Raw genomic sequence first — 128,625 nt, 5'->3', positions numbered from 1 at the left:
TTCATGCCAAGGCGCTCAACCATGGAGGCAATCTATCTCTTACGAAGATTGATGGAAAGATATAGAGATGGGAAAAAGGATTTACACATGGTCTTTATAGATTTGGAAAAAACGTATGATAGGGTCCCAAGAGACATTCTTTGGAGGATTTTAGAGAAGAAAGGAGTACGAGTAACATATATCCAAGCTATAAAGAATATGTATAAAGGAGCAAAGACTGTCGTAAGAACTCATGAAGGACAAACCGAAAGCTTTCCCATAACTGTAGGATTACATCAAGGCTCATCCTTAAGTCCTTACCTTTTTGCGTTGGTAATGGATGAGTTAACATGACATATTCAAGATGATATTCCTTGGTGTATGCTTTTCGCAGACGATATAGTGTTGATAGATGAAACTCAGGAAAGGGTAAATGCAAAGCTTAACCTTTGGAGAGAAGTGTTGGAATCTAAAGGTCTTCACCTAAGCCGATCAAAGACAGAATATATGAAGTGCAAGTTCAGTGCAAATAGAGGCCAAAACGAGTTAGGGGTGAGGATCAGAGATCAAGAAATACCAAAGAGCGACCGTTTTTGTCACCTAGGATCTATCTTGCAAAAGAACGGAGAATTAGATGAAGATCTCAACCATAGAATACAAGCTGGATGGATGAAGTGGAAGAGTGCATCCGGCGTGTTGTGTGACCGCCGTATGCCACTGAAGCTCAAGGGAAAATTTTATAGGACGACAATAAGGTCGGCGATGCTGTATGGCACAGAATGTTGGGCGGTGAAGCATCAACATGTACACAAAATGGGTGTAGCGGAGATGAGGATGCTTCGTTGGATGTGTGGGCACACGAGAAAGGACAAGATTAGGAATGAGGATATCCGGAGTAAAGTAGGAGTAGCCGAAATTGAAGGAAAGATGAGAGAAAATCGGTTACGGTGGTTTGGACATGTGCAAAGAAGGCCTACTGACGCTCCGATTAGAAGATGCGACTATGGGACAGAGGTTCAGGGCCAAAGGGGTAGAGGAAGACCTAGGAAACTTTGGAAGAGACTCTAAGAAAAGACTTAGAGTACTTGGATCTAACGGAGGACATAACACATGACCGAGCACAATGGCGTTCTAAGATTCATATAGCCGACCCCACTCAGTGACTTGGATTTTCCAAGTCTCCAACCGAGAAGTTTTCCTCACTTGGGAAATTAAGGGAACACTACCTCAACTTACATGCTCCACTCACAAAGCTTCAACATACAAGCTTCAACAAAAGAAAAATTCAAAGAACTTAGCGAAGAAGGCTTTGGTGTATTTAACACATTACGTTGAAATGAAGCAAAACTTATTTATTGATATCCCCGATAAGTTACAAATATGTACATATACATGAGTCAAAATAAACAAACAAGAGGGAACCTTCACGAAGGTTGCTTAGGAGAAGTCTCAGCTGTCGGTAGAGCCCCAGAAAGAGAAGGCACCAGAGAGGGATCATTTGGAGCCTCAGTACTGGACAGAACCCTAGAAGGATGAGGCATCAGAGGTTGATCATTTGGAGCTTCATTACGCGGTACAGCCCCAGAAGACGAAGACAATAAATGCCTTTGGAACAAACCCACAAACCTCTGATGATCAAGTAAAACCTGACCATCAGATTCCTTCATCTGGTCAAGCTTCCTCTTCATGTTTGTAGCATAGTCATGTGCGAGTCGGTGCAACTGTTTATTCTCATGCTTGAGCCCTCTAATCTTCTGTTTGAGACTCATCACTTCAGCCGCCAATGATTCAACTTGACGGGTTCGAGGAAATAGGCGTTGGGCCATATTAGACACAGAACCTGCACACTGAACACTGAGAGCCAGAGAATCCTTAACAGCCAACTCATCAGACCGTTTGGAAAGTAGTCTGTTATCTTTGGGAGTGAGAAGGTTCCTGGCCACCACCGTAGCGGTCATATCATTCTTCATCACGGAATCCCCAACGGTAAGAGGACCAGTAGGGGAGACGAAGGATGGGCGCCATATGTTGTCTGGAGAAGGCGTGGTTGCCTCTTCAACAAGGTTCAAGTCAAAACAACGGTCGGAGGGGCCAGACATTTTCAAAGGTGTTGAAGAGAGAATAGGTCGGACAAATCAAGATCTTAGAAGTGCAAGAATGAAGCTTCTACTGGTGGAGATTCAAGTGTGCTTTGGAACTTAATGCTAGCCTCTATAAAAATCTGCACTCGACGGAGCTTCAGAAATCGAAGAGGCGCCTGCTCAGAAATCGAAGAGGCGTTTGCTTTCTCAAAAGCTGGGCTGCTCAAAGACAACAAAGGCCGATCTCAGAAATCGAAGAGGCGCTTGCTTTCTCAAAAGCTGGGCTGCTCAGAGACCACGAGGGCCGATCTCAGAAATCGAAGAGGCACCTACTTGTTCAGCCTTGTCAGCACCTGTCACACGCACACTCAGCTTTGCGAAAATTACGGGCATTCTGTTGAAGATTTCTGGTGAAGTAGAAAGCACATGAATCTTACTGTTCAATCACCCACTTTCCACACTCAACATTAGCTCATGGGTACCACAGATAACTTTGCCAAAGTTCTCTGACAAAGTTGAGACACGTGAAGCTTGCAGCTCCCACTACATCGCTCTGACCAAGAAGGGTAAAAGAATAGCAAAGAAACAGCACTAACAAAGTTTAGACACATAAATTTTGAAGGTCTAGCTACCATATTATTACCCACAAGGGTAAAGGAACAGTACCACTGCTGGATAATTGGAAAGTCCCTGTGTGTCAACCTCTATGCTCCGTGGCAAGGTAGACTAGCAAACATGCCCAACCTTTACTCACATTCGAGAAAACACTCCCAACAAGATTACTTGCTCCAAAATCGAAGAGGCACCGCCCTCCGAATCTCGAGAGCCAGACTCCCAACATGATTACTTTCTCAAAAATCGAAAAGACACCGCTCTCCGAATCTCGAGAGCCAGACCTCCAGCATGATTGCTTTCTCAAAAATCGAAGAGGCATCGTTCTCCGAATCTCGAGAGCCAGATCCCCGACAGGATTGCTTGTTCGAAAACCGAAGAGGCACCACTTTCTCAACTTCGAGAGCCAGATCTCCTTGGATAAAGCTTGTCTGTAATCTTCACACGCAACATCAGATTTCCAGATACCACAGACCACTTTTTCAAAGTGCTCTGACAGAGTTAAAACATGTGAAGCTGGCAGCTCCCACTACAGTGTTATGACCAAGCAGGGTAAAGGAATATCATTACTACTTGTTAGGGAGACTCCTATATATGTCGACCTCCATCCCCAACGGACAGGCAGACCTGCAAAAATGCTCAACCCTTTCTCATATCTGAGAGGGCACTCCCAACGAAGCCTTTCGAAATATTCAGCTTTCTTTCCCCCCGATAATACCTCTGCAAACAAGCTATACCAGAGCAAGAATATCTCATATCATCAGGGTTAAAAGCAAGAGTATCCCATATCATGCTTTTTCCCTGTCTTTTCCTTTAGCCTTGTTCTTACCTGCAAGACAAGGAGAAAGAGAGCAATCAGTCAGCACTTGGAATCAAGCTTCCAGTCAGGAACTGACTGCCTGGAACCCCTTACCTGATTACTTACCTGGCATTGCTCTCGAGTACTCATCTGCAACATCTTATGCTTCCAGGGAAGATACCGCATCTGCCTGAGGAATAGATAGGGCAAGTGAGAAGGATACAAGGAAGCATATGGAGACAAGCGTAACAGCACACGTGCCGATATATCCATTACTTTGTCAAAAGCAAAAGTATCTCATATCAGCAGGGTCAAACGTACTCTAGATTTGATGGACTTGTTTTGACCCTCAAATTCTTCAGTCGGCCTTATACTCTGGAGGAAACCAGAAAACCCTCCAGCCCAGTTCAAGAATAAGCCTATGGAAATTTACTTCTTCAAAAGCAAAAGTATCTCATATCATCTCTTCTCATTTTTCTTCTCTTTATCCTTTATGCTGCCTGCAAGATAGGCATAATGAGAACAATCAGCCGGAACTCGAAATCAAACTTCTGATCTGGGACTAATTGCTTGGAACTCTGATTGCTTACCTTGTCTGTCACCTCTTTCAGCAGATCCCCTAGCTCGGCGACTTGGGGGACTCCTACTACATGGTTTGTATCGCACTTGACCAAGCTTGAAACTACAAGTAAGCTTCAAGTGAAATTGATACATTACCTTGTGCATCTCCACCAGTTAAAGATACCACCCCTGGATGGAGGAAGAGTACTTCCAGAAAAGATGTCACATCTACCTATGAGACGGATAAGGCAAGTGAAGACGATACCACACTTCGGTACTTAGAAGTTTCGTGATTACGAGATCATTCTCCCACAATATTTCCTAATGTCATTTGTACTAAATCATTCACTTGTACTCACTAAAGGAGAGCTTGAACCTATGTACTTGTGTAAACCCTTCACAATTAATGAGAACTCCTATATTCCGTGGACGTAGCTAATCTGGGTGAACCACGTACATCTTGTGTTTGCTTTCCTGTCTCTATCCATTTATATACTTATCCACACTAATGACCGGAGCAATCTAGCGAAGATCACAAAAAGCGACCGTTTTCGCTACCTAGGATCTATCTTGCCAAAGAACGGAGAATTAGATGAAGATCTTAACCATAGAATACAAGCTGGATGGATGAAGTGGAAGAGTGCATCCGGCGTGTTGTGTGACCGTCGTAGGCCACTAAAGCTCAAGGGAAAATTTTATAGGACGACAATAAGGCCAGCGATGCTGTATGGCACAGAATGTTGGGCGGTGAAGCATCAACACGTACACAAAATGGGTGTAGCGGAGATGAGGATGCTTCGTGGGATGTGTGGGCACATGAGAAAGGATTAGATTGGGAATGAGGATATCTGAGGTAAAGTTGGAGTAGCCGAAATTGAAGGAAAGATGAGAGAAAATCGGTTATGGTGGTTTGGACATGTGCAAAGAAGGCTTACTGACGTTTCGGTTCGAAGATGTGACTACGAGACAGAGGTTCATGGCCGAAGGGGTAAAGGAAGACCTAGGAAAACTTTGGAAGAGACCTTAAGAAAAGACTTAGAGTACTTGGATCTAACGGAGGACATGACACAAAACCGAGCGCAATGGCGTTCTAGGATTCATATAGCCGACCCCACTTAGTGGGAAAAGGCTTTGTTGTTGTTGTATATTGTTTGGGTTTTCTTATAAGTTTAGTTTGGGCCTAGCCTGTTAGCATTAGGGTTAGGGTTAGTTTATTATAAATAGAGTGCTTTGTTATTCATTAGAAATCAAGCTAGTCACAATGTAACCTCTTAGGGTTTTGTAACCGTTCCGGCATTCTCGTTCGTTTAATAATATTCCTATTATTTTGTTAATCTCTTTCGTTGCGCACTGTGATATTCAACTTGGTATCAGAGCAGATTTGATCTTTTGGGATTTAATATGTTCTTGATAGGTATCCATGTTGTTTGTTTGATAATAGTTTTCAGTGTTAGTTTTGAAAAGAAAAAAAATTGATTATGTTTGCTCGGACGACCCACCAGAATCTGCCCCACTTCCGCTGCATCGTCACCCAGCCATCAGCCTTCGTACCAGGTCTGCAACTAGAAACCCAGCACATCTGCTGTTCGTATCCAACACCAGCTGCATCACCACACCGTTTCCTGCACTGCATCCGCACCCTCTGCACGCCTGCACATACCCGATCACTCGATGCTGCACCACTTCCGCAAGCCCAGACGACATGACCTGCTTCCTGTTGCCAGAATCACCGAAGCCGCACCTTCGTCGAACCAGCCTACACTTGTGTGCCCAGATTCGATTGCAGACCGTATCTGCTTGAAATCCCACTGGTGCCCATTCTTGCTCGTCGCTGTTGCACCACCAGTTTGACCCGATTGCTGCTTGTTTTATTGGTATTATTGTTTATGAAGAAGAAAAAAAAAAGGAACGTACAGACAGAAGAAAGAAAGGAAGAAGGAGAGAAGAAAAAAAAAATGAAATAAAAAGGAGAAGAAATGGCAAAAAGCGAAAGGAAAGAAAAAAATTGTTTGCTGTTGCTTTAGGCCCACACGGGCAAAAGAAAAAAATGTTTAAGTTTGTTTTTAGGTCGACACGAGTTGTTGGCCTATTTGGAATTGTTTTGTGACCGTTATTCGAGTGCTTGAATTGTAACCACTTGAGTGATAGTATTTGTATTTGTTTGTTCGTTGCTACAATTGAGATATGAAAATCTCGTCCGTTTAGTGACGGGTTCTTTCCATACTCTCAACTCTAGTCAGTCGGAACCAGAATCAGTTTGCCAGCAAGAATCAAGAATCAAGTCAAGTTTGCCAGTTTGCCAATCAAGTCAAGTTTGCCAGTCAAGTCAAGTTCGCAAGTTCGCCCGTTTGCAAGTTCGCCAAGTCAAGTCAAGTCAAGTCAAGTCCAATTCAGTCAAGTTAAGTCAAGTTTGCATGCCTACCAGTCCACCTAACGGAGCCAGTCCGCATCTGCATGTTTGCAAACCCATGTCGTAAACCGCCATGAGTTTGATGGGGGGTGTTGGAATATATTAGTATTTTAGGTATTATATTGTTTGGGTTTTCTTATAAATTTAGTTTGGGCCTAGCCTGTTAGCATTAGGGTTAGAGTTAGTTTATTATAAATAGAGTGCTTTGTTATTCATTAGAAATCAAACTAGTCACAATGTAACCTCTTAGGGTTTTGTAGCCGTTCCGGCATTCTCGTTTGTTTAATAATATTCCTATTATTTTGTTAATCTCGTTCGTTGCGCACTCATATTCAACTTGTTTGACCCCCAATGGTGTGGGAGTTGGTTCCGGGATGGGCTCTGGATGTTTGACGCCTGATGGTATGGGGCCAGCATCGAGAGACGGTTTCCATATGGAGAACCAGATTTCTGAGGTGGCATCCCTGGCCAACACAGAGAGTGGATGTCACAGTGGTGGAACTATAATATTTGATCACAGGGTGTCATTTGAATTGACTGGTGAAGATGTTGGATGCTGTCTTGCGAATAAAGCATTAAGAACTGCAACGGAATCTTCAAATGATATAGCAGCAGAAAACTCAATTGAAACAGATGCGTTATTAACAGACTCCAACAATCACCGAGTGTTTAATGTTGAAGAAAGTTTGAGTAGAATTCCTGCAAATGCTTCAGGAGAAGGGGAGGATCAAGGATACCGGAAGCAAAGATCCATCACACTTGGGTCGACAAAGGAGTTTAATTTTGATTACACAAAAGCTGAAGTTCCGAGTAAGTCCAACATCGGCTCAGAATGGTGGACTAACAAAAATGTTGCTGCTAAGGAATCTAAGCCTTGCAATGACTGGACTTTCTTTCCGATTCTACAACCCGGAGTTAGATGACATAGCAATGGTTCAACATGGCTTTTCTGATGTGTATAGGTAGGGGATCACGTTGTTGACGGACGAATGGATGCAGAGGTGAGAGTTTCTTACGAACGAAAAACATAATTCAGAGAGAATAGATTGTAGAATTGTTAGTGTTAGTACTCAAAGAGCATTCTTTAGAACATTTTTTTACTTTGATGTTATACAGAGGATAGAATTCACTTACAAAGATGATGTGCTGTGAATTATTTTTTGTTGAACGTGTAATATAAAGGTCTAATTACGTCATTTGTGTAATGCATTTTATCTTGGTAGGATTTGTACTCGAAAATGCATATCACATTCTACCAGGAAAGGCCTAGAAAGCTCATACTTTCTGGGCCTTATTAGAAGTATAATGCATTATATCTTCGAAAGTCGATTTCTTTGCCCTAAACCAGTTGTGAATTCGAAAACCAAAATCGGGTTCATGCCTGAAACCAGGTTCAAACATGGAATGAATGGTGACGGAATGGAGAGCATGAAGTGCCTTAAATATGTAGGGCAAGAGCTTCACTGGTCTAACATTGTAGGGTAATGGATGTGCAACCAATCAAGACGGCGCCAATAATTGTTATGAAGGATTAAAAGGATAAGCATAGAATTAAAAATGTCAGGTAATGGCCAAAGCTCAAGTCTCTGTCAACCACCAAGGGATGGTCTAGTGGTTGAGACAAATTCTTGACCTGTATTCTACACGGCACATTCTAGGTTCAATTCTTGATTCTGGTGAATCACACGATGATGGCTACGAGAGGTTGAAATGTCTATGTGAGTTTTCCGGCTCCTGAAAAAAATAGACAGCCGTGAAGAAGCCACCGTCTGGTCCTTTTTTTTTTTGTTGTTAAAAAAGCTCAAAGTCTCTGTCCTACCCACTGCCCAAAACAGGGCAGAAATGCAAACTGGGAACAGGCTGTGACCAATAAACCAGGAGACATGATAAAACAAGAAGGAAAGCGTTAGGGCAGCATGTCATGTGGAAAAAAAGTTCATGGCTCAACTCCAAACCTCATCACCATCAGCTGGATCGAGATGCATACTGCAGTGTGGCTAATTGCACACCAATAGGTTTTTGTAGTGCTTAGAAATAATTGAGGGAATTGAGGGTTTGTTTGGAACTGCTTCAGTTGGAAACACATTTTTGTTGATTTTTTAAAACGTGTTTTTTCAACATAAACATGCTTTTAAGTTTATTTGTTAAACGTGGTAAAAAAAAACATTTTGATTATTAGATAGCATTTTTAGCTGTTATAGAAGAAATACTAGACACGCATTAAAACTAATTATGGATTATAAAAACACTTTTTGGAGCTTAGAGTTCATTACCAACTAGTGCCTCATTTTAATTAAAGTTTTTGACATGCTTCTCATAAAAGTACTTTCAAATAATGTAAGTGCTTATAAGCAGAAGCATTTAGTACAAACACAAATTTCAACAGACCATCCTTGACAATTTTTTAAGGGAAATTTTATTTGAACCCATATTTTGTATCTCAACACCCAGCTTACTTTTTATATCCACATTGTATTTGATTTATCTATCATTATCTCTTTACACCCAACGTTATTTCCAAAACCGCCCTCACTTATCAAAACTCAACTTAATCAAACTTCTTTTTACACCCAACTCAATCTACTTAAAAATAAAAAATAAAACCCTAACTAGTCCATCATCTTCATGGAGCAAAGCCCCTTCTCTCTCTCTTTAAAAAATCCTTCAATCTCCCATGGTTGTCATTCTGCACCCCCATCTACTCCTCCGTAGTCATCCAAACCTTTTTCTCTTCCTTTTCTTCATCATTTGACATCTCTAAATTTCTAGAGCACTAATTAGCTTAATAATTGGTATGTGTTCAATCGATTGGTTCAATTTTTACGTATTGATTCCTTTTTCTTTTCAATTAAATGAGCTTCTGGTTAGAGTGTTTAATGAGTTTGGTATGTTTCAATTAAATGAGAATCTTCTAGACTCTATATTCCTATCTGTGGTAGAAAAATGGGTATGTCCATGATAATTTTTGGTAGATCAATGAATATTTTTAACTGTGGATTTTTTTTTTTTTGGTCAAAACCGTGGATATTTATTAGATACAAAAGTTGCAAACAGCAATTCACATTACATTGAACTGTGGCTAAAACGTATATCGCCTTTGCAAGTTTTAAAGGCAAACTCAAAGCTAAGCAATTTTTATTGTGGAGCAAAACTTCGGGAATTGATCTAACCTGGATGTGTAATTGAGTTTATGCATTTTAATAATTAAACTAATAAATATTTCAACTACATATGAATTTAATATCGTAGTATCTTTTAGCCTCTATATGCCACAAAAGTTGCGAACAAAAATTCACAATACATAGAATTGTGGTAAAAAAGTGTATCGCCTTTGCACGTTTTATAGGTGAACTCATAGGTAAGCAGTTTTTATTACACTACTACAAAAGGGCCTTATAGTGTCAGTAGGTTATGTCGGTTTAATATAATATAGTGGTGGACAAGACATTTGCGATACCTACTGAACATGACGTCAGATTTTCTGTCACTTGTAAGCGTTATACACTGTTTATGTCGCTTATAACCGACATACATTTTAATAATTTTTAAATAATGGTGTCGCTTAAAATAAAAACAGTGTCACTTTTAAGCGACATAAAGTATAGGTGTCGCTTCTAGCCGATACTAATTATTGTTTTTAAATATTTTAAAGCCTGTGTCGGTTCTGAGCGACATAGATTTTAGTTTTTTTGCACGTGCAAAGTTTTCTTATTTCGACGCCACATCCAATCACTGATTCACTGACATGTCTCTCAGACATACGTCGGTTTGAACCGACACAAAATTTCCCTATTTCGACGCCACTTGCAATGACTATAAAATTTGTCAGGCTCACGTCGGTTTGAACCGACGCAAACTTTTCCTATTTCGAGGCCACCTGCAATGTCTATCAGGCACACGTCGGTTTCAACTGACGCAAAAGTTTCTTATTTCTATGCCACTCAAATCTGTCTGGCTAACGTCGGTTTTATCCGACACAATTTTTTCCTATTTCGACGTCACTTGCAGCAACTGTCGGCCTTAACCGACGCTAACTTTTTATCCATATTTAAACACCCTTCTATTTTTTTAAATACTTATCTCGCATGAAAAAAATTTTGGCAGGATATTTCCCCCCGTATTTTTAAACGAAAAAGAGGATGTCAATCTCCCTCTTTCAAAAGGCTTCACCTCGAGCCTAAAGGTCATTTATCTTTCCCTTCTTCCAAGCACACCAAAAAACCGCAGCTCATCTCTCCACATTTTTTCAAACCCTAACCTCCGTTTCTGCAAACCAAACCTTAATCTTCCATCATCAACCCATAAGACCTCACAACCATGGATTTACTGCATCACCAGAAGGGTAGCAGCACTGATCTTGGTGCCAACGCACTCAGAGGTAAACTTCTCACCCTCCCTTGCCGATTCATGCACTCATGTTCACAAATTGAAATATACCATACAAGAAAAAAATCTTCAACTCCTCATGCTTGTGTTGTTTCTTTTGCAGGGACTTGAGATCTGTAAAAAAAAAAAAAAAAAAAAAAAAAAAACTATGCAACCACTGGTACAGCCCTAAATCGCATCTCAAGGAAAAACCACCACAGAGTTGTCTCCGTTCTAGATCCGTCATTTAAAGGTATAGCAACAAAATCTATTCTAATTGGATGATTTGGCGGTGAAAAGGTAGGAAGAATAAGTGGAACTCTTGATGTATTTACAACATTCCACGTAGCTATTAATATGTGAATGCTAAGCAGTCTAATGCATGACTCACTAAAGCTATAATCTCCATTGAGCTCATCTTTTATGTTCTTATTTAGTAAGATCAGCAGTGCGAAAATCCATATAAAAATTCATGCATGTTCATTTTGGATCTGAAGAGCAAGGACACTGGAAATCGCAAATCCATAATTTTTGAAAGGTATAAAACCTGAGTTTAATCTATAGAGATTAGAGCCCTAATGTTGAAGTAGTAAAGTAATGGAGCATTGATCTGATGGCAAGCATGGCAGCATGGAGCTACATAATTTGTGGTCTTCGACAAAGGCAAGCACGGGAAAGCATCATGGCAGCTGCTAGTATTATATGCAAGCATGGAGCTCTGATTAGTATTATATGTAATTGTTAGTTTTTTTATCTTCATCTTGTAACCGGTTCTCTAATGGCTCCTATATATGTGTTATTTGTACTTCCTTATTTATATGACATAGAATACATTTAACAAGAAATTCTACACCCAAAGACCCCAGTTGAATTCTTGAATAAATTGAATCTGTCAAGTTTGCATCTCATGTACCATCTGTGTAGGAATGCATGATAATTATTTTATTTATCGAGATGTTGGGTAATGTTGGTTAGGACAGACAATAGATTAAGTATTTTATTTGTTAGTTGCTAGTTGATGTCGGTTATGACCACCATCATATCAGAACATCATGTCGCTTTTAGCCGATGTCATAGTGGGTGTCGCTTTTAACCGACGCTAAGTTGTGGCGGATTAAGCGCACAAACGGACATCGAAGCCCTTTTGTGACGCTAGCAATGGTGTCGTTATTCCAATCCGACATTGCATAGTTTTATGTCGAATTTTTATCAAATTTTTGACAGAAATTGGAGTTCTTGTCAGTTTTTGGTTCGCCGATGATAGCCTCTTTTGTAGTAGTGTTGTTGACCAAAACTTCGGGAATTGGTCTAACTTGAATGTATAATTGAGCTTACGCATTTTAATGATTAAATTCATAAATATCTCGATCGCATATGAATTTAATATCGTAGTGTCTTTTAGCCTCTATATTGGTATATGTGGCAAAAAAATGGGTACCTCCATGAGAAAATTTTGTAGATCGATGAATATTTTCAATCTGAATATTTATTAGATACCAGAAATTATTAGTCTATTCGCAAAAGTCTAAGTCAATGCCACATACAATATTTGTTAAGATATATTTAGAGAACTGTTATTAGCACTCCAAAAATCTCATTCTACACTTTGCATAAGTGTATTTTTCTTTCTAATTATAGAAAGTTTGGAGTGCCAAATGAGATTTTTGGAGTGCTAATAACAATTTTCTATATTTATATACATTTTATTTTAGTTTGGAAGTCGACTTCCTTTTTTTTTTCTTTCTTTATCAAGTTAAGAGTTCACTGACTGTGACCCTATGCAACTAGTTGCTGATTCGTTTTGAATAATCAACATTATTTCTTACAATGTCTTGGGCGTATGAATAATAGAAAGAAAACGGTCATGATACAAGCTGAATAGTAGTAATACTAATTAGTAAACAACTTGTGCATGATGTTTGCTTATAACCAAGTGACATGAAGGGACAAATGTGTATGTTTCATGCATAACTTGGAATAGTATTAGTAAATGCATGATGTTTGCTTATAACCAAGTGGCATGAATGCTTATAACCAAGTGGCATCAAAGGACAAATGTGTATGTTTCATGCATGACTTGGAATAGTATTAGCAAATGCGTGATGTTTGCTTATAACCAAGTGGCATGAAGGGACAAATGTGTATGTTTCATGCATGACTTGGAATAGTATTAGTCGTTGAGAGATTTTGCATCAAGTTGTTTTTGTTTTTAATATGTATATATTAAGTTCTATTTTAATGGGATTGTTCACCACCCCTAAGTTGTGATAATGCCTTTATTTATCGTTGTTATGTGAGTTTAATTAAAATTTGAGATTGTGTTTATCCACTACATACATTTCAATTTTTTTCTTTTTTGAGTCGAGCGATAGCATTAATAAGTTAGATGTTAGATTAGTCACCAACAAAATTCGAACCAACGTCGTCATGCAAGAGCACAACACTTTTTCACCACTGTGGTAAATGGCCACTTACCAACAAGTTGATTGACATGTGTGACTTTACTAATACTATTCCAAGTCATGCATGAAACATACACATTTGTCCCTTCATGCCACTTGGTTATAAGCAAACATCATGCACAAGTTGTTTACTAATTAGTACTACTCTTATTTAGCTTGTATCATGACCATTCTTTCTGTTATTCATACACCCAAGAAATTGTAAAAAATAATGTTGATTATTCAAAACGAATCAACAACTAGTTGGACAGGGTCATAATCAAAACTAATGTTGTAAGAAATAATGTTGATTATTCAAAACTAATACTATTCCAAGTCATGCATGAAACATACACATTTGTCCCTTCATGCCACTTGGTTATAAGCAAACATCACGCATTTACTAATACTATTCCAAGTCATGCATGAAACATACACATCTGTCCCTTCATGCCACTTGGTTATAAGCATTCATGCCACTTGGTTATAAGCAAACATCATGCATTTACTAATACTATTCCAAGTTATGCATGAAACATACACATTTGTCCCTTCATGTCACTTGGTTATAAGCAAACATCATGCACAAGTTGTTTACTAATTAGTATTACTACTATTCAGCTTGTATCATGACCGTTTTCTTTCTATTATTCATACGCCCAAGACATTGTAAGAAATAATGATGATTATTCAAAACGAATCAACAACTAGTTGCACAGGGTCACAGTCAGTGAACTCTTAACTTGATAAAGAAAGAAAAAAAAAAGGAAGTCGACTTCCAAACTAAAATAAAATGTATATAAATATAGAAAATTGTTATTAGCTCTCCAAAAATCTCATTTGGCACTCCAAACTTTCTATAATCAGAAAGAAAAATACACTTGTGCAGAGTGTAAAATGAGATTTTTGGAGTGCTAATAACAGTTCCCTAAATATGTCTTAACAAATATTGTACGAGGCATTGACTTAGACTTTTGCGAATAGACTTAGAATTTCTGGTATCTAATAAATATCTAGATTGAAAATATTCATCGATCTACAAAATTTTCTCATGGAGGTACCCATTTTTTTTGCCACAAATACCAATATAGAGGCTAAAAGACAATATGATATTAAATTCATATGCGGTCGAGATATTTATGAATTTAATCATTAAAATGCATAAGCTCAATTATGCATTCAAGTTAGATCAATTCCCGAAGTTCTGGTCAACAATAAAACTGCTTACCTATGAGTTCAACTATAAAATGTGCAAAAGCGATATACTTTTTAACCACAGTTCTATGTATTGTGAATTTTTGTCCTCAACTTTTGTGGCATATAGAGGCTAAAAGATACTACGATATTAAATCCATATATGGTCGAAATATTTATCAGTTTAATCATTAAAATGCATAAACTCAATTACACATCCAGGTTAGATCAATTCCCGAAGTTTTGCTCCACAATAAAAACTGCTTAGCTATGAGTTCGCCTATAAAACGTGCAAAGACGATATACTTTTTAGCCACAGTTCAATGTAATGTGAATTGTTGTCCGCAACTTTTGTATCTAATAAATATCCACAGTTAAAAATATTCATTGATATACCAAAAGTTATCATGGACATACCCATTTTTCTACCACATATAGGAATATAGAGACTAGAAGATTCTCATTTAATTGAGACATACCAAACTCATTAAACACTATAACCAGAAGCTCATACCAATTATTAAGCTAATTAGTGCTCTAGAAATTTAGAGATGTCAAATGATGAAGAGAAGGAAGAGGAAGAGGTTTGGATGACTACGGAGGAGTAGATGAGGGTGCAGAATGACAACCATGGGAGATGGAAGGATTTTTTAAAGAGAGAGAGAAGGGGATTTGCTTCATGAAGATGATGGATTGGTTATGGTTTTATTTTTTATTTTTAAGTAGATTGAGTTGGGTGTAAAAAGAAGTTTGATTGAGTTGAGTTTTGATAAGTAATGGCGGTTTCGGAAATAATGTTGGGTGTAAATAGATAATAATAGATAAATCAAATACAATATAGATATAAAAAGTAAGCTAAATGTTGAGATACAAAATATGAATTCAAATAAAATTTCTCATTTTTTAATAATCAATATGGGCTATAAGTTGCGCAAAACCTACACATGAGGACTTAAAATAAAAAATAAAAAATAAAAATAAAAAAATAAAAAAATTACACATGAGGGTAACTCATTCGAGGAAGGTATTTTTGGTATTTTGACTCTTTCTGACACGTATTTAGCTCAAAATATTAGACTTCCAATTCTTTAATGCCTGTGAAATCGAAGTTAATGGTTTAATAAAATATGTCACATTATTTGGTTTATGATTATCACATAACTTTTTTTTCGATAAAAATAATAAGCTAACGGTTTCTTTGCGATAGTTTATATTTTTAGGGGTTGGGAACACTTACAAAGATAGTTCAGCCTTCTCTAACCATGATCGTGTAATTCACCGATACAAAAAATTAAACCAAAAACATGCCGTGTGAAAATCTTAAATGCTTTTATAATTATGAATCCGTATGATTCAATATTTTTTTAATGACATCTTTAATTAATCTATCATTCAATTTTATTTCTTTCTTGTTTGTTTTTCTCTCTTGGCAACATAGTAGACAAAATCAAAAACCAAAGCATGTTACATCTCGCATGCTAGTTTTGTCCCTGATCCATCTAAGCGTCGTACATGTTTAATATATCTATTGCAAACCTAATTTTATTGCTAATGCGTTAAAGAGTCTCATTCTACAATTTTATTGATCGGGCCTCACTTGGTTGGCGTCATCTACGAAAAAAAAGAATTATAGGTTACATAACTGACATTAAATAATTTCTTGCAAGCCTTGCTTCACTATCAAGTCTATCATCTTATGAGAAAATAATGATAGGATTAGGCGTTTGTCTTGGAACGCCATGTCACAATCTCTCTTTTACTTCTACTCCCTATCCGATCTAACACTTCCAATTTCTCATCAGATCAAAGTTCAAACCAGAGATCGGTTCATAGAGATTCAGTAAATATTAAATTCCGTAGGCAACAGATTAAAAAAGGTTGTAATATTGGGTGCCGATCGGTAACACTATTTTTTTTTACTCACGTTTTTAGAGCCTACTTCTTAGTGTATTTTAACGATCTGAATCGTCTATCTTTTTTATCTCCACTCAAAGATTATGTTCAACAAATCACTCAAATATGAAATTACTTCACCATCAGATTAAGGGTTTAGCACTCCAAAAATCTCATTCTACAATCATCACAAGTATATTTTTCTTTCTAATTATAAAACATTTAAAATACAAAATGAAAATTTTGAAGTACCATTAATAATTCCCATAAAAATTGTGTAAAAATGTTATCGCCGATCTGTCCCAATAAACAAAAGATACAGATCGACTAAACATTATAATTTTGTCGCTCTCACTAAAATAGAGTACAAATTTTTTTACCCATAATTTATAAATATAATAATAAAAATAAAACTCTGCAGAAAATTATAAGAATGAGAGTGAAGTCCCCATATTTGCATCATATAAAATAAGGCATTTTATTTAGACCGTGATTTTCATACCTTTTTTTTTGTTGATTTTTTTCTATTTTTATTTCTTTGTTTTTTGTTTTTTTTGTTTTGTAAAAGGAGAGACAATTGATGGCAAGCCACAATTATCTACCATTTTCGGGGGCAGGGAAGCCACGGTTATTTCTTTGTTTTTTTCCTTGTATTGTTTAATTTATGCAATATAAATGCCATGTTTTTTTCCTCCGCTTTTATTTCTTTGTTCTGGTATTTGATTATTTGATTTATGCAATCTAAATGCCAGAAGAATAGGTAGAAATTCTTTGTGCATGACCAATGACCAAATGTGTATAAATATTATTGAAATATATATTATTTCGTTACGTCTTGTTAGCGACAATAACATCGAAGCATTAATATTGAGATATAAACATTAGAAAAGTTCATCTAATCCTTGGCAAAGATGACTTTTATACTAAAACCATTAGTAAGATCAAAATATAATTTTAGTCCCTTGATACATTAATAACCTCATTTATTAATTACATTTTGATTTTTTAATTATTTCTCTTTTTCTTCCTAACTTTAATGTATTAATTTTATTTTTTTATAATTATAATTTTCATTTCATTTATTGTAACATCCCACATCGCCCAGGGGAGTGGATCCTCTATGCCTTATATGTATATTCTCATCTCTACCTAGCACGAGGCCTTTTGAGAGCTCATTGGTTTTGGGTTCCATCGGAACTCCGAAGTTAAACGAGTTTGCGCAAAAGCAATCTCAGGATAGGTGACCCACTGGGAAGTTCTCGTGTGAGTTCCTAGAAACAAAATCGTGAGGGTGTGGTCGGGCCCAAAGCGGACAATATCGTGCTACGGTGGTGGAGTGGGCCCGGGATGTGGTGGACCCCGAGCCGGGATGTGACAATTTGGTATCAGAGCCTACCCCTGGCCGCGTGTGTGCTGACGAGGACGTCGGGCCCCTAAGGGGGGTGGATTGTAACATCCCACATCGCCCAGGGGAGTGGATCCTCTATGCCTTATATGTATATTCCCAACTCTATCTAGCACGAGGCTTTTTGGGAGCTCACTGGTTTCGGGTTCAATCAGAACTCCGAAGTTAAGCGAGTAGCGCGCGAGAGCAATCCCATGATGGGTGACCCACTAGGAAGTTCTCGTGTGAGTTCCCATAAACAAAACCGTGAGGGCGTGGTCGGGGCCCAAAGCGGACAATATCATGTTATGGTGGAGTCGAGCCCGGGATGTGGTGGGGCCTGGGCGGGGATGTGACAATTATCATAATATATTTTGTTATAAACATTTAGATAAACTAATTTTTGTTATAAAATATACTTCGACGTACTTTGTCTTCTTCATTTAGGTATATTAAATTCATTATAATACAATTCGGTGCATACATTTAGGTACACACATTTCAATACAAACATTTAAGTACATTAATTCAATATAATACATTTAGGTACTAACATTTTGGTGCATACATTTCGGTACATTAATTTAATATAATACATTTCGGTGCATATATTTCAGTACATACATTTCGGTACTAACATTTAAATACATTAGTTCAATATAATACATTTCGGTACTAACATTTAGATACATTAATTGAGTCTTTCAAGTTTGAAGAGTGTTAAATAAATTTAAAATAAAATAAAAACTTTTTTTTTATTTTAAATTTATTTTAACACTCTTCAAACTTGATTTTTGGTAAAAAAAATTAAAATTTGTATATTAATAAATTTAAATATTTAATGGGAGACATTAAATAAAATGCATATTAATTATTTTGAATTGAAGACACATCAAGGGACTATAATCAATATGTAATCAAATTTATTTTAAATTTCAATCTTCTTGAATTATTAAAGTTAAAAAACCAACATTTAGTTCACTCTAGATGATGAATATAAACAATTTCTGTTCGTTTCAAGGCTAGACTGTTAATTCCGAACGAAAAAAAGAAAAAATATATTCAACTATTTGTATTAAGGTACTGTGTAACGGACAGAATTTTCGGCACACCGAAAAAATTCTCATTGGACCGAGATGGTTTCATTCATGTGGGATTGTGACTGGTATGACCTTAAAGAGCATCAACAACATATTAAAGACAAAGATTATGACAGTCAAAGTTTTTAGCTTTTCATTTTAAATTTCATTGTGTCGATTTGGGAACTGAGAAGAAGCTCCACTCACTGCAAATCGATCGATTCCCTTTTAACTTATTTATAAATTACCCGAAACAGAAAAGCGGTTCAATCCCCACTTCCTTGAACCTCTTTGGAGGTAAGATCTTTGTTTCTTCTGGCCCTGGTATTGCTAATTAGTTTAGATTTTGCTTAAAAGTTAAGCACTTTTTTCTGTCCAGCTTGAGCTACCTTTACGTTTCATTCTATTTATAGCAAATACAGTGGATTTTTGGATAAGGGTTTTGTTGAAATTAGCAAACAAATCGCCTTTAACTTTTTTTGTTCCTGATGAATTTTTGTAAATTTCTATTGAGTTGTTGCTATTAAACAGATTGAAAGATTCAATCTTGGCTTGGTTCTTCTTGTAAATTATTGAGATTTAGGATGCGATTGTTAAGAGGATTGACATTGGATCGGATAACTCGGAAAGAAATAGATAGCAACTTCGAAGATAAAAGATTAATTAATTACTAATGAAGGAATGTTTTCCCGTCTAATACCACAACAATAATAGGATTAGAAGGGCTAACTTCGTTCATGACTACCCAATCGTTTACCTTCAATTCGGACAAAATTTGGAAGTTGTCCTTATTTCTAACGAACGCAGCCTTACAGTTCACGTAAAGTTGCAATACTGCTGCACACTGATCCTTATATAGAACTTGTTGTTTGTTTTACTGTTTGCATTCAAGCTGTTTGGTCCTGGTCTAATTCGGTCTCTAAGTTGGAATCTTTATTAAATCTAATTGTGCAACCGGAATTGGTTTTCGTGTTCAGGTCTTTTCGTTTAGCTAAATGGAATTGGCCCGTATTGATGCTACGGTTAACTATCATGAGTAAGATCTTCAGCTTCTTATGATACAAGCGATATTCTACTTTAAACTAATATAGATTACGGGGTTCAAATCTGAGTGCACAGGAGGGAGCACATCCAGTCTTAAGTTGGAAAAATGGCAATGGCTTCTCCAGTCAAAGTGTTTCTTGGCTCGATTGCTTTTGCAGTCTTTTGGGTGTTGGCTGTGTTTCCGGCTGTCCCTTTCTTGCCAATCGGTAGGACTGCAGGGTCCCTCCTCGGGGCAATGCTTATGGTTGTTTTCCAAGTCTTAACTCCTGATCAAGCATACGCTGCTATTGATCTCCCAATCATCGGTCTTCTGTTCGGGACAATGGTTGTGAGTATGTATCTCGAAAGAGCAGATATGTTCAAGTATTTGGGCAAGTTGCTCATGTGGAAAACTCAAGGGGCAAAGGACTTGCTTTGTCGAATCTGTTTGATTTCGGCAGTTTCGAGCGCTCTCTTCACCAATGACACCGCTTGTGTGGTTTTGACCGAGTTTGTTTTGAAAGTTGCAAGACAACATAATCTCCCACCCCATCCTTTCCTACTGGCCCTTGCCTCGAGTGCAAACATTGGGTCTGCAGCAACCCCGATCGGCAATCCTCAAAACCTTGTTATAGCTGTTCAGAGTAAGATATCTTTCGGGACATTTGTGATTGTAATTCTCCCTGCAATGCTTGTGGGAGTCTGTGTGAATGCTTTGATTCTTCTATGTATGTTCTGGAGATTGTTGTCTGTCCAGAAGGATGAGGAAGATCCAGCTCTGGGACCTGTTCCAGAGGAGGATGTAAGTTATCATCTGTTTTCACCAGTTACATTGTCACGTAGTGCATCCTTAAACTCTCAACAACTGAACTCTAGATTGGAAATCCCGACTCTACAAAGTTCTCCGAATCTTAAAGTGAGCATAGGTAATGTCGAGACTCTTAGAAACCGCTTACCTTCTTGCAAGAATGAAGCGAACAAGGTACCTAGTGGTGTGATAGAGTCTGCAAGAATTTTAAGTGCATCAAAAGAGGAGACGAATGATTTGTCTTCTCATAAAAGGGACGAAACAATCCCATCAAAAAGGTCTCCATCGAATGATAGACAAACAGATGCATTTCCTAAGGAGTCGTTGGAAGGGAAGGAACATCTGACCAAAAGATGGAAAAGGATATTGTGGAAATCTGGTGTTTACCTTATTACCATAGGAATGCTGATTGCACTGCTTATGGGCTTCAATATGTCGTGGTGTGCGATTACTGCTGCACTTGCTCTGGTTGTTCTTGACTTCACGGATGCCAGTCCAAGCCTAGAAAAGGTAAGTTTCACAAGCACGAAGTACACTCCGGACGTTAGATTAGATTACAAATGTAACAAGTTTCTTTCTTTCTTTGACAGGTTTCCTATTCACTCTTGATTTTCTTCTGCGGAATGTTTATAACCGTCAGTGGATTCAACAAGACCGGCATTCCAAGCGATCTTTGGGACTTCATGGAGCCGCATGCGCAAATTGATCGTGCTAGCGGCATATATGTTCTTGCAGTCACCATACTTGTGCTGTCAAATTTGGCTTCAAATGTACCAACTGGCGCTGATATTATTTTCCGTTTGCACTCTATAAGAACCAGGTCGCACTGGGTGCGATGGCAAATGTCTTCGTCCGTGAGCGGTAGGTCTCGGGTTCGAGACTTGGGAGCAGCCTCTCCATAAATGGGGGTAAGGCTAGCCGACATTCACCTCTCCCAGACCCTGCGTAAAGCGGGAGCCTTGTGCACTGGGTACGACCGACCGACTCTATAAGAACCAAAATATTCTCAAACTTTCAGCAGCCACTTAACATGCACGTTTTTTTTTCTTTTGTGTTGGATAGTTTTGTTGCTTGGAGGGCGGGTGGCAGCGTCGGCGGCCCTAATCTCTGCCGCGGAGGAGAAGAAGGCGTGGCTCCTATTAGCTTGGGTGAGCACCGTGGCTGGAAACCTGTCGCTTATGGGATCAGCAGCCAACTTGATAGTGTGCGAGCAGGCTCGCCAATCTCCACAACTTGCCTACACATTGTCCTTCTGGAGCCATCTGAAATTTGGAGTCCCCTCCACTCTTATAGTCACTGCTATTGGTTTAACACTAATTTGTATAGTTTGATTTCTACCTTTGTATGGGCAAGCCTGAAAGATTGCGCCTTTATAACCAAAATGTCAAAGGTTTGAGTCGTGAAAATAACCTCTTTGCAAAGCAAAGACAAAGATGCTATAATATTTATATATATGTTAATACAATCATCATCCAACGGTTGATATAATTCGTATGAATATATGTATTCCTATTAAATACATGTAAGTATCAAACTTTTAATGAAACTTAAAACCAACAAACTTTGGTATGTATTTTATGGTTTATGTTGTAGGTAGAATTATAGCACACGTGTAATTGTGTAAATCTTAACTTATTGTATTAGGATTCCTTACATAATATGGAAGATCTTAGACTTTCTTAATTGTAGCTCAAGTAAGCCCATTATGTTTTTTTATTTTTTTAACAAATGATAATATCTACACTAAGAGAGGGAATGAGCTTGGTCTCACAATGTGCTAGGTGGTTCAAATTCGCCTTTGACGAGAATCGAACCTAAGACGTCTAACTTACACGTGAAGAGGAATACCATTAGACCATAGTGCTAAGTGGTAGTAAGCCTGTTATGTTACAATACATAAAGGCAAAAGATAGTGTGAAAAGACACAAAATTTTCCTACCCCTTTCTTTTCTCTCATTCTCCCTCTCTTTCTTGCACCCTCTTTTTATCTGTCCTTCAGTTAAATTTAGGCTGTTTTTTCATTAACGTCGCTTTGAGTTCTATTTTTAATTAAAAGTTTGTAACAGTTTTACATGTGGATATCCCCTAAAACATAATGATTTTCTAAGAAAAATGAGAAGACTATTTTGTCATGTCATGGCAGCTATCATAACTTGGAACTTAGAAGCCATTTCAAGTATGATTCAAGTAACATTGCATCAATGAGTTGTGAAATTTTTTAGACTATATTCATCTCCCTTGGAGTCAATTTTTTTTAGTGTGACTATTATTCTGTCACGTAATACTATTAATTTAATGATTTCATCTGCTTATTAATCCACTTCTACTAACAATTCTTACAAAATCATGTCAACAATCTATATGGTAACACATAAATTCATAACATTACGTGAAAACATGACCATTGTCGATCCCGACTTGGTCCCAACATAAAGCAAAGCCAAATCTCTACATAAGAAAAGGATTGTGGAAACATGACACCTACGATCCATGGCCCCACAAATTTTAGCTTGAATAAGCTTAGTAGGAATAGGATCCTCTCCGGATCCTCTTTGTGGGGATCCAGATGATCAATCAATTGTGTCCGTTCATCGTACATCGTACAGTTAAAAATCATTTTAAATTTTTTATATAAAATTGAAGATAAATAGTACCTAACGAAAACTGGCCGCACGATATACGATAAACGGACACGATTGATTAATTTCAAGATCCCTACAAATAGATCCGGAGAGGATCCTTGTCCAGTTTAGTACATCTCCCCTTGTGTGCAGGTTGGCCATCGTTCATCTCCCATCACCAAACTCTTGCCTTATGTTTGGCAAAATAATTGGTACAAAATACAAAACATCCAGAATTTTCTTTCAATTCTTTTTGTCAGACCAAGGCTTAGGTTCGAATTTCGCTACTAAAAATCTCTCTTGTGAGCTATCTGTAAAAATAAATACCAAGGACATTTATAGTAATGCCCTAGCCTTGAGATGGGTAGCGTTCCCTGCCCTTAAGCTTTTAAATACCAAAGAAAATCAATCCTACTTCCTAAGAAATTAATTTAGTATTATTTTCCATAATATATATATATATATATATATATATATATATATATATATATTATAACCTAAAAATATCTTGATTCCAATAAATATATAAAAATCACTAAACCGGCACCATAAAATTCGTGGAACACTACGAAAAAATATGAAACACATAAAATATATTTTTTTAATTACTTTAGCCGTTAGATTTAAATTTGGACCATTAGATTTTTTTTTTACTGTTGGATTTGATCAAATTAGATCTTAGTCGTTGAATTCGATAAATTTATAAATATAAAACAAAAAAAAAACAAATATATGGTGGGCCAACCCCACTAACTCAGAGGGGAATCCTGGGCTAAATTTGCCCTATAAATGAGTTTTGGGTTTTAACTCATATTTGCCCAAAGTGTTGGAGCAAGTTGGGATAAGTTTAGAATCTAAAATTTGAGTTTTACTCCAAGGGTCGGAGTATGTCTAATAAAAATAAAACTGTAGACATCGAAATTTCGGTAAATAAATGTTGACCGATAAATCAAAGTTTCAACGCTCATGTATTACATAAATTTTACACGTAGCGTGTGTCTAAACGAAAATTGAAATGAGTTGGAAAAGTCATCAAATAGGACACGTGTCAACACCTGGCAGAAACGACTTATTTCATCTGGGATATTATATTCAAAATTAGGCCTTGGAAAATTCTATAAATACAAGCCCATTTCATTCATTTGGGGGGGGGGGGGGAAGAACCAATTCATATTACACCTTGAAGCTCTGAAGCTCTAAAACTCCGAAGCTCTCAAGCATCCAGGTTCCCGAAGAATCAAGAAAGCTCTCTTCGTTCTTCGTTCTTCGTTCATCGTTCTTCCAAGATCAGGCCCCAACGGCCTTTTGGATTAACAATCATCCACTAATTCAAGATCAAGCCCCAACGGCCCTTGAAGAAAGCATCATCGTTCATCATCCGTTCATCTAAGATCAAGCCCCAACGGCCTTTTGGATCAACAAACATCAACAAATCCACACGTCCAACCGTTCTTCAAGATCAAGCCCAAAAGCCCTTGGAGATCCGTTCATCACTGTTCTTCAAAGATCAAGCCCAAAAGCCCCTTTGAAGATCCGCTCAAATCCACCTTCAAGATCAAGTCCACGGCCCTTGAAGAACGCTCATCCTTAGATCAAGCCCAGCGGCCCTTTGGATCAATCGCACATCCACAAATCAACACCTTACGGAGATTGAATCAGAGGATCAAATTTGAGAGAGATTGTAACCCAAAATCATCAAATACAAATATTTGTTTGTGCACGTTGTTCTTGTCTCTTTCGTTTCAGGAATTTTCCGTGTTCACAAATTGGCACGCCAAGTGGGACATCTCTACCTCTCATCTCTTTCTCCGTTCAAGGAATCCAAACACACCTCAAAGTCAATGGCATCAAGCAAGGGACAAGCCATTCTCGCAACCACTGAGGGAAGGATCCTAAGCACTTCTGCCGCAAACGGACAATCCATTGGCGCCACAACCGCTCCTCAACATGCCACTTCAAAGTTGGTGCCGCTAAAAGAGCAAGGGGAGCATCAAAGGTGTGAGTCTGTCATCAACCTGACCTCGCTGGGGGCACCGAAGCATGCTGCTGAGGCACACAAGATGACACCCCAAAACAGCCAACAACGTTCTTCGTCAGCATCCTGGATGTCTAAAGGAAAGTCACGTTTATTGGTTGCACAAGTCATAACCATCGGCGTTACCTCCATCGAAGAACAACTGGCTCAAATGAATGAAGCGATCGCAAGGCTAACATGGATTGTTGAAGAAAAAAACTTGCAAATCGCTGCACTCGTCAGCCGACTGGAGCCACAGGACGACGAGAACCCCGACCTAGAGAATGATCCACTAAAGAAAAGAGATGACGAAGAAGAGGAGCCTCAGGTGGAGAAAAACGATGTGAAGCCGGAGCCAAACCAAGCAGCGGCACTCATGGGATCTCTTTTTATCCAGCAGCTGCAGGAGATGATCACCAACACCATCAAGGCACAGTACGAAGGGAGCTCACATACCTCCTTGTTCTACTCGAAGCCCTATTCCAAGAAGATTGATGCCCTAAGGATGCCAAGGGGTTATCAACCACCGAAGTTCATGCAGTTTGATGGAAAATGAAACCCAAAGCAGCACGTTGCACATTTCGTCGAAACTTGCAACAACGCAGGGACGGAGGGAGACTACCTCGCCAAGCAGTTTGTGCGCTCGCTGAAAGGAAACGCATTTGAGTGGTACACAAACCTAGAGCCTGAGTCCATCAACAGCTGGGAGCAATTAGAGCGGGAATTCCTCAACCGCTTCTACAGCACCCGTCGCACTGTGAGCATGCTAGAGCTAACGAGCACAAAGCAGTGGAAGGACGAGCCAGTCATTGACTACATCAACAGATGGCGCACTCTAAGCCTCGACTGTAAAGACAGGCTCTCGGAAACCTCTTCAATCGAGATGTGCACCCAAGGCATGCAATGGGGTTTGCAATACATCCTTCAAGGCATTAAACCGCGGACTTTCGAGGAATTGGCCACTCGCGCCCATGACATGGAGTTGAGCATCGCCCATCATGGGAAGAAAGAACCGATCGCCGACTACAAGAACGACAAAGTTCTTGGGCCAAAGTTGGAGAAGACTACGTGGAAACCCACCAAGGAAGCAATGACGGTCAACACAACTCCCGTCAAAATCCCTACACGAGGCAAGGCGATTCAAACTGAAGCTTTTCGTGATCAAGAGATGCGTAGACGCACTTTGAAGGAGCTTGAGGAGAAGACTTATCCATTCCCCGACTCTGATGTGGTTGCCATGTTAGAAGACTTGCTGGAAAAGAAGGTGATCGGCTTGCCTGAGTGCAGACGGCCAGAAGAGATGAATCTCACCGACAGTCCAAGGTACTGTAAATTCCACCGCTTCATCAGTCATCCGACAGAAAAATGTTTCGTGCTGAAAGATCTCATCATAAAGCTGGCTCAGAAAGGAATCATCGAGCTAGATCTTGACGATGTGGTGAAGTCAAACTATACCACCTTCACTTCTGGCTCTTCCGACTCAAAGTTTTCACCTCAACCGCTGGGGGCATCCTCCAAGACAAGCAAAGTTGAAGGATGGACTCAAGTCACTCCTAAGAAATTGCACAAGAAGCATACGTCTCCTCCACAAGTCCGCCAATCGGAAAGGGGGCAAAGCAGCTCTTGTCAACCTTCAAAGCAACGTGAACGTGTTGAAGATGATGAAATTTCGACACATAGATCGTCCATCCCCATCACGATGCGTGATTTCTTTCCTGAAGACTTCTTCAACTACTCAGTCAAGGCTCCTTGCTATGAAGATTGCGAGGAACAACTCTCTCAGATCGCTTGACGAACCAAAGCTCCTTGTTTGCATGAGCCTAAACTGCACGAACCAAGGCTCTTCGCCTGCATGAGCCTAAACTGCATGGCACAATGCTCCTGGTCTGCATGAGCATAAAAGGCAACACCAACGCTCCTGGTCTGCACGAGCATAAAAGGCGACAACCCAACGCTCATTGCCTGCACGAGCTGAAACTGCAACACGGCACCAAATGCTCATTGTCTGCACGAGTTGAAACTGCAAACGACACCAACACTCCTTGCCTGCACGAGCTGAAACTGCAACACGGCACCAAATGCTCCTTGTCTGCACGAGTTGAAACTGCAAACGACACCAACACTCATTGCCTGCACGAGCTGAAACTGCAACACGGCACCAAATGCTCCTTGTCTGCACGAGTTGAAACTGCAAACGACACCAACACTTATTGTCTGCACGAGTTGAAACGGCAAACGGCACCAAAAGAAAATACCAAGAAAAAAAATGTATTTTAAACTACGTTTTGACTTGATCTCTTTCTTTGGAATGGTACGTAGGCAGCTTGAATATTCAATTTCAAGTTCAGTCACATCAAAATAAAATAAAAAATGTTTCACAAAAAAAAAAAAAATACATATGTGATTACTTTGTTTTTTTTTAAATAAATAAATAAGTGTTTCATTGATAAAGGTCAATTTTATTACAAATTTATTTTGTTAAAAAAAAATTGCAATTTTCTTTGTTCACAATTAAATTACAGTTTCTTAAAAAAAAAAAAAATCAGCAAGAAGGCACTTGATTGTGCCTGTGAAGCCCAAAGCCTGTGCAGCCCAGGCCCTTATCGAAGCCCAAAGGGATCATCACCTCCGGAGCCCAAATCCATGAAAATGAGCAGCCCAAAAGACCCTTCTTTCCCAAAGCTCTCCATCATAGCATTTTCCTCGGATTGCAAGCATTCCACCATCGTCCACCTCTCACTTCTCCTCACTGCCCTTTTCCTTGCCGCGTCATCACTCTTCTATGGTGCTGCTGCTCAGGAGGACCGACACCAGCACCGCCGCAGCAGCCACATTGTTAGCCATGGAGCCCTCTTCGACGAGGAAACCCTCTACATCAAGAACCGCCAGCTCCTTTACTACCGCGACGAGTTCGGCGACCGCGGCGAGCTCGTGACCGTCGACCCCTCGCTCGTCTTCAAGAATGACCAGCTCCGGAACGCTTACATAGCTCTGCAGGCGTTGAAGCAGGCCATTCTCTCCAACTCGCTCAATATCACGGGCAATTGGGTGGGATATAATGTCTGCAAGTACACCGCAGTTTTCTGCACCAAGGCGCTCGACAACAGCACGATCAGGACCGTGGCCGGGATCGACCTCAACCACGGCGACATTGCCGGGTACTTGCCGGAGGAGCTCGGGCTGCTCACGGATCTCGCATTGTTCCACATCAACTCCAACAGGTTCTGTGGAAACTGTTCCTCACATCACACCCGCCGCCGACAATTCCCATTGGTCCCCGTCCCTCTCATCCGACCTCTACCTAATCGACGCCTGGGGTGGGCCCTACTTCACCGCCAATTCCTCCGGCAACGTTGTCGTCCGTCCTCACGGGAGGGCGACTCTGCCGCACCAGGAGATCGATCTGCTGAAGATCGTGAAGAAGGTTTCGGATCCAAAACCGGACTGTGGGCTCGGGTTGCAGCTACCGCTCATTGATCACCTGCCCGATGTGCTCAAGAACATGCTCGATCGCTCCAGGACGCCTTCGATCTGGCGATCCGGTCCCACGACTACGGCTCCCACTACCAGGGCGTGTACCCGGTGAAATACAACCAGGATCGGTTCGTCGTGGAGAACATTGTCAAGTTTGGATCGCCGTTCCGGTTCAGACTGGAAGTCGGGTCGAAGCCGGAGCTCCTCTTGGCCATGAGCTGCTTATGCAAGGGTAACCCCGATGCCCTTCTCATCTGCAACGGATTCAAAGACTTGGAATACATTTCTCTGGCGTTGTACGCTCGCAAGCTCACCGTGATTGTTCTCGAGCAAGAGGAGGAGCTCGATTTGGTCGTTGATTTGAGCCGGAAGCTCGGCGTTCGACCTGTGATTGGCGTTCGCGCTAAGCTTAAGACCAAGCATTCGGGCCATTTTGGTTCGACGTCCGGCGAGAAAGGGACTTGGTCAGCAGCCTGCCATGGCGAATGGAATAAGAGCAACAATGGGAAATAATTCTGTTATGAATAGAAGGATCGGAATGGCATCGATGGCTCGAGAACAAAGTATGCGTCATCATCGGAGCGGTGTCGTCTTGCGATGGTCATCTTCGTCGTTGATGGGCCTGCAATTCCAATTGCAGATGAGTTGGCAGTCGAGTCTACTGAGTCAGAAGCACAAGAATGGCCTGCCGCCTCTACGGTTACGCAACCTCGGCAACTCTTGCTACCTCAAACAGCGTCCTCCGTGCTCCTTCTTCTTCCTCCTCCTCCGTCTCTTGCCTTGCAGCTGCCACCAACTTCAAAGAACGCTGTCAAACGACTAGCCGGCCGAGAAGCTCTTCCTTAAACTCTAGCTCTCCGTCCGTCTTCGTCCTTCCCTACAAAATCCCTCAGCCAAGCATATTAATTTATACAGAAAAAAAAAAAAAAAAAAAAAAAAAAAAAAAAAAAAAGTGGTTGAACAAAGCAAAGCACCACGTGAAAAAAGGGGAATGGTGGATCAAGCACCATGTGAAAGCAGACGAAAAAAAAAAAAGTGGATTCTTGGTGGCTAGCACCATGCAAAAAAAAAACAAAGGGAAAATGGGTTTTGGGATGGTGGATCACTCCACGTGAAAAAAAAATTAAAAAATTAAAAAAAAAAATATATATATATATATGTATGTATATATGTATGTATGTATATATATATATATATATATATATATATATATATATATATATGTGTGGGTATAATATATATATATATACAGCAAAAAAAAAAAAAGGCATTAAGAGAAATAAAAGTCCATTTTATTTTATTTTTTCTGGAAATTTTACATAAAATTGCATTCTACATACCCAAAAAAAAAAGAAAAAATAATAATAAAAAAAAATTTACAAATGTGCGAACAAACGGGAGGGAGTCTTTATTGCTCAGGTGGTGTCTCAGTACTCGGTGGAGCTCTAGGAAAAAGAGACGTCGGAGGTTGACTGTTTGAAGTCACACCACTCGGTGGAACTCCAGGAAGAAGAGGAGCCGGAGGTTGATCATGAGGAGCTTCATTACACGGTACAGCCCCAGAAGACGAAGGAAAATGTTGCTGGAACAAACCCACAAACCGCTGATAATCAAGTAAAATATGACCATCAGATTCCTACATCTGGTCAATCTTTCTCTTCATGTTTGTCGCATAGCTATGTGCGAGCTTATGCAACTGTTTATTCTCCTGGTTGAGCCCTCTAATCTCCTGTTTGAGACTCATCACTTCAGCCGCTAATGATTCAACTTGACGGGTTCGAGCAAATAGGCGTTGGGCCATATTAGACACAGAACCTGCACACTGCACACTGAGAGCCAGAGAATTCTTAACAGCCAACTCATCAGACCGTTTGGAAAGTAGTCTGTTATCTCTGGGAGTGACAAGGTTTCGGGCCACCACCGCAGCGGTCATATCATTCTTCACCACCGAATCCCCAATGGTAAGAGGACCAGTAGGGGATATGAAGGATGGGCGCCATATGTTGTCTGGAGAAGGCAGGACTGCCTCTTCACCAAGGTTCAAATCAAAACGACGGTTGGAGGGTCCAGACATTTTCAAAGGTGTTGAAGAAAGAAGAGGTCAGACAAATCAAGATCTTAGAAGTGCAAGAAGGGAGTTTCTACAAGCGAAAATTCAAGTGTGCTTTGAAACGAACTGCGTGCCTCTATAAAAATCAGCACTCAACAGGATTTCAGAGATCGAAGAGGCGAGCTCAGAATTCGAGGAGGCCATTCAAAAATCGAAGAGGCAAGCTCAGAAATCGGAGAAGCATCTTGCTTTTCCAGACGCGTCGGCACCCGTCACACGCAAACTCAGCTTTGCGGAAATCACGGGCAATTTGTCGAAGCGCCGATCCCAGATATCGAAGAGGCGCCAGTCTTTTTCAGCCTCGTCAACACCTGTCATATGCACACTCAACTTTACGCAAATCACGGGCAATTTGTCGAAGATTTTCGATGAAGGAGAAAGCACGTGAAGTTTACTGTTCAATCATCCAACGGTTGCCGACAAGAGTGAAAGAACAGTACCAGTTATTAATTCATATAAATGACCACATTCACCCTTCATAGCAAGGCAGACATACAGAACCTTTCTTCATCTCCAAAAATGCTTTCCCAACGAAGCCTCTCTAGTCATTCAGTGTTCCTTATTCCTTGGGGTACCTCTGCAAATAAATGACACCAAAGCAAAAGTATCTCATATCACCAGGGTAGAAAGCAAGAGTATCTCATATCATGCGTTCTCCCTATCCTTTCCTTTGTCCTTGTTCTTACCTGCAAAGACAAGGATAAAGAAAGCAATATGCCGGAACCTCCACTCAAACTCGGGTAAGGAACCGACTGCTTGGAACCCTTCCCTGATTGCCTACCTAGCACTGCTCTCGAGTACTCGTCTTCCACTGCTGCTGTACTTTCAAAGAAGCTGCCACATCTGCCTGGAGAATAGATAAGGCAAGTGAAAATGATACCTTGCAGCATGTGGAGACAACGTGCAGAAGAAACAAGCAGAGAAGAATGCGACCTGCACAGTCAACTCAGCAGAAGGAGTCTGAGATGAGGAACTCGAGAAGATGCCACATCTGTCTGAGGAACAGATAAAGGAAATGAAAATGATACCTTGAAGCATGTGGAGACAAGTGCAACAAAGCACGTGCTGATTCATCCGCTACTTCTTCAAAATCAAAAGTATCTCATATCATCTGGTTTGCAATCACTCTGGACGGTGAACTCGTTTTGACCCTCAAATTCTTGGGTCGACTTACTAGGCGTTGTGGGCTACACATGCCGATTCACCGCCCTGGAATCAAATCCTTAAAGATCAAGTCACCAACTGGAAGAAGAGCCCATCAATCTTGAAGATCATACCGTTGACCAAACTGCTCAAGTGTGAATTAGAAAGATTGAACAAAGCAACAAGTCGTCACCTCCACCTCGTGCTTGTTTGCCATGTGTTCGAGCCAACCTTCAAAAAATCAAGCCTTAACGGCCCTTGAAGAAGCTTCCAGCCGAATTCAAGATCAAGCCTCGACGGCCCTTGAGGAAATCACAAGTCCGATTCAAGATCAAGTGTCTACCACCCTTGAATCAAATCCAGTTCAAGAATAAGCTATGGAAAGTCAACAATCGGAGGAAACCAGAAAACCCTCCAACCCAGTTCAAGAATAAGCTGTGGAAAGTCAACAATTGGAGGAATCCGGAAAGTCTTCCAATCCAGTTCAAGATCAAAGCTGTGGAAAGTCAACAAGTGCAACAAAATACGTGCCGATTCATCCACTACCAAAGCCAAGGATCATCTACCACATGAAACTCCTTGTGGTCCAATTTCAACCTTCAAGATCAAGCCTCAACGGTCCTTGAAGAAATCTCAAGACCAATTCAAGATCAAGCCTCAACGGCCCTTGAAACAAACTCCAGCCCAATTCAAGATCAAGCCTCGATGGCCCTTGGATCGACATCTACAGTAAGGGACTTCAAAACGCATCTCCTATACGTGACAATCACATGTATACGACGCGCCTTGAAGTGGGGGCATTTGTAGACATCGAAATTTCGGTAAATAAATGTTGACCGATAAATCAAAGTTTCAACGCTCATGTATTACATAAATTTTACACGTAGAGTGTGTTTAAACGAAAATTGAAATGAGTTGGAAAAGTCATCAAATAGGACACGTGTCAACACCTGGCAGAAACGACTTATTTCATTTGGGATATTATATTCAAAATTAGGCCTTGGAAAATTCTATAAATACAAGCCCATTTCATTCATTTGGGGGGGGAAGAACCAATTCATATTACACCTTGAAGCTCTGAAGCTCTAAAACTCTGAAGCTCTAAAACTCTGAAGCTCTCAAGCATCCAGGTTCCCGAAGAATCAAGAAAGCTCTCTTCGTTCTTCGTTCTTCGTTCATCGTTCTTCCAAGATCAGGCCCCAACGGCCCTTTGGATTAACAATCATCCACTAATTCAAGATCAAGCCCCAACGGCCCTTGAAGAAAGCACCATCGTTCATCATCCGTTCATCTAAGATCAAGCCCCAACGGCCCTTTGGATCAACAAACATCAACAAATCCACACGTCCAACCGTTCTTCAAGATCAAGCCCAAAAGCCCTTGGAGATCCGTTCATCACTGTTCTTCAAAGATCAAGCCCAAAAGCCCCTTTGAAGATCCGCTCAAATCCACCTTCAAGATCAAGTCCACGGCCCTTGAAGAACGCTCATCCTTAGATCAAGCCCAGCGGCCCTTTGGATCAATCGCACATCCACAAATCAACCACCTTACGGAGATTGAATCAGATGATCAAATTTGAGAGAGATTGTAACCCAAAATCATCAAATACAAATATTTGTTTGTGCACGTTGTTCTTGTCTCTTTCGTTTCAGGAATTTTCCGTGTTCACAAAAACTCTGCATCGGAAGAATAGGTAAAAATTATTTGTGCATAACAAGGAACAAACTGGAAGAATATGTAAAAATTCTTTGTGCATGACCAAAGAACGAACTTGTATAAATATTATTGAAAACACATCGATAGTACTATATCGTTATATCTTGTTAACGACAATAACATCGACACATTAGTATTGAGATATGAACAGTTTGTTAACTATAGATGATGAATATAAACAATTTTCGTTCGTTTCATTCTCAACGGTTAATTTCAAACCAAAAAATAAAAAAATATATCTAAACACTTGTGTAACGGACAGTATTTTCGGCACAATGAAAAATTTCTCAATGGACTTAGATGGTTTCATTAACGTGGGATAGTGATTGGTGCGACCTTAAAGAGCATCAAACATATATTAAAGACAAAGATGATAACGGTCAAAGTTTCTTTTGGAAATTTTGAGTAGAATTTCATGGTCCCACATTGCTCACCACTATGGATGCAAATTTTCGCCTTCTTCTTCTTTGACAAAATTGCACCTACAAAACAATCAACACCTTTGGTCAAGGCCAAGAGCCTCACGCGCCTATGATGAATTGAGGGGGGGCTTTGGCCGAAGAACCTCCGATGCCAAAGTTAGAATTTAGAGAGAAAAGTGTTTGGAGAGTTTTTGGGAGTTTTGCAAGAGTGTGGAACTTAGCTTTTTAGAGAAAATGGGGTCCAATTTATAGAGCATGGCCGACCCTCTTTGGGAAAGGGAGTGGCTGGCCTTTGGGTGTTTTTTTGGGGTGTAATGGGTGAGTTATTTGGCAATTAATGGATTAATTAGGTAATAAATCCATTAATTGGCCAATTAACTCAATTTATATGGAATGTTTTGAGGGTTATGGAGTAAATACCTTGTAGGGAATATAAGATGAGGATGGATGAAATAATTTTGAATTTGTTACCTATTTTGGGCACTTTTGGCTTGGTTGAGGGATGTTTGCCTGCTGCTCACGCGTAGGAAAATTGGTGTGCCTCAAGGGTAATTTTGTCATTTTACCTAAAAATACACGTGTCGTCTCTTGATTATTTTTGGCTCCACAACCACCACAAGGTTTCCTCACTTTATAAGGCTTTGTCCCTTATAGAAAGTGATTGGAGTGATGGATCTTAGAGAATAAACTTGGGCTCACCTTTGGAGTTGGGCTTTGGGCTCGGGGTGTAATTAATTATTTTCAGATTTAATTAATTTTTATTTTTTACTGACAGACTCATCCTTTGGATGAAGTCTGAAGTGTGGTGAAAGAATGCAGAAAGCAAACACCCCTCTGAGAAGATGTCTCCCCACAGATGCATCCCTTCTCCATATTTGTTGCGAAGAGGCATAATCATATTATATATACATCCATCTGCATGGCATTTAGAACACAGAAAATATCAAACTTTTCTTCTACATTCCTAAACCTTCTTACTAAGAGAGCCACACTAAAATTCACTAGAAGTTAAGTTTTCTGGTGCTGGAATTCTAACTTGATCGTTGAATCCTAGTGAAGCAGACGTCCATAGAACTACAAGTACTGAGTAGGGACGAAATTTCTATTTCAAGGACATTGCGGTACGTAAGCCTTGATCTTCAAGTTGTCTGTTTTTATATTTTTTTATTCTTGTTCATACTCTGTTAATTTCCTATTCGCATTTATTATTTATTAGCATATATAATTTTATCACAGATTGTTGACATATATCCAATGGTTTCTAGCTTTTTATTTTAAATTTCATTGTGTCGATTTGGGAACGGAGAAGAAGCTCCACTCACTGCAAATCGATCGATTCCCTTTTTACTTATTTATTAATTTACCCGAAATAGAAAAAAGTTGAAGCCAACTTCTTTTTATGTTTCATGTGGTTACATATTCTGATTCTGGCAGCAGATTATGGAAAAGCAGTTCAAGCCCTACTTCCTTGAACCTTTCTTCGAGGTAAGATCTTTGTTTCTTTTGGTCCTGGTATTGCTAGTTAGTTTAGCTTTTGCTTAGAAGTTAAGTTCTCTTTTCCGTCCAGCCTGAGCTTCGTTTCTGTTTCTTTCTATTTATAGCAAGTGGTTTTTGGACAAGGGTTTTTGCTGAAATTAGCAAACAAATATCCATTAACTTTTTTTTTTTCCTGAGAATCTTGGTAAATTTCTATTGAGTTATTGCTATTAAACAGATTGAATGTTTCAATCTTGGCTTGGTTCTTGTAAATGATTGAGATTTAGGATGAGATTGTTAAGAGGATTGACTTTGGATAGGATAACTCGGGAAGAAACGGATATAAAAGATGAATTATTCATGAAGGAAAGTTTTCCCGTCTAATCCCACAACAATAGTAGGATTAGAAGGGATAACTTCGTTCATGACTACTCAATCTTTTACCTTCAATTCAGACAAAATTTGGAGGTTGTCCTCCATTTCTAACGAACGCAGCCTTACAGTCCACGCGAAGTTGCAATACTGCTGCACACTGATCCTTATATATAATTTGTTTGTTTTACTGTTTACACTCAAGTTGTTTGGTTCAGGTCTAGTTCAGTCTCTAAGCTGAATCTTTAGTAAAACTAGTTGTGCAACTGGGATTGGTTTTCGTGTTCAGGTCTTTTCGTTTTTGGCCCGTATTGATGCTATGGTTAGCTATCATGAGTAAGATCTTCAGCTTCTTATGATACAAGCGATATTCTACTTTAAACTAATATAAATTATGGGGTTCCAATTTGAGTGCATAGGAGGGAGTACACCTACTCTTAAGTTGGAAAAATGGCAATGGCTTCTCCTGTCAAAGTGGTTCTTGGCTCGATTGCTTTTGCAGTCTTCTGGGTGTTGGCTGTGTTTCCGGCTGTCCCTTTCTTGCCAATTGGGAGGACTACAGGGTCCCTCCTTGGGGCAACGCTTATGATTGTTTTCCGAGTCTTAACTCCTGATCAAGCATATGCAGCTATTGATCTCCCAATGATCGGTCTTCTGTTTTTGGACAATGGTTGTGAGTATGTATCTCGAAAGAGCAGATATGTTCAAGTATTTGGGCAAGTTGCTCATGTGGAAAACTCAAGGAGCAAAGGACTTGCTCTGTCGAATCTGTTTGATATCTGCAGTTTCGAGCGCCCTCTTCACCAATGACACCTCTTGTGTGATTTTGACCGAGTTTGTTCTGAAAGTTGCAAGACAACATAACCTCCTGCCTCATCCTTTCCTACTTGCCCTTGCCTCGAGTGCAAACATTGGGTCTGCCGCAACCCCGATTGGCAATCCTCAAAACCTTGTTATAGCTGTACAGAGTAAGATATCTTTCGGGACATTTGTGATTGGAATTCTCCCTGCAATGCTTGTGGGAGTTTGTGTGAATGCTTTGATTCTTCTATGTATGTTCTGGAGATTGTTGTCTGTCCAGAAGGTTGAGGAAGATCCAGCTCAGAAACCTGTTGCAGAGGATGATGTAAGTTCTCATCGGTTTTCACCAGCTACGTTGTCACCTAGTACATCCTTAAACTCTAGATTGGAAACCCCGGCTGTAAAAACCTCTTCAAATGTTAATGTGAGCGTAGGTAATGTTGAGACTCTCAGAAACTGCTTACCTTCGAGCAAGAATGAAGTAAACAAGGTTCCTAGTGGTGCGATAGAGCCTGCAAGAATTTCAAGTGCATCAAAAGGGACGAAACAATCCCATCAAAAAGGTCTCCATTGAATGATGGACAAACAGATGCATTTCCTACGGAGTCGTTGGAAGGGAAGGAACATCTAACCACAAGATGGAAAAGGATGTTGTGGAAATCTGGTGTTTACCTTATTACTATAGGAATGCTGATTGCACTGCTTATGGACCTCAATATGTCGTGGTGTGCGATTACTGCTGCACTTGCTCTGGTTGTTCTTGACTTCACGGATGCCAGTCCAAGCCTAGAAAAGGTAAGTATCGCTCTCCGTATGTTAGATTAGACTACAAATGTTAACAAGTTTGATTCTCTTTCTTTGACAGGTCTCCTATTCGTTCTTGATTTTCTTCTGTGGAATGTTTATAACCGTCAGTGGATTCAACAAGACCGGCATTCCAAGTGATCTTTGGGACTTCATGGAGCCCCATGCGCAAATTGATCATGCTAGCGGGATAACAGTTCTTGCAGTCACCATACTTGTGCTGTCGAATTTGGCTTCAACTGTACCAACTGGTATGTATCTTGATATTATTTTCTGTCTGCACTACAAATATTCTCAAACTTTCAGCAGCCACTTAACATGTATTTTCTTTCTTATGTGTTGGATAGTTTTGTTGCTTGGAGGGCGGGTGGCAGCGTCGGCGGCCCTAATCTCTGCCGCGGAGGAGAAGAAGGCGTGGCTCCTATTAGCTTGGGTGAGCACCGTGGCCGGAAACCTGTCGCTTTTGGGATCAGCAGCCAACTTGATAGTGTGCGAGCAGGCTCGCCAATCTCCACAACTTGCCTACACATTGTCCTTGTGGAGCCATCTGAAATTTGGAGTCCCCTCCACTCTTATAGTCACTGCTATTTGTTTAACACTAGTTAGATGAAACTTTTGGACAACAAAGGAGGCAAGCATCTTTGTATAGTTTTATTTCTACATTTGTATGGGAAAGGTTGCTCCTTTGTGACTGAAAGGTCACGGGTTCAAGTCATGAAAATATCCTCTATGCAAAGTAAGGGTAAGGATGTGTACGATAGAAGTTCCCCTGGCCCTCGCAAAGCATGAAGCCTTGTTGGTTGGGGTCCCTTTTGTTTTTTAAGAAACAATATTATTTTCGCTATGGGGGTGGGCTTAGCCTCACAATGGGCTAACAATAATGTAGTTCAAATTAGTCTTTGGCTAGAGCTGAATCTAAGACATCTCACTTACAAGTTGTTTGTACCATACTTAGGGCTTTCGTATTTAGATCTCGTATAAATACTCGGGAGACTTAAATGTAATTATGTAATAAAGGAAGGGGCAAATATGTAAGAAGTGAGGAGCCCTTATTCTATAAAATGACTCCTCACCCTCACAATTAAGGGGAGGCCAATTCCTAGGCCATCAGAGACCTCACTCTCTCCCTGAGAGGCTCTGAATCTCTCTCCCTCACAAACAAAGAAATACATAATCAGTGTGGACGTAGCCCAAACCTTGGGGTGAACCACGATACATCTTGTGTTATTTACATTTCATGCAGATTCATGGTCGGATTTACGTTGTTCCAAGACCTCCGGTTTTGTGTATCAACACAAGTGAAGAGAAATATCACTAGAACGTAGTACTAAGTGGGATTTTACTATAGGCTCAAAGCCAACATGGTTCTTGAGATTTGCATAATCAATAGAAATGGTCAATTTTAAAAGTTTTGTAACTTAATCGTTTCTTAACCAAATTCGACCCATAATATATCAAAATGAAGATAGTTAAGTGTAGAACAAGATTATACCTATTTGGAAGCCCAATTGTTGCCATAGATGGACGGAATATAGCCTGAAAGTTGACTGGTCCGTGGGAAAACTGGAAAACTCGCCGGAAACTGGGTAAACTTTAAACGTTCATAACTTCTTCAATACTCAACGAAATCGAGTGATTCAAAAACGAAAATCATACTTCTTGACAAGACGAAGAGCATGGTACCTTTCTCTATGGCTAACTCGTGGTGGTTTGGCCGAAAAACGATTCGAAAGTGGCTAATAGTTTGTTTTAGACAGTGAATTTGTGGGTTATGTTGCTTTTAGTTTGTTATTACGTTATGTTTGTTTTTTGGCTTAATTTAAATGTTTGGGAACTTGTGGTTCTGAATGAAAATGTGGGTTTGTGGTATTTTAGCTCAAAGTCTCTTATTTTGCAAGCTCTGGTTTCAAATGCAATCTCTGGTTTTTGAAGATAGTATAAAGGTGGGCAAAGGAGAAGGGCAATTGAAAAGGTTACATAGCTTGCTTAATGATACTCAATGAATCTTGCAGCTGCAACTTTCTTTCTTACATATATATATATGTACACACACATACATATATCTATTAAAATTGGTGTGATGTTTAGAGAGGCTAAGGATTGATTTGTGAACTGAATTTGTTGTGATGTTTAGATAGGCTAAGTATACATTATATATTTCTATTAAAATTGGTTTTGTGGAGCTATTAGAGCTTGCGTATTAGGTGTTTGTGAAAATTCCACATGGAGTTAGCCTCTAGCTTTAAATCTGTAACATACATATCAAATTCTCAAAATATCAGATATCTTTATCCCTTTCAGGTAGTTGCATATATTAATGCGTATTAACTATTAATTATAGATTATGGCCCTGCTTTGGAACTAATGTATATGTCTTTCTTTTTCATAAGTTGGTAGTATTCTCTTGTACTATGTCAAACGAAATTGAATCCCCATCCTCAAATTTTAAGTTATTAAGAGATATAAAATAATTTATGTAAGCAGCCCAACAAGAGGCAATGGAATGACAGGATGCTTAATATACCTATTTATGATTGTTAGATCGAAGAAGGAAGTTCAATTTATCAAGATCAAGTTTTGGAGTAGCAGACACCACGCCACCTTCGATTTGAGGTATGGAAATCTCGAACTTGGAATATGGCTGCTTTCGTATTGTGTTTTTCTTTGAATGCCTTGGATTGTATGTATGAAATCAAAACTGAAATGATGTTGCAAGTTACCGTACTTTAAGAACAATGTAGTCGTGTTAAAAGTTTTCCCAATATGGCTTTGGTTCAAGTTAGCTGGTAGCAGTGTAGTTATATAAAATTAGTAATAGTGGACCATGGTTCCTTTGGATCTTACATTGCTTGGGAATTGAAGTTAAGTTTGGTTGGCAGCTTTGATTGCCCTGGTAATGCTGCAGTTGACCGTTACTCACAACTGACTCCCAGCTGCATTTATAATCATTCAGGATCGATGAAAATATTCGTTGGGTTTCAATTAATTTTCCCATGACTTGGTCAAGCTTCCATTCGTGACTGATATGATTGTGGATTTTTTATAGTAATAGTACAATCAGGTTTTGTTCTGAAATGGGAAGTAAGACTCATGACTCATGACAGTATATCGCCTATGTTTACCCAAAGGGTTGCCGATGTTAATATATATGCCTTCATTTTGGTTCTACGTTAAAGTTCAGGATTGGCTTCACTGGCCTTTCCTTACTATTTGATCTGCTTTACCATCAATTTTGATCACAGTTTTCATATTTTATAATTGGTGTGTAACTTGTGTCTTATGCATCAAATACCATTGGTGTTTACGATTACTGGAATATTATACTTTAGCATTAACATTCATAAGTGAATGTAGCTTTTAGCTTTGTTTTAATTTTGATGTTTCTGTTTACATTGTTCTAGTACGTGTCTGAGAGATGTCAAACAAGGACTTTGAAAATTACCTTGATGATAAAGCTAATTGGCCAAAACCAATTTGAATGTTAGAATGCAATCAAGGAATGATACTTTGTTTCAACAATTTGAAGACAATGATGTTGATGTGGTAGATGAAGAAAGCTCGGGGGCGAATCAAGAAGGGGAAAACATGCATTTGAATGACGACAATGTTATGAATGATGTTAGAGACCACATAGCTGGATTTTGATTATTGAGCATATATGTGTTGTATTAGCACATGGATATCAAAATAGTATGTCTAAGGTTTAATTTCATATGTTTTGAATATCTCAAAATAAATACATAATTGAAAAAAAAAAAAAAAAAAAACTTTTTTCAAGAGTTAAACCAATCAAGTTTTCAAATTTTTAGATTCAAAAATAGTTTTTAAGTTCAATGCCAAACACGTTTTTGAAACCTTAAAAAAAACTGTTTCTAAGAGATGTTCTTAAAAGTTAGTTTTAAAAACAATTCAAGTTTTTTAGTAGGATACCAAACAGGTTTTTAGTAGTTCGAACGAGATTTATAACAAGACATAAAGCGCAACTTTTGTCCAAATTCTAAACATCCCACTAACCCAGAAAAATACAAAATGACAACTAGCTACTCCAACGTGATCAACACATTTGCTTCATTTTTCACGTTGGTGGGTTATCCTGAGCCCCTCAAATAATTAACAAATCATCCAAACATGTTTTATGTTGGTGGGTTATCATGAACTTCTCAATAATTAATAAATAAACCAGCATGCTTTCACAGTGTATCTACACTATTTGGTTCCAGGAAGTGATAAAACTGAAAGTTGAACAATGTTTTTACTCCCACTATGTCGTTAACTTTTAGCCCTCAAGTCTTAATTAAGTTTTTTTATTGTTGTTATTAAGTTTTGTCTGCATTAAAACAAAGTCACCACCTCCCACTACATCATTAACTTTTGACACCTACAGTTATTTTGAATTAATAGCACATAATAAAGCTACTTTAATTTTCTTCTTTGGAATTACTTTAATGATGCAGGCATCCTTGGTATTTTCTTCTCTGGGATTACTCTAAGGGAACTTAACAAAAAGTTTTCGCTACAGTTTATTTTAACGAAAAATCATATTTTTACACTAAAAAATCAATTATGGTACTATTCATTTTACCCTTTATTTTGTCCTTATCGTTAAAACTCAAAGTTTTCAAACTTTTTTCATTAGTTTTCTTGTACTTTAATTATGCAGGCATCCTTGCATTGCCTTAAAAATGCATGCAATCTCGGACACGTAACAAAGCTGCTCACTTTGATGAGCAATTTTCCCTAAAAAAAATTGAGTGCATCACAGTCACAGATCATGGCCCATAAATTATGAAAATAGTTACGAAAAACTACAAAAGCAAGTGCCCCTTAGTTTACGTGAACAAAAGTATAAAATTATGTGAAAAAGTTTAAAAGTGTGTAAAAAAGAAGTCTAAAGATGTATGTAAAAGTTTAAATGTGTGTGTAAAAGTCTAAAGCTATGTGAAAGTAAAGACTTTTGAACACCTATGTTTTATGTTGTCGTGTAAAATCTCTATAAAAGAGATGTCGATGTACGTACAATGTTATCATCTGTTGTTCGAACTAGAACAATGCTTCTCCATATTTTTTGCATGTGAATAGGCCATTGTAAGATCAGTTCCCCAATTTTTACACAAAAGGACAATCTAATGTTTTCAAATCTTTTATCTGGAACTACTAATATGAATCAAGAACTAGGATGACTGCCAAGGGTGAATATCATTTATAACCATTTGTGTATGTCAATGACAAAGTGTTTGCTAATGTTTTTTTTTGTATAAAATGTATAAATCTAGACACTGGCCTATAAAAAATATTCGCTACATTATCTATACAGCCTTCATTATCTGTGTAAATAGTATTAGTTTGGATTTCTATGCATTTATATTTTGGGAGTTATAAATTTTTAGAACATGTTCTATAGTTGGATTTTCACTCTCGCAACAACATGCGGGCATAGTTTTCTAGTATTATGGCATGTTTACGTAAAGGTAATCGGAATAAGAAAACAAAATTGAATTCCAAATAGGGGATACTCCAATATTTATTGAATATTGGAGAATAAAAAAAATAGTGGGACCTACACTGTAACATCCTACATCGTCCATGGGAGTGATCCTTAAATGTATATTCTCATCCTTACCTAGCACGAGGCTTTTTGGGAGCTCACTGACTTCGGGTTCCTTAGGAACTCCGAAGTTAAGCGAGAAGGAGGCCAGAGCACTCCCATGATGGGTGACCCACTGGGAAGTTGCTTGTGAGTTCCAAAAAACAAAACCGTGAGAGAATGGTAAGCCCAAAGCGAACAATATCGTGCTACGGTAGTGGAGCAAGCCCGGGATGTGGTGGACCCGGGCCGGGATGTGACATACACAGATTTTATAATCCACCTCTAAAATTTGGAGGAATTGGATTCCCCATCAATCAATAGGATGGTTCAATTCATTGTATTCTGATTGCACAAATTAAGAAGTGTTAATATTTGGTTCCAACCAATGTCTAAAATATCAATGATATCGGAAATATCGGTAGTCTAAAAACACAGAAATTTCGTTGGAAATATCGGGATATTATCGATATCGATAAAAATTGAATAAAAACCACGGAAATTGTAAGAAAAACTTGGAAATTTTTATTGAAACTTTGCAGGATGTTTATTTAGTCAATTATCTATTAGTTTATCACAAAAAAAAATGGAAGGAAATGCATTGCATGATGGATTTAACTGATTTAAGTTGATTATATATCGAGCTGGCAAACATTGTGAGTGTAGAAAATATGTAGTAATTAATGAAAGAAGTTTAAACACATCATAATTATTTATATATAATGAATTAGTACAATATTTTACACTTTATACATTGCATAAGATACATGAGTGACTTAGTACCATATAGAGTTCCTATCAAGGTCTAAAATATCGATGATATCGGAAATATCGGTAGTCCAAAAACACGAAAATTTCGATGAAAATATTGGGATAATATCGATATTTTAGACTTTGGTTCAAACAAAATGATGGTATGATATGATGACAAACCCTAGCTCATTTTGTTCTACTGCCATTATGCCATACCCAAACAATGACTTCAATGAGTAGACACCAACAAACAAAAAAGTTGTACGAATTAGAGTTACCACTTAATAAAATCTATTAACATTGTGTAATTTAAACCCACATACCGCGTATATCGTATCTATTAGATTGGCCAAGTTGTTCTTGTTTTTAGCTTTCGAGTACTTTTGGTTTGATGAGCTTTCTAATTTAAATTCAAGATACCATTTTTGAAAATTGTGTAGATAATGAATATCACATTTATGAGATGAGAGATCTTGCGTGTATTTATAAGTAGTTGGGTTACTCCCCATATTATCAATTGATTTTATGATTGGACTCTATCTTCTTCATGGTATTAGAGCCAAGTTGTCTCACGTGTGAAGCTTATCGGCCAAACGTGTTTCACGTCACTCGATTTGTATTGTTCATATGTTTGACTTGAAAATTCGTCACACGTGAAAGTGTGTGTTGAGAATGAGTCACACCCTTGTATACGCTTATAAGTAGTTAGACTACTTCTTATATTGTCAATTGGTTTTATGATGAAACCCAGCTTCTTCAATTTATACATATTCTTGACGTTTTATTAAAATCATTGTCAATTAGATGGCATAAGTATGCTTTATGATGAATAAAAAAAGGGGAGATACGGCACTACTTTATAATTAAAAGTTGGGTATCAATCAAGTTGTATGTTCTTTGTTTCTTAGGCACATATAATCAGGTTGTGCCTAGGCTACTCAATTTACCTTTTCTACAATATTTTGATAAAACATACAAATGTTTTTTAATTTTACACTGACAGTTATATACTGTCACATAGTAATTTTAATTCACGTATTATAATATAAATATAAAAAATATAATATCACATAAAATATCGTATAAATTTAGAATATAATTTATTATATATATATATATTATAAATGAGGGAAACAAATCAATATTATAACATGATGATATGACAGTCACACTAATAAATTTCACCATTGCTACATTTTTTTATTAAAACAATTAGTGGATATAGGAAATTATGCCCTTGAGCAATTATAATGCCCTTTAGTGGACACTCGTAAAATATAGAGAGTAAAATGAAATTTGGTGAAGAGTATTTGTATTATAGCTAAAAATACGCTAAAATTAATTAAAAGTAATGTTTTTTTCATCAGTATTAGTACTAACTATTTTTTTTATACTATTCGATAACAAAACTGTAAGATCCCACATCATCTAAGGGAGTGAATCTTTAGCCTTATATGTACATTCTCACCTCCATTTAGCACGAGACATTTTGGGAGCTCACTGGCTTCGGGTTCTATCAAAACTCTGAAGTTAAGCGAGTTCGCACGAGAGTAATCCCATGATGTGTGACCCACTTCCCAGAAACAAAACTGCGAGGGCGTGGTCGGGTTCTAAAGCAGACAATATTGTGCTACGGTGAAGTCGAGCCGGAATGTAGTGGGGGTTCCGGACCAGGATGTAACAAAAAACGATCTCAATTTTTTTTGAATTTTTACATAAAAAATCTGTGTATAATAATTTATAATACGAATAAATCTATCATAAACGTAAATTTCGTTATCTGATCATAAGATGTCGAGAGAAAGAATTACTTTCATCAACAATTCGTATTTTAATGTCTTTTGAGCTCAGAATAGAATACTGTCTCTCTCTCTCTCTCTCTCCCTCTCTCCCTCTCTATAAAAGCCACGATTCTCTTCTTCCTTTCAATGGAAACAAACTACATAAAATTCCTCATAATCCAATCCCCTTTACGTCCTTCATTTCCAGGGATTTTGTTCTTCCGAACTATTTCACTGAGCAATCAGAAGAAGCCCCTCAAATTATCGTCGAGATTCGTGCCAGATTCCAAGTGGGTTCAGCTCGGATTTTGCAGCTCCTGAAAATTTACAGTGAGTATCGTTTTGTCTGTTATCCAAGTTTAGTAAATTACTGAGTTTTTTGAGTTAATTTAGTTGTCTGTGGATTCTGTGTGAGTGTTTAAGTTTGCAAGTATATCTGTGTTGCGAGTTTGTGGCAGTGAGCAATTTGGGATCGAAACTTTTTGTTTGGTTACCGAGAAAATTGGAGAAAGAAAATGAAGGGGAAGATTTGAACGTTGTTGTTACCGTTATTTTTGGTTCTGGGTATTGAAAATTGGAGGCAATACGTCCGTTGTGCTCGTTGAAATCAGAGTCTTTGTGTTGTTTTACATGACCCAACTTATCAAGGTTTGGATTTGAAATTATGGGTTTCGTTTGCAATTTGCTGCTTTTCTCAGGAACCAAACAAAGATTAAGGCTTGGGGATTGGAAAGAAGTGGGTGTGAGCTAATTTAACTTAGCCTTATAAAGTGTGAAAACCTTTTAGGAACAAAGCCTTATAAAAATATCAAACACATTAAAAATGATTATATAACGGACAAAGCCTTATAAAGAACCAGGATCCTCTCCTGAGCAATTCCTAGGGATCCCGCAATCTTGCCCGTTTATTTTATATCGTGCGGTTAGTTTTCGTTAGGTACTATTCATATTTGAATTTTAAAATTTAAATTTTAAATGATTTCTTACCGCACGATATATAATGAACGAACAAGATTGCGGGATCTTTAGGATCCCTAGGGAATTGCTCAGGAGAGGATCCTGGTTCCCTTATAAAAATATCAAACACATTAAGAAAGATTATATAATCATTTAACTAATCTGAAGTGTGAAAGAACTAGACTTGACATTCGTGTCGTGTTTCTCGTGTTCGTGTCGTTTTCGTGTCATACCCGATATCTTAACGGGTCGTGTCGTATAATACCGTTAAAGTAAACAGGTAATATATCCCGACCCGAAATCAACCAGTTAATATTATCAGGTAATATAACTCGACCCGTTACTTGTTAAGAAAATATTTTTTAAATCAATAAAAATGAAAATGAAAAACATAATTTGACCAAAAAAAATGGAAAACATAATATCAAATTAGTATATACATACTAAATTTCGAAGTTGACCCATTCATGAAAGTTGTAAAGCTTTTCATTACAAATGATTACATTTTTCACACTTCTACAATAATATTGTTAATTTTATTAATTTTGCACTCAAATAAAAAACATTGTTCATGAGATTTGGAGGGTTTTAAAAATCTAAACGGCCATGTAACCATCATTTAAGCATTGAGCATGCAATTATGAATGTTTATTATGCTTTCACATCTTTCAGACTTATACATTAATGATTATGAATTTTGTTTATTTTGAACTCCTTTCAAAATACTATTCATGAGAGTTTGTGTGGTTTTAAAAATTCAAACGATCATATACCCATCATCAAAGTGTGGAGGATGTGACTACGAGCATTTACATATTTTTTTTCTTATTTTTCACACATGTAAATTAATTATTATAATTTTTTTAATGTGTTTGGTATTTTTAAATTACTTGATATTTTTATTTTTAATGTGTTTTATGATTTTTAATCTCAATCTTTGCCTATAATATACTATAAAAATAAATAAATAAATAAAACTAAAATTTTAAAATTTATATAGAATAATAATTAATAAACTATATATACATATTCATTATATCTATTGTATTTTATAGTAAGTTTTTTTTAGTAGTTTAAAAAATTAAAATCATCAAAATAACTTTTTTCTTATCGTGTCGAAACAGGTTACCTGCGTGTCACTCTCGTGTAAACTTGTTAAGGACCCATTATTAACGGGTTATTATCGTGTGATCCGATAATAACCCGATTAGTTATCGTGTTGACCCAAAATCCGTTATTACGTGTCGTGTAAGAAATTTTCAGGTCTAGAAAGAACGCAGAAAGAAAACACAGATGTCTCCCAACAGATATAGATTACGGGGATTGGTTTTTGTGTTCAGTCTCTAAGCTGAATCTTTAGTAAAACTAGTTGTGCAACTGGGATTGGTTTTTGTGTTCAGGTCTTTTCGTTTTTGGTCCGTATTGATGCTATGGTTAGCTATCATGAGTAAGATCTTCAGCTTCTTATGATACAAGCGATATTCTACTTTAAACTAATATAGATTACGGGGTTCAAATCTGAGTGCACAGGAGGGAGCACATCCAGTCTTAAGTTGGAAAAATGGCAATGCCTTCTCCAGTCAAAGTGGTTCTTGGCTCGATTGCTTTTGCAGTCTTTTGGGTGTTGGCTGTGTTTCCGGCTATCCCTTTCTTGCCAATCGGTAGGACTGCAGGGTCCCTCCTCGGGGCAATGCTTACGGTTGTTTTCCGAGTCTTAACTCCTGATCAAGCATACGCTGCTATTGATCTCCCAATCATTGGTCTTCTGTTTGGGACAATGGTTGTGAGTATCTATCTCGAAAGAGCAGATATGTTCAAGTATTTGGGCAAGTTGCTCATGTGGAAAACTCAAGGGGCAAAGGACTTGCTCTGTCGAATCTGTTTGATTTCTGCAGTTTCGAGCGCTCTCTTCACCAATGACACCTCTTGCGTGGTTTTGACCGAGTTTGTTTTAGAAGTTGCAGGACAACATAACCTCCCACCTCATCCTTTCCTACTCGCCCTTGCCTCGAGTGCAAACATTGGGTCTGCAGCAACCCCGATTGGCAATCCTCAAAACCTTGTTATAGCTGTTCAGAGTAAGATATCTTTTGGGACATTTGTGATTGGAATTCTCCCTGCGATGCTTGTGGGAGTTTGTGTGAATGCTTTGATTCTTCTATGTATGTTCTGGAGATTGTTGTCTGTCCAGATGGATGAGGAAGATCCAGCTACATTAACACATAGTACATCCTTAAACTCTCAAGAAATGAACTCTAGATTGGAAACCCCGACTGTGCAAAGTTCTCTGAATGTTAATGTGAGCATAGGTAATTTCGAGACTCTTAGAAACCGCTTACCTTCTAGCGAGAATGAAGTAAACAAGGTTCCTAGTGGCGTGATAGAGTCAGCAAGAATTTCAAGTGCATCAAAAGAGGAGATAAATGATTTGTCTTCTCATAAAAGGGACGAAACAATCCCATCAAAAAGGTCTCCATCGAACGATAGACAAACAGATGCATTTCCTACGGAGTCATTGGAAGGGAAGGAACATCTGACCACAAGATGGAAAAGGATATTGTGGAAATCTGGTGTTTACCTTATTACTATAGGAATGCTGATTGCACTGCTTATGGGCCTCAATATGTCGTGGTGTGCGATTACTGCTGCACTTGCTCTGGTTGTTCTTGACTTCACGGATGCCCGTCCAAGCCTAGAAAAGGTAAGTTTCACAAGCACGAAGTTCACTCCGAACGTTAGATTAGATTACAAATGTAACAAGTTTCTTTCTTTCTTTGACAGGTTTCCTATTCACTCTTGATTTTCTTCTGCGGAATGTTTATAACCGTCAATGGATTCAACAAGACCGGCATTCCAAGCGATCTTTGGGACTTCATGGAGCCGCATGCGCAAATTGATCGTGCTAGCGGCATATATGTTCTTGCAGTCACCATACTTGTGCTGTCAAATTTGGCTTCAAATGTACCAACTGGTTTGTATGCTGATATTATTTTCCGTTTGCACTCTATAAGAACCAAAATATTCTCACACTTTCAGCTGCCACTTAACATGCATGTTTTTTTTTCTTTTATGTTGGATAGTTTTGTTGCTTGGAGGGCGGGTGGCAGCGTCGGCGGCCCTAATCTCTGCCGCGGAGGAGAAGAAGGCGTGGCTCCTATTAGCTTGGGTGAGCACCGTGGCCGGAAACCTGTCGCTTTTGGGATCAGCAGCCAACTTGATAGTGTGCGAGCAGGCTCGCCAATCTCCACAACTTGCCTACACATTGTCCTTCTGGAGCCATCTGAAATTTGGAGTCCCCTCCACACTTATAGTCACTGCTATTGGTTTAACACTAATTAGATGAAACATTTGGACAACAAAGAAAGCAAGCATCTTTATATAGTTTTATTTCTACATTTGTATGGAAAAGGTTGCTCCTTTGTGACCGAAAGGTCACGGGTTCGAGCAATGAAAACCACCTCTTTGCAAAGTAAGGGCAAAGATGCGTACGATAGAAGTTCCCCTGATCCTCGCAAAGCACGGAGCCTTATTGGTTACAGTCCTTGGTTTTTTTTTTTTTAACAAACGATATTATTTTCACTAGGGGAGTGAGCTTAGCCTCACAACGAGCTAACAATAAAATGGTTCAAAATTAGCTTATGGTAAGAATCTAACCTAAGACTTCTCATTTATAAGTGAAAATGAATATCATTAGACCGTTGTACTATGTGAAATTTTACTATAATCTGTAGGCCATCAGCCTTTGGGTTCAATTGCTTTTGAAATAGATGGATTATGGGCCTTTTGACCGGAAAAAAAAATAGAGAAGAAAAAATTATGGGCCTGTAGAGTAGTTAGATTTTGGGCCTTACAGGACATATATACTTGATTAGTGGTAAATACATATAGAATCAGTCATGATGACTATTGTAGTGCTAAATTGCTAAAGACCGTTATCAAACTTTTGGGATTGGCTATAATACTTACATATATTTTCATGCAACTATTATTTGACAATTAGATATAATTCAATAGATGTATTTTACCCAATCATCATTTGATCGTCGTGATAGTAATTGTATTAAATACATGTAAAGTATTAAATCTAAAACTTTTAATAAAAAATAAACTAAAGAAACCCAAAACCAACACTTTTTTGTAGTATGTTATGGTTTATGTTGTAGTTAGTGATTGTGTAAATACTAATAAATTATATTTAAGATTTATGTGTAATCTAGAAGATCTTAGGCTTTCTTTTTTGTAAGACAAGTAAGCTCCTTATGTTTACTATAAATAAATGCACAAGGTAAGGGAAAAAGATACACACATAATTTTCCTACACCTCTCTTTTCTCTCTACCGTCGCACTCTGTCTCTCTCCTTTAGTTAAATTCGGCCACAACAATTTAGTGTTTTCTGACGTTGCTTTGAGTTCTATTTTTAATTAAAAGTTTGTAACAGTTTTGTGTGTATATTCCTTGAAACATAATGATTTTTAGCTTAAGAAGAATGAGAAGGCTATTTTGTCATGTCTTGGCGGCTATCATAACTTGGAACTTAGAAGCCATTTCAAGTATGATTCAAGTAACATTGATGAATGAGTATCAATGCGTTGAGAAAGTTTTTAAACTATACCCACCTCCCTTGGAGTTCATTTTTTTAGTGTGACGCATTCTGCCATGTAATATTATTTATTTAATAATTTCATCTGCTTATTACTCAACTTCTGCTTACAATTCTTAAAAAATCATGTTTGTCTATATTATAACACATAAATTTATAACAGTACGTGAAAATATAATTATCTAACATTCCGACTTGGCCCCAACATAAAGCAAAAGCCAAATCATTACACAAGAAAAGGATTGTGGGAGCACGACACGTGCGATCCATGGCCCCACAAATTTTAGCCTGAAATAGCTTTGGTGCATCCCCTTGTGTGTAGGTTGGCCATCTTTCACCCCCAACACCAAACTCTTGCCTTACGTTTAGCAAAATAATTGGTACAAAATACAAAAGAAACAGAATTTTCCTCCAATGAAAATCAATTATAAAATAATTAACGAGAACAGGTTAAGTTAGCAAGGATAATTTTTTCATTAATTAAGGCTTAAGTTTGAGTTTCGTTGCAAAAAAATCTCTCTTATAGGCGGTCTGTAAAAAAAAAATAAAAAAATAAGTGTAGGTTCTCAAAGATACTTGTAATAAGGTCATTTCCAAGCGAATGAGGGCCAAGGGACTCCTTTTAGCCCTATATCCCTATAACTCTGCAAGAAATTATATTTTAATGAATAGTGTTAGACTATATTTTATACTATCTCCAACCGAGGATGTCAAATGGTCATAGGCCAAACATTGCTCTTTGACAAAAAATCATCTTCAACCAAGGGGGCTAAAGGGTCATATGCCAAACATAATTTATGATTTTAATTGAATTAATACGGTTAATTAAATTAAACTACTATATTAAAATAAGGTTTTCGGACATATTTTGAGTGTCATTTGTTGTCAAATGAATAAGCCTCCGAATTTCTTATCTTTAATTTTTTTTTATAGGATTTCGAGTTATACGTGTCGCTAACATGAATAACTCTCCAAATTTCTTATCTTTATGTAATCTCAATAATTTTTTGGATAGGATTTCGAGTGACACATGTTGTTAAAGTGAGTAACTTTTCAGATTTCTTATCTTTATGTAATCTTAATAATTTTTCATATTGGATTTCTAGTGCCACGTGTCGAGATGTAATTGGTTGTGCAAATTTTAGATAGGATTCTTATCTACGTGGCACTTCTTATCTTCAGCTTTCAATGTTGTAGAAATGGTGTAGGTATTTATAGGGAAAAAAAATTAGATTTTATTTTTTAAATTCGTCTTAAAAAGAATAATTCAAATTCTAACGGTAACTTGACAGCAGCATGAGGTTAGTTAGCCGCTGCTAGCTGGTGTCATGCTAACACCAGGTAACCGTTAACATTCAAATGGGTTGAGCTGGAAGGCTGGCAAAATGTCAAGCTTGACATTCTGGTGCTGGAGGGCTGGCTGGTTGGTTAGAAATGGCCAACCCGTTGGTCTGATTTGAGGGTTTGGACTCGGTGGGGCCCATAAGCCCTTTGGCCTAGCCCTCGGTTGAAGACGATTTTCGTGTCATTCCGAGCAATTTTTAGCCCTATAACCTTTTAACTGAGTTGGTTGGAGATGGCCTAATGCTTTGACTCTGAGATGGGGGAGCGTCCTCTGCCCCTAAGCTTTTAAATACCAAATAAAATCAATCCTAATTCCTAAGAAATTAATTTAGTATTTTTTTCCATAATAATATTATATTAATTCCTTAATTCCTGTACCATGTTTTCGGTGAATAAGACTACCAAAGTGCGACATATGCGACCGGATCTCTCCACCTCAAACTGTGACTAAAAATGCAGTGTGAAAACAAAAACAAAACGTCATATATTCATCCTAAGATTATCACGAATTAAGAAAACAAACAAACAAGGAGACGGCCCGCATGTATCTCGTGTGCGAAGTCAGCTACGACGAAAGATTCACAAACTTTCACAATCACAATTTGAAGCTTGAAATTTTTGGAGTGTTTTTGTATCGTAGGCGGCCTCAACTCGAAAAGCAAAGAGTGCATTTCCACATGATGTGTCCAGTGAAAGCTTTCGTGCAACCAATGCATAATCTGAGTAGTGTCATCTTTCTAATGAATGCTAGCCGCATATTTAAACAGTGAACTATCTGTTAAAAAAAAACTCATTTGATACGTCTTATTTGCATGGAGAAGTATTGATCTCTTTACATGAGGAGAGATTTTATCGCATGTTGTTAAGGGACCGCTATATGCTCACACACCAACCATTTTCTGCACAACAACGAGAAGTGTATGAAACTCAAGGAGACCACCACAAACATCCAGTCATTGACGGCCACGATGGAGGACAATGGTTCGTTTACATGCTCAAAATTTTATTTGGAGAACAAGTGGTGGCAAAATACGGTTATCCACCTCTTTCGGATCCAGAGAGGCCATGTGGAATTTCACCCTGCCCGCAACCACAGTCAAGTAGACTCGCTAACTCAGAGCATCGAATTTTGAACCTCTCACAATTTTTTGTTTATTGGGGGGACCTCCCACATGCTCGAAATTCCATTTTAGTTAGATATTCAGAAGAAAAAAAATATTAATATGAAATTTAAAATAGGGAGTTTTAACAAAACACTCATGGTACTGTTCACTTTTAACGAAAAACTACATTTTTACCTTTAACTGGTACTATTCACTATACATTTAAAAATGATTTTTCGTTAAAAGAGAAGTTTTTTTGGACTTTTCGTTAGTTTTTCTTTCTTTTAATAGGGTAAAAACTATTTGACTTTCTATAGCAAACAAAAAAGAAAAACAAATATTTAAAAACTCAATATATACTTTGATGGGTACTAAATTTTGTGAAGAAGAGGCACATTACCATTTACTACCAAAATTCTCCTATATTACGGTGTATCTTAAGTGTCATAATTTTTTGCCTTAGATCTTCGTCATAAATTTTTTATCAATGATTTAATAGCTAATATTCTCAGTGTATTGAATACCACATATCATACTCAAAATACCCTCATGTACCTCTTTTTATAATAATTTTTCAAAGTACCGATAACAACTTCCTCAATGATCTTATCCTATAATGAATCAAAGATCATTATGTAAATATTATGCTACGTTTACGTAAAGGTAATCGAAAAAAAAAAAAACAAAATTGAATTCCGAATACGGAATACTTTAATGTTTACTGAATATTGGATAATAACAAAAATAGTGGGACCCACACTGAATTTTAGAGGAGGAATTGGATTCCCCATCAATCAATAGGATGGTTCAATTCATTTTGTTCTGATTGCACATATTAAGAAGTGTTAATATTTGGTTCCAACAAAATGATGGTATGATATGATGACAAACCCTAGCTCATTTTGTTCTGCTGCCATTTTGCCATACCCAAACAATGATTTAAATGAGTAGACACCAACAAACAAAAAAGTTTGTACAAAACAAAATTACCACTTAACAAAATCTATAATTAACATTGTGTAATTTAAACTCACATACCGTCAATGTCGTGTCTATTAGATTGACCAAGTTGTCCTTATTTTTTTTGGAGTTTTAACGAAAAGTCCGCGATACTGTTCACTTTAATAAAAAACCATATTTTTACACTAAAAAGTCAAACCTGGTACTATTTACTTTACCCTTTATTTTGTCCTTATTGTTAAAACTCAAAGTTTTCAAGCCATTTTCATTAGTTTTTCTTATTTTTTTTGCTTTCAAGTATTTTTGGTTTGAAAAGCTTTTTGATTTAAATTCAGATACCCCTTTTGAAATTTGTGTTGATAATGAATCTCACATTAATGGAATGAGAGACCTTACGTGTACTTATAAGTAGTTGAGTTACTCCTCATACTGCCAATTGATTTTATAATGAAATTCTATCTTCTTTATGGTACTAGAGTCAGGTTGTCTTGCTTGTGAAGCTTAACGGCTACACGTATTCCACATCACCCGATTTGTGTTGTCCACGTGTTTAGCTAGACTACTTTCCATATTGTCAATTAGTCTTATGATGAACCCCTAGCTTCTATTAGTTTATACATATTCTTAACGTTTTAATAAAATCATTTTTATCTCATTAAAAAATAAAAACATTATGTATTTCACTAAGTAAGGTTAGTTGATCTTATTACTTGTGAGTTTGTAACATGCTAATTTGAATTAGATGGCATGAGTATGCTTTATGATGAATAAAAAAAGGGAAGATACGGCACTACTTTATAATTAAAAGTTGGGTATCAATCAAGTTGTCTGTTCTTTGTTTTTTAGGCACATATAATCAAGTTGTCCCTAGACTACTCAATTTACCTTTTCTACAATATTTTCATAAAACATACAAATGTTTTTATGTTTTAGAATTTTATAGTGACAATCGCATACTATCACAAAGTAATTTTAATTAACGTATTATAATATGAATATAAAAAAATATGATATCATATAAAACATCGTATGATTTTATGATATAATTCATTAAAAATATGAATATTATAACAGAATGAAACAAATCAATAATATAACGTGATGACATGACCGCCACATTAAGGGCGCGTTTACTAATCCGTAATTAAATTAAGAGAAACTGAATTGAAGAAGAATTAGATTAAGGAGGAATTGGAATGAGGTGTAACCAGAATCAGATTCCTATTAGAGTTGTTTACTAAAACTGTCTGGAATTGGAGTAAAAAAGACATTAATATATATAAACTGTTTACTAATTCTTATGAATCGGAATGAAAACTAATATGATTACTAAAATACTCCTAGTTGAACTAATCTATTTTATATGCTAATTATTTTTAATAAAACTTTTAATCTTTCTTTTTTTTTTGATGAAAAAAGGCCAAAACCCATCATTTTTTTATTTTTAGTAGAGAGAACAAATTTCTTTTTTATTTTTTAGTAAAACTTCTTTATTCTTCATTGTTCCTATTTTTATTTTTTTTTTGTGTGTGACCCTCTCTTCCCCATCTTTCTCCCGACCCTCTCCCTTTCTAAAATTTATCCCATCTTTCTCTGTTGCCTACCTACTGCCGCCCACCCCATTCTAAAATTTCCCCTTTTTTCTCTACTACAGATCAACCCCACCTTTGCGAAGAACCTTTCATGCTCTCTCCTTCCATATCCCAGCCTTGATTACCTACTAAAATTGCAGCAAGGTTCTTCTTGGTCTGTGATTTGATATACTTTTGTGGTTTAATTGTTGTGGAAGATGATGGTGGCTAGGTCTGTGTCCCGGGAAAGGCAAGGGATGTGCGACGGTGGTGAGGGAGAACGAGAGGGATAACATTAGGGACAAGAGCTTGGGTTTCTTTGGAATTTCAACTTTTATGCGAGGGCACAATGGGTATGAAAAATGGATTCCGCATCCCCTCAATCATCCGGAATCCAAATACAATCCAATTATTAGGAGTCCAATTCCTCCACATTTGGGAATAGGATTCCAAAATTTGTGTGGGACCCACTAAATTTTGATTCTCGGTAAACACTGAAGTATTCCGTAATCGGAATTCAATTCTTTTTCTTGATGCCTATTACCTTTACGTAAATGTGCCCTAATAATCACCATTGCCACATTTTTTTTATTAAAATAATTAGTGGATGTAGGAAATTATGCCTTTGACAATTACAATGGTCTTTAGTTACACTCATAAAATATAGGGGGTAAAATAAGATTCGGTCAAAAGTACATGTATTATAGCTAACAATACACTAAAAATTAATTAAAAGTAATGTTTTTTTATCAGTTAGTTATAGCAAAATAGGTAGATATTCATAATATTTTTATTGGTTCCGATCATTTGTTTTATACAAAAAATAGTCTCATATTTTTCTAAATTTTTACATGAAAAATCTGTATATAATAATTTATAATACGAATAAGTCTGATCATAAACATAAATTTCGTAAATTGATAGTAAGATATCGAGAGAAAGAGTTACTTTCATCACCAGTTTGTATTTTAAAAGTAAAATATAAAAATGAAAACTCAGCAGCTCCAGACAACTTATTAATGTCTTTTGAGCTCAGAATAGAATACTCTTTCTCTCTCTCTCTCTCTCTCTCTCTCTCTCTCTAAAAGCCACGAATCTCTTCTTCCTTTCAATTGAAACAAGGGAGCTACATCAAATCAAATTCCTCATAATCCAATCCCCTTTACGTCCTTCATTTCCAGGGATTTTGTTCTTCCGAGCTATTTCACTGTGCAATCAGAAGAAGCCCATCAAATTATCGTCGAGATTCGTGCCAGATTCCAAGTGGGTTCAGCTCGGATTTTGCAGCTCCTGAAAATTTACAGTGAGTATTGTTTTGTCTGTTATCCAAGTTTAGTAAATTACTGATTTTTTGAGTTAATTTAATTGTCTGTGGATTCTGTATGAGTGTTTAAGTTTGCAAGTAGATCTGTGTTGCGAGCTTGTGGCAGTGAGCAATTTGGGATCGAAACTTTTTGTTTGGTTCCCGAGAACATTGGGGAAAGAAAATGAAAGGGAAAATTTGAACGTTGTTGTTACCGTTATTTTTGGTTCTGGGTATTGAAAATTGGAGGCAATACGTCCGTTGTGTTCGTTGAAATCAGAGTCTTTGTGTTGTTTTACATGACCCAACTTATCAAGGTTTGGATTTGAAATTATGGGTTTCGTTTGCAATTTGCTGCTTTTCTCAGGAACCAAACAAAGATTAAGGCTTGGGGATTGGAAAGAAGTGGGTGTGAGCTAATTTAACTTAGTGTATGGATATTATATTGCACTGTAAATTTCAATGATCCATATTTGTTGAGTTCACTAAGTGTCGTTTGAAGCCGGGTTTGGGAGTACAGCACGAGTATTTGATATAGTCATACTCCTGTGATCTACCAAATTTTAGACCGCAAGATTTAGGTGCTAGTGGACTTTACTTAATTTTGGTTGTTTTTGTAGCATAGCTTTTGGTCTATTAACTAACATAGAGATCCTTTAAATAGAGTTACTGACATGCAGCCTTTATCCCTGCAGATTTTGATAATTTGCTGAATTAATTGTGAACTTGTGTAACGGATTGGTAACCCATGTAATGGTGTTATACAATTGACTTCTAATGCTAGAAAATGAACTACCTTTAAAGCACTTTCCCTTGGATTTTGAAAACCGTGTATGAGAAATATGCCTTCATGGTGGGGGAAGTCGTCGTCCAAAGAAGCAAAGAAGAAGGCAGGAAAGGAAAGTTTCATTGACTCTTTACATCGGAAATTTAAGTTTTCTTCAGAAAGTAGAGTGAATAATAGATCAGGAGGATCTCGAAGAAATTGCAATGACACAATTTCGGAAAAAGGATGTCAATCCCCTATAGAATCAAGATCTCCTTCACCCTCAAAAAATGTTGCCAGATGTCAAAGTTTTGCTGAAAGGACTAATGCTCAGCCACTTCCACTTCCTGGTCTACATCCTGCTCATGTTGCTCGTACAAATTCTGGAATTAGTATATCAACAAAACCGAGATCAGAAAAAGGCTCTAAGCCATTATCGTTTCTACCTCTCCCGAGACCTGCGTGCATCGGTAGTAGGTCAAATCATACAGACGTAGATGGAGACATGGTCACTGATTCAGTCTCTAGTGAGAGCTCTGTTGATAGTGACGATCCAGCTGACTCATCATGCCATCGTAGCCCTCAGGCAACTGACTATGACAATGGTCCTAGAACGGCTGCTGGCAGCCCTTGCAGGTGAGCTTTCATTTATTGCACATGCCACTATGCTACTAGTATGCATGTTTTTTTAATATGCATGATTGCGCATGATTTATTTGTAATTCTTTTAGCTTGCTCATCCCTGACATTTTTTCTGCAATTTTTATGAAGTGTGATGCTCAAGGATCAGTCATCCACTGTTGCTCCAGTACTCTCAAGAGAGCCAAAAAAATCAGCTAACATTTCTTTCAGTAATCACGTTTCCCCTACATTGCCTAAATGGAGACTTTTAGGCAGCCATGTGCCAAACCTACAGGTTCCTTATAATGGAGCTTTGTGGAGTGCTCCCGACAGCTCATTGTCAAGTCCTTCTAGAAGCCCAGTGAGAGCATTTGGCACTGAGCAAGTCGTGAACTCTGCTTTCTGGGCTGCAAAAACTTATACAGATGTCACTCTACTTGGATCTGGCCACTGCTCCAGTCCAGGTTCGGGTCACAATTCTGGGCATAATTCAATGGGAGGGGATATGTCTGGACCGCTGTTTTGGCAACAAAGCAGGGGTAGCCCTGAGTATTCTCCGGTACCTAGTCCCAGAATGACAAGCCCAGGGCCAGGCTCAAGAATTCAGAGTGGTGCTGTTACGCCTATTCACCCTAGAGCAGGAGGGACTCCCAATGAGACACAGACAAGCTGGGCTGATGATGGGAAACAACAAAGTCACCGTTTACCTCTTCCCCCGACAATTACAATTGCTTCCCCTTTTTCTCATTCAAATTCAGCAGCAACATCTCCTTCTGTGCCACGAAGTCCGGGAAGGGCAGAGAACCCACCAAGCCCTGGTTCACGCTGGAAAAAGGGAAAGCTGCTGGGTAGAGGGACTTTTGGACATGTTTATGTTGGTTTTAATAGGTAGATACTAGATACCCAAATACATTTCTTTTCTCTCTCTTCTCTCTCTCTCTCTCTCACACAACTAAGCAATCATTTATCTAAGTACTTAGCCGTTAATACTCTAAAGGATATAAAATTCAGGGAGCTAATGCTAATGGAACGTTCTGAATGATATTTGCTTGATGATTTGGCCAAGTGTAGAAAAAAAAAATATCCATTTTATCTCAATAAATTAGTTTTTCTCATAGGTTGCTTGTATGTGAAATTTATGCCCATCTGATTTTTTATTACCAACTTTGTTCAGTGAAAATGGTGAAATGTGTGCGATGAAGGAGGTCACATTATTTTCTGATGATGCAAAGTCAAAGGAAAGCGCTAAGCAATTAAACCAGGTATTTTGTTTTAGGTTTCAAGTTCCTTCCTTGGACAAAAGTTATATGCTTTCCTTCATTTATTTTATTTGACTCTTATGTTGCAACGTTTTGACAGGAAATTGCTTTATTGAGCCGTTTACGGCACCCAAATATTGTGCAATATTATGGGTCTGAATCAGTAAGTCTTTTGTCCATGATATATTATTTTTAGTACACATTTAAATATCGATCTTTCATTTGTCTTTTTTGTCAATATTACATTTCTTAGTTATCACTTATGAGTGAAGCTTAATCTCTACACATTGAGAAGTTGTTAGTTCACTGGTCTATGGAGAAGCTAAGCATCGCACTCTAGATTGGACCCCATAGAGCCACATTTTCTGCAAAATTAACTTTTATTTGAAGATTCAAGCAACCACAGTAATTTATGCTGATATTCATTCCTATAACAGGTTGGTGACCGACTATATATATATTTGGAGTATGTATCTGGTGGCTCCATATATAAACTTCTCCAAGACTATGGGCAATTTGGCGAACTAGCAATTCGTAGTTATACTAAGCAAATCTTGTCGGGGCTGGCATATTTACATGCTAAAAACACTGTTCACAGGTGAAATTCATTATCTATTCTTGATCAAGTAATTTGAAGCATAAATTCAACCGTTGTAATATACTGATCGTGATGTAATTACTAAACATTAAGCATCTTTCATGTTCAGGGATATTAAAGGAGCAAATATACTTGTAGACCCAAATGGACGTGTCAAGTTGGCAGACTTTGGGATGGCCAAGCATGTAGGCGCAGGCATACTTAATCTCGATATGATTAAAGGAGTTTGACATGATATTGCAAACCATAACCCACTATCTTGTGTGCTTTTCAGATCACCGGGCAGTCATGTCCGTTATCATTTAAGGGAAGCCCTTACTGGATGGCACCTGAGGTTAGATTGCTTCTACTTTTTCTATTTTTCTCGTCAATGACATGCTTCTTGATGGGTTTACTTAGGTCTTCATTTTGGTTGCTTGCCCAGGTTATAAAGAACTCAAGCGGTGCCAACCTTGCTGTGGATATATGGAGTCTTGGGTGCACTGTTTTGGAAATGGCTACGACAAAACCACCTTGGAGCCAGTATGAAGGGGTAAGAATATATATCTATTATCTACAAACAAATACTTTTGTACATTTATTTATTTATTGGATGTAGGGCTGGGGGTTATAAGAATTTGAATTTGAGATTGAGATCATTGCGGCTGTTCAAGTATTCTTTACATTGTGTAATATTTTTCTTTTTGTGGTTAAAAGGTTGCTGCCATGTTTAAGATTGGGAATAGCAAAGAACTTCCAGCAATGCCAGATAGCCTCTTGGATGATGGAAAGGATTTCATAAGGCAATGCTTACAGAGAAATCCACTACATCGTCCTACAGCTGCCCAGCTTTTGGAGCATCCTTTTGTGAAATATGCTGCGCCTTTGGAAAGATCTATGTTGAGCACTGAGCCTTCTGATCCATCCTCTGGGATTACAAATGGAGTGAAAGCACTGGTATGAATTCCATTTTTACCACAAATGTAAAATTGGTGTCTTACGGTGTTGGTAGTTTTGTGATCATTTTTTCATTTATGTTTGAGCATAGTGCATGCTATCAGGTTCTATATCTGTTATTTCCTAAATGTGTGCTAAGAACTCATGAGTTCACATTACAACCCAACCCAGTCCCAATATGTAGAGAGAATACAGATGTTGAAATCTGTGTTTTAGTGTCTCTATCCGTTGAGGGATTGAAATTCTTTCCTTGTGTTTCATCAAGTATAAAAACATTTATGAATCCTTTATTGGACTTTGATGAAGCAGCTGTTATTTGCACGGGTCCTCTCTTCTTGCCTCTTATTTTCATCTGTTGTGTTTTATTGATCATTGTCAGGGTATTGGGCAAGGAAGGAATTTCTCCAACTTGGATTCAGATAGGCTTGCAATTCATTCATCTAGAGTTTCAAAAACTAATAACCATACCAGGTCTCTCTCTCTCTCTCTCTCACACACGCACACACATACATTTATGTATATATCCATCTATCTCTATGTTTCTCTCCGGTGATGTGTACGACAACATCTGTGATGATGCATACGACAACATTTTGATAATGAGATTTTGATCTTATTTGCCTGAACTGCAGTGAGATCCATATTCCCAGGAACATATCATGCCCCGTCTCACCCATTGGAAGCCCTCTATTGCACTCAAGGTCACCACCACACCTAAATGGAAGAATGTCACCTTCACCTATATCTAGCCCACATACTACTTCGGGCTCATCCACTCCTCTTACAGGTGGCAGTGGTGCCATTCCATTTATTCACATGAACCAGTCCATCAACTTGCAAGAGGGTTTTGGAGGAATTTCAAAGCCCTCGAATGGTCTTTATGTCAATGGTCCTTCGTCCTATCATGATTCATGTCCTGACATGTTTCGAGGGAAGCAGCCAGGATCTCATATCTTCTCGGAACTGATACCCTGCGAAAATGATGTTCTGGGAAAGCAGTTTGTAAGGCATGCCCACGCAGAGCAGTATGATGGACAATCAGTTTTAGCTGATCGGGTGTCTCGCCAACTCCTTAAGGATCATGTTAAGATGAACCTTAAACTGGATTTAAGTCCCAACTCTCCTTTGCCGAACCGCACAAATGGTGTCTAACTTGTTTTGATGGAACCATCAATCAGTTCAAGCTCCCAAGTTAACCAGACCATTATCAACCATCCATCATGATGAAAGTATATTTTGTACAATAAAAACTCAAAAGTTGAAGAACAGCGGAATAAGGTTGAAGCTCCGGAGAGTTAGTGGCTGGAAGCAGACAACTCTTTTGCATGGCATGGCTTAGTGTTCAGGCTCGTATGAGATGGAACGGATTCCGGAATTATGCATATCAAGCTCACATCCTGACAAATAACATACTCTTGTAGTACATAGATGCGGTTTTGACTTGTAGAACATTGAGTGCTTGACTGATTGGAGCTATGAAATATGCTTGATTTTGGCCGACGAGGATGGCTTCTGATGATCTGATCCATTGCAGTTCCTCTGGTAAGCAAGAAACTCAAGGCAGCAAGAAATGTATATTCTTTGAGATGTTCATATAGAAGGAAAAGAAAAAGCTAAGAGGCAAATACCATTTAGCTTTGGAACAATTTTTTGGGTCTGAAACTGCTGTACAGAAGATGGAGACTATGCCGGGGCCGGACTTGTTAACGAAATAGTCAGTCGGGAGATTTTTGAAGCCTACACGTTCTGTTTTCGGCACTGATTTTTTGTGGGCTCATATGTAACATTGTATAATGCTGTCTTGAACAACCTATTTTGTTGTATCATCGTCATCATGTATGTAGTGTACATCATCACTCAAGTGAAATGAAGAAATCTAACTGCATGCTTCTCTCTTATGCCATTTCTGCCCATTTCTTACATTAAGATGTTAGAGGAAGACCAGAGGAATTGAAATCCGATGCGAATTTCCTAACGGATGATAACGAACTGAGATCCAATTCCATGGCATCAACTTTGGCACTGGGGATTGCCTTCACTATTTGTTCTCTTGCATCTTTACCGGCAGCCATGTTCCTCACTGCCATAACCACATGGGCGCCACGCAGTGCAAGAACGCGTGCGGTTTCGGTGCCAATACCACTGGATGCTCCTGCAACATCAATATGCAGAACCAAAGAGCATTTTCCCATAAGAATACGGAATAATAGTTGAAGAAAGCATACCATCTGCATATCAAACTTAAAGAAAGAAGAAGCAAATGGAAATTCCCACGCCTGTAACAATGGCGGTGAGACCAGTGGCATCAATCCCTTCAGTAACTTCTTCTGCTGTGGAAGATGATGAGAACCCTGATGGCCCTTTTCTTCTGAAGAACCACATCTTCTTCTGCTCTCACTCTCTCTCTCTGCACGCAAAGAGATGGGAAAATGTAGTTTTACTGACAGTTTTGGCGAAGTGTTTTTCTTTTCTTTGCTTTGGTGGTGGGTGCCTCGCTGTAGCCTCTTTGGTCTATCATGTTTTTAGTGTCTCAATTTTTTGATACGGTGATACTATCTACACACATCTTTGTTATTTTATATCATTTGATTTTTTTTAATTTATTTAATTTGACGGTCGAAAATTAAAAGGAATGCATGACAAGTAAAAAATGGTGTGTTATACAGCACCCTTTAGATATACACAAAGTTTGAAAATGTCAATTTAATTACAACAACTATCCTCGTCTTATTCTTAGGGCTGGTTTGGTATTGCTGTGCTTTGAAAAAAAGCTGCTGTGAGAATAAGCGGTTGTGCTGTGAGAATAAGCGGCTGTGAAATAAATCAGCAGAGTGTTTGGTAAACTTTTTTGTAAAAGTGCTTTTGAAAAAAAAAGCAGTCTGATAGTGGATCTTTTCATTAAAGGAGCACTGTAGTTCTGTGTGCTTTGAAAAAAAGCCAGTTTTTCAAAGCTACAAATTGCAGCTTCAGCTTTTTCCTTTGATTTCAGCTTATTCTCACAGCAGCTTCCAAAATAAGCCCTTTTTTTTAAGTTTACCAAACACCAAAAACACTCCCAGCTTTTTTTCATAGGAGCTTTTTTTAAAATCACCTCAACCCCAAACTGGGGCTTAATTTGGTAAGATAACCGTTGCTTCAAATTTAAACACATGACACCAAAATGATAGGATTGAAATGAATTATGTTGTTCACAATTTGGCTTATTTTCGTTTATCTTGTAATTCGGATTTAAATCTTTTGGAACAAACTCCACCGTCTTGTACACTGTTGCTAGTTATTGACATAACTTGCTGAAATTATTTCGCCTTGTGATATTTTCAATAGGTTGGACATCTATGTTTAACAACGGAATTTTGTTTCGAAGATGAAATTTCCATACTTGATACAAGATATCAAACGAAAAGCAATCTTGAATCAAAACGAAAAGGTTACGAGCAGAAAAAAGGAGTTTATTCACTTTGAAAGGATATTGTTCGACTTCTGATTTATAAGTAACAGCATTCTTGGAGTCTATTATTCAAACAACAAACAAACACCGCTAAGCGTTATTCCAGTAAGGAGAGTACACTGTATGAATCTTAGAACGCGTTGACCCTAAAAACGACACAGCACAAAGGGCACTCCCTTGAGTATTTATACAGAGTTTAAGTCTTGCGAAGATCATTTAGTCAAATCCATGCTAAAATCCCATAGTTTCTTTGCCATCTCCACGTCTTGACCTTGTGGCCTTGGCTTGGATAGGTTACAGTCCGAGAAATATTCGCCGGTCACCCCCTTGACTTGGGGATGCAGTGCCGCGTAGCACGTCGTTGCTGCTCCCTGTAATCAACGAAGTTAATAAACTACACGACATTCTACGTTTACACGACTATTTGAAAGTTCATCATATTTCGAATTACTCAAATTCGCTTGGTATGTTGTTTGCTCTAGAGGTTCAAGCAGATGTAACTTACCTGCTGAACATTTTTAAGCACAGTTCTACCAAGCACATTAACAAGCCCTGCATCAAACCAGAAAGCCAAACGTCTGATTATCCGAAACTAAGCACGTAGATAATGAATATGTAAATTTGAGATTTGTAGATTGACGTCAATTTTGGTTCGGTTTAAACTTTAAACATACACTGAATACAAAGCCTCCTCAACAAGCGATAGTATGCAGTTTATATCGGAATACATTTAAATAAGACTAACATAGTTGGTTTTGTGAAGTGATTTACCGTTAATAATGCTGTAATAACGAAACAGATTGGTAACAATTGCACCAGGGTGAAGCGAGTTTGCGGTTATATCTGCTCCTTCTTCCTGTTGGACAATCACAAATAACAGAGTTCACTCAATACACCATGACTGCCATAAACATAAAATAAGGTAATGTGTGTTTATCTCTACATACAAAAGTACAGACGTATTTTCAGAATCACGATTCTGCTGATTTAACGTTGCGGATTACCTTTAAGCGTCTTGCAAGCTCATTAGCATGCAAAATGTTAGCAAGCTTTGATTGGCCATATGCACGAAAGCTGCTGTACCTGCAGATGGGCAGTCACAAAATCGGATTGGACTTGTATATCTCCCTCCATTCAGCATACGCTATAATGAAGGAAGCAAACCGAAAACAAATATACTACGTGACTAACTTGTGCAGAAGTATTGATATGGCATCAAAATCCAATTCCAAACTTTCTTGCTTAAGCTCCACCCGCTTTTAATCAAAATCCTATGTGTGGCTCATGCGCTAACACGCATATAATACTATCTAAATATCTAATAACTAAGAATTATCCCAATGTTACCCTGCTTGGTCGTTAATTTTATCAAAACGAATTCCTTCAGGATACGGGTTGCGGTGAGCTTCTGAGGACACATTTATGATTCTCCCTTCTTTGCCGCTTTTGCGTGCTGTTTTCTTCATAGTATCAAACAAAAGATTTGTCAAAAGAAAATGACCTGAAAAATCAGGAAAATAACCAAATAGATACAAATCAACTCTCCCGAATCAAAGAAGGATGAAAGGTTAGCTGAGTTTATTGATGCATATGCTCCGACACCAAGAGATATAAGTTCTAAAACTAGATTGGCGACAGATTAAACTAGAAGAAACATTCAGTTAATTAGAACAACTTAACCAAAAATACTTTTTAAACTGTCAATGGCGTTCTGAGATTCATACAGCTGACTCTACTTAGTGCGATAAGGGTTGGCTGCTGTTGTTGTTGTTGTTTGTACTTTAAACTGTCAGTTTTACAGAGTAACAAATGCTACATACCTACGTGGTTTGTGGCGAACTGAAGTTCGATCTTGTCCTTCGAAGGCGTGAAAGGGGTTCCCATAACTCCTGCATTGTTACTTATGAAAAGACGAGTATTATTACCTAAAGTGGATTTTATGAACAAAGCCTCTTCAAGAACTTGTACCGTTTCTGTCCATTTCTTACATTAGGATGTTAAGAGGAAGACCGGAGGAATTGAAATCCGATGCGAATTTCCTAACGGATGATAACGAACTGAGATCCAATTCCATGGCATCAACTTTGGCACTGGGGATTGCCTTCACTATTTGTTCTCTTGCATCTTTACCGGCTGCCATGTTCCTCACTGCCATAACCACATGGGCGCCACGCAGTGCAAGAACACGTGCAGTTTCGGTGCCAATACCACTAGATGCTCCTGCAACGTGGATATGCAGAACCAAAGAAAATTTTCCCATAAGAACAAATAATAATAGTTGAAAAAAAAAGTAGAAGAAGCAAACGAAAACTCCCTCGCCTGTAACAATTGATAAATTCTGGTGAGTTAGTTTGGTTCCTGGAGGCAGACAAGAAAATGAAAACAGAGAAAACAAAATCGGGGGAGGGAATGTGAAAGGTTTCTTATCTGTGAAGTAATCACAGATATTTCAATAAATATCAACTTAGGATATTTCCTTACAAGCTAATCTAGAGCAATCTCAGCCCTTGATTCAAAACAAAGATCTAAAGCATACACTTGTCTTATGAGACTAGACATACACTTTTCTATTGATTTCTTCCTTCTTAAACACTTGAACAAAAACTGAATTCTATTTAATTCCAACACTCCCCTTTAAATGAATTCTGGTTTTGATCCCAAGCATTCCTCTGAGATAGACAAACCTTTCCCTCGGTAGAGCTTTGGTGAAGATGTCGGCCATTTGATCCTGTGATTTGCAGTAGATCAGTTCAATGGTATTCTCCTGCAAGGCTTCCCTTATGAAGTGAAACTTCCTTTTGATATGCTTGGTTTTCTGATGAAAAATAGGATTCTTGGTCATAGCTATTGCTGATGTGTTGTCACACATAAGTGGTGAAGCATCCACTTGCATTTCACCAAAATCCTTTAACACAAACCTCAACCATATAGCTTGGGAGGTAGCCATTGCAGCACTCACATACTCTGCTTCAGCCGTAGACAATGCAACACTTTGTTGCTTGACAGAAGCCCAAGAAAATATCCCAGAACCGAATGTAAATGCATATCCTGAGGTACTTCTCATGTCATCTTCACTGCCACCCCAATCGCTGTCACAGAAGCCTACCAGAATTGCTTTTTCTCCCTTTTCATATTTGATTCCATAATCCAAGGTCCTTGAGATATACCTTAGTACTCTCTTAGCAGTTCCCATGTGAATTCTCGTGGGATTATGCATAAACCTTGATAAGAGACTGGCTGCATACATAATGTCAGGTCTTGTAGCAGTCAAATAAAGCAGACTTCCAACCATCCTTCGGTATAAGCATTCATCAGCAGATTCAGAACCATCCACTTTACAAAGTTTCTCATTCGTGATCAATGGTGTTGCCACAGATTTGCATCCTTTCAGATTGAATCTTTCAAGCAGTGATTGTGCATACTTCTGTTGATGTATGAAAATCCCAGTAGTTTCTTGTATTACTCCAATTCCCAAGAAGTGATGCAACAAGCCAAGATCCGACATCTCATATTGTCTCATCATTTCCCTTCTGAATTCTTCAATCATTTCTTCACAATTACCAGTAAAGACCACATCATCAACATATATAGACACAATAAGCATCTCAGAGTTCTCACCAGTTTTTGTATATAATGTTGCTTCACTAGGACTTTTGTTAAATCCACTCTTGCTGAAATAGGAGTCTATCTCATTGTACCAAGCCCTGGGGGCTTGTTTGAGTCCATACAGTGCTTTGTTTAACTTGTAGACCTTCTCTTCTTTATTTGGCATTTCAAATCCTTGTGGTTGATCCACATACACTTCTTCCTCCAAAATGCCATTTAGAAAAGCTGATTTGACATCTAACTGGTGAAGTTTCCATCCCTTTTGGGCAGCAAGAGCAATCAAGGTTCTAATGGTGTCTAACCTTGCCACTGGGGCAAAGGTTTCATTGAAATCTACCCCAGGTTGTTGTGAGTAGCCCTTGGCAACTAATCTTGCTTTGTTCTTCTGTATTGATCCATCCAAATTCAGTTTGATCTTGTAAATCCATTTCACACCTATCACAGGTTTATCACTCGGTCTATTTACCAATTTCCAAGTAGAGTTTTTTTCAATCATGGCAATTTCTTCACTCATTGCTTTCTGCCAGGATTGATCCTTCTCAGCTTCTTCAAAACTCTCAGGTTCAACAACACAATAGTTACACACTGCATAGATCTCATTTAAACTCCTCATTCTCGATGGAGTTGTTTCAGGAGAGGAATCCTGTAATTCTTGTCCTTTTGCATTTGAAGTAGAGGACTGAGATCCTTGTGTTGGAGTTGAAAAATCAGTTTGACTCTCATCTTGTATAACAGGTTCATTCACATTTTGCACTTCAGCTTGTGCTTCTTCCATTGCTAGTGGAAATGAGATAGTGTCTATGTTATTGGTTTCCCAATTCCATGCTTCATTCTCCTTGAACACCACATCCCTTGAGAGAATCACTTTACGTGACTCAATATTGTAGAGCCTATAGCCCTTTTCACAACTTCCATAACCTACAAGGACACACTTGACACTATTGATCTCAAGCTTGTGTCGTAGTTGAGATGGTATCTGTGCATAGCAGATTGATCCGAACACCTTCAAGTGCTTCACACTTGGTTTTCTGCCACTAAATGCCTCAAACGGTGTTTTCTTCTCAAGTGCTTTAGTTGGACACCTGTTTAGGAGATACACAGATGTATTGACAGCTTCACCCCAAAAAGAAAGTGGCATTTTCTTATCATGGAGCATTGACTTGGTCATTTCAACCACGATCCTGTTCTTCCTCTCAGCCACACCATTCTGTTGTGGTGTGTAGGCCACTGTCAATTGCTTCTGTAATCCTGCTCCTTCACAGAATTCTTGGAACTCAAGTGAAGTGAATTCACCACCTCTGTCGCTTCTTAGTCTTTTGATCTTGAGACCACTCTGAAGTTCAACCATCATTTTGAATTTCTTGAAGATTGAAAAGACTTCACTCTTGTTTCTCATAAGATATACCCAAACCCTCCTAGTGCAGTCATCAATGAATAGCAGAAAATATCTGTTCCCACTGAGTGTAGGTGTCTTCATTGGACCACACACATCTGTATGTATGAGTTCTAGAGGTTGACTTGCTCTCCATGCACTTCCAGTTTCAAAAGAGTCCCTGTGATGCTTCCCCAGTATGCAACCTTCACACGGTTCTTTAGTCTCTTGTAACTCAGGAAGACCAGTCACCATTTGTAGTTTCTCCAATCTCTTTAAACTGTGAAAGTTGAGATGTCCGAACCTCTTATGCCATCACCAAGAGTTTTCTGCAACACTTGCTTTTAGAGCAATTGAATCATTGTAATCTAGCATAAGTGGAAAGCTTTTGTTTTCTGTCATGCCAACTTGTGTTACCAAGTTTTGGAGGCTTCTGTCATCAAAGATCTCCACCATATTGTCTCCAAAAAGTAAGAAGTAACCATGAGCAATCATCTGTCCCACACTAAGGAGATTCTCATCAAGACCTGGTACAAGTATTACATCCTTGATGAATCTTCTTCCACCCTTTGTCTCTAGAACAAGAGTTCCTTTTCCAGTAGCTTCCACTAGTTGTCCATTCCCCATTTTAACTCTGCAATTGAAGCTTCTGTCAATGTTGATCAGTAAGGATTCATATGCAGTCATGTGATTACTGCATCCACTGTCAATATACCAGATTCCTTTCTTGTTTTCAGTTTTTGCAACACTACAAGCATAAAAGACATTTACTTCCTCTTCTTCTGCTCTATGTGCATAGTTGACAACTTGGTTCCTTCTTGGATTGCAATCTTTTGCTAGATGGCCAAATCTGTCACACTTGGTGCATTTGGGTTTTCCCTTGAACCAGCAAACACCATAGTGTAATTTGTCACAGATTTTACACTTGGTTTTGGTAGACTCACTACTAGATTTTGATTTTGATTGTGAAGTATGGTTGTTGTCCCATTTCTTCCCTTTTCCTTTCCATAATTTCTTTTGATTTGAGTTGCTCCCCTGACCCCTGTAACTGCTATCTCTCTCAGTCACACTTAGACTAGTAAAAGCCTTTTCAGCTAAGTTTTCAGAATGCATATTTAACCTCTGCTCATAGCCTTTCAATGTACCAATCACTTCTTGAACCTCAATGGAGTCAAGGTCTTTAGTTTCTTCTATAATAGATGCAATGGAATCATAAGATTTAGGCAAGCTAATAAGTATCTTTTGCACTAATCTTTGATTTGTCAGTTCTTCACCAAGAGTTTTCATTTGATTCACAATATCAGTCAATCTTGTTAAATAAACAGATAGAGCTTCACCATCATTCATCCTAGTGTACTCAAAATCTCTTCTTAAACATTGTAGTTTGACAGACCTAACCTTTTTATCACCACGAAATTCTTGTTGAAGAACATCCCATGCAGTCTTGGAGGTTTCAAAGTTTGAGATTCGAGGAAAGATCTCATCAGACACTGCCCCTTGAATGATACCAAGAGCTTTTGCATCTCTTGTTTCATTAACTTTCATTGCTATCTTCCTCACAGACTGTTGATCTTCATCGCTAGAATCATTTTCAGTTTCTACAGTTTCATAACCCTTGTCCACCAAATTCCAGAGATCATGTGATTTGAATATGGTCTTCATCTTGATGGACCAAAAATCGTAGTTGATCCCATTGAAAATAGGAGCCCTCAGATCTCCTCCACTGCTCGAAGTAACCATGTGAGGCTTTGTAAGAACAGATGAGATTTTCACGATCTGGGTATGTTTTTCCCCTTTTCTTTTCAGAGATACGAAGCACACACACAAAACGCCCAGTCCTGAATTTGATCAGAACCTAAGCTCTGAGGCCATGATAAATTCTGGTGAGTTAGTTTGGTTCCTGGAGGCAGACAAGAAAATGAAAACAGAGAAAACAAAATCGGGGGAGGGAATGTGAAAGGTTTCTTATCTGTGAAGTAATCACAGATATTTCAATAAATATCAACTTAGGATATTTCCTTACAAGCTAATCTAGAGCAATCTCAGCCCTTGATTCAAAACAAAGATCTAAAGCATACACTTGTCTTATGAGACTAGACATACACTTTTCTATTGATTTCTTCCTTCTTAAACACTTGAACAAAAACTGAATTCTATTTAATTCCAACAACAATGGCGGTGAGACCAGTGGCATCAATCCCTTCAGTAACTTCCTCTGCTGTGGAAGATGATGAGAACCCAGATGGCCCTTTCCTTCTCAAGAACGACATCTTCTTCTCCTCTCTCCCTCTCTCCCTCTCCCTCCCTTTCTCCCTCTGCACGCAAAGAGAAGGGAAAGTCTCGAAGTGCTGTTTTTAGTGACAGTTTTGGTGAAGTGTTATTTTCTTTGCTTTGGTGGTGGGTGCCTCGGTGGATCCTCTATAGCCCATGTTGTCTTTCGTGTCTAATTTTTGGACACAAAGTTTGGAAATGTCGATTTAATTAGCACAACTATCATCATCTTATTCAAGAATTTATTATTCACGAGTTGACTTATTTGGGTTTATCTCGTAATTTGGATTTAATTTTGTTTTGCAAACTCCACCGTCTTGTACAATGTTTCTAGTTATTGACATAGCTTGTTGAAATTGTTTGGCATTGTGACATTTTTAATAGGTTGAACCTGGTTATGTTCGGCTTAGTTTATCCTCAAAATTGAAAACTAAACTAATAAGATTTATTCGGTTTGCCTCGTTCCAATTCTTGTTAAAATGTTTTAGAACAAACAAACCAAACCGAAGACCCGAACTAGTTCAGTTTCAATTTGGGACTTCGCGGTTTTAAACTCTGGGTCAATCGAGCTCAATTTATAGGGACATGTTAACAATTCAATACTAACCACACCAATACTATTCCACAGCTTGCATCTTAACATCATAGTACGACATGTGTAATATTTTATTACAAAATGCTTGATGAAATTAACTGTAAAATTCTTAGATATCAATTATATTTAATTTAGTCAGGTTTTTGATGCAAGAATTTACATTATTGAGCAAAAAAAAAAAAAAAAAGAGGATATAATAGTAAGTACACTATTAAAAAAAACATCTATAAAAACAGATAAAATAAAGATTCTGTTTTTGTTCCCTCTTACTTAGGGGTGAAAGTTGTTGTGTTTGGCTCATACATTTGTGAGTAATTATGAGTCATGTGTTGACAACAATTGAAGACATGATGACTACCACAAGCAAAGTTATACTTTATAGACTAGGTATAGACTTTGGTGCATGCTAAGTATGCTAGATGATGATTATGTCATGTTAACTTAAGACTTTTTGGTCTTGGTTGTTGGCATAGTTGCTAGTATATGCCTATAACTAGATGCAATGTTTGTGCATTTAGTAATGCTTAGAAAGTGGGAAGGTAAGCATCATAGAAGCATCCAAGGAGAGAGCATTAGGCTCTCTCATGGGAAAGGTTGAACATGGGTTGAGAGAAAATCAAGAGAGCTAGAGTGAAAAGTATTCTAATGAAAGAACTCTTGGGGTAGAGTGAGGCTCCTGGGAAAATTCTATGAGTGGGTGTGCAAGGGATTTGGGATTGAGTTATGTTGATTTAACTCATGTGTACTTGTACTGTTATTCATAGTGAAGAGCAATATCTCTTCGGGGACGTAAGCATGTTTTTGTTGAATCTCGTAAATTTCTCGGTGACTTTATTTCTTATATTTTATTCTGTTCAACTGAGTGTGATTTGGTGAGGTTGTAATCTGAATCTCGTTTCCGCATTAACGAACGGGCCAAGGCACAACAAAAGTTTGATTGAAAATTTCCAATCTAAATCGAAAATTTCTATTCTTAGTTTGAATATTTTCGATTCTGAAATTTTTTGATCACATCTGAATATACCTATTAGATCCGAAATTTCTCAAACTTAGTACTATATATATATATATATATATAGCATGCATATTCTTATTTTATCATGTTTATTCTTAATTTTAGATATTCTTCATTTCATATTGTATTTTAATCATACTATTATATATTAAAAATGACATAGCTTGTTGAAATTGTTCCGCCTTGTGATATTTTCAGTAGGTTGGACATCTATGTTTAACATAGTATAATGCTGTCTTGCACTACCTGTTTTGTTGTATCATCGTCATTATGTATGTAGTGTACATCATCACTCAAGTGTAACGAAGAAATCTTACTGCATGGTTCTCTCTTTTACTTCTTCAACTTCTCTGGTCTTTTCGTAACGAATATCAAGTGAATTTGTCATCAGTCCATCAATAAGCACCCGAACAACGGCATTTTGTTTCGAAGATGAAATTCCTAAACTTGATACAAGATATCAAACGAAAAGTAATCTCGAATCAAAACGACAAGGGTTCGAGCAGAAAAAAGGAGTTTATTCACCACAAACCACCACCACTAAGCATGATCCCAACAAGTGAGATCGGCTATATAAATCTTAGAACAGAACAGCGCAAAGCGCATTCTTTTAAGTCTTTATATAGAGTTTAAGTTTTTAGAAGATCATTTAGTCAAATCCATGCTGTAATCCCATAGTTTCTTTGCCATCTCCGCATCTTGACCTTGTCGACTTGGCTTGGATAGGTTACTGTCCCGAAAATATTCGCCCGTCACCCCCTTGACTTGTGGATGCAGTGCCACATAGCACGTCGTTGCCGCTCCCTGTAATAGACAAAGTTAATAAACAACACGACATTCTACGTTTAAACGACTATTTGAAAGTTCATCATATTTCAAATTACTCAAATTCGCTTGGTATGTTGTTTGCTCTAGAGGTTCATGCAGATGTAACTTACCTGCTTAACATTTTTAAGCACAGCTCTACCAAGCACCTTAACAAGCCCTGCATCAAACCAGAAAACCAAACGTCTGATTATCCGAAACTAAGCACATAGATAGTGAATGTGTAAATTTGAGATTTGTAGATAGACGTCAATTTTGGTTCGGTTTAAACTTTAAACATACACTGAACACAAAGCCTCTTCAACAAGCGATAGTATGCAGTTTATATCCGAATTCTACATTTAAATAAGACTCCCTTAGTTGGTTTAGCGAAGTGATTTACCGTTAATAGCACTGTTATAACGAAACAGATTGGTAACAATTGCACCAGGGTGAAGCGAGTTTGCAGTTATATCAGCTCCTTCTTCCTGTTGAACAATCACAAATAACGGAGTTCAATCAACACACAATGTGTGTTTATCTCTGCACATAAAAGTACAGACATAGTGAACCGATGTATGCAAGCGGGTATTTTCAGAATCACGATTCTGCTGGTTTAACGTTGCTGATTACCTTTAAGCGTCTTGCAAGCTCATTAGCGTGCAAAATGTTAGCAAGCTTCGATTGGCAATATGCACGAAAGTTGCTGTACCTGCAGATAGGCAGAAGTACTGATATGGCATCAAAATCCAAATCCAAACTTATTTGTTGCGTAAGCTCCTTCCGTATTTAATCAAAATTTTATGCATGACTCTTGCGGTAACACGTAACTAATAACTAAGAATCATCTCAATGTTACCCTTGTTGGTCGTTAATTTTATCAAAACGAATTCCTTCAGGATACGGGTAGCGGTGACCTTCTGAGGACACATTTACGATTCTCCCTTCTTTGCCGCTTTTGCGTGCTGTTTTCTTCATAGTATCCAACAAAAGATTTGTCAAAAGAAAATGACCTGCAGAATCAGGAACAAAACCAAAAAGATACAAATTAACCCCTCCGAATCAAAGAATTATGAACGGTTGGCCAAGTTTATCGATGCATATGCTCCGACACCGACTGTTAAAAGAAGGTCTAAAACTAGATTGGCTACAGTTAAACTGGAAGTAACATTCAGTCAATTAGGGCATCTTAACCAACAATACTTTCGTAAAATGTCACTGGCGTTCTAAGATTCATACTGCCGACCCCACTAAGTGAAAAATGATTAGTTGTTGTTGTTTGTACTTTAAACTTTCGGTTTTACTGAGTAACAAATGCAACATACCTACGTGGTTTGTCGCGAACTGAAGTTCGATCTTGTCTTTAGAAAGCGTGAAAGGGGTTGCCACTCCTGCATTGTTACTTATGAAAAGACAAGCTATTATTACCGGAGGTGGATTTTACGAACTAAGCCTATTCAAGAACTTGAAACATTTTTGTCCATTACTTACATTAGGATGTTAAGAGGAAGACCAGAGGAATTGAAATCCGAGGCGAATTTCCTAACGGATGATAACGAACTGAGATCCAATTCCATGGCATCAACTTTGGCACTGGGAATTGCCTTCACTATTTGTTCTCTTGCATCTTTACCGGCAGCCATGTTCCTCACTGCCATAACCACATGGGCGCCACGCAGTGCAAGAACGCGTGCAGTTTCGGTGCCAATACCACTAGATGCTCCTGCAACATCAATATGCAGAACCAAAGAGCATGTTCCCATAAGAACAAGGAAAAATAGTTGAAGAAAGTATACCATCTGCATATCAAACTTAAAGAAAGAAGCAGCAAATAGAAGTTCCCTCACCTGTAACAATGGCGGTGAGACCAGTGGCATCAATCCCTTGAGTAACTTCTTCTGCTGTGGAAGATGATGAGAACCCAGATGGCCCCCTTCTTCTGAAGCACCACATCTTCTTCTTCTCTCTCCCTCTGCAGCAAAGAGATGGGAAAGTCTCAAAGTGTAGTTTATAGTGACAGTTAGTTGAAGTGTTCTTTTCTTTTCTCTTTCGTGTCTAATTTATGGACACAAAGTTTGGAAAGGTCAATTTAATTAGCACAATAATCATCATCTTATTCACTAATTTGTTGTTCACGATTTCACTTATTTGGGTTTATCTTGTAATTTGGATTTGATTTTTTTGAGCAAACTCCACCGTCTTGTACACTGTTTCTAGTTGTGGACATAGCATCTTCTTTTTTTTTTTTTTTTTTTTTTTTTTAACAAGCGACATCATCTACACTCAAGGGAAGAAGTTGAGTTTAGCCTCACAATGAACTGGCAATAATATGGTTTAAATTCGCCTTTGGCGAGAATCGAACCTAAGATCTCACTTACAAACGAAAAGAAATATCACTAGACCGTAGTACTAGTGGCAATTGTGGACATAGCTTGTTGAAATTGTTTGGTATCGTATCATTTTCAGTAGGTTGGAATTCTTTATTTCATATTATGTGTTTTTTTTTTTTTGAACAATTGATATTATCTACACTAAGGGGAGGGAGTGGATTTAACCTCACAATGGGCTAGCAATAATATGGTTCAAATTCACCTTTGATGAGAATCGAATGTAAGACCTCTCACTTACCAGTGATGAGGAATATCACTAGACCGTATCATATTATGTGTTTTAATCATGCTATTATATATTAAAAACGAAGAGTACATATTATCATACGTACTATTTTATCTTGTCTAATATGATTTTACGTCATACACACCTGTGATGACATGCAAATATCACAAAAATTTGGAAAAAAAATAATTGAATAGTGGATATATAAAAATTTGAAAATTTCCAAAGTCTTGCAAAAATATAAGAGATCCGAATTATGAGATAAAACGATTTCAAAATTTTTCATAAATTCCGATTTTCGAATTAGAACTATAATTTGATTTCGAAATTTTTTAAATTAAAATTGGAATGCTTTTTTCCGATCCGATCCCACCTAAAATCAGTGCCATGCATGAAATATATGACAAAGGTGAAGAGTCCACGAAAATAAAACAAACGAGGAGAAAAATCACTGTGGGCGTGGCCTATTTTACCAAAACCTCACCCAACCCACGTGATACTGGGCATCTCACTACCCGAGCCGCCCAAACACTAGCCGGGCCGATCACCTCCTCCATCCAAGTCCGAAAGGTCCGAAACCCTAACTACTAGCACGTGCGAGGGCGCCTCCTTCTTTGATGGAGTCACGTGCCGGAAACAACCGCGCAGAGACTCCAAATCGTGATATAGCTGGAAGAAGTAGTTTGTTTCTAGACTAACTCTTGGTGGAATGTAAATGGAGAGTTGTAATTTCTTTACAAAGGCTGGTGCATAGTGGTCAGTATAAGCAGTGTAGAAAATAAATAGAAGATATGGCTAGGACTGCCACACCTGGGGTTATTGGTTCTGTGGGTTGCATGTGTGGTAGTTCAAGCTAAGATGATATAGGAGTCTCCGTTGTGTTTCTCTTTTGACTCCCTCCTGAATTTCCTTATGTTTTGTGCAATTAGATGAAATCTTACATCTGGCTTCAAACTGCTGATGGCTCCATCCAACAAGTAGAAGAAGAGGTTGCCATGTTTTGTCCCATGATATGCTTGTAGTTTCCTTTTCTGTTCTTACATGATATTATTTTCCAGTTGACAATCAACGGTGAAAATCTTATGTCACTACAAAAAAACTTGCTAAATACGATGCTAAAAACTCGTCGTGTTAAGTCATGAAAGCGTCGTTTATGCGTTTTAACGACGCTCATGCGACACTTGTGATTGCGTCGCAACAAACCCATGTCGCAAAAGTTTTCACAACTTATTGCGACACATTTCAAGCGTCGCGAAGTTCTTTTACGACAGCTTTGCGACACAATAGTTAGCGTCGCAATGGCTTTGATGGTGGAATTAAACAAAATATTTGGGACATGTTTGACACGTCGTAAGTGCTTTTATCCCTACAATTTTTTTGTTATAAATACAAAATGGTTGGAAATGATATTTGTTCAATGAAAGATTAGTTTGCAATTTATAATCTTATTCACAATCATCCCAAGTTCAAAAGTAAAATAATATATGAATCAAAGAACTATGCTTTTAGAATTCCTAATAACATTGAAAGTACACCATCCGCATATCCCAATACATATAATCCTACTAGAGTCAAATATATATAATCTCGTCTCAAAAGTTATGAACATAATTTTTTTTTTCAAATATGCTCCAACATATTCAAGAGTTTAATTATGATCAAGACTCTTCATCACAATCTCCATGCAAACCTGAAAAATAAGAATTACACAGCCATCAATAACATGTGTCAATTAAAAGTTTAATCTTTAGTATAATGTTTTCTTTACAAACCTTTTATGAAGCAATTGTTTCTATGGTTCTGGTTCTAACTGAGGTTGTTGCTCATTACTCCCATATGTTTCTTGTAGATGGCTTGATGTATTTGGAGCCTATATTTAACACCAACACGACAAATAGAAATCAAAATTGCTCAAATTTTCACACTAATTTATTCTAATAAATTGAAAAGAGAACAAAATCACATTCGAATGTATATACCTGTCCACTTCCACTTGGTGATGTGTTAACATGGAAACCAATATGAGTCATCACGAGATGGAGTTTCGAACTGACTTCACTATACTTGGATCGGAGATCTTCAATTTCAGATTCATGCTTAGCCTTAAGATCATCTATCTTAGTCTTATATTGTCTTTCTACCTCTTCTCGTATGGTGTCCTCATTAACATTGGAAGATCTTGAACTTTGACAAAACACTTGAGATGGAGTTATACCTGTTCCATACATGCGAACACGTCCATATGCATCAGGTCCCATAACTCTAGTAAACACCTCATCTCGATAATCCTCGTCTTGCTCATGCTCTTCCCTTTCTTCCAAGCATTGATTAAATTGATTCTACAAAACATGACCCAACCAATTCAAATGACCAAAAGATAAAAATAATGCACAACCCAACTAATCAAAACGATGTGAATATGCAAAGTTTTACTTTGAGTGAAAAATATATAACCTAACTGATACTTACAATAATGTGGCCACTTTCCTCATCGAAAAGGTCTCTGTCATCATTCTTTGTTTTCTTTGTTCTTGTTTTTATAAACATGCTCAACCGATCCGTTTTCTCTCCCTTCTCTCTCATCTTAAGAGCACACAATGTTTAATCAAGTTAGTAATGAAAATTGTTAAATGGAGAAAATAAAAACTTTCCAGCATTTCCATCATGCCGTATTCAAATTGGACCTGGTACAAATGATACCATTCCAGTTTTCCAGCATGGTTTATATATATACATCCCCTGCTTCTATTAGTATTATTCCTATTGTTAATTATTATCACTTATTACTCACTGCAAAACTAGTGTTCTGACCTCATGTTTCAATTGAGCAAATGAAGTACGACCAGTCCGATGAGGAGCACCTCCATGTGCACGATTAGCCTTATTTGCCTCAGAATATTCCTACACATGTTTAAAGCAACCATAATTCATCACTATTATAAACTTAAAATGTAATTTTTCCTAATTTACCTTTATATTAGGGAGGCCCCAATACTTTACTAGTGTCTTCCATTGATCTGTAGTGACTTGAGGAGGAGTGAAGGATAATCGTTGTTCATCGGTCAAGTATGCGTCATACCATCTTTGCTTAACCCGACACTTCCAATCCCTCCATCTATTGCCAATAACCTTTAAGCAATGAAATTTATATGCATCAGGGACATCTGTGTTATCCTGCAATTATTAGATGATAACTATTAATGAAATGAAGACTTGTGCATCTGAGTAAAATTAGTAAATTTTGTAAGTGTTGTTTACCGTGACTTCTTTCCAAATATCATCTAATACATGATCAGGCATTTCAGTCCATGAAACATATGTTAGAGGAACCCTTTGACCATTTCTTGCTATAATTCCAAGTTGTCCACTAAACCTGGTTGCATTTTCTTTGATTGGCTTCCATTTAGAATCAAAATCAATATGAACTTTTGTTCCAGTTCCCCATTCTGAGATAGAAAGAGCAGCTCCTCGACCCTTCCTAATACCTTCAGATTGATTTTCACCTATAAATTATTCATTATAAGCAAAATATAATTTGAATGATTGAATAAAAAACTAGAAAAATTAATGGTCCTTTAGCACAAACCTGTTTTATTTAATGGAGTTGCCAAAGGCTCATCCCCACAACTAGAGGCAGATGGATTTTGTTGTAGTTGTGTCTCTAATTGAGACTGTGTGCGCCTTGTAATTGGTGGCTGTTGTTGAGTTTGATTCAATGTGATATGCTGAGATGGCCTAGATAACCGAGGTTGACTCGAACTTTGTCCACACTGCTGAGATGGTCGTGCTTGTGACCTACCCATTTTAGCTCTCATTGGAGATGGGGGAATCAATTCCTCCATTGCTTTGCCTCTTCCCCTCTTTGGTGCCATTTTCTGTTGCACTAAAAAAATTAGTACACACACGATGAATCATCATAAAAGATTGATGTAAATAATTCATAATATGTAACCGAGTACCTACCAAGTACCTTATCAAATGCTACTCCCTGTGCACGATTATTAATCTAACATATTTATATATAAGCTATTTTAAGAAGACATGCATTGATAAACATAGTCAATTAGAAGTAATAAAGTAACTAATATAATCAGAATTTCCAAAATAGTGTCACATGATAACAAGAATTTCCAAGATAATCACTAACTAATACACTATATGGCCAATCATTCTTCCATCTCATTTTCAGGAGGATCATCAACTTCTTCAACATTTGTGTCTACGGTTGCTCCATCCACTCCTTCCCTGACCCAACCAACATCTTCATCATTCATAAATACAGTTTCATCCAATTGTTGGGGTGCATAGAGCTCTACTTGAGGCACTATTGTTGGGGTGTGGGAAGAATCCTTTGAACGCATATCAAATATATCTCTTACAGTCACATTAACAACAACATGCCAATCTGAATCAATTGGATCCTGTATGTAACAAACTTGCTTTGCATCTCGTGCTAAAATGAAAGGCTCGTCCCCTACAACATTATCTTTGTATAACAGATGATTAAAATTCACTAATGTGAATCTAAACTCATCTTCTTTCATTCCACCAATTGCATCAACCCAATCGCACTTGAACAAAACAAATTTCAAGGCATTGGTATATCGGATTTCAACCACATCTTTCAACACTCCATAATAGGTGACATCACCTGAGCAAGGCCTTTTGTCCTTAACAGTAGCATAGCTCATAGTGTCTGCTTTCGATACAACACCAGAATTTTGAGTGGTTCTACTTTTTTCGCTTTCTTTCGTACGAAATTTGGAGCCATTAATGACATAACCTTTATATCTTCGTGCAAATTGGTCAGGACCATTAGCCAAAGTGATGATGTCTTCAGAAAATACTTCATTATTAGTTAGCCGCTGTGTATCAACCTATATAATATCATTATTATAAAGAAGTCAGAGAGAAGAAAATTTTAATTTGATTGGCCTACATTAAATTTATAGATCTAATGATTGTAAGTACTTACATAATTTTTAAACCATATGTGAAATGTCTCAGTGTGAACTCTTCTGATATAATGACTTGTTTTACGAGGCATTTCCAATGCAAGTATTTCAAGGTGTTGGCTGTGTATATGAGATTTGTTCAGAAAGAAGTGAATTAAGAAGCATTCAAAGTAATAAATATAATTGTGCTTTCACTTACTTTCGAAATGGTGTGATAGCATCTGTGTTGACTAGCACGTGCCTATGTACTTGTGTCCATGTAACTTCATCTAGACGTATTTTAACTCCTTTGGTGAGCGGACGACCATAGTCACTACCACCATCATCATTACGAGTTGGACGAGTAAGCTTTGTTTCTACTTCATTCAAATATCGGGCACAAAAAGTCATGCATTCTTCCATTAAGCGACCCTTGGCAATGGAGGCCTCAGGATGCGCACGATTACGCACATAACACTTCAGTGTTAATAAGTACCTATGTGTATTATAATTAAAATATAATCTAATGAAAGTAGTTAATGTAATAAAAATTACAACTACAATTTTACTAACCTCTCAATAGGATACATCCATCTAAATTGGACAGCCCCAGCAACCAATGCTTCCTCAGCTAGATGGATAGGCAAATGTTCCATTACGTCAAAGAAAGACATTGGAAAAATCTTCTCAAAATGGCAAAGTGTATGCACAATTCGCTCTTGAATATGTTCCAGATCAGACTGCACGTTCACTTTCGAGCAAAGTTGTCTGAAGAAATTAGTGAACTCAATCAATGCTTCAACAACATTCTTAGGCAATGCTCTGCGTGCTGCTATAGGAAGTAATTGTTGCATTAATATATGATGATCATGACTCTTAAGACCCCAAATACTCCGCTCCTTCATGTGTACATGTCGAGAAATATTAGAAGCATAACCATCTGGAACCTTTACTTGCATCAAGACTTTTAAGAACACATCTTTATTGTCTTTAGTCATAGTAAAACAACTAGGAGCTAAGTATGCCTTATTAGAACCTCGTTGCTAAGGGTGCAATGGTTTTCTAATGCCCATTTCTTCTAAGTCACGTCGAGCTTTCAAATTGTCCTTAGTTTTTTTAGCAACACCCAATATTGTCCAAAGGATATTTTCACAACAATTCTTTTCAATGTGCATGACATCGAGATTGTGACGAATCAAATTATGCTCCCAATACGGTAACTCAAAAAATATGCTTTTTTTCTTCCAAAATGATCGATGATTATTACTCCCAACTTCATCTCTTTTCCTCTTTCTAAGATCATCTTTCTTATACTCTGTAAGTACTCCTAGCAACTGTCTTTTCACATCAATACCTGAAATTTTTTGTGGAGCACGTCCCCATTCTCGTGTGCCATCAAAAGACACTTTATCTCTTCGAAACTTATGACTTGTAGGTAAAAATCGACGGTGACCTGTGTAACAATACTTTCTTCCGTAAGTTAACCAACGAGACCGAGTGTTTGTATTGCAACAAGGACATGCTTTTTCACCTCTAGTGCTCCACCCTGATAAGTTCCCATATGCCGGAAAGTCATTGATAGTCCAAAGTAATGTAGCATGTAGTTTAAACATTTGATTCATCGAGGCATCATAAGTAAGTACACCTTCTTGCCATAATTCCTTTAACTCGTCAATCAGTGGTTGTAAATATACATCAATCTTATTACCAGGTCCATGCGGGCCATCTATCAGAATAGACAAGATATAGAATGGTTGCTTCATGCACATCCATGGTGGCAAATTATATGGCATTAGAATAACAGGCCATGTACTGTGAGGTTTGAACATTGTTCTAAATGGGCTGAAACCATCTGATGCTAGACCAAGTCTGACATTACGAATTCCACTAGTAAAATCTGGATACTTAGCATCAAAAGCTTTCCATGCAGGTGTATCAGCAAGGTGCCTTAGCACACCATCATTAATACGCTCCTCAGCATGCCATTTCATAAGCGAAGCAGTTTTGGATGACATAAAAAGTCTTTGCAATCTTGGCTTCAATGGAAAATATCTTACTTGTTGAGCAGGTATTTTTCTATCCCCACTCACACCATTGTTAATTTGGCCTTCAAATTTCTTGTATCTGGATGTGTGGCAGATGCCACATGATTCAAGCTCCTTATCCTCATTTTTAAACAACATACAATGATTAGGACATGCATCCCATGTCTCGTATGTGAAGCCCAGGTCCTCCGTAATCTTTCGAGCATCATTATAAGAGTCTGGTACGTCTATATTGGGAAAAACTTCTTTCAGAAAATTTAACAAGATTGTCATTTCCATCCACCAAGTACCTTTATGTGTAATAGCCGAACAATGAATGACAATTTAGTAAACTTTTCACACCCCGAATACAAAGGACATTCTGCATCTTGTAGCAATTTGAAGTACTTTCTAGTTTCATCATTTGGCCCCTCACTGTGTTCATTTTCTGTTGACTGATCATTCTCCATATTAGGATCCACATTTGAATGGCCAAATGCCTCTTATACCATTCCAAACATATCATCAACAAAAGCTGATGGAGTGTTATTCCCAATACCTTGTTCTGAATATAATGGTTGGTTTGTTTCTCCATGATGAATCCAATTTCTATAATTTGGCATAAACCCATCAACTATTATATGAGCTTTTGCTACTTCCCTTGTAACAAAGTACCGATTGTAACATTTTTTGCAAGGACAATAAATCCTTGTATGACCCTTGTTGTTATAAAATGCAAACTCCAAAAAATGTTCAAGCCCATAGTTAAATTGGTCAGATGACCTGTCATTTAAATCTATCCAACTCTTGTCCATACCTAATGTCATCCGAAAATAATACAAAGAAAGTAAGTAAAATTAATCAAAAATTTATTTAAAAGGAGGATATAAAACATACCGAACTAAGCACCCTTGATCTGATCTCTATAGTTAATCCAAAATATTTGAACTACAAAAGAAATGTCAAACACTAAGCAATATGAGATAAGTTGTCAATCCAAACTATTCCAAAAACAGTATTCTACTTTAACACAAAAGAATATGCATTAACGCATGATAATGTGTGAGCTCGGAATAGGCGATACACATACAGAGTTATCTCAACATTCATAATGATAATACTAGTTATTAAAAAAATAAATAATAAAGGGAAGCAATTGAGTTTTAAAAGGTGGGCTTATATAATATGAGTTGAATGGGTAATTAGACAAACTCTAGGTCTGCCATCAACTATCACTTAAAAATTAGATAAACTCACTACTAATCCCCATCATTCACCTACCTAACACATGAACTAGCTAGGAATGGGTAATTAACAATCCAAACGGTCATATTCTTGGGTAGCAAATACGAAATACATATCCAATTCTTCATTCAATGTATCCTCTGAACTTTGGGCAACTTTGACTTTTGCATATGATACTCAAAGAAAATATATCCAGAATTTCAAGGAGTGTCACAAATAAGAGATTACTCCAAGGTAAACTTTTAGTCAGCACACAAAAAAACAATCCTACATCATCCACTTTACCTTGTGCGAGGGCCTTCTCCAAGATCTTCCCAATCTATGGAAAAGCAACGCCTGTAAAAGGTACACTCTAATCATTCACCATATTTTTAAGGAAGAAGAAGAAGCCAAATATATTGTTGCAAATGCCAACAAAATTACAAAAACAAAAAACAAAAAACAAAAATTGGGCAAGATGTCCACGAATTAAAAATAAAGGCACATAGAAAATCAAGAAGCACAATCCCCCTAAAGATAAAGTATCTGCAAAGACACCAAATATTTATCAAGAAGCACAATCCCCCTAAAAATCAATTACTATTTGTGCTGTAAACATATTAAGAAAACAGGGTTTGTTTTTAACTAAAATTTTCTATTTGTGCTGTAAACATATTAAGAAAACCTGCAGCCCAGAACGCAGGCGTTGTCCAGTCCAAACTAATAATTGGAACCGAAAACAGTTGAGGGAGAAAACTAAGGCTGAGGGAGAGAACTAAGCAAGACTTATGGAATCACTTAGCAATCAAAGACGTGGGTTGGGGTTTAACAAGGTACTGAGGAAGATGATCAAACCGATTCTGAGCAGAATGGGTGGAAAAAAGAAAGACATCCCAATCCCGGATGCCAAAGACCCTAGGTTTTGGAAGACATTTAGCAGATATGTGCACCTTTAACAGAAACCTTATAAATCACTTAGCAAGACTTATGGAATCAAAAAAGAAAGAAGATGGAGATGGTTGTAGTGGCTTACCTGAACTCTGATTGTGCTCCGTAACTCTGATACAACTCCATAATTTTCGATTGAATCTTTGAGAGAAAAGGAAAAGGAAACGGAAACGGTTGAGGGAGAGCACTAAGGCTGCGTTGGGAAAAAGAAAAAAGGAGCGCGCGCGCTCATACCCTAAGCGCCCAATTTGTTCCCGCTCAAACTCTATCCGTCGTTAGGGGCGTCGCAAACAATATGTTTAAGACGACATATATTTCTATTTGCGACATTATTAGCGACGTTACTTATAGTGGTGTCGCAAATATTTTCGCGCTAACAAATACCGCGCTAATTTCCTTTTATTTGCGACGATAGTGTAATTTGACGCAAAAAACGTGTCGCAAAAAGGCCTTTTTCTTGTAGTGTGTAGAAAACTTGGAGAAAATATTGCTACCCTTTATGTGGCCGAAAAAGGGTGGTTTTGATAGTCTTTTATCCATCATCATCATGTACATGGTGAAGTTAGAAGTAATTTATGTGTTTGATAGAATTGTTATTGTTGGTATTCAAAGTTTACTAACTCAATACAAAAAATATGTGGGTGATAAGTTTTCTAACTTTATCACACCTCTCACTATCACTCTCAATAAAATTGGACAAGGAAAGAAAGAAGTAAATGAAGAAGCAAACTTTTGTGTTGGACAAACTGCACGGCAAACAAACAAAACACTTTAATATATTTAATAAGAGTTTACAAACTCAATTGCTTACAAGCTGAAATGGAAATGGGATTCTGAGAGCAGTTCCACCGTGTCTAAGGCCCCCTAGGGCTATCCACTATTTAATCCACCTCATGAACAGTAACTGCCCTTAATAAACAGTAATTGCCTTTTACATCTCCACCCCTACATTGAATTACCATGGCAATTGATAATAAAATATTAATATTTTTTTCCTCACCCAATCCATCAAACATCCCAATCACCTTTCCCTTTCCCCCCTAATTTGACCTGTTATTCCTTTGTCTCTCTCCCTCTCTCTCGTTTCTTTCTATCTCTCTTTCCCTTTTTCCCCTCATTTGACCTTTTTTTCCGTCATTCCACCATCATCATCTCTCATTTTCTCTGCTTTCATTCCCTCCCTCTTCAATTTCTCCTTCTTCCCCAATCTTTGTCTTCCTCTTCCACTTCCCTTCTCTCTACGTCTCTCTGGCGAAGATATCACACATAGCGGCAACTGCTCATATGGACTAGAATTTCTCCTCAATTTCTAGCGACTCGTTCTAAGTCCCAGCCATGAATCCTGAATAGTGAGCTCAATCCGACGATTCTTCTTTTTCTTTTTTTTAAATTTATTGCTTGATTTATTTGTTGCCGATCGAATTTGATCCTATATGCGGTGGTTTAAAACTACAGTTTTATTGGAAAATTTAGTTTAATTTAATTTTTTGAAATTGATTCTATATAGTTGATGTTTTTCGTTCGGATTGAGGGTTTGGGTGTGTAGATCCAGGTCAAATGAGGGGAAGGAGGACGGGGAGATGTCAAGCTCGGCGCATGCACCGATGCCGCACACCAACCATATGTCACACAGCCCTCAGGCTCTCGGGCGAGCGATTCCTGCCGGGCCTCTCCCTCGGGCATGCTCGGGCTCCCTTGCCAGCACACGCTAAACCACCTTCCTCGGGCTATCTGGCCCTATTTGAGAGCCAGTCCATCGAGCTATTGCCCACGGTGGAACTGCTCTGATGTAATATCCTAAAGCCTTACAAGAGGCTTAGTTATACATACAAAAAGTGACGAACCACTTAAGTGCTTTTAATAAAAAAATACAACACATGCAATGAATGATGGTGTTTACCATCTTTACACCCTTTCACACATGCACCACCTTTGGATGCACACACACATGCAGCTTTTCTAAAAGTAGTTCAGCTATCACATGGCAGCACACTGCTGTCTTGTAATCACCTTTCGGCTGACAGATGGAGGGAGCAATGATGTTTGTAGTTGTAGGTGAACAACCTGGAAAGAACTAATAGCTAGCTTTAACCATTGACAACCTGTTTTTATTTGAATTTCCAACAGTTATCATGTGCATGAGCGCAAAACTTTTGATGAGAAATTTATTCGAATGGATACAAAAAAGTTATGTGAATTGACGTCCGCTGCTGACAGCCTCCAGTTGAAGCCTTTGGTTGATCTCACCAGCCGAGCACTTGCTTGAATTATTGAAGTAAAAACACCTGAGGAGATACGCGAGACATTTCATTTACCATATGACCTCACAGAGGTTTTTTAGTATCAGAAGTTTTATTTTTTATTTCCTTCCATCCATGTTTTTCATGTATATATGGTTGAATCCAGGAGGAGAAGTTGGAACCTCTGAGAAACATAACTGATGATCCACGTATCCGGCTCCTTAACCGATTATATGCTAGAAAGAGGAAAGAATTAAAAGAGCGAGAGAAACTGAAGGTGCTGACTTTTACTTGACGAGTTTGAAGCCTTTACCATATGTTAAATGCGATATATGTGGTAATTTTATATTTCACAATGTTTATCATTTGAGTTGTGCAAAGTATAAACAAAATGATAGTATAATAGTATTCAGCCGTCAATAGAATGATAGTGATAATGCATGACATGTTCAGAAAAATCATCTAATTCAGAATACAAGTGGAAGGTGCTCTTACAAGTGAAGTCAAGGCAGAGAGGATGACGCGGTATCACCGGTAGGGGAATGTCTCGTAGCTTGAATCGTATGCCTCGTTCCTATGTCCTGAGAGGGCGCAAAACAAACATGAGTGGACCAAGTTGATATATATATATATATATATATATATATATATATATAATACTGAAACAGTTATTCAACAACGTACTAACCCCCAAAGTTTTATGGAAACTCAATAGTATAATATGTAATAGGTTTTTCTGAAAACCCTAGCATGCCATAAAACCTTCGTAAAACATATATCGTATATAGTGTGTTAAATAGCTGTATTATAATCGACCGAAGCCACTACATCACCCGACTAGTAGGCCAAATATATGAATATCTTCCGACCTGTAGCCACTACCTCACCCGACTCGTAAGCCAAATAAATATCTTCCGACGTGTAGGCCACTACATCACCCGACCGAAGATAATATAAGTATCATCGCCCGTAGGCAGAATAATGACCACTAGATAAGCACAAAAACATTGAATATAATCTTTCCAACATAAGTATATATCTCAATGGAGTTTAGTAGCTCAAACATCATATCTCAAAACATCTTCATAGTATATAGTCATCCATCATATATACTACAAAGAGTGTAAATTCGATAAAGTATGGTATTCCAAAATATTCTTAGTAAAGCATGATATCTCATAAAGTGTAAAACCAATTTACTCATAAACATTTCATAAAACGTAACTATTAAATCATGCTTTTCATGTATGCATTTCTAATAGTAAAATCATGCATTTTAGAAGGGGTCCACTAACAGATACTCTGTCACAGAAGAGCCATGCGAAATAGGAATGATGGAATTGCCGCTAATAATCGCACCTAAGCACATAAAGGGTCCAATTAATAAAACTAACAATTGAATTTCAGAAAACGAACATCATAAACGGATTCAAGACGTCGAAAAACATAAAGGGGATCTCGGGTACCCTCACGTGCTGTTGCAAGGTGGTGACTCTGGCGGCCATGCGCCGCTGGAAAGTTGGTCCGAAAAGTCACCGGTGCCGTCCACGGCGACGCGTGTGCTTTATGTGCCAACACCGGCAGCCCTTCACGTGCGCCCATACACACCCTCACGTGCGGCTTGGGGTATGGGTTAGTTAGGTTTGGTCCTAGGGTTTGTTGGGTTTGGGCCTGAGCTTTGGGCTTAGGTCAAAATGGTTTGGGCCAAGGGTTTAATGGGCCAAAGGCCCAAGTTCTACACGGCCAAAGGGCCTAGGTTCAAAAGGATTTGGGATGGGGTTCTAACAGGCTTTGGACTTGAAAGCTCGGCTCAAGTCACTGGGTTTGAGGATTTTAATGGGTTGGGTTTGGTTGCTCAGTGGGCCAAAACCCTTAGGCTTTGGGTTAAAAGGTTTGGGCCAAAAGACTTGGGTTGCCGGGTTTAGGTCGTTTGACCAAGTTTCGACGAAAAAGGAAGACGGAGCTTCCCTAGCTCTGTTCAAATCCGATTCTCAATCCTAGGGTGCGATCTAGGTACCAAATTGAAGTGTAGGACGAGAGGAAGAGTTTCGTACCTATATCACGTCGTGAGGTGGCCAAAGTTGGTCAGATTTTGACTCAAAAGCCATAGGGCTCGCCGGAGAGGTTTGGGTGGCCTCTAGGTGTCTCGATGCTTCGTAGAGACGAAGGAGAGAGAGAGAAGGTCCACTCAATGTTGGTGGTGGTGTCGTGGTTCTTTGGGTGTGCGGGTGGGTGTGTGTGTTGCCGGGAAGGGAGAAGGAGATAAGTCCGAGAGATAGGGAGAGTGAGTTGAGAAAGAGCTTGGGGGAGAGAATAGAGAATGATATAAGGGATGGGGGGTGGTGCCACGTGGCAAGCAGAGAGAGCAGAAGAGTTGTAAAATAATGACAAAAAAAATCTAAAAAAGGGAAGGGGAATCCGGATAGGGTGGGAGGATAAAGGGCAAAAATGTCATTTCATAATTCCGTTAAAATGACAAAATACATAATTTGGGACGGGATTTCACATAATTTGTCATCAGTCAATCAATAAGCACACGAACAACATAATTTTGTTTCGACGATGAAATTTCTAAACTCGATACTAGAAATCAAACAAAAAGCAACCTCGAATCAAAACGACAAGGCTTTGAGCAGAAAAAGAAGATTATTCAGCTTGAAAGGATATTGTTCAACTTTTGAATTATAAGTTACAGCATTCTTTGAGTCTATTATTCAACAACAAACAACCACCACTAAGCATTATCCCTGTAAATAGGGTTGGTTGTATGAATCTTATAATGACACAGTGCAAATGGCACTTTCTTAAGTCTTTATATAGAGTTTTAAGTTTTGAGTAGATCATTTAGTCAAATCCATGCTAAAATCCCATAGTTTCTTTGCCATCTCCACGTCTTGACCTTGTGGCCTTGGCTTGGATAGGTTACAGTCCGAGAAATATTCACTGGTCACCCCCATGACTTGTGGATGCAGTGCCACGTAGCACGTCGTTGCTGCTCCCTGTAATCGACGAAGTTAATAATCAACATTACATTATACGTTTAAACGACTAATATTGGAAAGTTCATCATATTTCGAATTACTCAAATTCGCTTGGTATGTTGTTTGCTCAAGAGGTTCAAGCAGACGTAACTTACCTGCTGAACATTTTTAAGCACAGCTCTACCAAGCACGTTAACAAGCCCTGCATAAAACCAGAAAGCCAAACGTCTGATTATCCGAAACTAAGCATGTAGATAATGAATATGTAAATTTAAGAGTTGTAGATTGACGTCAAATTTGGTTCGGTTTAAACTTTAAACATACACTGAATACAAAGCCTCCTCAACAAGCGATAGTATCGGAATACATTTATATAAGACTAACATAGTTGGTTTTGTGAAGTGATTTAACGTTAATAATGCTGTAATAACGAAACAGATTGGTAACAATTGCACCAGGGTGAAGCGAGTTTGCAGTAATATCAGCTCCTTTTTCCTGTTGGACAATCACAAACAACAGAGTTCACTCAATGCACCATGACTGCCATAAACATAAAAAAAAACAAGGTAATGTGTGTTTATCTCTACATATAAAAGTACAGACGTATTTTCAGAATCATGATTCTGCTGATTTAACGTTGCGGATTACCTTTAAGCGTCTTGCAAGCTCATTAGCATGCAATATGTTAGCAAGCTTTGATTGGCCATATGCACGAAAGCTGCTGTACCTGCAGATGGGCAGTCACAAAATCGGATTGGACTTGTATCAATCTCCCTCCATTCAGCATACGCTATAATGAAGGAAGCACACCGAAAACAAATATACTACGTGACTAACTTGTGCAGAAGTACTGATATGGCATCAAAATCCAATTCCAAACTTTCTTGCTTAAGCTCCACCCGCTTTAATCAAAATCCTATGTGTGGCTCATGCGCTAACACGCATATAATACTATCTAAATATCTAAAAACTAAGAATTATCTCAATGTTACCCTGCTTGGTCGTTAATTTTATCAAAACGAATTCCTTCAGGATACGGGTTGCGGTGAGCTTCTGAGGACACATTTACGATTCTCCCTTCTTTGCCTCTTTTGCGTGCTGTTTTCTTCATAGTATCCAACAAAAGATTTGTCAAAAGAAAATGACCTGAAAAATCAGGAAAATAACCAAATAGATACAAATCAACTCTCCCGAATCAAAGAAGGATGAAAGGTTAGCTGAGTTTATTGATGCATATGCTCCGACACCGAGAGATAAAGGGTCTAAAACTAGATTGGCTACAGATTTAACTGGATGAAACATTCAGTCAATTAGAACAACTTAACCAAAAATACTTTTTAAGCTGTCAATGGCGTTTTAGGATTCATACAGCTGACCCTACTTAGTGCGATAAGGGTTGGCTGCTGTTGTTGTTGTTGTTTGTACTTTAAACTGTCAGTTTTACAGAGTAACAAATGCGACATACCTACGTGGTTTGTGGCGAACTGAAGTTCGATCTTGTCCTTCGAAGGCGTGAAAGGGGTTCCCATAACTCCTGCATTGTTACTTATGAAAAGACGAGTATTATTACCTGAAGTGGATTTTATGAACAAAGCCTCTTCAAGAACTTGTTCCGTTTCTGTCCATTTCTTACATTAGGATGTTAAGAGGAAGACCGGAGGAATTGAAATCCGATGCGAATTTCCTAACGGATGATAGCGAACTGAGATCCAGTTCCATGGCATCAACTTTGGCACTGGGGATTGCCTTCACTATTTGTTCTCTTGCATCTTTACCGGCTGCCATGGTTCTCACAGCCATAACCACATGGGCGCCACGCAGTGCAAGAACGCGTGCAGTTTCGGTGCCAATACCACTAGATGCTCCTGCAACATCGATATGCAGAACCAAAGAAAATTTTCCCATAAGAACAAATAATAATAGTTGAAAAAAAAAGTAGAAGAAGCAAACGAAAACTCCCTCGCCTGTAACAATGGCGGTGAGACCAGTGGCATCAATCCCTTCAGTAACTTCCTCTGCTGTGGAAGATGATGAGAACCCAGATGGCCATTTCCTTCTCTTCTCAAGAACCACATCTCTCTCTCTCCCTCTCTCTCTCCCTCCCTCCCTCTGCACGCAAAGAGAGCGAAAGTCTCGAAGTGCGGTTTTTAGTGACAGTTTTGGTGGAAGTGTTATTTTCTTTGCTTTGGTGGTAGGTGCCTCGGTGGAGCCTCTGTAGCCTATATTGTCTTTCGTGTCTAATTTATTCGGTTTGCCTCGTTCCAATTCTTGTCAAAATATTTTATTACAAAATGCTTGAATGAAATTAATTGTAAAATTCTTAGATATCAATTATATTTAATTTAGTCAGGTTTTTTATGCAAGAATTTACATTATTGAGCAAAAAAAATTAGGATAAAATAGTACGTACATTATTAAAAAAAAAAACATCTATAAAAACTGATCAAACAAAGATTCTGTTTTTGTTCCCTCTTACTTAGGGGTGAAAGTTTGATTGAAAATTTCCAATCTAAATCGAAAATTTCTATTCTTAGTCTGAATATTTTAGGTTTTGAATTTTTTTTATCACATCTAAATATACCTATTAGATCCGAAATTTCTCAAACTTAGTACTATATATATAAGCATGCATATTCTTATTTTATCATGTTTATTCTTAATTTTAGATATTCTTAATTTCATATTGTATTTTAATCATACTATTATATATTAGAACAGATTGCTTAAGCTTGTTGAAATTGTTCCGCCCTGTGATATTTTCGGTAGGTTGGACATCTATGTTTAACATAGTATAATGATGTCCCCATTTTTTAGAAAAATGGGGATCCCTCCCCTTAAGCAATCTGTATATTAGAAATGACATAGCTTGTTGAAATTGTTCCACCTTGTGATATTTTCGGATGTTTAACATAGTATAATGTTGTCCCCATTTTTTTTGAAAAATGGGGATCCCTCCCCTTAAACAATCTGTATATTAGAAATGACATAGCTTGTTGAAATTGTTCCGCCTTGTGATATTTTCGGTAGGTTGGACATCTATGTTTAACATAGTATAATGTTGTCCCCATTTTTTTAGAAAAATGGGGATCCCTCCCCTTAAGCAATCTGTATATTAGAAATGACATAGGTTGTTGAAATTGTTCCGCCTAGTGATATTTTCGGTAGGTTGGACATCTATGTTTAACATAGTATAATGCTGTCTTGCACTACCTGTTTTGTTGTATCATCGTCATCATGTATGTAGTGTATATCATCACTCAAGTGTAACGAAGAAATCTAACTGCATGGTTCTCTCTTTTACCTCTTCAACTTCTCTGGTCTTTTCATAACGAATGTCAAGTGAATTTGTCATCAGTCCGTCAATAAGCACCCGAACAACGGCATTTTGTTTCGAAGATGAAATTCCTAAACTTGATACAAGATATCAAACGAAAAGTAATCTCGATCAAAACGACAAGGGTTCGAGCAGAAAAAAGGAGTTTATTCACCTTGAAAGGATATTGTTCAACTTCTTAGTTATAAGTTACAGCATTCTAGGAGTCTATTATTCAAACAACAAACCACCACCACTAAGCATGATCCCAGTAAGTGAGATCGGCTAATCTTAGAACGGCACAGTGCAAAGCGCATTCTTTTAAGTCTTTATATAGAGTATAAGTTTTCAGAAGATCATTTAGTCAAATCCATGCTGAAATCCCATAGTTTCTTTGCCATCTCCGCGTCTTGACCTTGTCGACTTGGCTTGGATAGGTTACTGTCCCAAAAATATTCGCCCGTCACCCCCTTGACTTGTGGATGCAGTGCCACATAGCACATCGTTGCCGCTCCCTGTAGTAGACAAAGTTAATAAACAACACGACATTCTACGTTTAAACGACTATTTGAAAGTTCATCATATTTCGAATTACTCAAATTCGCTTGGTATGTTGTTTGCTCTAGAGGTTCATGCAGATGTAACTTACCTGCTTAACATTTTTAAACACACCTCTACCAAGCACATTAACAAACCCTGCATCAAACCAGAAAACCAAACGTCTGATTATCCGAAACTAAGCACGTAGATAGTGAATGTGTAAATTTGAGATTTGTAGATAGACGTCAATTTTGGTTCGGTTTAAACTTTAAACATACACTGAACACAAAGCCTCCTCGACAAGCGATAGTATGCAATATATATCGGAATTCTACATTTAAATAAGACTCCCATAGTTGGTTTAGCGAAGTGATTTACCGCTAATAGCGCTGTTATAACGAAACAGATTGGTAACAATTGCACCAGGGTGAAGCGAGTTTGCAGTTATATCAGCTCCTTCTTCCTGTTGAACAATCACAAATAACGGAGTTCAATCAACACACATTGTGTGTTTATCTCTGCACATAAAAGTACAGACGTAGTGGACCGATGTATGCAAGCGGGTATTTTCAGAATCACGATTCTGCTGGTTTAACGTTGCTGATTACCTTTAAGCGTCTTGCAAGCTCATTAGCGTGCAAAATGTTAGCAAGCTTCGATTGGAAATATGCACGAAAGATGCTGTACCTGCAGATAGGTAGAAGTACTGATATGGCATCAAAATCCAAAACCAAACTTACTTGTTGCATAAGCTCCATCCGTATTTAATCAAAATTTTATGCATGACTCTTGCGGTAACACGTAACCAATAACTAAGAATCATCTCAATATTACCCTTGTTGGTCGTTAATTTTATCAAAACGAATTCCTTCAGGATACGGGTAGCGGTGACCTTCTGAGGACACATTTACGATTCTCCCTTCTTTGCTGCTTTTGCGTGCTGTTTTCTTCATAGTATCCAACAAAAGATTTGTCAAAAGAAAATGACCTGCAGAATCAGGAACATAACCAAAAAGATAAATCAACCCCTCCGAATCAAAGAAATATGAACGGTTGGCTGCGTTTATCGATGCATACACTACTACAATACTAACTTTAGGTATCGGACGATCCTGGCGGTTAATAAGTCATTCTGACGGATAAAAGATATCCAACACATAATTTATTTACTGGCGGATTTAACCGCCATAAAATTATTATAACCCTCAGTATGTTTTTTAATATTTTTAACATATTCTGGCGGTTTCTAAGTTAATAGTGGCGGTTATAACCGACATAAATTGACTATTTTATTATTTTAAAATGTTACATTGATTAAAAATAAATAAACAAATGGTTTAATTTTTTTTTCACTCACGGTCCTGTTACCTAATCTCTGAATGTTTTTTTTTTTTTTTTTTGCGATTTTTTACACATGCTATCTCGGAGTATATACAAACATATTTGACGGTGAATGCATATCCTATCAAATTGATAGATTTAACAAACACTTAAGAGTTAATGTTATACTTCCATTAAGTATAAAAATTCACTAGTGTAAATATTTTAAATTGAAGATCAAATTCGTTCAATGCATTCTTATAGGGTCGAGGAGTGTAGCTGTAAAAAATCATCAAAATTGGAGCTAAAATAACCGTTAAATTGTGATGTTTTGTTTATAACCATCGAAATTTTTTTTTTCGTTACCTAATATCTGAATGTTTGTTTTTTACGATTTTTTACGTATACAATCTCGGAGTGTGTAAAAATAAGTTTGACGGTTGGATCGTTGACAAAAGTTTAATAGAATGCATATTGCATCAAAACTGTAGACACTTTGAGTTAATATTATACTTCTATTAAATACAAAATAAGATTTTGTTGTATCCACTAGTGTAAATATTTTAAATTGAAGATCAAATTTATTCATTACATTCTTATAGGGTTGAGGAGTGTAGTTGTAAAAAATCATCAAAATCGGAGCTAAAGTAATCGTTAAATTGTGATTTTTCTTTTATAACCGTCAAAATTTTTTGTTCCGTTACCTAATCTCTGAATGTTTATTTTTTACAATTTTTTACGTATGCAATCTCGGAGTGTGTAAAAATAAGTTTGACGGTTGGATCGTTGAAAAAAGTTTCGAATAATGCATATTGCATCAAAACGGTAGATTAAACAAACACTTAGAGTTAATATTATACTTCTATTAAGTATAAAATAAGATTTTGTGGTATCCACTAGTGTAAATATTTTAAATTAAAGATCGAATTTATTCATTACATTCTTATAGGGTCGAGGAGTGTAGCTGTAAAAAATCATCAAAATCGGAGCTAAAATAATCGTTAAATTGTGATTTTTCGTTTATAATCGCCGAAAACTTTTGTTCCGTTACATAATCTCTGAATGTTTGTTTTTTACGATTTTTTTACGTATGCAATCTCGGAGTGTGTACAAATAAGTTTGACGGTTGGATCGTTGAAGAAAGTTTCGTAGAATGCATGTTGCGTCAAAACGGTAAATTAAACAAACACTTGAGTTAATATTATATACTTCAATTAAGTATAAAATAAGATTTTGTGGTATCCACTAGTGTAAATATTTTAAATTGAAGATCAAATTTATTCATTACATTCTTATAGGGTTGAGGAGTGTAGCTGTAAAAAATCATCAAAATCAGAACTAAAATAATCGTTAAATTGTGATTTTTCTTTTATAACCGTCGAAAACTTTTGTTCCATTACCTAATCTCTAAATGTTTGTTTTTTACGATTTTTTACGTATGCAATCTCGGAGTGTGTACAAATAAGTTTGACGGTTGGATCGTTGAAAAAAGTTTCGTAGAATGCATATTGAGTCAAAACAGTAGATTAAACAAACACTTAGAGTTAATATTATACTTCTATTAAGTATAAAATAAGATTTTGTGGTATCCACTAGTGTAAATATTTTAAATTAAGGATTGAATTTATTCATTACATTCTTATAGGGTCGAGGAGTGTAGCTGTAAAAAATCATCAAAATCGGAGCTAAAATAACCGTTAAATTGTGATTTTTCGTTTATAATCGTCGATAACTTTTGTTCCGTTACGTAATCTCTGAATGTTTGTTTTTTACGATTTTTTACGTATGCAATCTCGGAGTGTGTACAAATAAGTTTGATGGTTGGATCGTTGAAAAACGTTTTGTAGAATGCATGTTGCGTCAAAACGGTAGATTAAACAAACACTTGAGTTAATATTATACTTCAATTAAGTATAAAATAAGATTCCCCTAGTGTAAATATTTTAAATTGAAGATCAAATTTATTCATTACATTCTTATAGGGTTAAGGAGTGTAGCTGTAAAAAAACATCAAAATCGGAGCTAAAATAACCGTTAAATTGTGAATTTTCTTTTATAACCATCGAAAACTTTTGTTCCATTACCTAATCTCTAAATGTTTGTTTTTTACGATTTTTTACGTATGCAATCTCGGAGTGTGTACAAATAAATTTGACGGTTGGATCGTTGAAATTTTTTTCGTAGAATGCATATTGCGTCAAAACGGTAGATTAAACAAACACTTAGAATTAATATTATACTTCTATTAGGTATAAAATAAGATTTTGTGGTATCCACTAGTGTATATATTTTAAACTAGTTTCGTAGAATGCATAAATTTGCCAAAATTTTGAAGTGGGAAAAGTAATTTGTGCTAAATTTTTTTTTTATGTTTTTCAAGTATTGATTAGACAATATTTAGTTTGTGTGAAGACATTTTCATTGTACAATTCTCTTTTTGTTTCTTTATCGCATATTTTACATGGATTATTATCTATTAAACCAAAAATGTAAAAATTATCTATTAAACCATACAATTATTTATTTAATTTTTAAAAACATATGTTTATTTATTTATTAAACCAAACAATTATTATTTTATTTTTTAAAATCGTAACAATTTTTTTTTTTGGGGGGGGGGGGCAATTTTAAAATTTGGGGGAAAGTTTAAAATTTTCAGAGGGAATTTTGGGGGGATTTTTGCCGTCATTTTGTTTTTGTCGGTTATAACAAACATTAATGAGAAGTTTCTGTAGGTTTTTATTTAAAAAAAAAATATTTCTATCGGTTTTAACCGACAGTAATAAAACATTTCCACAATATCACCCCTCAATCTCTTCCTTGCGCCGGTGCTTCTCCCTTCCCCATTTTCTCCTCTCCTCATTTCCTTCTCCTTATCTTCTCTCCTCATTTACCTCAAATACGGGGCAGTCGGTGTACGTGCCCAAGACGAAGAACCTCATCACGCTCGCGGGTTTGGCTTCGGAGCTCACTGTGCTCACCTGGAACACCGCCACCAAAATCGAGCACCACCAGGTGAGGTACTACACTTTGTTAATGCTACCCAGTCGGGTTTTTGACATGTGGATGAAGAGTTGTTTTGCTGACGCTGTGGGTTTTTGGTAGGCTTCTCGGGTGATAGGGTCTGGGACTTTCGAGTGTGGGAGTGCTATTGTGGAAGGAGAGGATTTTATTGCAGAGAACATTACTTTTGAGAACTCTGCTCCTGAGGTAAGCTTTTCTTATGTTTTCATCACTTAGTTTTTACTCAAAGTTTGCATCTTCTGATTGCTTTTTTGTACATTGAGCATGGTGAAACTTGTCACGCCCCGATCCCGACATACATCCAGGATCAACACGTGACGTTACCAAATACTTGTATCTCAACATACCTCGTCTCCAGAATATGACAAATCACAACTTAATAATCGAATTGCATAGTCATTTTTCCGTATACTTTATGGCTGCATCTAACCTACTCGTTAGACTACCTACGTACCCTTATTAGGGATCAAGCCATTCATAGTTTGTCCTTTCGCTACACTCGAACATTCATCACATAAACCACTGTATCTCAACATAATACCACAATTCAATTATGTAGCACCTCAAGGAGCATTTAACAAGGCACAATATTAATTTCTATTCATATCATCACTCATCCACACATATGCATTCCAACACCATCCAATTGTCACATCAATCAATAATGCCAATCACCATATCATCAATAACACATACAATTCATCGAACTGCAGGGCTATAGCGACACAGTTCGGCCGAAGCCTACATCTCTGAAGCTGTCTCAAATGATGCGATTTCGAACCACTCAACGAAATCCATCATCATCGGGTTCTGGACCTCTCAACGGAACCAGGACACCAAAGGGGATTCCGGACCATCACTCAACGAAATCCAAATTGGGATACGATTCCGGACCATCACTCAACGGAATCGCGAAGTATGAGGGATTCCGGACCATCACTTAACGGAATCCAAACCAATATACGATTCCGGACCATCACTCAATGAAATTGCAAAGTAGAAAGGAATTCTGGACCATCACTCAATGGAATCCATCCAAGCATATGATTCCGGACCATCACTCAACGGAATCACAGAATAGAAGGGATTCCGGACCATCACTTAACGGAATCCAAGCAAGCATATGATTCCTACCAAATGTACCAGGTATATTTAAACCTCATCATCTACATAATTACAACGTAGTCACTTACATATTCACTTCTTGTGACCACCAACTAATATGTCACACAAGCATATAAGTTCTACATAATACTTCTAATAGGAATATACGATCACATTATCACCACATTTATCGGACTTACCTTTCACATTACTAAAAGATAATTAAACGCACATATATCACAATCATCACCCGTACACAAGCCAATTCATGTTTAATAAACATAAGTCTATGGCTAAATATATATATATATATATATATATATATATAAATCATATGTCAATGGAAATCCTATTTATAAGACCAATTCATATTCACAATTAATACCAATATAAGAAATTAAGATAATAAACAATATCACAAGTATTCAAGTCACTCTCCAACCAATGTAGTCCCACTAGACTTCACTTAAGTCTCCCATAGTACTAATTTTAGTAATTAGGACGCTTCAAGACATGTTGACCAAAAGTCAACTCTCGATCAACAATATGGTCCACAAACTTTCGTAATTTGATTCAGAAGATCTGTACCTTGGATTTCCGATCCGTAACTTTCCAAAGTCCACATTATGCTCAAATAACAACATACAAAAATCTCAACACGATTCGACGGTTGGATCTCCGCCAATTTCAAAATTCAAGTGACGATCGACATTTAATTTTACAAACTTAGAAATTCAATTAGGCAAGATCCGTACATCGTATTCTCGATCCGTATGTTTCTATGATCCAAAAATATTATGTTCTATCACATATTAAGGTTTGGTGACGATCCAACGGTCGGATCGTCGAATCATATTTTTGACCTAACCACGTATCGTAATGAAATTAGGTTCAAACAATCAAACCATATCACAAGGATATCAATTATGAAACCGGGGCATATAATTGAACTTAAAAGGACATCTTCGGCCCACCGGCCAGGCCGCCACCGCATGCGCTGCCGCAGGTGGCGGTTGGCCGCCCCGACTTGTCGGAAAATTCAACTATTTTTAAAAATTACCAACAATTATAGAAATGAAGATCTCAAAGAGTAGAGCAAACTTTATACCTGTGGCCAAGTCCAATTTGGCCGGGAAACACTTCAATTTCACTCAAACCCGCCAAAAACCCTTGAATTTGGGTGTTCTTGATTCGACTCCAAAGCTACTCCGACGCCTCAACCATTACTTGGGCTTTGTTCCAGGTTTCAAGAGGAGTCTAATGGTGGTGGCAATTTGATGAAATCGTTTCGAATTTGGGTGATTCGAACACAACACCACCGCACCCTACCGTGCGGATTCACCCATTTTCAAGGCCAAAACCCTTGATTTTTGAGGTGCAAGAGGAAGAAGGAAGGTTATGGGGAAGTTTTCAATTGATTTTTTGGTGGAATTCACCGGAAAAACTGTCGGAAAAGCCGAATGAGTGGCTGGAGTTCACGGGTCCGTTCGACCCGACCCCTTTTCCCTTATTCTTTTTTTTTTCCTCCTTTCCCTCCTTTCCCATCCTTTCCTCCCTCTCTGATTCGCCACTTCCTTCCTCTCTCCTCTTCTGATTCGTCCCCCCTCTCCCTCTTTTCTCTCCCGCACCTCCTTTTCTTTTCTTCTTCCTCCCCCCTTTCAACCACTCCCCGTGGCTTTTTCTTTAATTTTTTTTTCTTTCTTTCTTTAGCTGCCATTTGGCAGCTCAATTTCTTAACATTAATATTATTTTTTTTCTTCCAACAATATGCAATCGAGGGGCTTCTCATAAAAAAAACATGCGTTGTACATATAAATGCGTTGCAATTAATAATACAAAAATATGTACCTTTAAACAGTGAAATTCGGGGACGGAATTTCACAAAACTTGTAGTTTGAAGTTGAAATTTTGAACTTGTTGGTTTGTGTTGGTTTGGTTTGGTTTGGTTTCGTTTTTTTCTATGGAGTGTTATGAATGTTGGACTTCCTTTCACTTTTTGAACTTCATTCACTCTGAACATTGTGTTTAACTTTTTCTTCCCTTTGTTTTGTTGGTAGGGTTCATGTCAAGCTGTGGCAATTAGAGTAACAACTGATCAATGTGCCTTCTATAACTGCAAGTTCCTTGGATGGCAGGTATACCCATTGCCCCAATTGGTCTGTTTATTTTCTTAAATTTCTTGTTGGGTTCAAACTTTTACTGTTTTTACCGGGTAATCACGAGCTATTTGAGGATAAATGAGAGCAGTTATCAGTCTAATTGGTGGGTTCCTTCGAATTTTAATGCAGGATACCCTGTACTTGCATTATGGAAAACAGTATCTCAAAGATTGTTATGTTGAAGGAAGTGTGGACTTCATTTTTTGCAATAGCACGGCGCTTCTGGAGCATTGTCATATCCACTGCAAGTCAGCAGGTTTCATATATAACTGCCCAAAGCAGGAAATCTCCCCAGGAGACAACAGGATATGGAAAATGCAGAATTTTTTTTATTTATTATTAATATATTTGATGTCGGTTTTATCCGACAAGAATGATTTTATTTCTTTTTATAATAAATTCTCTGTCGGCTATAACCGACAGAAATCTTGGCGGTTTTAGTATTTTCTGTCGGTTTTATCCAACATAAATTCTCTTATTTATTTATTATAAATATATATCCTGTCGGATATAACCGACAGTATTTCTGTCGGTTTTAGAGTATTTTCTGTCGGAAAATTCATTTCCTGACGCATGCAATTATGTCGCTTATTATATTCGTCACTGCATCCATTTTCTATTGGATTTTGCTTAAAATCCGACAGTAATATACGTTTTTTGTTGGTTTTTGAACCGCTAGTTATAGATAATTTTGTAGTAGTGATATGCTCCGACATCAACTGTTAAAAGAAGGTCTAAAACTAGATTGGCTACAGTTAAACTGGAAGTTACATTCAGTCAATTAGGACATCTTAACCAACAATACTTTCGTAAAATGTCACTGGCGTTCTAGGATTCATACTGCCGACCCCACTAAGTGAAAAATGATTAGTTGTTGTTGTTGGTTTTGTTGTTGTTTGTACTTTAAACTTTCACTTTTACTGAGTAACAAATGCAACATACCTACGTGGTTTGTCGCGAACTGAAGTTCGATCTTGTCCTTCGAAAGCGTGAAAGGGGTTCCCATAACTCCTGCATTGTTACTTAAGAAAAGACAAGTATTATTACCTTAGGTGGATTTTATGAACAAAGCCTCTTCAAGAACTTGTACCGTTTCTGTCCATTTCTTACATTAGGATGTTAAGAGGAAGACCAGAGGAATTGAAATCCGAGGCGAATTTGCTAACGGATGATAACGAACTGAGATCCAATTCCATGGCATCAACTTTGGCACTGGGAATTGCCTTCACTATTTGTTCTCTTGCATCTTTACCGGCTGCCATGTTCCTCACTGCCATAACTACATGGGCGCCACGCAGTGCAAGAACGCGTGCAGTTTCGGTGCCAATACCACTGGATGCTCCTGCAACATCAATATGCAGAACCAAAGAGCATGTTCCCATAAGAACAAGGAACAATAGTTGAAGAAAGTATACCATCTACATATCAAACTTAAAGAAAGAAGCAGCAAATGGAAGTTCCCTCACCTGTAACAATGGCGGTGAGACCAGTGGCATCAATCCCTTGAGTAACTTCTTCTGCTGTGGAAGATGATGAGAACCCAGATGGCCCCTTTCTTCTGAAGCACCACATCTTCTTCTTCTCTCTCCCTCTGCAGCAAAGAGATGGGAAAATCTCGAAGTGTAGTTTATACTAGTGACAGTTAGTTGAAGTGTTCTTTTCTTTTCTCTTTCGTGTCTAATTTATGGACACAAAGTTTGGAAAGATCAATTTAATTAGCACAATAATCATCTTCTTATTCACTAATTTGTTGTTCACGATTTGACTTATTTGGGTTTATCTTGTAATTTGGATTTGATTTTTTTGAGCAAACTCCACCGTCTTGTACACTGTTTCTAGTTGTGGGGCATAGTTTTTTTTTTTTTTTTGTTGAACAAGTGACATTATCTACACTAAAGGGAAGAAGGTGAGCTTAGCCTCATAATGAACTAGCAATAATATGGTTCAAATTCACCTTTGGCGAGAATCGAACCTAAGATCTCACTTACAAACGAAGAGGAATACCACTAGATCGTAGTACTAATGGCAATTGTGGACATAGCTTGTTGAAATTGTTTGGTATCGTATCATTTTCAGTAGGTTGTAATTCTTTATTTCATATTATGTGTTTTTTTTTAAACAATTGATATTATCTACACTAAGGGGAGGGAGTGAGTTTAACCTCACAATGGGCTAGCAATAATGTGGTTCAAATTCGTCTTTGGTAAGAATCGAATATAAGACCTCTCACTTACCAGTGAAGAGGAATATCATTAGACCGTATCATATTATATGTTTTAATCATGCTATTATATATTAAAAACGAAGAGTACATATTATCATACGTATTATTTTATCTTGTCTAATATGATTTTACTTCATACACACATGTGATGGCATGCAAATATCACAAAAATTTGGAAAAAAATAATTGAATAGTGGATATATAAAAATTTGAAAATTTCCAAAGTCTTGCAAAAATATAAGAGATCCGAATTATGAGATAAAACGAGTTTGATATTTTTCATAAATTCCGATTTTCGAATTAGAACTATAATTTGATTTTGAAAAATTTTAAATTAAAATTGGAATGCTTGTTTCCGATCCGATCCCACCTAAAATCAGTGCCATGCATGAAATATTAATATATGATAAAGGTGAAGAGTCCGCGAAAATAAAACAAACGGGGAGAAAAATCACTGTGGGCGTGCCCTATTTTACCAAAACCTCACCCAACCCACGTGATACTGGGCATCTCACTACCCGACCCGCCCAAACGCTAACCGGGCCGATCACCTCCTCCATCCAAGTCCAAAAGGTATCGTTTGGTATGCAGACGGGTCGTGACTGAATGGAGAGGGAGTAAAGATGCCCTCGGATGGAAACAAGGAGAAAGAAGAAAGAGACGGAGATGTTATAATTTTGTGTTCCACGGATGTGGAACGAGTCGTTCCAGAGGGTGAGGCGGAATGAAAATTCACCCAAAATTCGTCTCGTGGAACAGCGCGTTCCACCCGTTTTAGGAGCACCAAACATGGGACGGAACGCCTCGTCCCATTCCGTTTCGTTCCGTCCTGCGTACCAAAAGGCACCAAAGGTCTGAAACCCTAACTACCAGCACGTGCGAGGGCGCCTCCTTCTTAGAGTCACGTGCCGGAAACAACCGCACACAGACTCCAAATCGTGATAGCTGGAAGAAGGGAAATGATACAGGAAGAAAAGGAAGACAGAGAAAGAACAGAACAGAGATAGAAACCCTAGCTCCCTCCCCAGTTTTCCCACCCCCAAATTTCCCACCTCTCCCAATTTCCCTCCCAAATCTCCATGCATTTCAGCTCATGTTTGAGGTACGCTCACCGCTCGTTCTCCAATTGACAATTTTTCATATGGCATTGATTTATGCATGCGACTGTGGCTAATTGTATTTTTCCCAATTCAGGATTGTTTAATCGATTGACAGTTCTTTGATGGGATTGTTTTTTTTATTTTTTTCATATAAATAAACCCTAAATTTAATTTATATAGAAATACTACTGTTGATAAGGATTTTGTTAGTTGTGAGGTGGAATCATCAACAATGGAAGTTGAAGGTTCTTCCTTGGTGGGAAATGGAAACTGGGCTGGATTCTGAAAACCATTTTGGCATGGTTTATAATCTGAATTGTCGTTTGTATGTGTCCTGGAATTCGGCTTTTCGGTTTCTTGGCAACCATTTGACATGGTTTGTTATATCACTTCTTATTGGGTTCAGCTAACCCAACTGTTTATAAAGAGATTCTTTTTTTTTTGTTGAATTGCTCAACCAGTTGGTTGCATTACAATCGTCTCTTTTCGTGCTTGTTTCTTATTGGGTCATGGAGATTGAAGAACTCAATAGATTAGCTTCCAAGTTGTCTCCTTTCCGCATACTGCCCCTTTATTTCTTTTGGCAGACCGAATACTACATTGAGTTCTGAATGTTGGTTTATGCATGTTAAAAGCTATTTTGTGTTGTATTTATCATTCAATCTTTAATATGCTAGTCTGGTATTAAGTATTGAGCTTTGTGCTGCTAGCGTGAAACTTATTTTTTCTCAACTTTCCCGACCTCCCTAGATGGTTCTAGATGGGCTGTTCATAGCTTGTATGTTGTATGAGAATCTACGGGTATAAAATGAAAAAGAACAAGTGAAAACCAATACAATTGGAATATACTGTCATGTCCAAGCCGATCTCCTCCCTTAGGTAACAACCTGTCCATGTGCTCATCAATATTGCTCATGTATTGTAATATTTTCTTTTCTTTCTTTCCCCTCTATGCTCACAGAGATATTGAGAAACTCCAGTGAAGTACTCCACAAATATACTTACCCTTTTTCTTGTTACAAATTTTAATTACCACTGTTAACTGTTATAGTTAAATTAAAATATTAAAGTTAATGATAAAGGTCGTCATGGAATTTGAGGATATAATCTCGTTTGCTCCCCATATCTTATTGTGTTTTACTTTGAATACAGGAAAAATATTTGAGAAAGCTCTCCAGATAAGAATGCTAATACAAATTTTGTTGGGATTCAAGATCGTATCATTTTGGGAAGCACTGATAACTATTTTGTACTTAGTTAATCAAGTCAAGCTTTTGAATGAGGAAAAGGTTCCATTTCCCCTGTAACTCCTTGTGTTTGGAAGTGGTGGTAAAAGGTGGTTTTTGGTTCACCTCTTCTGAAAGTTAGTTGCGGTATCACTGTCAAATGTCAGAAGGTGTCATGGCGGTAGTCAAACCTGAGGTATGCTACTTCATTGTCTGATGAATTACAAATGGTAATTTAGGCAAGTTAGATTATTCAGTTTCATTCCATTTGTTTTCACATTCTATGATTTCAGCAGCATATATATCTTTAAGGGTCCTTTGTCACTTGACTATGGTGGGAAATGAATAGGTATACTAAAAGAATTAGTTTGTTTCTAGACAAACTCTTGGTGGAATGTAAATGGAGAGTTGTAATTTCATTACAAAGGCTGGTGCATAGTGGTCAGAATAAGCAGTGCATAGTAAAAGAATTAGGTTCTGTGGGTTGCATGTGTGGTAGTTCAAGCAAAGATGATATAGAAGTATCCGTTGTGTTTCTCTTTTGACTCCCTCATGAATTTCCTTATGTTTTGTGCAATTAGATGAAATCTTACATCTGGCTTCAAACTGCTGATGCCTCCATCCAACAAGTAGAAGAAGAGGTTGCCATGTTTTGTCCCATGATATGCCGAGAAATATTGCAAACAGGAATGGGATCTTCCAAAAACTATACTATATCACTTCCTCAACGAGTTAATCCTGCCATTTGGGCTTAATACTCGACTACTGTCGGTTTCATCAAGTACCCGCTCGCTCTAATAAGGTCTTACATATAATTCTAACACTTTTAGTTTCTTTTTCTGTTCTTACATGATATTATTTTCCAATTGACAGTCAACGGTGAAAATCTTATGTAGAAAACTTGGAGAAAATATTGCTACCCTTTATGTGGCCGAAAAAGGGTGGTTTTGATAGTCTTTCATCCATCATCATCATGTACATGGTGAAGTCAGAAGTAATTTATGTGTTTGATAGAATTAGTATCATGTATAGGAGCGCAAAACTTTTGATGAGAAATTTATTCGAATGAATACAAAAAAGTTATGTGAATTGACGTCCGCTGCTGACAGCCTCCAGTTGAAGCCTTTGGTTGATCTCACCAGCCGAGCACTTGCTTGAATTATTGAAGGAAAAACACCTGAGGAGATGCGCAGACATTTCATTTACCAGATGACCTCACAGAGGCTTTTTTACTATCAGAAGTTTTTTTTTTTTTCCTTCCATCCATGTTTTTCATGTATATATGGTTGAATCCAGGAGGAGAAGTTGGTACCTCTAAGAAACATAACTGAGGATCCACGTATCCGGCTCCTTAACCGGTTATATGCTAGAAAGAGGAAAGAATTAAAAGAGCGAGAGAAACTGAAGTTGCTTACTTTTACTTGACGAGTTTGAAGCCTTTCCCATATGTTAAATGCGATATATGTGTTAATTTTATATTTCACAATGTTTATCATCTGAGTTGTGCAAAGTATAAACAAAATGATAGTATAATAGTATTCAGCCGTCAATTGAATGATAGTGATAATGCATGACATGTTCATAGCATACATCTAATTCAGAATACAAGCGGAAGGTGCTCTTACAAGTGAAGTCAAAGCAGAGAGGATGATGTGGTATCAAGTTGATATATATAATACTAAAACAGTTATTCAACAACGTACTAATCCCCAAAGTTTTATGGAAACTCAATAGTATAATATGTAATAGGTTTCTTCTGAAAACCCTAGCATGCCATAAAACCTTTGTAAAACATATATCGTATATAGTGTGTTAAATAACGGTATTATAATCGACCGAAGCCATTACATCACCCGACCAGTAGACCAAATATATGAATATCTTCCGACCTGTAGGCCACTACCTCACCCAACCCATAGGCCAAATAAATATCTTTCGACGCGTAGGCCACTACATCACCCGACCGAAGACAATATAAGTATCATCGCCCGTAGACAGAACAATGACCACTAGATAAGCGCAAAAACATTGAATATAATCTTTCCAACATAAGTATATATCTCAATGGAGCTCAGTAGCTCAAACATCATATCTCAAAACATCTTCATAGTATATAGTCATCCATCATATATACTACAAAGAGTGTAAATTCGATAAAGTATGGTATTCCAAAATATTCTCAGTAAAACATGATATCTCATAAAGTGTAAAACTAATTTACTCATAAACGTTTCATAAAACGTAACTATCAAATCATGTTTTTCATGTATGCATTTCTAATAGTAAAATCATGCATTTTAGAAGGGGTCCACTAACAGATACTTCGTCACAGAAGAGCCATGCGAAACAGAAATGACGGAATCGCCGCTAATAATCACACTTAAGCACATAAAGGGTCAAATTAATAAAACTAACAATTGAATTTCGGAAAACGAACGTCATATACGGATTCAGGACGTTGAAAAACATAAAGGGGATCTCGGGTACCCCCACGTGCTGTCGCAAGATGGCAACTCTAGCGGCCATGCAACGCTAGAAAGTTGGTCGGAAAAGTCACCGGTGCCGCCGTGGACGGCGACGTCCATAGCGACGCGTATGATCTATGTGCCAACACCGGCAGCCATTCACGTGCACCCACACGCACCCTCACGCGCGGCCTGGGGTCTGGGTTAGTTGGGTTTGGCCCTAAGGTTTGTTGGGTTTGGGCTTGAGCTTTGGGCTTAGGTCAAAATGGTTTGGGCCAAGGGTTTAATGGGCCAAAGGCCCAAGTTCTACACGGCCCAAGGGCCTAGGTTCAAAAGAATTTGGGCTGGGGTTCTAACAGGCTTTGGGTTTGAAAGCTTGGCTCAAGTCACTGGGTTTGAGGATTTTAATGGGTTGGGTTTGGTTGCTCAGTGGGCCGAAACCCTTAGGCTTTGGGTTAAAAGGTTTGGGCCAAAAGACTTGGGTTGCCGAGTTTAGGTCATTTGACCAGGTTTCGACGAAAAAGGAAGCCGGAGCTTCCCGAGCTCTGTTCAAATCCGATTCTCAATCCTAGGGTGCGATCTAGGTACCAAATTGAAGTGTAGGACAAGAGGAAGAGTTTCGTACCTATATCATGTCGTGAGGTGGCCCGAAGTTGGTCGAATTTTGACTCAAAATCCATAGGGCTCGCTGGAGAGGTTTGGGTGGCCTCTAGGTGTCTCGATGCTTCTTAGAGACGAAGGAGAGAGAGAGAAGGTCCACTCGATGGTGGTGGTGGTGTCGTGGTTCTTTGGGTGTGCGGGTGGGTGTGTGTGTCGCCGGGAAGGGAGAAGGAGATAGGTCCGAGAGAAAGGGAGAGTGAGCTGAGAAAGAGCTCGGGGGAGAGAATAGAGAAGGATAAGGGATGGGGGGGTGGTGCCACGTGGCAAGCAGAGAGAGGGGAAGAGTTATAAAATAATGACAAAAAAATCTAAAAAAGGGAAGGGGAATCCGGATAGGGTAGCAGGATAAGGGGAAATCAAACGAAATGCAACCTCGAATCAAAACGACAAGGCTTTGAGCAGAAAAAGAAGACTATTCAGCTTGAAAGGATATTGTTCAACTTTTGAATTATAAGTTACAGCATTCTTGGAGTCTATTATTCAAAAACAAACAACCACCACTACGCATTATCCCTGTAAATAGGGTTGGTTGTATGAATCTTATAACGACACAATGCAAAGGGCACTTTCTTAAGTCTTTATATAGAGTTTTAAGTTTTAGAGAAGATCATTTAGTCAAATCCATGCTAAAATCCCATAGTTTCTTTGCCATCTCCACGTCTTGACCTTGTGGCCTTGGCTTGGATAGGTTACAGTCCGAGAAATATTCACCGGTCACCCCCTTGACTTGTGGATGCAGTGCCACGTAGCACGTCGTTGCTGCTCCCTGTAATCGACGAAGTTAATAATCAACATTACATTATACGTTTAAACGGCTAATATTGGAAAGTTCATCATATTTCGAATTAGGTATGTTGTTTGCTCTAGAGGTTCAAGCAGACGTAACTTACCTGCTGAACATTTTTAAGCACAGCTCTACCAAGCACGTTAACAAGCCCTGCATCAAACCAGAAAGCCAAACGTCTGATTATCCGAAACTAAGCACGTAGATAATGCATATGTAAATTTGAGATTTGTAGATTGACGTCAAATTTGGTTCGGTTTAAACTTTAAACATACACTGAATACAAAGCCTCCTCAACAAGCGATAGTATGCAGTTTAAATCAGAATACATTTATATAAGACTAACATAGTTGGGTTTGTGAAGTGATTTACCGTTAATAATGCTGTAATAACGAAACAGATTGGTAACAATTGCACCAGGGTGAAGCGAGTTTGCAGTAATATCAGCTCCTTCTTCCTGTTGGACAATCACAAACAACAGAGTTCACCCAACACACCATGACTGCCATAAACATAAAAAAAACAAGGTAATGTGTGTTTATCTCTACATATAAAAGTACAGGCGTATTTTCAGAATCACGATTCTGCTGATTTAACGTTGCGGATTACCTTTAAGCGTCTTGCAAGCTCATTAGCATGCAAAATGTTAGCAAGCTTTGATTGGCCATATGCACGAAAGCTGCTGTACCTGCAGATGGGCAGTCACAAAATCGGATTGGACTTGTATCAATCTCCCTCCATTCAGCATATGCTATAACGAAGGAAGCACACCGAAAACAAATATACTACGTGACTAACTTGTGCAGAAGTACTGATATGGCATCAGAATCCAATTCCAAACTTTCTTGCTTAAGCTCCACCCGCTTTTAATCAAAATCCTATGTGTGACTCATGCGCTAACAAATATATAATACAATCTAAATATCTAAAAACTAAGAATTATCTCAATGTTACCCTGCTTGGTCGTTAATTTTATCAAAACGAATTCCTTCAGGATATGGGTTGCGGTGAGCTTCTGAGGACACATTTACGATTCTCCCTTCTTTGCCGCTTTTCCGTGCTGTTTTCTTCATAGTATCCAACAAAAGATTTGTCAAAAGAAAATGACCTGAAAAATCAGGAAAATAACCAAATAGATACAAATCAACTCTCCCGAATCAAAGAAGGATGAAAGGTTAGCTGAGTTTATTGATGCATATACTCCGACACCGAGAGATAAAAGGACTAAAACTAGATTGGCTACAGATTAAACTAGATGAAACATTCAGTCAATTAGAACAGCTTAACCAACAATACTTTTTAAATTGTCAATGGTGTTCTAGGATTCATACAGCCAACCCTACTTAGTACCATAAGGGTTGGTTGTTGTCGTTGTTGTTGTTTGTACTTCAAGCTGTCAGTTTTACAGAGTAACAAATGCGACATACCTGCGTGGTTTGTGGCGAACTGAAGTTCGATCTTGTCCTTCGAAAGCGTGAAAGGGGTTCCCATAACTCCTGCATTGTTACTTAAGAAAAGACAAGTATTATTACTTGAGGTTGATTTTATGAACTAAGCCTCTTCAAGAACTTGTACAGCTTCTGTCCATTTCTTACATTAGGATGTTAAGAGGAAGACCGGAGGAATTGAAATCCGATGCGAATTTCCTAACGGATGATAACGAACTGAGATCCAGTTCCATGGCATCAACTTTGGCAGTGGGGACTGCCTTCACTATTTGTTCTCTTGCATCTTTACCGGCAGCCATGTTCCTCACTGCCATAACCACATGGGCGCCACGCAGTGCAAGAACGCGCGCGGTTTCAGTGCCAATACCACTAGATGCTCCTGCAACATCAATATGCAGAACCAAAGAGCATGTTCCCATAAGAACAAGGAACAATAGTTGAAGAAAGTATACCATCTGTATATCAAACTTAAAGAAAGAAGCGGCAAATGGAAGTTCCCTCACCTGTAACAATGGCGGTGAGACCAGTGGCATCAATCCCTTCAGTAACTTCCTCTGCTGTGGAAGATGATGAGAACCCAGATGGCCCTTTTGTTCTGAAGAACCACATCGTCTTCTTCTTCTCTCTCTCTCTCCCCTTCTGCACGCAAAGAGATGGGAAAGTCTTCAAGTGTGGTTTTAGTGACAGTTTTTGGTGAAGAGTTCTTTTCATTGCTTTGGTGGTGGGTGCCTCGGTGGAGCCTCTTTAGCCCGTTTTGTCTTTCGTGTCTAATTTTTGGACACACAGTTTGGAAAGGTCAATTTAATTAGCAAAACTATCATCATTTTATCCACTAATTTGTTGTTCACGATTTGACTTATTTGGGTTTATCTTTTAATTTGGATTTAATTTTTTTGAGCAAACTCTACCGTTTTGTACACTGTTTCTAGTTATTGACATAGCTTGCTGAAATTGTTTGGTATTGTAATATTTTTAGCATGTTGGGATTCTTTATTAGGGAAACTAATGAACAGGTTTGAAAACTTTGAGTTAACGATAAAGACAAAATAAATGGTAAAGTGAATAGTACCAGAATTGACTTTTTAGAATAAAAATGTGGTTTTTCGTTAAAGTGAACAGTACCAAAAATTTTTCGTTAAAGTTCCATTCTTGATTTCATATTATGTGTTTTAATCATACTATTATATATTAGAAGCAAAGAGTACATATAATCATAATATCGCAAAAATTTAGAAAAATAATTCAGTAATTGGATGGTGGGTATATAAAAATTTGATTCTTTCTTGCAAAAATATAGGAGATTCGAATTATGTTTCAAAAATTATGAGATAAAATTGATTTTGATTTTTTTTTAAAGTTAGAACTATAATTTGATTTCAAAACCTTTTAAGTTGGAATTGAAATGCTTGTTTATGATCCAAGCCGACCTAAAATCAGTGCCTTGCATAAAATATAGGAAGTTTTAACGAAACAATTCTAGTACTGTTCATTTTTAACAAAAAATCATATTTTTACCTTTCTTGGTACTATTCACTACACCTTTATTTGTTCTTTTTAATTAAAACTATTTTTTTTTTAAATTGTTTGTTAATTTTCCTTAAAATATACGATAAAGGTGAAGAGTCCATGAAAATAAAACAAATGAGGAGAAAAATCACTGTGGGCGTGGCCTATTTCACCAAACCCTCACCCAACCCACGTGATACTGGGCATCTCACAACCCGACCCGCCCAAACGCCGGGCCCATCCCCTCCTCCAATCCAAAAGTCCGAAACCCTAACTACCAGCACGTGCGAGGGCACCTCCTTCTTCGATAGAGTCACGTGCCGGAAACAACCGCACACGGACTCCAAATCCTGATAGCTGGAAGAGAAATGACACAGGAGGAAAAGGAAGATACAGAGAGAACAGAACAGAGATAGAAAGCCTTGCCTTTCGTTAACCCTAGCTCCCTCCCCAGTTTTCCCATCCCCAATTTTCCCACCGCTCCAAATTTCCCTCCCAAATTTTCCATGCATTTCAGCTCGTATTTGAGGTACGCTCACCGCTCTTTCTCCAATTGAAAATTTTCATATGGTATTGATTTATGCATGCAGCTTTGGCTAATTGTATTTTTCCCATTTCATAATTATTTAATCGATTGACTGTTTTTTGATGGTTTGATTTTTTTTGAATAAATAAACCCTAATTTTAATTTATATAGAAATACTACTGTTGATAAGGATTTTGTTAGTTGTGAGGTGGAATCATCAACAATGGAAGTTGAAGATTTTTCCTTGGTGGGAAATGGAAACCGTTTGGCATGGTTTATAATCTGAATTGTCGTTTGTATGTGTCCTGGAATTCGGATTTTCGGTTTCCTGGCAACCATATGACATAGTTTGTTTATCACTTCTTATTGGGTTCAGCTAACCCAACTGTTTATAAATTTTTTTTTTTTTTTTTTTCGCTGAATTGCTTAACCAATTGGTTGCATTACACTCGTCTCCTTTCGTCCTTGTTTCTTATTGGTTCATGGAGATTGAAGAACTCAATAGATTGGCTTCCAAGTTGTCTCCTTTCTGCATTCTGCCCCTTTATTTCTTTTGGCAGACCGAGTACTACATTGAGTTCTGAATGTTGGTTTATGCATATTAAATGCTATTTTGTATTGTATTTATCATTCAATCTTTAATACTTTCGTCTGGTATTGAGTATTGAGCTTTGTGCTGCTAGTGTGAAACTTATTTTTTCTTTCCCATTTATGTGCTCATCAATATTGCTCATGTATTGTCATTTTTCTCTTCTTTTTTTCCCATTTATGCACACAGAGATATTGAGATACTCCAGTGAAGTCCCCCCCCCCCCAAAAAAATATACTTCCCCCTTTTCTTGTTACAAATTACATTTACCACTGTTAACTTTTATAAGTTAAAATATTGAAGTTACTGATAATCTTGGAATTTGAGGATATCATCTTGTTTGTTCCCCAAATCTTATTGTGTTTTACTTTGAATACAGGAAAAATATTTGAGAAAGCTCTCCAGATAAGAATGCTCAAACAAATTTTGTTGGGATTCAAGATCGTATCATTTTGGGAAGCACTGATAACTATTTTGTACTTAGTTAATCAAGTCAAGGTTTTGAATAAGGAAAAGGTTCCATTTACCCTGTAACTCCTTGTGTTTAGAAGTGGAGGTGAAAGGTGGTTTTTGGTTCACCTCTTCTGAAGGTTAGTTGCAGTGTCACTGTCAAATGTCAGAAGGTGTCATGGCGGTAGTCAAACCCGAGGTATGCTACTTCTTGTCTGATGAATTACAAATGGTAATTTAGGCAAGTTAGATTATTTAGTTTCATTCCGTTTGTTTTCACATTGTATGATTTCAGCAGCATGTGTATCTTTAAGGGTCCTTTGTCACTTGAGTATGATGGGAAATGAATAGGTATAGTAAAAGAATTAGTTTGTTTGTAGACAAACTCTTGGTGGAATGTAAATGGAGAGTTGTAATTTCTTTGGTGAAAAAGGCTGGTGCATAGTGGTCAGAATAAGCAAAAATAGAAGATAGTGGCTAGGACTGCTTCACCTGGAGTTATTGGTTCTGTGGGTTGCATGTGTGGTAGTTCAAGCTAAGATGATATAGGAGTACTAGTTGTTTTTCTCTTTTGACTCCCTCCTGAATTTCCTTATGTTTTGTGCAATTAGATGAAATCTTACATCTGGCTTCAAACTGCTGATGGCTCAATCCAACAAGTAGAAGAAGAGGTTGCCATGTTTTGTCCCATGATATGCCGAGAAATATTACAAACAGGAATGGGATCTTCCAAAAACTATGCTATATCACTTCCTCAACGAGTTAATCCAGCCATTTTGGGCTTAATACTCGACTACTGTCGGTTTCATCAAGTACCCGGTCGCTCTAATAAGGTCTGACATATAATTCTAACACTTGTAGTTTCTTTTTCTGTTCTTACATGATATTTTTTTCCAATTAACAATCAACGGTGAAAATCTATTGTAGAAAACTTGGAGAAAATATTGCTACCCTTTATGTGGCCGAAAAAGGGTGGTTTTAATAGTCTTTTATCCATCATCATCATGTACATGGTGAAGTCAGAAGTAATTTATGTGTTTGATAGTATTGTTATCATGTGTAGGAGCGCAAAACTTTTGATGAGAAATTTATTCGAATGGATACAAAAAAGTTATGTGAGTTGACGTCCGCTGCTGACAGCCTCCAGTTGAAGCCTTTGGTTGATCTCACCAGCCGAGCGCTTGCTCGAATTATTGAAGGAAAATCACCCGAGGAGATACGCGAGACATTTCATTTACCTGATGACCTCACAGAGGTTTGTTACTATCAAAATTTATTGGTTTGTTTTTTTTCCCTTCCATCCATGTTTTTCATGTATATATGGTTCAATCCAGGAGGAGAAGTTGGAACCTCTGAGAAACATAACTGATGATCCACGTATCCGGCTCCTTAACCGGTTATATGCTAGAAAGAGGAAAGAATTAAAAGAGAGAGAGAAACTGAAGGTGCTTACTTTTACTTGAAGAGTTTGAAGCCTTTACCATATGTTAAATGCGATATATGTGGTAATTTTATATTTCACAATGTTTATTATTTTAGTTGTGCAGAGTACAAACAAATGTAATTATGTAGTTGGAAGCTTGAAGCATTAAGACCTGTGCATATATGATCGCATGAATAGAAAGTTTATTGTTTTGTTTCAGAGTGTTGAGGCTGAGGGAGAGCGTATCGATGAGCGTTCAGTCGATGATCTTTTGACATTTATAAATGGTGGAAACAGAGGTATGATCCAGAAATTATCTCTCTTCATCCTGGTTTTCTGCCTTTTTTCTTACACATCGATTTTATTTATTAATTTGTTGACTTTTTGCATCTTTTTTGCTGTTTGAAGTTATAGTATGTTTGGCTCTCAAATTCATAGGAGATAAAATTTCCTGTGTTCTTGTTAGTTAAGTGAGTTTGCTTCGCGGCTAGGACCACTCTGTTGAAGGGTATTGGCATCCCTATCTTATCTCCATGGACAAGGAGCACAATATTTTTTGGGTTTACATACTTTTTGATAGGTCATTCAGTCAGTAGATTCACATATCATGGGTACTTAATGAAGCATTCAAGTTTTTTTTTTCTGTACTGTACTATAGCTTGTCATATGAAAGTTGTATTTGATAGACCTATCTAGTTAATCGTTATCTACTCTCAAAACTTACCATAATCTGATACACTCTGCAGAAACAAAAGGGATTAAGACCAATAAGAATAAAAAGAAAAATCGAAGAAGAAAAGATCATCCAAAAGATTCTTCAACCAATGTAAATGGACATAACAAGGTTAGTACTTCCTTCTCTTGCTCAAGACAGCATCCTATCCGCACTTAAGTGTGTGTGTGTGTGTGTGTAGTATGCTTGTGAATTTTCCTGCATGTATCAAAACTTGTTTGTGATTTCTCTTTGCTGTTGTCTACATTTCTAGGATTTGGATGCGCTTTCTTCTGCTTCCCAAGATGGTGACACTATCAATGTTGAGTCTCCGTCTCCCAGTTCTTCAAAGTTGCAAGATTCTACGTCTGTTACCTTTTCACCAAAGCTTGACTTTGATGATGGTGATTTGGATGACGATTTAGATCCTGCCATGAAGGAAGAACTTGACAGGTAACAACAATGTCCATTTAGTTTGTGATGATGAATCAAACTTCTGTTTTTATAAAGTATATTATTCAATCATATTAGAATGATCCACACTAATATTTAACTGTTTATATGAATTATGCTGACCCTTGTCTCGGCGTACATGGAAATTTTTCTTTGCCCCTGTTAAATATCCCCTTCCATGGTTACTCGGTAGAATCTACAGATATTTTATGATTATTGCAAAGACTGTTTGTTTCTTATATTCCTTTATGTTTATGCTTTATGTAGGGAAGTGGAGGATTTTGCGCGAAGATTAAATTCAGATTGGCCAGAAAGGATGCAGGAAATTTTATCCTTGGGCCAAGAGAGGAAACTTGCACCAATAGATATAAACGGCAATGGCTCTGCACGTAGATATAAAAGTATGTCCCAATACATCCTCTGATATTGAGAGTGATTGAGTGAGTGAGTGTGCAACTAGATTGAGTGAAGATTTGGTTAGACTGAGAGTTACCGGGTGATTTGCAGGTTTGGACAGGAGATAGTGATCTACGAGAGAGCACTATTTAATCCGAATCTGCAGCAGCTTGAGTGATTGGAACAGATGCTACCGACGAGGTTTGCTGCTGCAGAAGCTTAGAAGAGAGCAGTGTTTTTGGTGTTGACGGCATGTGAGTACATTTGTTTGTTTTTTCCATCACCAAACGCAATTTTCGTTCTGTGGGCATCTTCCATGTCGAAGAAAGCAAACGAACAGATATCAAGAAAAAGAAGAGGAAGAGCCCACAATTGGGAGCATAGTTTTCCTCATTGCCTTGAGCTTATGTTCTCTTTTGTGGTTGTTTATGAGGAGCATACTTTCCGCTGTTTTTTTCCTTGAGCCGCCATTGATGGGAGCCGGCCCCCTGTACTTTCTTGAAACGATGCCGAATTTTACAGATGTACCTTTTCTTCTTCATTTCATATAGAGGCCCCATTTGGCTTTACAGAGTCTTGCAAGAAGTTGTAAGTTCTTTCAGTTGATGTAATGAAATCGAAATGAGAAATAAAGGTTATTTATAAAGCTTTGTACAATATGGTCGTTTTGAATATGTTGGAAGGGCATATTTAATCTTAGGTTCCACCGAGCGGATTTGATGACAGAGAAAAACTTTCACGCACCTGTTTCACAAAACTACTTCATGAAATCAGTTTCTAACATGTAAGCTCGTGAATGTGAGACTTTAGAAATAAGAAAATGTAAGTTTTTCTCCTTGACGGTAGGTATGAACATTTACTCATCACCAATGCCTTTTCAAGAATTTGAATATGTTGGAAGGCCATATTTAATCTTAAGTTCCACAGAGCGAATTCGATGACTGAGAAACTTTCATGCACCGGTTTCACAAACCCACTTCATGAAATCAGTTTCTCATGTATAAAATCATGAATGTGAGACCTTACTTTTGGTGACGGTAGAAGCGAACATTTACTCGTCACCAATGCCTTTTTCAATTTCAATTCATTCACAAGTAGTATTCATAAAATTCACATTCTATGAAGATCTTTTATTCAGTTATTTTTCTTTAACATTAATAAACGAAAACGAAAAAAAAAAAGAAAAAGAAATAAGTACGTTGAAGATCAGTAATCTTTCAGTTTATGGGCAGAGTAATACTTCTTGAAAGCCCTAGGAAGATAGAAAGGCAACAAGAACCCAAATAAATTGAAGCACCAAAACCCCATATTAGCAATAGCAAGTCCTCTCCCAACGTACAATCTTCTTGCAGATCCACCGTACTCCTCATACTCTTTGGAAAACTCACTCTTCAGCCACTCAACAATGGTGAATATCCTCCTGGAATTATAGAAAACCGGCACGAAAACACGTATGGGCGTTGAGAACCGGTCGCCGAAAGCCATTCCTTCCATGAACACCTGACTTGCGAGGAGAAAAACGTGCGGAGAAGCGGCGCTGATGCCTTCTTTATCGCCTTCGAAAATGCCCTCGAAAATGTAGGCAATGGGGAGCAGAAGGCCGATGATGGCGCCCGTTAGGACGTAGAGGCGGAGGATTTTGTTTTTGGGGTTGAAAACTGTGGGGTCTTTAGAGGAACTGAGGGCGGGGAATGCAACTTTGGAGATGAAGTTCATGTAGATCATGGAGAAGACAACGAAGGCAAAGTCTTGGGGACTTACCATGCCGCTGGCGGAGAAGACGACGACGACGGCGAGGGCGTTGAGCTGCCGGAAGGAGAACATACCGCCACCGGCTTTCCGCGGAGAGGCGGTGGCGCTGGAGTGTAAAGTTGGGAACTTCTGATGGGAGGTGAGTTTTGAGGAGGTTTGGTCGTTGTGTTCCTTGAATTCATGTTCTTGTTCTTTAGGGAGGCTAATGTCACTGCAGGTTGGACCAACCCCACCTGACATATTTTTGTGTTCGTGTTGATTAGGGTTAGGGTTTCTTGCAGAGAAAGAAGAGTTGAAGAGAGAAAATTGTGAGAGGTTGAAAAAGGTTAGAGAATTAAGAGCTGGGGAGAAGTATGATAGGGCAAAGCAAAAGGTGGGGAGGGTGGACAGGTGGCAGTGTAAAAGGGATTTCAGGAAGCTGGTGAGTGGACATCATTTTACCTTAAATATTTTTGTCCAAGTCAAAGTGGCTTTTGCTGTTCTTAAGCTTAGTCTACACTTTTATTGGATAGTGTTGTTTAGGGGTGATAAACGAGAAAAACTTCAGTAGGACGGTGGGATGAGTCGGATTATGTACACTGTCGAAGCCTCCTATAAAGCATAACCTGTATTTTGAAGATGCAATCAAATACTATAAATTTCGACCTCTTGGAGAGTTCTCTCGCAGTAATGAGATTCTATAATAATCTAAATTCATGTATTAAATAATAATAGCACTACGTATACGTAAGTATAACTCATATGAAAATTACTAGCCAACTTCCTATCTAATATTTTTCCAGAATTAGACAGAGAAAATGTGTGATCCACTTACAGGCCATTGAATTTGGTGCAATGACAAAATGCTAATGTTTTAGTGAATCACAGGGTTTGGATACTGTGCATGTCGTGTGGCAACGTGGCTCGTGTAGTAAAACTAAATGACAAACCTACCGCTTCACTAACTTTGTGACAAGATGGTCGAGTGTCCCTGCATGCACTGACATAACTACGAAACAAGAAATGATCGAATTTAGACGTTATTCGACCAGAATCAAAATAAGATTAATGCTAGAAATGATCGGATTTATTATTCAACCAGAATCAAAATAAGATTAATGCTAAGTAAATTAAATTCATAAGTTAAATTTATAAATTAAATGATACGTCATTGAAATAAACATATTAATTAATATTTAAATAATAATTTAATTATAGTTTTTATATTTAGAATTACTCTAAAAATGATGTTTCTAAGAAAGTAACTACTAACCAACTATTATGAATTCGAAACGATGAATTCAAATATTATTGGCACTTGAAAAACGATAATAATTAAAAGGGACATTTTAGATGCGGTCCCTAGCTATCAATATTCTTTGATTGAAACCTTGTTAGTTTTTAGTTTTTGATTGAGGTCCCTGATATTAATGTAATAATATAAGTTACTATATTTTTTTAATTAAAAATTAAAAATTGAAATTTGTAATTGTTTATATTAATGAGAATTTAAATAAAACCCATAATTATGGGATTAAAAATAATAAAATATAAATTATTCTCTCTATTATATTGTGTGTGTGTATATATACATATATGTATGGGTACATTAACCAAAATTAACAAAAAAAGTTATTGTACCAAAACATGGATACATTCTCAAATCAACGAAAAAGAATGTACCCATATAAGTTTAAACATGGATTAAAAAATTTGAATGGATTTTATATTAAAAAATGGTACATTTTACATATAACAAATTGATATATTTGAGAATGGGTATGTAGACATCGAAATTTCGTAAATAAATGCTGACCGATAAATCAAAGTGTCAACGCTCATGTATTACATAAATTTTACACGTAGCGCGTGACTCAACGAAAATTGAAATGAGTTGGAAAAGTCATCAAATAGGACACGTGTCAACACCTGGCAGAAACGACTTATTTCATCTGGGATATTATATTCAAAATTAGGCATTGGAAAATTCTATAAATACAAGCCCATTTCATTCATTTAAGGAAAACCAATTCATATTACATCTTGAAGCTCTGAAGCTCTGAAACTCCGAAGCTCTCAAGCATCTAGGTTCCCGAAGAATCAAGAAAGCCTTCTTCGTTCTTCGTTCATCGTTCTTCCAAGATCAAGCCCCGACGGCCCTTGAAGAAAGTGTTCTTCGTTCATCGTTCTTCCAAGATCAAGCCCCAACGGCCCTTTGGATCAACAATCATCCACCAATTCAAGATCAAGCCCCGACGGCCCTTGAAGAAAGTGTTCTTCGTTCTTCGTTCTTCGTTCATCGTTCTTCCAAGATCAAGCCCCGACGGCCCTTGGATCAACCATCCACCAATTCAAGATCAAGCCCCGACGGCCCTTGAAGAAAGCACCATCGTTCATCATCCGTTCATCCAAGATCAAGCCTCAACGGCCCTTTGGATCAACAACGTCGACAAATCCACACATCCAACCGTTCTTCAAGATCAAGCTCAAAAGCCCTTGGAGATCCGTTCATCACTGTTCTTCAAGATCAAGCCCAAAAGCCCTTGGAGATCCGTTCGTCACTGTTCTTCAAAGATCAAGCCCAAAAGCCCCTTTGAAGATCCGCTCAAATCCACCTTCAAGATCAAGCCCAAAAGCCCTTGAAGATCCGTTCATCACTGTTCTTCAAGATCAAGCCCAAAAACCCTTGGAGATCCGTTCATCACTGTTCTTCAAGATCAAGCCCAAAAGCCCTTGGAGATCCGTTCGTCACTGTTCTTCAAAGATCAAGCCCAAAAGCCCCTTTGAAGATCCGCTCAAATCCACCTTCAAGATCAAGTCCACGGCCCTTGAAGAACGTTCATCCTTAGATCAAGCCCAACGGCCCTTTGGATCAATCACAAATCCACAAATACACACCTTACGGAGATCGAATCAGAGGATCAAAATAGAGAGAGATTGTAACCCCAAAATCATCAAACACTTAATATTTGTTTGTGCGTGTTGTTCTTGTCTCTTTCGTTTCAGGAATTTTCCGCGTTCACAAATTGGCACGCCCAGTGGGACAATCTCTGCCTCTCATCTCTTTCTCCGTTCAAGAAATTCAAGCGCATTTCCAAAATTAATGGCATCAAGGAAGGCTCAAACTGTTCCCGCAACCGGCGCAAAGAACAAAAGCGTCCTCGTCGCAACTGGTGTCACTTTGGGCATCACAACTCGAAGCATGGCAAGAGCTACTTCTGCCGCCTCTTTCGCCTCTGCATCAACTCTGCCAAAGGAACAAAAACACCCAAGGCACGAGCCTTTGATCACCTTAGCCTCACTAAGGGCACCAAGGGGGGAAAGCCCAAGGAAATACTCCGAATCCATGCTCTTCGATGCCGATTCAAGCGACAGTTCAGCCATGCAAGTCATGACCATTGGAGCAACTTCAATCGATGAGCAGCTGGCTCAAATGAATGAAGCAATCGCAAGGCTAACCCGAACTGTGGAAGAAAAAGACTTGCAAATTGCAGCACTAGTCAACCGACTGGAGGCGCAGGATGGCGATAAACCCGACCCAGAGGATGATCCACTAAAGGGAGGAGCTGGCGGAGACGAAGAACCCCCGGTGAAGAAAATCGATGGGAAGCCGGAGCCAGACCAAGCAGCGGCACTCATGGGATCTCTTTCTATCCAGCAGCTGCAGGAGATGATCACCAACACCATCAAGGCACAGTACGAAGGGAGCTCACATACCTCCTTGTTCTACTCGAAGCCCTATTCCAAGAAGATTGATGCCCTAAGGATGCCAAGGGGTTATCAACCACCAAAGTTCATGCAGTTTGATGGAAAAGGAAACCCAAAGCAGCACGTTGCACATTTCGTCGAAACTTGCAACAACGCAGGGACAGAGAGAGACTACCTCGCCAAGCAGTTTGTGCGCTCGCTGAAAGGAAATGCCTTTGAGTGGTACACGGACCTAGAGCCTGAGTCCATCAACAGCTGGGAGCAATTGGAGCGGGAATTCCTCAACCGCTTCTACAGCACCCGCCGCACTGTGAGCATGCTAGAGCTAACGAGCACAAAACAGTGGAAGGATGAGCCAGTCATTGACTACATCAACAGATGGCGCACTCTAAGCCTCGACTGTAAAGACAGGCTCTCGAAAACCTCTTCAATCGAGATGTGCATCCAAGGCATGCAATGGGGTTTGCAATACATCCTTCAAGGCATTAAACCACGGACTTTCGAGGAATTGGCCACTCGCGCCCATGACATGGAGTTGAGCATCGCCCATCATGGGAAGAAAGAACCGATCGCCGACTACAAGAACGACAAAGTTCTTGGGCCAAAGGTGGAGAAGGCTACGTGGAAATCCACCAAAGAAGCAATGACAGTCAACACAGCTCCCGTCAAAATCCCTACACGAGGCAAGGCGATTCAAAACGAAGCTTTTCATGATCAAGAGATGCGTAGACGCACTTTGAAGGAGCTTGAGAAGAAGACTTATCCATTCCCCGACTCTGATGTGGTTGCCATGCTGGACGACCTGTTGGACAAGAAGGTGATCAGTTTGCCTGAGTGCAGACGGCCGGAAGAGATGAATCGTACCGACAGTCCAAGATACTGTAAATTCCACCGCTTCATCAGTCATCCGACAGAAAAATGTTTCGTGCTGAAAGATCTCATCATGAAGTTGGCTCAGAAAGGAATCATCGAGCTAGATCTTGACGATGTGGAGAAGTCAAACTATACCACCTTCACTTCTGGCTCTTTCGACTCAAAGTTTTCACCTCAACTGCTGGGGGCATCCTCCAAGACAAGCAAAGTTGAAGGATGGACTCAAGTCACTCCTAAGAAATTGCACAAGAAGCATACGTCTCCTCCACAAGTCCGCCAATCGGAAAGGGGGCAAAGCAGCTCTTGTCAACCTTCAAAGCAACATGAACATGTTGAAGATGATGAAACTTCGACATGAAGATCGTCCGTCCCCATCACGATGCGCGACTTCTTGCCCGAAGACTTCTTCAATCACGCGGTCAAAGCTCCTTGCTATGAAAATTGTGAGGAACGCCTCTCCCGGATTGCTTGACAAAATTCACAAATTCTCCTCGCCCGCATGAGCCTAAACTGCATGGCACAATGCTCCTTGTTCGCACGAGCCTAAACTGCACGAACCAACGCTCCTGGTCTGCACGAGCATAAAAGGCAACATCAAAGCTCCTAGTCTGCACGAGTATAAAAGGCAACAACAAAGCTCCTGGTCTGCACGAGCATAAAAGGCAACACCAATGCTCCTTGTCCGCACGAGCCTAAACTGCACGAACCAAATGCTCCTTGCCTGCACGAGCTGAAACTGCAAACGGCACTAAGCGCTCCTTGCCTGCATGAGCTGAAACTGCAAACGGCACACAAAAAAAAAAAAAAAAAAAAAAAATACCAAAAAAAATATATGTATGTATTCGAACTACGTTAAGACTTGATCTCTTCTTTGGAAGGGTACGTAGGCAGCTTGAATATTCAATTTCGAGTTCAGTCACATCAAAATAAAAAATAAGGGTTTTATTAATGAAAGTCAATTTCATTACAAAAAAAAAAAAAAAAAAAATACCAAAAAAAATATATGTATGTATTCGAACTACGTTAAGACTTGATCTCTTCTTTGGAAGGGTACGTAGGCAGCTTGAATATTCAATTTCGAGTTCAGTCACATCAAAATAAAAAATAAGGGTTTTATTAATGAAAGTCAATTTCATTACAAAAAAAAAAAAAAAAATTTCACATATATTAAAAAAAAAAAAAATATATATATATATATATATATATATAAATAAGTAAAAAAAAAAAAAAAAGGGAAGTGGATGGATCAAAGTTCTTGGGCTAGAAAATCTAAAAGGTGCAGCAATCATTTAATGGGGGCTTGAAATCGTGATGAGCCCAGCCACAAATCCAGCTCCCCAAGTCTCTCTCAAACCATTTCTCCTCAGCCCATCAATTAAAGTCCAAGCCCAGCGGCAAGAGTAGCTGGAGATGATGAAGGATTCAATTGGTATGCAGCGGAAAATCCCCGAAGCCTTCCTTTTGTGGTCCTCTCCTCTCTGCGTTTTCCTGAACTCAGTGACTCAGCGAACTCGTCTTCGTCTACAAGTGAAACACCACCTGCGAGCGGTTGAGCTACGAGCGGCAAAACCTGTGAAATCATTTGCAGATAGAGAGGGGGTGCTCCGCGCGATCCGACTGTAATTTGAGAAATGGCGGCGGATCCATTCCATGCTCCGATCTGTCGTCCATTGGAGCATTGACTCGTTGAAACAAATTCGCACCAGGCACTGCTCCAACCAGTGCTTCCCGCTACAGTCCACCGCCAAAACCCAATTCCAGCAACCGCTGGAGCCGTGTCCGAGATCCAACGGTGGATGCTGCAAATCCTATCGGAGGTTGACTCGTGTCATCGGAATTTGGTGGTCCGCCGCGATTTGAAGCCCTGTAAATTGTTGTTTGGGGACGATGGAGTTCTCAAGCTGGTGGATTTTGGTCAGGCTAGGATACTCTTGGATCCGGGATATGTTCCTGATGAAAACCCACAACCGCATGAACGAAGCGCTCTCAGTCAGGGTGCCTTTCAGCCACCTGAAGTGATTCCCGGAAAAGGATGAGTCATGTGAAGAAGGGTACAGGGCTCAAAAAAAAAAAAAAAAAAAAAACAGATGGTTAATGTGCAAAGAACCCCTTTAATGGTTGCTGCTACATATGTTGTCGAAGCTCAGAGACGCAACACTGGCGATGGGGTTGATATGGAGAACCACAGCTTTTGCGGTGTCGTCGAGATCAACGGCGGCGGCGTCGTTTCGTCTGCATCCGGGCTATGGCATCAGAGGCCCAAGCCCAACAGGTGGACTTCAAGGCCCGAGACAAAACGGAATTCCTCAAGACACCCAACAAGAAATGCAGCCCAAGCCGCACTCCCCACGCTTCTTTCTCAAAAGCAAAAGATCCAACTCTCACTTCAACTACGACAAGTCGTCGTCCGGTACTTCCTCCATCCTTCTCTCTCCTCCTCACAAAAGTCGCGGACTTCAACTGAAACTCGAGCCGAGCTTGTGCAAGTGGTGCGTGTAATAGCGGCAGCAGCTGCTGCAACATAAGCGTGAAGTACAGGTACAGGTGCAGGTGCCTGATGCCGTCGGGGTTGGTTTTCTTCTTAGGGTGCTTTGTGTTGCTCGAATCAGTCGCCACGGCTTACGTCTGTTTCAACCCGTGAATTTTCCTTCGCACTGATGATCTGGAGAATGACGCCAGCTCTACTCCTCTCGAAGCAGCAGCAAGGCGACGGCGCATCGTTCGTGAAGAAAGTCCGGACCCGAACCCGTTCTGGACACGGATCCTGCCTCTGACGCAGATCAACCAACGTTCCGATGCGTGTCAACCTTTACACAACCACCATTACAAACCCAGCTGCAGCTCCTCAGCCCAAGTCACCAACGCATGTCTCTCTCTCAGCCACAAACAGCAGCAAACAGTCTTCTTCCTCAACTCGCCATCGACGCCTCGAAGTCACGGCAAAGCAGCAACGCCTCGGTTCCCTCGACGTCTTTCGCGGACTCACGGTTGTGGGAAGTGGCAAGAACAAGCAACATCACCACTGTTAACCTGCTGCTGCATCATCTCGACAAATTCCTCGATGCATAGCTTGGATTCGTTGGAGTAGCATCTT

The 128,625-nt window shown here is 38.1% G+C and overlaps 11 protein-coding genes, 2 long non-coding RNA genes and 4 pseudogenes across 23 annotated transcripts; 10 read left to right on the top strand and 7 right to left on the bottom strand.

Annotated features, from left to right (window-relative positions):
* The first annotated feature begins 6,816 nt into the window (after nucleotides 1-6,816).
* On the top strand, nucleotides 6,817-7,365 carry LOC103420840 (uncharacterized). Its single transcript, XM_008358881.1, has one exon. It carries the CDS (start codon nucleotides 6,817-6,819, stop codon nucleotides 7,363-7,365), a length of 549 nt encoding a protein of 182 aa, XP_008357103.1.
* Nucleotides 7,366-18,949: 11,584 nt separating this feature from the next.
* On the top strand, nucleotides 18,950-22,190 carry LOC103410297 (silicon efflux transporter LSI2-like). 2 transcript variants are annotated; one of them, XR_011583175.1, is made up of 5 exons: nucleotides 18,950-19,095; nucleotides 19,776-19,834; nucleotides 19,918-21,139; nucleotides 21,220-21,599; nucleotides 21,692-22,190. XR_011583175.1 is itself a non-coding variant. In XM_070825489.1 (5 exons), exons 3-5 carry the CDS (start codon nucleotides 19,949-19,951, stop codon nucleotides 21,958-21,960), a joined length of 1,650 nt encoding a protein of 549 aa, XP_070681590.1. In that variant the 5' UTR covers nucleotides 18,962-19,095; nucleotides 19,776-19,834; nucleotides 19,918-19,948; the 3' UTR covers nucleotides 21,961-22,190. The 2 variants fall into 2 exon arrangements, 1 of the variants encoding a protein (XP_070681590.1); XM_070825489.1 differs by having other exon boundaries at nucleotides 18,962-19,095; nucleotides 21,220-21,409.
* A 13,431-nt stretch (nucleotides 22,191-35,621) lies between these two features.
* On the top strand, nucleotides 35,622-38,517 carry LOC103439787 (silicon efflux transporter LSI2-like; annotated as a pseudogene).
* Nucleotides 38,518-39,220: 703 nt separating this feature from the next.
* LOC114825810 (uncharacterized) lies at nucleotides 39,221-41,296 on the top strand. 2 transcript variants are annotated; one of them, XR_003774599.2, is made up of 3 exons: nucleotides 39,221-39,554; nucleotides 40,124-40,195; nucleotides 40,984-41,296. It is a non-coding gene; the product is annotated as an uncharacterized lncRNA (long non-coding RNA). The 2 variants fall into 2 exon arrangements; XR_011583271.1 differs by having other exon boundaries at nucleotides 39,235-39,554; nucleotides 41,068-41,296.
* Nucleotides 41,297-45,750: 4,454 nt separating this feature from the next.
* Nucleotides 45,751-50,130, top strand: LOC103420782 (silicon efflux transporter LSI2-like). 6 transcript variants are annotated; one of them, XM_029106174.2, is made up of 5 exons: nucleotides 45,760-46,030; nucleotides 46,159-46,348; nucleotides 48,188-49,358; nucleotides 49,439-49,628; nucleotides 49,738-50,130. In XM_029106174.2, exons 3-5 carry the CDS (start codon nucleotides 48,219-48,221, stop codon nucleotides 49,998-50,000), a joined length of 1,593 nt encoding a protein of 530 aa, XP_028962007.1. In that variant the 5' UTR covers nucleotides 45,760-46,030; nucleotides 46,159-46,348; nucleotides 48,188-48,218; the 3' UTR covers nucleotides 50,001-50,130. The 6 variants fall into 6 exon arrangements, with proteins under 6 accessions (XP_028962005.1, XP_070681588.1, XP_070681589.1 ...); XM_029106172.2 differs by lacking the exon at nucleotides 46,159-46,348 and having other exon boundaries at nucleotides 45,751-46,030; XM_070825487.1 differs by lacking the exon at nucleotides 46,159-46,348 and having other exon boundaries at nucleotides 45,751-46,030; nucleotides 48,058-49,358.
* Nucleotides 50,131-57,234: 7,104 nt separating this feature from the next.
* LOC103439781 (mitogen-activated protein kinase kinase kinase YODA-like) lies at nucleotides 57,235-63,617 on the top strand. Of its 2 annotated transcripts, XM_017333424.3 has the most exons (13): nucleotides 57,247-57,539; nucleotides 57,907-57,991; nucleotides 58,235-58,941; nucleotides 59,077-59,814; nucleotides 60,101-60,188; nucleotides 60,286-60,348; nucleotides 60,623-60,783; nucleotides 60,893-60,968; nucleotides 61,058-61,117; nucleotides 61,208-61,315; nucleotides 61,480-61,719; nucleotides 62,099-62,190; nucleotides 62,352-63,617. In XM_017333424.3, exons 3-13 carry the CDS (start codon nucleotides 58,373-58,375, stop codon nucleotides 62,869-62,871), a joined length of 2,715 nt encoding a protein of 904 aa, XP_017188913.1. In that variant the 5' UTR covers nucleotides 57,247-57,539; nucleotides 57,907-57,991; nucleotides 58,235-58,372; the 3' UTR covers nucleotides 62,872-63,617. The 2 variants fall into 2 exon arrangements, with proteins under 2 accessions (XP_008376619.1, XP_017188913.1); XM_008378397.4 differs by lacking the exon at nucleotides 57,907-57,991 and having other exon boundaries at nucleotides 57,235-57,539.
* Nucleotides 63,618-74,523: 10,906 nt separating this feature from the next.
* Nucleotides 74,524-76,872, bottom strand: LOC103440131 (short-chain dehydrogenase TIC 32, chloroplastic-like). Its single transcript, XM_029106170.2, has 8 exons — nucleotides 76,678-76,872; nucleotides 76,322-76,553; nucleotides 76,156-76,232; nucleotides 75,690-75,843; nucleotides 75,464-75,542; nucleotides 75,234-75,318; nucleotides 74,965-75,011; nucleotides 74,524-74,830 (listed from the first exon to the last, which is right to left on the bottom strand). The coding sequence occupies exons 1-8, from the start codon at nucleotides 76,781-76,783 to the stop codon at nucleotides 74,672-74,674; spliced, it is 939 nt and encodes a 312-aa protein (XP_028962003.1). The 5' UTR covers nucleotides 76,784-76,872; the 3' UTR covers nucleotides 74,524-74,671.
* A 2,039-nt stretch (nucleotides 76,873-78,911) lies between these two features.
* On the bottom strand, nucleotides 78,912-86,757 carry LOC108172643 (uncharacterized). The gene is made up of 9 exons (XM_070825484.1): nucleotides 86,662-86,757; nucleotides 85,935-85,985; nucleotides 85,302-85,352; nucleotides 80,417-80,575; nucleotides 80,258-80,347; nucleotides 79,916-80,029; nucleotides 79,426-79,785; nucleotides 79,219-79,316; nucleotides 78,912-79,136 (listed from the first exon to the last, which is right to left on the bottom strand). Exons 6-8 carry the CDS (start codon nucleotides 80,027-80,029, stop codon nucleotides 79,239-79,241), a joined length of 552 nt encoding a protein of 183 aa, XP_070681585.1. The 5' UTR covers nucleotides 80,258-80,347; nucleotides 80,417-80,575; nucleotides 85,302-85,352; nucleotides 85,935-85,985; nucleotides 86,662-86,757; the 3' UTR covers nucleotides 78,912-79,136; nucleotides 79,219-79,238.
* Nucleotides 86,758-91,443: 4,686 nt separating this feature from the next.
* On the bottom strand, nucleotides 91,444-104,957 carry LOC103440127 (short-chain dehydrogenase TIC 32, chloroplastic-like). Of its 2 annotated transcripts, none has more exons than XM_070825483.1 (8): nucleotides 104,724-104,926; nucleotides 104,368-104,599; nucleotides 104,200-104,279; nucleotides 96,485-96,638; nucleotides 96,259-96,337; nucleotides 96,029-96,113; nucleotides 91,953-91,999; nucleotides 91,444-91,815 (listed from the first exon to the last, which is right to left on the bottom strand). In XM_070825483.1, the coding sequence occupies exons 1-8, from the start codon at nucleotides 104,827-104,829 to the stop codon at nucleotides 91,657-91,659; spliced, it is 942 nt and encodes a 313-aa protein (XP_070681584.1). In that variant the 5' UTR covers nucleotides 104,830-104,926; the 3' UTR covers nucleotides 91,444-91,656. The 2 variants fall into 2 exon arrangements, with proteins under 2 accessions (XP_070681584.1, XP_028962002.1); XM_029106169.2 differs by lacking the exons at nucleotides 91,444-91,815; nucleotides 91,953-91,999 and adding exons at nucleotides 95,258-95,625; nucleotides 95,760-95,806 and having other exon boundaries at nucleotides 104,724-104,957.
* On the bottom strand, nucleotides 92,167-93,872 carry LOC103410296 (short-chain dehydrogenase TIC 32, chloroplastic-like; annotated as a pseudogene).
* Nucleotides 99,689-103,600, top strand: LOC139197500 (pectinesterase 31-like; annotated as a pseudogene).
* A 1,460-nt stretch (nucleotides 104,958-106,417) lies between the features above and the next one.
* On the top strand, nucleotides 106,418-109,307 carry LOC114826171 (SKP1-like protein 21; annotated as a pseudogene).
* Nucleotides 108,743-111,180, bottom strand: LOC139197618 (uncharacterized). Of its 2 annotated transcripts, none has more exons than XR_011583173.1 (2): nucleotides 110,898-111,180; nucleotides 108,743-108,984 (listed from the first exon to the last, which is right to left on the bottom strand). It is a non-coding gene; the product is annotated as an uncharacterized lncRNA (long non-coding RNA). The 2 variants fall into 2 exon arrangements; XR_011583174.1 differs by lacking the exon at nucleotides 110,898-111,180 and adding an exon at nucleotides 109,120-109,252.
* Nucleotides 111,181-111,347: 167 nt separating this feature from the next.
* On the bottom strand, nucleotides 111,348-113,874 carry LOC114826170 (short-chain dehydrogenase TIC 32, chloroplastic-like). The gene is made up of 8 exons (XM_029106168.2): nucleotides 113,668-113,874; nucleotides 113,312-113,543; nucleotides 113,144-113,223; nucleotides 112,671-112,824; nucleotides 112,326-112,404; nucleotides 112,089-112,173; nucleotides 111,823-111,869; nucleotides 111,348-111,698 (listed from the first exon to the last, which is right to left on the bottom strand). Exons 1-8 carry the CDS (start codon nucleotides 113,771-113,773, stop codon nucleotides 111,540-111,542), a joined length of 942 nt encoding a protein of 313 aa, XP_028962001.1. The 5' UTR covers nucleotides 113,774-113,874; the 3' UTR covers nucleotides 111,348-111,539.
* A 1,108-nt stretch (nucleotides 113,875-114,982) lies between these two features.
* Nucleotides 114,983-119,876, top strand: LOC114826169 (SKP1-like protein 21). The gene is made up of 10 exons (XM_029106167.2): nucleotides 114,983-115,199; nucleotides 116,165-116,434; nucleotides 116,847-117,068; nucleotides 117,299-117,490; nucleotides 117,570-117,680; nucleotides 117,879-117,957; nucleotides 118,405-118,502; nucleotides 118,645-118,823; nucleotides 119,091-119,224; nucleotides 119,331-119,876. Exons 2-10 carry the CDS (start codon nucleotides 116,399-116,401, stop codon nucleotides 119,345-119,347), a joined length of 1,068 nt encoding a protein of 355 aa, XP_028962000.1. The 5' UTR covers nucleotides 114,983-115,199; nucleotides 116,165-116,398; the 3' UTR covers nucleotides 119,348-119,876.
* A 452-nt stretch (nucleotides 119,877-120,328) lies between these two features.
* Nucleotides 120,329-121,281, bottom strand: LOC103442883 (uncharacterized). The gene has a single exon (XM_008381677.4). The coding sequence runs from the start codon at nucleotides 121,209-121,211 to the stop codon at nucleotides 120,426-120,428; it is 786 nt and encodes a 261-aa protein (XP_008379899.2). The 5' UTR covers nucleotides 121,212-121,281; the 3' UTR covers nucleotides 120,329-120,425.
* A 5,660-nt stretch (nucleotides 121,282-126,941) lies between these two features.
* Nucleotides 126,942-127,567, top strand: LOC114825917 (uncharacterized). The gene is made up of 2 exons (XM_029104969.1): nucleotides 126,942-127,130; nucleotides 127,238-127,567. Exons 1-2 carry the CDS (start codon nucleotides 126,942-126,944, stop codon nucleotides 127,565-127,567), a joined length of 519 nt encoding a protein of 172 aa, XP_028960802.1.
* The last annotated feature ends 1,058 nt before the right edge of the window (nucleotides 127,568-128,625 follow it).

Source organism: Malus domestica, chromosome 07 (genome assembly GCF_042453785.1).
Source record: "Malus domestica chromosome 07, GDT2T_hap1".
Taxonomy (NCBI): Eukaryota; Viridiplantae; Streptophyta; class Magnoliopsida; order Rosales; family Rosaceae; genus Malus; species Malus domestica.
The sequence above is the reverse complement of the archived record's forward strand: the minus strand, read 5'-3'. Positions and strand labels throughout refer to the sequence as shown.

Bases quoted from the DNA above. Each gene is read 5' to 3' on its own strand.
- LOC103420840 (XM_008358881.1), top strand. From the start codon at position 6,817: ATGGGCTCTGGATGTTTGACGCCTGATGGTATGGGGCCAGCATCGAGA.
- LOC103410297 (XM_070825489.1), top strand. From the start codon at position 19,949: ATGGCAATGGCTTCTCCAGTCAAAGTGTTTCTTGGCTCGATTGCTTTT. The intron at 21,140-21,219 runs GTAAGTTTCACA...TTTCTTTGACAG, and splicing joins CCAGTCCAAGCCTAGAAAAG to GTTTCCTATTCACTCTTGAT. The intron at 21,410-21,691 runs GCGCTGATATTA...TGTGTTGGATAG, and splicing joins GGCTTCAAATGTACCAACTG to TTTTGTTGCTTGGAGGGCGG.
- LOC103420782 (XM_029106172.2), top strand. From the start codon at position 48,219: ATGGCAATGCCTTCTCCAGTCAAAGTGGTTCTTGGCTCGATTGCTTTT. The intron at 49,359-49,438 runs GTAAGTTTCACA...TTTCTTTGACAG, and splicing joins CCCGTCCAAGCCTAGAAAAG to GTTTCCTATTCACTCTTGAT. The intron at 49,629-49,737 runs GTTTGTATGCTG...TATGTTGGATAG, and splicing joins GGCTTCAAATGTACCAACTG to TTTTGTTGCTTGGAGGGCGG.
- LOC103439781 (XM_008378397.4), top strand. From the start codon at position 58,373: ATGAGAAATATGCCTTCATGGTGGGGGAAGTCGTCGTCCAAAGAAGCA. The intron at 60,349-60,622 runs GTAAGTCTTTTG...TTCCTATAACAG, and splicing joins AATATTATGGGTCTGAATCA to GTTGGTGACCGACTATATAT. The intron at 60,969-61,057 runs GTAGGCGCAGGC...TGTGCTTTTCAG, and splicing joins ACTTTGGGATGGCCAAGCAT to ATCACCGGGCAGTCATGTCC.
- LOC103440131 (XM_029106170.2), bottom strand. From the start codon at position 76,783: ATGTGGTGCTTCAGAAGAAGGGGGCCATCTGGGTTCTCATCATCTTCC. The intron at 75,543-75,689 runs GTAACATTGAGA...GCCTATCTGCAG, and splicing joins AAAATTAACGACCAACAAGG to GTACAGCAACTTTCGTGCAT. The intron at 74,831-74,964 runs GTAAGTTACATC...TGTCTATTACAG, and splicing joins TGCTTAAAAATGTTAAGCAG to GGAGCGGCAACGACGTGCTA.
- LOC108172643 (XM_070825484.1), bottom strand. From the start codon at position 80,029: ATGAGAGAGAAGGGAGAGAAAACGGATCGGTTGAGCATGTTTATAAAA. The intron at 79,786-79,915 runs GTAAGTATCAGT...CATGTTTTGTAG, and splicing joins AGGAAAGTGGCCACATTATT to AATCAATTTAATCAATGCTT. The intron at 79,317-79,425 runs GTATATACATTC...TGTTAAATATAG, and splicing joins CACCAAGTGGAAGTGGACAG to GCTCCAAATACATCAAGCCA.
- LOC103440127 (XM_029106169.2), bottom strand. From the start codon at position 104,829: ATGTGGTGCTTCAGAAGAAAGGGGCCATCTGGGTTCTCATCATCTTCC. The intron at 104,280-104,367 runs GTAAGAAATGGA...TCTTTTCTTAAG, and splicing joins CTTCCTCTTAACATCCTAAT to TAACAATGCAGGAGTTATGG. The intron at 96,338-96,484 runs GTAATATTGAGA...ACCTATCTGCAG, and splicing joins AAAATTAACGACCAACAAGG to GTACAGCATCTTTCGTGCAT.
- LOC114826170 (XM_029106168.2), bottom strand. From the start codon at position 113,773: ATGTGGTTCTTCAGAACAAAAGGGCCATCTGGGTTCTCATCATCTTCC. The intron at 113,544-113,667 runs GTGAGGGAACTT...TTGATGTTGCAG, and splicing joins TCTCACCGCCATTGTTACAG to GAGCATCTAGTGGTATTGGC. The intron at 111,699-111,822 runs GTAAGTTACGTC...CGTCGATTACAG, and splicing joins TGCTTAAAAATGTTCAGCAG to GGAGCAGCAACGACGTGCTA.
- LOC114826169 (XM_029106167.2), top strand. From the start codon at position 116,399: ATGTCAGAAGGTGTCATGGCGGTAGTCAAACCCGAG. The intron at 117,069-117,298 runs GTCTGACATATA...TATCATGTGTAG, and splicing joins TACCCGGTCGCTCTAATAAG to GAGCGCAAAACTTTTGATGA. The intron at 117,681-117,878 runs GTGCTTACTTTT...GTTTTGTTTCAG, and splicing joins AAGAGAGAGAGAAACTGAAG to AGTGTTGAGGCTGAGGGAGA.
- LOC103442883 (XM_008381677.4), bottom strand. From the start codon at position 121,211: ATGTCAGGTGGGGTTGGTCCAACCTGCAGTGACATTAGCCTCCCTAAA.
- LOC114825917 (XM_029104969.1), top strand. From the start codon at position 126,942: ATGATGAAGGATTCAATTGGTATGCAGCGGAAAATCCCCGAAGCCTTC. The intron at 127,131-127,237 runs GTGCTCCGCGCG...AATTCGCACCAG, and splicing joins CATTTGCAGATAGAGAGGGG to GCACTGCTCCAACCAGTGCT.